The sequence below is a fragment of the Canis lupus genome, chromosome 10 (assembly GCF_048164855.1).
Source record: "Canis lupus baileyi chromosome 10, mCanLup2.hap1, whole genome shotgun sequence".
NCBI classification, from domain to species: domain Eukaryota; kingdom Metazoa; phylum Chordata; class Mammalia; order Carnivora; family Canidae; genus Canis; species Canis lupus.
In genome coordinates, this window is record NC_132847.1 from 54059760 (window position 1) to 54199140 (window position 139381).

Sequence of the window (139381 nt, forward strand, 5' to 3'; positions counted from 1 at the left end):
CCGGAGGGAGGCATTTCCTGGGGATGGCTAATCCTGTGCCCCAGCCAAACCAAGGAGCTGCAGTAGGGTGCGACGGCCAGAGGCTCCAGGAGAGCGAACAGGCACCTGGAGTGCAGAATGTTTCTCTCAGACCCTAGGGTAGAGTCTCCCTGAAGGATCCTAGGGACATGGCTGCCCCTCAGAGATGGGGAGGAGGGTGTCTTTTTTCCACAGGCATACCAAGAATGCTCTATCCATTGTTTAGTACCTCCAAACATGCAACAGGTCCAAGATTTTCCCATATCTGGGGATGGTTTTTTCAAAGAGGAACATCTTTAAATGCCCTAATGGTATGTCACTCCAGTTTCACAGAGGTACCTCTATTTCCACTTGTACTCTATGGAATGAAAATTGAGGAATCCTCTGACATCCTCTTTTGGGTTTCCTGCAGATTGTAGAGAGCCCCAAGATAGGTGATTAAGAGCATAGGTTATAGTCAAGACTAGTTGGATTCAGATCCCGATTTTACTTAAGACTGTGGTGTTGGCCAATCTACTTCACATCCCTAAAACTGTTTCCTTATCTTTACATCGGTAGCATAGTAACTCGGTTGTTAAGAGGCTTTCAGTGGGGTAAAGCATCTAATGCTCTTAGCACTGTCCCTGGCACGTGGCCCTCAGAAAATATAAGCTATTGTGATTGGTACTAGAGCTCAGAGACAAAATGGGTAGACTTCCTGGTTTGAATGACAGCGAGCAGCTCTGCATAGCTGAAGGCTTCTGTTGGGGGCTGCTGTCTCCTACCACAGACTTCTGCCCTCCTCACATTCATGTTGCATGTCATCCTTACCGCCTCCAGTTTGAGAAACTGAGTTGCTGATAAACCCACTTTTCTTAGGTTGGTACCCTCACTTCTGCCGTGGAAAGAGGTGTCATTTCTCATCCTTCCAGTTAACTTTGGGACTCCTGCTTTTCACATTAGGATTCTGATCCATTGCTTCCCATCCCCATTCGTGTGAACTCTCAAGTTCTTTCTGACCACTCTAGTGCTGGCCATCTTTTTGCTACTAATGGCCCCTTTCTTCCAATTTGCCACACTCCAAAGACCCTATCCAACTCAGAAGACCAATCACTTTGACATTCTATTTTTCCTTCTAAGTCTCTAGTCCCTTTTACTGCAAGACTCCCATTCCCTGTCACCCAGTGGATCAGATTCAGCTACTTTGGGCTGACCTTTTTGCCTCTCACCTCTTCACCACTCAGAAACGACTTCATTCATTCACCTCAGGCTCCCTATGTGTCCTCTACCAAGTAGATAGCTTACTTAAGTGGATGGAGATGCCGACTGTACCACGCATTCACCCTAGTCAGATCTGATACCCTTTCTATTTCAGAGGAGTACCAAGAGAAAAAAAACTGATGAAACAGGGTACCCCGATGTAGGTTGTCATGTGGGAAGCATGGCCCTGGACTGCTCTCTTGGCTGGAGAAGTTGGATGAGAAGGCCTTTTTAGCACAAGGGCCCAGAAGTCTTGTCAGTGGTCAGTGGCTCTGCTGCTACCCTTCTGGGGAAGGGGGCCCTGCTGACAATCTGGAAGTCTGGACCAGTCTTTTGCTCCTGCAACCTGGAGCCAACCCAGTAGGGGGCAGACATGACTGGGAAGCTAGGAAGCTTGAAGGTGGTGGTGATGCTGGAAGGAAACGGGGCCCCAGCGGGGATTGGTCTACATGAAGTAATGGGGACAGAAGTAAGAGCCATCTGTAAATGAGGAGGTAGGCATATGGGCAGGAGTAGAGGGCTTCTGGAAAGAAAGGCTGGGGCTGAACCAGGACCCCTCTCATAAGTTCCGGTGGGTTCCAGGAAGGTGTTGCTTGAACCCACTTGCATTCCTGCTGGTGTGTGCGCTCAAGTGTTCATCCCCGTAGCTGCTTGGGGCCGGAGGCCACGCTGTGGTTACTGTGTGTATGCTTGTGTGTAAGGGATGTCAGTGGTTAGGGCCCAACTCTGGGATTCCTGGGGCACTGGCCGTCGGGAATGCCAGCTATGGGGGGCACGGCCAGGAGGGGGCGGTTGGCGCGCACTGCCCGCGCCCGGGGACAGAAAAAACATCCGCCGGAGGCCCGGCCGGGCGGCGCTCCAGCGGCGCCGGGCAGGTGCGCGCGGTGAGGAAGTGAGCGCATTCCGGCCCCCCGGCCGCCAGCCCTCCGGTGAGTCACCGCCGACCCCCGCTGCCCGCCGGATAGGAGGGAGCGGCCACGGTGGGGAGATTTGGGTGGCGGGAGCCCCCGAGGGTGGCTGGGCGGGGGGAGAGACTCAGGAGGGTCACCGAAGTCCCGGAGAGAGAACCAAGGGGGGAGGGGCCCCGCGGGTCCAGGTCCTGCTTTCACCCCCCAGCGCGAGAATCCTAATAAGACACCGAATACAGAGCCCGTGATTGAATGGAGGCAGGCGGGGACTGTCCCCTGGGAGAATCTTGTGGGGGCAGAGAGAAGGCCCCAGAGAGCTGGTCTTGGGGAAGGAGAGGAGCCCGGGGCCAAATGGCCAGTGGGCAAGGTGGTGTGGCCTGGGGAGGGGCAGAGTGCGGGGCTGTGGAGCGGGCGCGGCCGACTGGAGTGCTGGAGCACCGCAGCGCCGGTGTAGGCCCTGGCGAGCAAGACCCTGTAGATGGAAGGAGACTTCCACATCAGGTAGGAAGGTGGAAATGACCAGAGATAAGGTCGTCCAGAGATCTGTGCGCTCTGGGGCAGTGGAGGGTAGGTTTTGGGAGTAGTGGGACTTAGGGTCATAGAGGTACTGTTGTGGCCAGGTCCTTAAAGGCTTTGAATGCTGGCATCAGGAATTTGGATATGGCCTCGCAGGTAGAATCAATGGGCTCTGAGCAAGAAAAGAAGTGAATGACTTAAAGGTGAGGTTATCTGTGTCTAAACAGTACTGCCTGCTCTCCCGTCTTTGCCAAAGAATCAGGCATTGATATGCTATTTTTAATAGTCATTTAAAGTCGCATAACTCCATTTATCAAACAATTAAATGTTGACATTTTAAAAATAGAAAAGTTGAAAAATCTGAATCAATATTTGATTTAGAACTCACAACGGAGCTATCAAGATGAGTTATATGGCATTATCATACTTTTGTGCCATTTACCCCTCACTGACGAGTGAATTCTGTGTTTCTAATGCCTAAGTTCTGTATCAGCACAACACATCTCATTTATCTTATGGTCTTTATTTTTAACCTTAACTTTCTTCTGTGCAGCCCTGTAGCCTGTCCTGTGAATCCTGAACCAAGTAAAACATTTCTTGGGATGGGGCATTGGGCTACAGTATACAAAGACAAATTACTGGTTTTACCATGTATATTAGGTTACTTATTATCTTCTGTGGACATCTATGTAACTATGAAGTTTCTATATTTACCCTGTGGCTGATAAAAAGAGAAAGCTAAAGGTGTTTTATTTACATGTAGCATTTCTGTAACAGCACTTATTAGTCTGGATTCTAAAATCAACTCTACAATGGTATTTGGTACTTGTCTCAGAAACTGACACTAATTCTGTCATGGTCTTTATAGTTTATTTATCTTGGGCCAAAGGATTAGGATCTTTATAATTTATTTTAAAGATCTTTAAATCCTGCAGTTGCTTTTGGCCCCAAACAAGAAAATCTGGGTCAGTTAATTTTGAAAAAAAAAGAAAAAAAAAAGGAATTTCCTACTTTGGGCCCTGCTGCTTTCTCCTGTGCTGTCTCAGCCTCAGCCCTACCTTATTCCCAGTGGCTTTTACCTTCATTCCTTCTTAGCTCTGCTGGGCATATTTAGAGGAAAACTTCACACTAACTTCCTCTACCATAAATTCTCTCCTTCCCCTCAACTCTACACTTTTCTTTGCCAACATACACCACTACTTCTTCATTGATTTTTTTTTTTTTTTTTTTTTTTTTAAGCCTACAGCCCTTTCTGGCTCTTTTCCATCTTTAAAACTCTCTTGTTGAAATCTTTTCTTTTCCTCCTTTCTCTTTGGTAAGACCTTATGTTTTTTTTGTTTGTTTGTTTTGTTTTTTGTTGTTTTTTTTTTTGTTTTGTTTTGTTTTATTTTATTTTATTTTATTTTTTAAATTTTTTTTTTTAATTTTTATTTATTTATGATAGTCACACAGAGAGAGAGAGAGAGGCAGAGACACAGGCAGAGGGAGAAGCAGGCTCCATGCACCGAGAGCCCGATGTGGGATTCGATCCCGGGTCTCCAGGATCGCGCCCTGGGCCAAAGGCAGGCGCCAAACCGCTGCGCCACCCAGGGATCCCCTGTTTTGTTTTAAAGATTGGATTTTATTTATTCTGCATGATGTACTTCTGTCTTCCTTCCTCTTCTCTTAACCTTTTTTCTGATTTTGGACTGTTTGTAAACTCTTATGCTTGCTTTCACCAAGGCTTCAACCTTTCCCTTATGATTAAGCTCTTCTTCCTCTAAGACACTGATGTTTCACTGTATTTCCTGCTACAATAAAAGTTTTCAAATTTACATCTACTTCAGTCTCTTCTGATATTTTGCATCCAGAAGCATGACATGGTCAATTATGGAGTCCATTGAATGACCCCACTTAAGTTTGGTGTTATGCTAGGCACTGAATAGTGAATTTCACAATTCTGGCACCAGATTCCTCAGTGCTTTAACCAACAATGGATGTTATCACATGTGGGTGCTTGAATTCTCTCTTATACGCGTATATGCTAAAATGCATAGGTAATATAACAAGTCAGTATATGTATATGAATATATATTTGGTATATTGCATTATAATCAAGTACATTTTGGGTTAGAAGATGAGGATGGGTAAGTTCATAGCTAGGATAAAAGATTAAGAGACCTCATCGTTTGCCATTCTGTATTGAGATGAAGATGAGAGGAGCTGTTCCTGTGCAGGTGAGGAGATTATGTGAAGGAGACTGAGTTTCAGGAGTTGAGTGAGATGACAAATGAGACTGTGGTGAATGGCAGGAGAATGGGATGAGTGGGCCAGAGTCCCAAGAACATTTGATTGCTATACTCAGATTGCCTGGTATTCTCTCTGTCAGAGAATTTAGAAGATTCTCTGGTTGTAGTACTGATATCAAGAATGGTTAAGTTTCCGTTGATAATCCATCCATGTTGAAGTTTTCCTACTTGTCTCTGCCCCATTGGAACCATTCTTAACATGTTCGTGTAATTTTTTTCTCCTTACAAATCATTACATTCATGATAGCCCGCATCACCAATAATTAACCCTGAACTAACTACCATTAATTTTGACTAAACTCCATGTCCACTTATGTGTTTTCGTTGTTCCTGCCTGCTCTATAATCTACTGGTGACAGTAGTGACTTTTAAAATTCTAATTATGACTCTCTATTTCTCTCTTTTATCTTATTTGTAAATTATTCTTTTTTTTAAATTATAGACTCAAAGCTAGATACTTAGAAGGCAGCTAGTTCTTTGTTATTTCTGAAGGATGATCTGGTTTTTGCTTGACTATGTGTACTGAATGAAATGAGTTACTTCCTCTTGCGGTTGGAGGCTACCCTTCTACTGTTTGTTATCTGGCTTTAGGTACTAGAGGATTGGTAAGCTGAAATCTATCATGTAATGGCATTTCATTTTTCCTTTTAATTCTGCCTTTTGAAACAATATGGAAAAAATGTACTTGTTTTTCAATGTGGTCGCTCCTTAAGATTTGAAAAGGGTTTGTTTTTGTTATTTATTTTAAGCTTTTTTCTTCACTCCAGCACTGTCCAATAGAACTTTCTGTGATGATGGAAATGTTCTTGACCAGTCCTATCTAATCAGTAGCTACTAGTCACATGTGGCTTTTGAGCACTTGAAATAGAGCTACTGTGACTAGAAATGAAATGAAATTTTAATTTAAATTTAAATAGCCCCATGAGGTGAGTGACTTGTGTTAGTACAGCTCTAAACTTTGGGAGTTAGTATATTGTCATATGACTGTCTTTTGGCTGCTGCAGAAAGCTTATGGTCACTTCAAACATGGTAAAAATGTGTGTAAATGGGTTCTTGATCTGCCTATAGGCCAGTCTTATATGTTGTCACAACTGAGAAAAAATGCAGACCCAATCCCCAAAGCCCTGATGAGTAATGTCACTTTTTACTGAAGGTTCCTTAGAAGGGGTAGCAGGTATATCTCATTTTTCATATCCTCAAAACAATGCTTTAAAAAATCTCTCATTTAATTTCTTTTTCCCAAAGAGGAGGAGTCCCTAAAGTTCCTCTCCATTAAGTGGCTACCAAATTTCTCCTTCATCTTTTCCCTTCTTTCCCCAAAACATCTTTTCTCCTTCTCTTTGAGCTTTACTCCTCCATTCTCTTTGAGCACCACCCTGTTCTCTCTTCTCTTTGAGAAGAGTTCTTAGGTGTGCTCCTCTTTCTCCAACTTCCCTTTCCTTTCATTATGTCTGCATGGTAAAATCAATGAACTTTTTCCAGACCCATCTTTCTTGGGGTGGGGTTGGGGTGGGGGGCAAATTAGGGCCAAAGGTCATATTAACTTTTTTTTTCCTTTCTCACACAATTCCTGACCTGCTTCTAGGAGTCCTCTCATTTTCTTATCATTGCTAGTCTTTATTTAGTATGCTTTTACAGAAGAATCTTTATTCCCTTCTTTTACTCCAGATCTATGCTTGATGTGTCCTAAAGCTCCTCTCTTCACAGTTCCTTTATCCATTTTCCTTTCATTTTTCATTTTGCATATGTTATTTTTAATAGATTTATCTTTGCCAATTTTTTGCATGTGAAGAGAGGCTGCATCCATTGAGGGAGTGCATTCACTGCCCACTCTTGCCACCTAGTGCCTCATCCTCCCTTGATTAACTTCTTGGCTCATCATCATTGTTCATACCTCCCTCCCTTTATTGTTTTTTGTTCTAATTTTTGTTTGTTTTATTTATTTATTTATTTATTTATTTATTTATTTATTTATTTATTTATGATAGTCACAGAGAGAGAGAGAGGCAGAGACACAGGCAGAGGGAGAAGCAGGCTCCATGCACCCACCGGGAGCCTGATGTGGGACTCGATCCCGGGTCTCCAGGATCACGCCCTGGGCCAAATGCAGGCGCCAAACCGCTGCGCCACCCAGGGATCCCTTTTGTTTGTTTTTTGTTTTTAAGTGGGCTCTGTGCCCAATGTGGGGCTTGAACTCATGACCCTGAGATCAAGAGTCACATGCTCTGCTGACTGAGCCAGCCAGGCACCCCTGTTGTCTGTTGTTCTAGTCTCTTCCTTATTCATATCTTTAAGAACATTCACTTCTTTTTTTAAAAAAGTTATTTTTGGGGTCTCATTTGTTCCAGGAGTCCTCATGTAATTCTCTGTACTGTGGTCTAAAACTATTTATGTAGCACTGATTTAAGTGGTTTGGGGTGATGGGGTTGAAGGATAGAATATCCTCAACCATGGCACTGACATTTTGGGTTGGATAATCCTTTGTTGGGGGCCAGTCCTGTGAACTGTAGGATGTTTAGCACCATCCCTGACCTCCACTGTGACAACCAAAAATGTCTCCAGATATTGCCAACTGTCTCCCTGGAAGGCAAAATCTACCCTCCCATCCTGCTCACATTGAGAACAACTGTGCTAGAATATGGGCTTTCTGAAATTGATAGGTGGTTATACTTCTTCTCTCTGACTGCTAATTTGTTTGCTTAGCCTGGGTTTCCAAAGTAGGTCTTTGTCTTACTTTGTAGGAGATAACTTCTTAAAATTGCAGGTTTTTGAGCTCATCCTAGACCTATTGAATCAGAAACATTGGAAGAAGTAGAATCTGGAGATCTGATTTTTATAAGACACTATCCCCACTTCACGCCTAACCAGGTAATTCTTATGCCCTAGCCTTGACCTTCCTGTGGCATAACTGCTGCATTACCCACATTTTTTTCCTGCAAATCTTGCTAATGCTCCAGCTTTGCTTCCGCTCCTGGCCCCATGATGCCAACACAAATAAGGAGGCCTCAGGTTACCAGGACAACTGGGGCACAGGAAACCATAAAGGCTCTGCACTCCCACAGGCATCATGGACTATGGCTCTACCAGCTTGATTTCTCCCTAGGGACTCAGTCATACTTTCTACTTCCCGTCCCATCCCCAAACTACCCAGACTGGCTGATACCCAGGCCCAAGTCACAGATCCTGATTTTATAGACCTGGTGGTAGAATATGCAGTGCGTGGCATGGAGAATGGTGATGAAGCTTTCTTACTAACATTGATAATATTCCACGTCACCTTGGTGATAATTGAATTTTATACTGGTGAGAATTATATTCCCCTGAGAGTTAATGGGATTATAGGTTTTAAAAAAATTTTTTTTTAATTTTCTTATTTATTTATGATAGTCACAGAGAGAGAGAGAGAGAGAGAGAGAGGCAGAGACACAGGCAGAGGGAGAAGCAGGCTCCATGCACCGGGAGCCCGATGTGGGATTCGATCCCAGGTCTCCAGGATCACGCCCTGGACCAAAGGCAGGCGCCAAACTGCTGCGCCACCCAGGGATCCCAAGGGATTATAGGTTTTGAAGTAAGGATGCTAAACTTATTTCTATTATTTATAGTCCCCTCAGTGGACCTTGAGTCTTAGGTCCTTTTGGATCCCTGGATAGATTTTTTCACAATTAGCTGTGGGTCAAAAGACTAAGCAATCTATTCCTGATAAATTGGAGCAGCTAATGTTTAGCAAGAAAAGAATAGTTACCAGATAATGAATTTGAGCTCTATTTACATTTCACTATAAAGCTAGTCATTTGTTTTAAGAAAGATCATCTGGTTTGATGACATCTTTTCTTTTTAAGATTTATTTATTTATTTATTTATTTATTTATTTATTTATTTATTTGTTTGTTTATTTATTTGACAGAGAGAGAGAGAGAGAGAACAAGCACAAGCAGCAGGGAGGAGCGGAGAGAAAGGGAGAAGCAGACTCCCCACTGAGCAGGGAGCTTGATTCAGGCTTCAATCCCAGGACCCTGGGACCATGACCTGAGCCGAAGGCAGATGCCCAGTGACTGACTGAGCCACCCAGGTGCCCCTCTGATTAAGTCTTTAAAGTCACAAATAAATGAAAATCTACTTGCACATCTAAGCTCTTAGATGCTTAGAAAATGTTGAATTGACCCAGAACCAGAATAGGCCACCTCCATGGAGCATCTTGGCAGGTCAGAGCAAGAGAGAATAAAGAATAATAAAGGAAACTTGATAGCTCTTTTCAAACAGTTAAAGGATTCTCCTGTGGAGGAGGTGCTAGATTTAGTTGCTTTAGGTCCAGAAGGTAGAATAAGGACATTTATTTCATTTTTTAAAAAGATTTATTTATTGATTCATTCATGGTAGACATAGAGAGAGAGAGACACATGCAGAGACACAGGCAGAGGGAGAAGCAGGCTCCATGCTGGGAGCCCAAAGCGGGACTCGATCCCAGATCTCCAGGATCACACCCTGCGCCAAAGGCAGGCGCTAAATTGCCGAGCCACCCAGGGATCCCCTATTTCATTTTTTAAAAGATTTTTTCATTGACTCATGAGAGACACACAGAGAGAGGCAGAGACATAGGCAAAGGGAGAAGCAGGGTCCCTGAGGGGAGCCTGAGTGGGACTCAATCCCAGGACCCCGAGATCACACCCTGAGCCAAAGGCAGACGTTTAACCACTGATCCACTCAGGTGCCCCAGGACCTTTATTTCAGATGACAGTGAGAGAGAGACTTTGGTTTAGTAAGGAAGACTATTTGATTATTTGGTGGATCTCAAATTGGAACAAACTGAATTGTTAGGCAGTGAACTATTTGTGACTGTATTGTTTATGTGGAGGTTAGATTACCGCTTGCACAAGGTTTGGATGAGATTTGGGACATTAAATTGAGTTTGGCCTGGAAGGAAAAGCAGGCAAATTTATTGGAGGTCAGTTTATCCTTTCTATCATATGATTCTGTGGCAACTCTTAAAGTCATTACTGTTTCCCTAGGCACCTCTGCCAAGTTTACCCCCTTGAGTCGTTGAATATTAGAGTCAGTAGTAGAGTCTTCAGGAATTTCTCAAATGTTGTTCCCTAGCCCTCTGGAGATTCCTCAAGAATGCCTCAGAGGTGGCTGAGAGAAGTGAAATGGAGGCTAGCTGAGGCTCCAAGCCCTTTACCTATGCTTCAGCCAGAACAATCTTGCCTTGTTTTTCTCTCAGAAAATAAAAGGGGGGGGGTTTCCACTGGGAAAAAAATTGTAAAAGCCCCAATATTCTAAATTCTACATTTTATGGACAGAGAAACAGATAGGGAGCAGAGGTCACACAGCTAATACAGTTCAGAGTCAGAATTCAAATTTAGCCCTTCTAATCCTAGTCTCCCACTCTACTAGTCTAATTTTTTATAATTTGGTAAAAGTTTCTCTCCATTTATCTGGCCCCACTATAATCAGGAATTTTATTTCCTCAGATCTATCTTCTGTTAGCCCCTGAGCTAGTCTCCCTACTCTCTAATCTCTCCTACTCCTGGTCTATGTTATATACATGGTTGCCATGTTATCCTTGAAACCTTGTCTTTACCATGGGATTTCCCTGCTTAACCTTCTTTGTATTGCCTAGAAGAACTTTCAGCTTGACACATTGTTAGTATTCTTCAGTATCTCCATTGTGCAACTAGCTGAACTTTTGCCCAAATCCATCATATTATGGATAATTAAGGCGACATGTAAAACAATGAGATTGACTGAGTCCCACCCTACTTCTACTAAACACCAATTTTGGCAGAATTTTTGTGTGGACAGTTTTAATCAGGCATGATGAGAAGATGCAAAAGAAATAGAAGATTGCAGCTCATAAACAGCAAGTTGCATAACAATATGGGTCATGTCCAATTTATATGACACATACATGCATTTGTTTAAAAACAAGAATGAGATGTATAGAACTTTTCTGGAAGAAAATCTACCAAACTGATAACAGACATTAACTCTAAGGGGGTGTGGGGGTTGAAAAACAATGGGGGTAGTAGAGGAAGGGGGATTTAAAATATTTTTCCACTGCGGAGAGCCTCACTGGGTAGAAGGGTAACCTGAGGAAGCAGGCTTGGTGCTGACAGGGCAGGAGCTGCTCAACTGTCTTGCTTGAATCCATCGCCAATCATTTCTTTGCTTCTTGCATCACTCTGCTAAAGAAGTGAAGTGCCAGGAGATCATTTGATTGGCTAAGTTTAAATCAAGGGCCATCTATGGCCCTATCAGGATATATAGAGAAAGGGTCTGGGAGAAAGACCCCATCCCTCCCCGAGAAAGTCCCTGGTTTCTCTCCCTTGGAGGGAGGGAAAACCTGATTTTCTTCTTCCAAGAAAGGCATACACAGAACAGAAGAGGTAATTGCCTGAAATGATATCAGAATACTCTTAGGAAGGGGGCATGGATGCTGGCAACGAGAAAGCACAAATGTTCCTTTGAATTCATTACCCCTCCCCTCACTTCTTACCTACACCTCCATCCTAGAGCTTTCTTTACTTTTGACTTAACCCAAGTCCTCTGGCGTGGTATTAGCATTTACTAGATAGAGATTGAGGTGCAGACAGTTCAGGGGATGAAGGAGAGAAGTACGAGATGAGTCAGGCAAAGAGGGCAGTAGGCAGGTTTTACTTCGCTTTTTGCCCTTCCTGTGTTTACATGAGATCCTTTTCAGTGTCTGACCACTTGAAAAATGATCATAATAAACATAAGTCAAGTTACAAATAAAAACTATCCATCTGGCGGTTCTAACCACCTGCTTCTCTGATGGTGGAGCCATTCTTCCCCTATGCCATATAGAGAGTGGCCAGGGAGTCATTTCTGCCCATCTCCTGTGGGTGTGTATGTGTCCCTGCCAACACACATACCAGATGATTCTCCACCCTCTTTGGAAGGTCCAAGCCCCAGTTAGAGTATGTATTAGAAGTGTTTTATTTTCCTACAGAGGGGATTCTTCACTTTTGAAGCATTAACCTTCTGATAAAAAAAATAGCTTTCATGGGGTCCCTGGGTGGTTCAGTTGGTTAAGTGTCTGCCTCAGCTCAGGTCATGATCCCGAGGTCCTGGGATGGAGCCCTGCATTGAGCTCCCTGCTCAGTGGGGAGTCTGTTTTTCTCTTTCCCTGTATCCCTCCTCCTGCTTATGTTCCCTCTCTCGCTCTCAAATAAATAAAATCTTAAAAAAAAAGAAAAGAAAAGAAAAAGCTTTTTTCCAACTGTTATCATTGCTTAGGCCTGATTTTTTAAAAATTGACTTGGGTTGGGGCACCTGGGTAGTTCAGTTGGTTAAACATCTGACTCTTGGTTTTGGCTCAAGTCATGATCTCGAGGTTGTGGGATTGAGCCCCGCATTGGGCTCTTCATTCACTGTAGAGTCTGCTTCAGATTCTCTTTCCTTCTCTCACCCACTCACTCTCTCTCTCACATAAATAAATAAAATCCTTTTAAAAAATGGACTTGATTGGGTTAATCATGAGAGGGTGTGCAAATTCACTCTTAACTATTGGTAACAAAAAATACCTAAGTAACTCCTTAACTACTGCAAAATAATTGTTTTTTCAACTTTATGGAAATATAATTTATGAATAAGATGATGTATGTGTTTTAAGTGTACAATGTAGTGAGTTTTGGCAGATGTTTGCACCTATATACTCATGCTCCCAGACTGTAGAAATGTGTTAAACCCCTCCCCAACCAATTCCCTTGTTCTCCTTTGCAATCCGTCTCCCCTCACTCCACTCCCCCAGACATCCACTGATCAGATTTATATCATCATAGATCAGTTTTGCCTATTGTAGAGCTTCATATAAATGGAATCATACAGTATGGGTCCTGTTCTTGGCTTCTTTAATTCACCATTATGTTTTTTTTTTAAATTTTTATTTATTTATGATAGCCACAGAGAGAGAGAGAGAGGCGCAGAGACACAGGCAGAGGGAGAAGCAGGCTCCATGCACCGGGAGCCCGACGTGGGATTCGATCCCGGGTCTCCAGGATCGCGCCCTGGGCCAAAGGCAGGCGCCAAACCGCTGCGCCACCCAGGGATCCCCACCATTATGTTTTTATTTTTTTATTTTTTTTATTATTATTTTTTTAAAGAGCTAGCATATTCTATTTTATTTATTTATGTTTAATTTTTTATTTATTTATGATAGTCACACAGAGAGAGAGAGAGAGAGAGAGAGAGAGAGAGAGAGAGGCAGAGACACAGGCAGAGGGAGAAACAGGCTCCATGCACCGGGAGCCCGATGTGGGATTCGATCCCGGGTCTCCAGGATTGCGCCCTGGGCCAAAGGCAGGCGCCAAACCGCTGCGCCACCCAGGGATCCCCCATTATGTTTTTAATATCCATTCATGCTTTTGTGTATATCAGTAGTCCATCCCTTTTTATTGCTAAGCCATATTTCATTACTTCCTCAGCGATTAATGATACTGAGTTTATCCGTTCATCTGCTGCTGGACATTTAGGTTGTTTTCCACTTTTTGGAAGCTGCTGTGAACATTCACACACAAGTATTTTTGTAGACATGTTTGCATTTTTCTTGGATAAATACTTAGGAGAGAAATCTTAGATCTTGTGGTAAGTAAATGTTTAACCTGATAAAGAAAAAAAGTGCCAAACTGTTTTCCAAAATGCCTGTGCACTCGTCATTGTGTGAGAGTTCCAGTTGCTCTGGATCTCCATCAGCACTCAGTACCAGTTTTTAAAATCATGCTAGTAGATGTGTAGTGATGTCTCATTGTGGCTTTAATTTGCATTTATTTCCCCAGTGATTAATGATACTGAGCATGTGCTTATTTCATGTGCTTATTTGCCACCAATATCTCATATTTGGTGAGGTCTATTTAAATATTTTGCCTATTTAAAAATTGGAATGTGGTCTTGTTGCTGTAAGGGTTCTTTATATATTCTGGATACAAATGAGTATATGAATTGTGAATATGTGTGAGTACATGAATTGAAAATATTTCCCCTAGTCAGCTTGCCTTTTTTCTTACAGTGTCATTTGAAAAGCAGAAGTTTGGGATCCCTGGGTAGCTCAGCAGTTTAGCACCTGCCTTCGGCCCAGGGCATGATCCTGGAGTCCTGGGATCGAGTCCCACATCGGGCTCCCTGCATGGAGCCTGCTTCTCCCTCTGCCTGCACCTCTGCCTCTCTCTCAGTCTGTGTCTCTCATGAATAAATAAATAAAATCTTAAAAAAAAAAAAAAAGAAAAGCAGAAGTTTTAAATTTTGGTGAAGTTTAATTTCTTGCTTTTTTTCTTGTACAGTTAATGCTTTTTTTGTCCTGCATAAGAAGTCTTTGCTAACACCAAAATAACAGATTTTCTCCTGTGTTTTCTTTTATATTTAGAAATTTTATAGTTTTAACTTTTATGTTAGGTCTTTTTATGTTTTTTATCCATTTTGATCACTTCCTTAGCCTTTCCTCACTGTATAACAGAGTCAGTAAGAAAGGAAGATTCTGAAATAAAGGTGATCCTCTTAAAAAAAGATGTATCGTAGAATAGAAATATTAAACTTTTGTTCTGTGTATTGTTGTCTTCATCTAATATTTATTAACTATTCATTAGTAAAATGTGTACCATCTGCATGTCAGGCACTAAGATATAGTAATGATCACCCTAGACAGTGTCCTTGTGCCATGGAGTTTACATTTTAGTGGAAGAGGTTGTGTTTTAGCATCCATGTATGCTTGGCAAAGTCAAGAAAATATTATTGCCCCATCTGCGATTCCTCAATTGAAAGGAATATTTCAGATCCTTGACAATCTGTTTAATCTCACTGTATGATAGAGCAGTAACCACTCTCCACAAAGGGCCACTGATCTATAGAGAGAAGAGAATCAGCTGCAAAGGGCCAGCTATTGTGCAATATGGGAAGTGCTATAACTGTGCAGGATAGAAAAACATAGTAAGTGACTTTTCATGCTTCTGTTACTATTGAGATAAAATGACCAGACTTTGGCTTAAACAAAACAGTTTGTTTTTGTCTCCAATCCTATTTTTTTTCCAATCCTATTTTTTATAATATCTTTTTGCCCAAAGAGTTCACTGTTGGTATCTTCACAGAACTCCTAGATCTCCTTCCTGATAGAGAACCAATTATCTTCTGTAACAAACCAATTATATGCCCCCGAAAGCCAGTCATACTTTGTGTTAATGATACCACCATTCTTCAAGCCATCTCAGATATCAGTGATAAGTGTTATTTACTATTAGCATTTATAAACTAATACAAATATTAATAACCAGATAATAAGTGGTGTTAATTCAGAGCAGGCTGAGATCACTATGGTTGAGGTTGACCTTTGTGGAAGAAATAAAGATTGAACCACTTCTGAAAAATGAGTAAGATTTTGATGGATGCAAAGAGGGCAGATTAATTTGAATTAATGGATGTGAGGAAGAAGAGATTAAAGATCATTACATATAGCATTCATGGTGTGACTCCCGTATCATATATCTATAGCAGACATCATTAATATAGTACTCATTCTTGCTAGTAAGACTGGAACTAGATAATAGAAAAAGAAATGCAGACATTAAATGGAGAGAGATTTTGAAAGAGACATCAGTGAGACTGAAAATGTCTGACCTAAGGGGTCAAGATGTGGGGCATTTCCTGGGGGGAGTAGGGAAGCCCTTGGTGCAGAGGCTATGAAGGGTTTCTTGGTATCTGTACTGAATGTACAAGCATCTGATGGCTGTAATAGGCATCATAACCACTCAGAAAAATAGTGCCAGGGGAAGACAGTGCAATTTTTTCTGTCAGAAGGCACTGCTCAGGCTATTTGAGGCTGGGAGAGACCATAGAATTGTACCAGCCACAGGGTTAGGCCACAATTGCAGAGTAAGCAGCACAGGCAAAAGAATACTACTCTGGAGATCTTGCTCAAGGAGTCCAACTTTTTCTTACAGCTGCGAAGTCCCCTTCGCAGATATATATATATATAGATAGATAGATATAGATATAGATATAGATATAGATAGATATATCCAGATCTATCTCAAATAGAAAAGCAGGAGAGAAGTGGCTCTCTTAGGGACTGAAGAATTTTTATTCAAGAGTATCGGAGTAGTACCTTAAAGATTGTTTACGTGGCTCAGCGGTTGAGCGTCTGTCTTTGGCTCAGGGTGTGATCCCGGGGTTCCAGGATCGAGTCCCACATCGGGCTCCCTGCGCGGGGCCTGCTTCTCTCTCTGCCTGTGTCTCTGCCTCTCTCTCTCTCTCTGTGTCTCTCATGGATAAATGAGTGAAATCTTAAAAAAAAAAAAAAAAGATTGTTTACGTAATCAGATCTGACTATGTTAAACTGGTTGGGAACTACTGAAGGATGTGTTATCAGCAACTGTGAAGATATATAAGACCTTCATGTGAGTAGAAGGTACAAGTCAGCTTATCTACCAGCTTTGATGAGGTGAGGCAGGACTGAATGTGGAATTATGCAGGCCTGTGTACCTGTTGCCAAGAGCGATTGATTGGGCCCATCTGGGTAGGTTAGGGTAAACGCTAGAGGCATGTGGCATACCTGAGCAGCTCACTCAGCTGCAGGGTACTGTTTACCCATGTCTGCTTGCTTCAGCTTTACCAATGTCCCTGGCTGCACACATTGCCAAAGAAAAAGCATATGGTTAAAACACATCTGCTAACCCTGCCGTTGTCAAACCTGTGAGGACAGATTCTTGTGGTCTGCTATTACCCCTAGCATCCACCTTTTTTTTTTTTAATTATTTTTATTTTTTTTAAATTTCTATTTATTTATGATAGTTACACAGAGAGAGAGAGGCAGAGACGCAGGCAGAGTGAGAAGCAGGCTCCATGCACCGGGAGCCCGACGTGGGATTCGATCCCGGATCTCCAGGATCGCGCCCTGGGCCAAAGGCAGGCGCTAAACCGCTGCGCCACCCAGGGAACCCATCCACCTTTTATCTCTCATCCTAAGGAACCATTTTTTGAGGAGCCATCCACATTATTTAGATTTTGTCATTTACTCATTTTTTCCATTCTTCTAATAATTAAGAATCTGTTATTGAGTGTCCTAGGCACTGAGGATACAGCATTTTGTAGAGGTAAGGAAATAAATACAAATAAATAGGGCGGCCCCGGTGGCTCAGCGGTTTAGCGCCACCTTCAGCCCAGGGTGTGATCCTGGAGGGCCTGGGATGGAGTCCCACGTTGGGCTCCCTGCAATGGAGCCTGCTTCTCCCTCTGCCTGTGTCTCTGCCTCTCTGTGTGTGCCTCTCATGAATAAATAAATTAAATATTTTTAAAAAATACAAATAAATATGGGTAAGTTTGAACAATATTAAGTTTAAAATATATTACAGAGAAAGCACAGAGTATTATTGGAATATATGTATTTAGGGGGACCTTGTCTATAAAGTAAGTAGTGATGGGGCACCTGGTGGCTCAGTCACTAATAGGCATTTGACTCTTGGTTTTGGTTCAGGTCATGATCTCATAGATTGTGAGATTGAGCCCTATGTCCAGCCCTGCACTCAGCTGAGAGTCTGCTTGAGATTCTTCCAACCCCCCCCAATAAATCTTTAAAGGAAGTAATGAGGTTTATGTGGTGACCTCAGTAGTCTTGAGGTGATCATGTGGAAGATGGGGTGTATGTTTTAGGCAGAGGGAACAGATAACGGAGCACCTTGAAATCCATGATAAGGTGTTTGTAGTTAATCCTATAAAGGGGAGGCCAGTCTAGGTTTTTACATAGAGGAATGAGTTGGCCAGCACTGTACTTTGGCAGTTTAATAGACAGATTGGAGAGGATCAACTCTAGACTCTGGGAGACAAGTTAAAGGGGAGTTACACTGGTTCAGATGAAAGATGTGTGGTTCTAACCATGTGTAGGTTAGAACAGTGGAGAAGTGGATGGATTTGAGGGCATATTTTGGAGGTATCCAGCAAGGCTTATATGTGGACAGTGAGGGAAATGAGAATTCAAGGATGGCTTGGAGGTCTTTGGCTTGAGCATGTAGGTGGATGATGGTGCCAGTTACCAATAAGAGAACTTGGGTGGGAAGTTATTTTGGGGGGAAAATCATGTGTCTGATTTTGGACATTGAGTTTGAAGTGCTTGCAAATCCGCCAAGTAAAGAGATCCAGTAGGTAACTTGTTATATTAATGTAGAGCTGATAGAAATGTGTCAATCTATGCTTGGCACATAGAAACAGTTATTGGAGTTATGGTTGGGTATAGATAAAGAGAGTTGAGTGGAGAAACAAAGAAAATTTAGAATAAATTTCCTCCAGGAATACCAATGAACCCAAGGGACAGGTAGAGAAAGAAGAGCCAATAAGAGATTGAGAGAGAGCTGCCAGATGGTTGGAGGAAACCTATGGTATGGTGTCATGGAAGGTGTATCACTACGGTCTGTTGCAGAGAAATTTCAGAGTAATTGGCTGGACTCCTGGTGGTGCTGAAGTTACCTTTAATATTTGATAGGGTGGATGGGCTATAGAGCATCAGAGGAGTAGATCTGGAGTTCCCAGGCAGCTTAAGTGTGTCCCTAATAACATGGCAATCCTCTGCCCGTCAAATCTGGAGAAACCTGGACTCCAGGAGGTAGCAGGGGCTCAAAGGAAGGAGAAGGCTCCCACACAGCTGTATTACCTTAAGAGCTCTGCCTTTAACCTGGTAAGGTTCATCAGGATCCAGAGAAATCCCAGTCTATGGACCTGAACCATCCCACAAACTGTGTGTTACATTCTTACTGCTTCCCTGAAGCTGATGTTCACCCTTTTTCCTGTCTTTGCCACTCTGATTATGATGCCTAATTCATTTTCCTTGGCTCTTGATCTTTGGTTTAGTTTGGCCAGCCTTCCCTTTCTGAGGAGTAACTTCCATATATACATACTTCTAATAACCCCTATGCATGGCTGGCAAGCCCCAGAAGCTGCCTCTTTATGTACCACTCTAATAAGCAGTCACCACGGAGTATGGCCCAGGATTATAGGCCTAGATCTTTAGAGGTGTTAGTGGCTCTGACCTTTAGAAGTTTTGTTTTCCTCAACCATCTCCTTTTCTCCTGTTTTGCTTGTCTGAAGCATATTTATCAGCTAGATGTTAAAGGCTGGTTCTATCCTTCAATGAATCTTGGCTTTTATTGCTATTATTCTGAGCTAATATCTGGGCTTAGTCTCGCTCATGGCCTTAAGGGTTTTGATGACCTTTTCTATGGAGTAATATTCTGTAGAGCTCTCTACTACATGCTTTCTTTTCTGCTGGGATTAGTCAAAAATTAATAAAAAGTTCTATTTTCCTATTCCTGACCTCTTTGTTCTATGTAATGGGTCTGAGGAATACTTTAGCTTATTTCAAGATCTATGATTAATATACCCTGCTCTGAATAATAAATCTGCACGCCCCCTGTAGCTTGTAGTTTCATATAGGAGAAGCTTACAGGCAGAAATCTGATTGGAAGTGGAGGGAGGCAGTTTGTTTTGAAGCTGAGTCCACAAGAGTAATGTGATCGGCTGACGAGGACTACCAGCAAAATAATAAAACAAAGATGCGATTAATAAAAATATGTGCTGGCATATTTATATGCCATATATAAATTCATTTAAGTGAGTTTTATAAATGTAGAATCTAGGGCCTTTAAAAAAAATCGTCTGTTGACCAGTTAATTCATTTACTTAGTGTATTCCTTTCCCAAACAAGGTATACTATTAACCTGAGAATTTCAAACACATGCTTTGCTAACTTTTCTTCTATTTATATATTTTTATTTAGTTTACTTTATGAAGAGGGGGAAGGAGTTCACCACCATCGATGCCAACAACTCTCCCTCGTATCCTCCAAGCAATCTTTTCCTTGGTGAGTTATGTAAAATTCTAATCATTACTGTTGCACAACACTAAAATACCACATAGATGTAGCAGTGATAGCACACATGCCCACACCCAGTGAAACAAGGTCATGTTCTGCCAGAAATTATCTATGTGGAGGTGATGATGCCATGACTGCAGGTGAACTCATTGAGGAAATGAGCATGAAAAGAAGAATGCAGAAAGCTGAGGACCAGGGTGGTGGTGGGGGAGGAGCTCACAATCCAGAGGAGGAAGAGGCCACTACAGTGAGAGATTAGTGGACACTGAGATGGGAGGGTGACTAGGCAAATGAGCTTTGGTAGAAGTCATGAGAATTTCAAGAACAAGGTGATGGTTAACACTGTCAAATGTAATTGAACTATAAACAGAGGAACTTACTGTCCTGTGTAAACCAGGAACTTCTCTGTGTTCCTCCTCATATAAATCATTTATAAAAATTGTACATTAGATTATTCAATTCATGGGCAGCCCAGGTGGCTCAGTGGTTTAGCGCTTGCCTTTGGCTCAGTGTGTGATCCTGGAGTCCTGGGATCGAGTCCCACATCAGGCTCCCTGCGTGGAGCCTGCTTCTCCCTCTGCCTGTGTCTCTGCCTCTCTCTCTATGTCTCTCATGAATAAATAATAATAACAAAAGATTATTCAATTCAACAAGTATTTATTGAGCTGCACATTAACTGCGTGTGGTTGTATAAAAGAAGCATAAGATGTTTTAAATAAACTGGTAATTTATACATAAAAACTCTCATTAGCTTTGACTGATATATTTGTTAAATGGTAACTACAGACTTATTTCAGTGAGATTTAAAAAAATCTCTTGGGGGCGCCTGGGTGGGTCAGTCAGTTGAGCAACCAACTCGATTTCAGCTCAGATCATGATCTCAAGGTTGTGAGATCGAGCCCCTTGTTGGGCTCCATGCTGAGCATAGAGTCTGTTTAAGATTCTCTCTCTCTGTTTCTCTCAAAAAAAGTAGTCTTCTTAAAATCTTTTGGTATCGTTTCATCTCTGATACCTTTAAAAAAAATCTCATAGTTTTTTATCACAAAAGTAATACATATAATTGAAAATACAGTTATATAGGGGTGCCTACGTGGCTTAGTCAGTTAAGTGTCTGCCTTCAGCTCACGTCACGATTTCAGAGTCCTGGGATCAAGCCCCATGTTGGGCTCCCAGCTCAGTGGGGAATCTGCTTCTCCCTCTCCCTCTGCCCTTCCCCCTGTTCATGCTTGCTCTCTTGCACACACTCTGTCTCTCAAATAAATAAATCAATAAAATCTTTTAAAAATATTTTAAAAAGAAAACACGGTTAAATATAAAATTCTAAACCATACTATCCCCAAAAGATAGCATTTCTCAACACTTTGATTTATACTATTCCAGGTTTCTACTCTGTGTGTGTGTGTTTAAGATTTTATTTATTTATCCATGAGAGACACAGAGAGGTAGAGACATAGGCAGAGGGAGAATCAGGCTCCATGCAGGGAGCCTGATTTGGGACCCGATCCTGGGACTCCAGGATCATGCCCTGGGGCCAAAGGCAGGCGCTAAACCACTGAGCCACCCAGGCGCCTCTGTGTGTGTATTTTTAATGAAACTGGGCTCATTCCATACATGGTTCAACATTCTGTCTTCACTTAGTGATATCTGGTGAACAACCGTTGATATCATATATCTGAAATAATATGCAATGGGCTGCTCAGATTTTAATGTATGAATGTAACACAGTTTAATTATACAGTGCCCCATTATTAGAAATTTAGATCTTTCCTGATGTTTTATTATTATGAATAGTGCTGTGTTGGATATCTTTGAGGCTAAATCTATAATAGTTTTCTTTAGCTAAATTCTTGAAGTGGATTTGATAGGTTAATGGTAAAAATATTTTATTTATTTATTATTTATGTATGTGTATATGTATGTATGTATTCACTTTGGTAAAAAAATATTTTAAAGGCATTTGATGGAGATTTCCAGGTTGCTCTCTGAAGTTGTATCATCAGATTTAGGGGCACCTGGCTGGCTCAGTTAGTAGAGCATGTAACTCTTGATCTCAGGGTAATGAGTTCAAGGTCCACATTGGGTGTAGCGCCTATTTTTAAAAATGGTGGGGAGCACCTAGGTGGCTCAGTCAGCTGGGCATCAGACTTTTGGTTTTGGCTTGGTCATGATCTTGTGGTTGGGGATCAAGCCCCACATTGGGCTCTGTGCTCAGTGTGGAGTCTGCTTCAGATTCTCCCTCCCTGTCCCTCTGTCTCACTCTCTCTCATAAATAAATAAATAAATAAATAAATAAATAAATAAATAAATAAATAAACAAATCTTTGAAAATAAAGTAAAACAGGGGCACCTGGGTGGCTCAGTGGTTATAAGCATCTGCCTTTGGCTCAGATCATGATCCTGGGATCCTAGGATTGAGTTCCACATCAGGCTCCCTGCAGGGAGCCTGGTTCTCTTTCTGCCTCTGTCTCTGCCTCTGTCTCTGTGTCTCTCATGAATAAATAAACAAAATTTTCAAAAAAATAAAATAAGAATTAAAAATTATATTCATTATTGAAGTTGTACCACATTGTACTCCCACTGGCTGTGTATGAGAGTATCATTTTCCTGTATACTTGCACTTGCTAAAATTAGACATTATTTCTAAAAATTCTTTTTTTAGAAAAAATAATCCTTCATTGTTTCAATATTATAGACACTATAAAAATATATGCATGTGGTAAATATACTTGTGGTAAATACTTATTCTTTGAAGATAAATTTTATTTAAAAAGCTAAAAATTATTCTGAATTGATTTAATGAAGTAAATGAACAGTCTGCATAATATTGTTTTTGATTGAATGTGGATGTGACTCTGAAGTAGTTGTATTCCACTTCCGTCACTTACTGGGTAGTCTTGGGCAATGGGTTAACATCTCTAGGCCTCAGTGTCTTTACCAAATGGACACTATAATAGTACCTGTCTTTGAGGATTGTTAGGAAGATTAAATGAGATACTAGATGCAAAGTTCATGGCCCAGTAGTTGGCATATGGCACACAATAAATATTAGCAATAATTATTGGCGAGGTTGATTTTCTTGTGTGACTGTTAAACTGATGGGAGGGAGCATCAAAAGTGAAGTTGCAGGAACAGTTCTTATTTTATTTTTTAAAAAGATTTTGTTTATTTTTATTTTAAAGAGAGAGAGCACAAACAGGAGGAGTGGAAGGAGAGGAGCCTAATCTTCAGCAGACTCCACGCCAAGTACAGAGCTTGATGCAGGGTTTGATCCCAGGGCTCTGAGATCATGACCTGAACTGAAACCAAGAGCTGGCCATTCAACCAACTGAGCCACGCAGGCTGCCCCTCAGGAACAGTTTTTAAAGACATCATCGTAGGAGTAATCATCTAGACTCTGAAGTATAGTGTTTTTCCTATCAACAAATACTGTAAGTGCTAAGGAAATCCAAAGATGAATAAAACATGTCTTTTGTTTTTAAGTAGCTTACTGCTAGCAGGAAGAAGGAGATATACCCATATTGCTCCTATATGAGGCAAAATGTGAAAGCCTCCTTGGAAGAGAGGCAGATAAAACACTGTGAGGGTTCAAGTAAAAGATAATTATCTGCAGAAGGCAGCACTTGAATCAGACCTTGAAGTATTACGATTCGAATATGTGAAATATGGGATGGGAATGGGGAGGGCATCCTTGGCGGAAGGAATCTCCTAAGCATGAAGGCAAGTAAAGCTGGAGATAGAAATGTAGGCATTATCGACCTCTGACACAAGCTAAAATCATGAAGTGGATAAATACATAATTGCATAGTCACAGACTTGGAAACGCAGAGATTTTAACTTTTACTTTTAAAACTGATGTTTCCCCCCACTGACAGAGGAGAATTTGGTGCTCTTTCCAGTATATTTGGTTCAGTTCAGTGGTGTGTGTGTGTGTGCGCACATGTGCTCATGTGGAAGCTAAGATGATTTATAACTCCCAGTCTAGCTCAAAGCTCCATCTCTGGGCTTTCTGCCTTTTCCCTGCCTATTTGGTTCTATCTGTCAGAACTTGTACACAGCCAGGTCCTTATAGGGAAGGCTTGTACCCTCGTTATTGGTTTCAGTTGTTTCCTCTCTCTGCCACAGCTTGTCATGCTCTCCCCTCCCCTACAGTTGGCTCTAAGAAGATGATGGCCAGGGGTTGTTTTGATGGATGATGACTTTGATGGATGGTGCATTAGCTTTTCCCGTACATGGATAACCCCTTGGAAATACATCCACTGTAAACCTTACCACCAGCCAGTGACCCCTGCGCGTCCCTCTTGCTCTTTCAGAGACTCTTAGGGTTGGCATACCAGCTCACTTTCCCTTCTAAAGCCCATAGCTCCCCCTGGGCCCATGTGAACTGAAGAGTCCCTTTACTCCACTCCTGGGTCCTCAGGTGACAGCCTCCAGCACTCTGCACCCCCATAGAAACATATGATGTGCTATCCTGGAGAGGCTGGCCCCGGGAGCTTTGGACAGGCAGGCTGCACAGACTAACTACTGGATGACCCAATGGGCAGACGAAGGGTGTGCTTAGAGTGCCAGCAAAGCAGGGCTATCGAACAGATTCAGATAAGATTTTAATGTATTTTTTAAAATGCAAAAGTAATTACTTTGGGGAAAAAATCAGAATTTGTTATACTTATTTATACTTACATTGTAAATGTAAGGGATTGATTTTCATTTTTTTGGGAGAGGGGATAGAGTACCATAATCTTTCAATGTTTTAGGTTTCTGAAGGTCTTAAACTGGCTCTATGCAGGTCTATTCTTTGACTCATCTCAGATTTTAAGGAGGGATTCAATTATGTCTTTGTCCTTGTCAGCAGCTCCTTCCCCATATTATCCTGAGGACAGGAAAGTGGAAACCCATAATGCTCCCATATCTCTCATTTCCCAAAACTCTTTTCTTCTCCTGTGTTCTCTTGGGAAAAGAGGAAAATCAGTTCTTTCTCTGTGTTTCTCTGCATAACTCACTTGGACTTATACCAATAGGAGTCAGCTTTGAATTTAGCAGATTTTGGAATCAGGGTCTTTGCTCTCCATACAAGTAAATTCATTTTTTATTTAGTTGCCACATTTAAGGTCCAGCTAGGAAAAGAGAAATCACTTTAGTGTTTATACCAGAGGGAATTACTTCCAGAGAATTAGCCATAAAAGTGAAGGAAGAGTTGAGAAGCCATTCAAAGGAAGGTGAGGCAATCCAGAGGTTCACAACAGCAGGAATCTTCTGTTGTCCTTAAGCAGAAGGAACAAGGGGAGGAGGCCCAGAGGCCAGGGTAAGTGAGAAGCTGGAACTTTGGAGGGCCAGCCTAGGGCAGCTGGATCCATCGGTGTCAACACAACTTCTGTCAGAGATGCGAGCCAAGACGGAGGGAGAAGGGGAAGAGCATTTTGGTTTCTGGCTTCCTTCCGATTCTCGTTTTCTGCCAATGCCTCTCATGAACTGAATTCCACAGGGACTCAGCCTGTGTCAGCCTCACTGGAGAGGGAGACGAGGGGACTGGATAAGAAACAGAGCAAAGACCGACTGGGGTGGGTCAGCCAGCCAGTGCGAGTGGGAAGATGTATATCCATCACTACCTCACAGAATCGCGGAATCACTTTGCTGCATAAATGGGCTTTTGTCTCTTCCTCCTTAAGGGTAGATGAGGCAGGGAAATATATTCTGACTTAACTTTGTATCTTCTGAAGGCCCCTCAACAAATATTTGTTATACATGAACTAAACCTAATAGTTTCTAAACTCTTTTGGTCATGTGCCACTGACCGGCTCCTATTCTCAGACTTTGCAATGAAGGGATGAAAAGCTGAAAACCTCTGTACAATATTATAAAACCAAAGTCATTCTTTTAAAACATTTCACCTGTCTCAAACTGCTGATGGTGGGGTCTAGTTCATGTTTGGGTAGGAAACATCCCTAATAATTGCCATAATAACACTTATACAATGCTTTACAATTTATTAATAAGTACATTTACATTTATTTTCCTTATAAGTAAGTTTTAGTCTGAGGATCCTGGAATCTGTTTATTTGACCCCTGTCAGGCTAGTGGAAAGCTTAGTTTTGAAAGAAAAACATTAGGGTTCTTTTCTTCTGAAACTCAGATGATGGGCAACCTTCTGTGACCTTTTTGTTAGGTGGTTTAGTTAGTTACTCTCAATAGTTGATGAGAGATGTTCTCAGCTGTCATTTGGCTGGAGAAGCTGGCATCACATTACCACTCCATTTTTCTCTTTCAGGGACCTAGCAGGTGCTTGAGAACAATGACAGGCTCATCTACTCACATGGAAGTCTTGTAGTCGTACACATCACACTTGTTTTTAGAGCCCTATTCTCATCCGACTGTGTATGTATGTACTTATGTGTTTTAATAATCGGGCTCAGTCCTTGAGAAAGAGTCCAAATCAGCCTTACGGTTTATCTTGTCCTGTGTTTGGTCAAGATTTGCTTTATGAAAAATCATATGGCTTTCATGACTTTATTCTTGGGCCAGAGATACCCCAACCAATCTAAACTTTGCTTTTAAATTTATCTAAATCATGTTTGGCGAGTTTTTTTTTTTTTTTAAGTACCCATTTCTTGAAACTTTTCTAGTCCTAACTCTAAGATCTGCTAATATTGGATTACACTTTTCAATAATACTTCATTATCTTTTTGCCCCAAGTTACTGTTTTTCAGAAAAAACCTCTTAGCTCTTTTCTTAATTCATTCAGCCTGCTGTAACAAACCACCATAGACTGGGTGGCTTATAAACAACAAAAATGTGTTTCTCACTGTTTTGGAAGCTGGGAAGTCCAAGATAAATGTGCCAGCAGATTGTGTGTCTGGTGAGGGCCTGCTTCCTCATAGAGAGTAATCTTTTTGTTGTGTCCTCACATGGGTGAAGGAGCTCTTCGGAGTTTATTTAGTGAAGGCACTAATCTCACTCATAAGGGCTCACTCTCATGACCTAATCACCTGCCAGAGACCACACTTGTTAATACTTTGGAGGTTAGGATTTCAACATACAAATTTGGGAGGACACAAACATTTAATCTACAGCAGCTCTGATGTCCCCATTTCACCCTCTAATATTTTATTTTATTTTATTTTTATTTATTTTTTTCACCCTCTAATATTTTAAATATTCCTAGTGAAGTTATGAGGGACTCATATTATTTGGATTTATCTATTTAAGGAAATGCCATCTTTCTCTTTGATATTCCATTACCTTCCTTTAAAACATTTAAAGTATCAAACACCGTATATCAATACTTTTTATACTTTTTAAAAAGATTTATTGATTGATTCATGAGAGACACACAGAGAGAGAGAGGCAGAGACAGGCAGAGGGAGAAGCAGGTTCCCTGCAGGAGCCTGATGTGGGATCCGATCCCAGATCCCGGGATCACGACCCAAGCCGAAGGCAGGTGCCCAACCGCTGAGCCATCCAGGTGTCCCTATTTTTTATATTTATTTGTTTATGACTAGTTATCAACTAAAGTTTTTGAATGAGTGATACTTGCACATGGGACAAAATTAAAGAAATAGAAAATGACATATAATGAAAAAAATCCATCCGTCTTGTCCTTTAGATACCTCATTCCCCTTGGGGAGGCAATCGGTATTACTGATGCCTAGTCTAACAACTATATTTTAAGGTATGATCGAATAGCTGGTCCTTTTTCTTGAAGTTCCCCAATTATTTGTTATATTTACTATATAGAAGGATGCATCATGGCCTGATACTGAAAACTAAGTTGAATAGTGTTAAGCAATCAGAATGATTTGGATTAAACATTGCGTTTAGAAGACTGGCGTCTGGCATGGACTACTTCTGAGTGTATGCATGTCCTTAAATGCCTGAACTTCCAGCATTTGCTTTACTTGCATGAATACCACTCCTTCCTACAAACAATGAGCTGTTACCTTCCTGTTTGCTTTCTCTTAGTCTAAAACTTGTTAATTGGGGGTCCTTTGGCCCCCTCAGATGTTTTAGGAGATTCTGGATCCATGTACCCCTAAAATGATGTGCAAAATTTTGTGTGTAATATGTATATGTGCCTTTTTTTTTAATTGGGGAGAAATTATCCATGGCTTGTATCTGATGTTCTATCCATAGTCTGTGTCTGTCTTCTTTACTCTGCTGAATTTTTAACTCCTGGTTCTTTGTCTCACTCAGAAGGTGACCCTGCCTCCTCATTTAGGAATGCAACAGAGCTGTTTATTTCTTATTATCTTTCATTCATTTCAGCATATTGTAAAAGATATTGAGTTGAATCCTTCCATAGAAAGGACCATACTCCCCTTTCAACTTCAGGTTCCTTAAGCCACAGCTCAAGTGTGGGCTGGAAAAGAGGAGGAGATGAGTTCTCACCGGACCTGAGATGGGCTTTTAAACCAGTCAGATTGGCTTGGCTTTCTTTCTTTCTTTCTTTCTTTCTTTCTTTCTTTCTTTCTTTCTTTCTTTCTTTCTTTCTTTCTTTCCTTATTTATTCATGAGAGACACAGAGAGAAGGCAGAGACCTAGGCAGAGGGAGAAGTAGGTTCCATGCAGGGATGCCAATGTGGGACTCGATCCCGGAACTTTGGGATCACTCCCTGAGCCAAAGGCAGACGCTCAACCACTGAGCCACCCAGGCATCCCTGGATTGAATTTTTACAAAATCAAAAGGGAACAGAGAGTTATAGAATCTGTCCATGCTGGTGAGTGAAAAGGAAACATTTGTCATGGCACAGATCAAGACTGTGATAGCGTGGGAGGTTATGTTTATGGCCTACTGAGTTCAATGCTGGACAAGGAAGTTAAATATATCTATCACTAATTACGTCTTTGAATCCATTACTCCATCTCTCCCTGCAGTCTCAGAGGAAATGATTCCTTTTCTTGTAAAGTGAAACCCTTCATCTATACTCTTTTATTTTATTTTATTTTATTTTATTTTATTTTATTTTATTTTATTTTTTTAAGATTTATTTATTTATTCATGAGACAGAGAGAGAGAGAGAGAGACAGAGACATAGGCAGAGGGAGAAGTAGGCTCCTTGTAGAGAGCCTGATGTGGGACTCAATCCTGGATCCTGGGATCACGCCCTGAGCTGAAGGCAGATGCTCAATCACTCAGCCACCCAGGTGTCCCTATACTCTTGTTTGTTTGTTTATTTATTTACTTAAAAGATTTCATTTATTTATTCATGAGAGACACACAGAGAGAGGCAGAGACATAGGCAGAGGGTTCTCCCATGCAGGGAGCCCGATGCAGGACTCGATTCGGGGACTCCAGGATCACACTCTGAGCCAGAAGGCAGACGCTCAACCGCGGAGCCACTCAGGCATCCCTTGTTTATTGATTGATAAAACATTTGTATGACATCTATTTTTTTAAAGAGATTTTATTTCTGGGGCAGCCCCAGTGGCTCAGCGGTTTAGCACCACCTTTGGCCTGGGGTGTGATCCTGGAGACCTGGGATCGAGTCCCACGTCCGGCTCCTTGGAGGGGAGCCTGCTTCTCCCTCTGCCTGTGTCTCTGCCTTTCTCTGTGTCTATCATGAATAAATAAAATCTTTTAAAAAAAGATTTTATTTCTTTGAGAGAGAGAGAAGGAGAGGGAGAGAGGGAGGGCATGAGCAGGGGGAGAGGCAGAGAGATAAGCAGACTCCCTGATTTGGGGCTTGATCCCAGGATCTCCAGACCATGACCTGAGCCAAAGTAAAATGCTTAACCGACTGAGCCACCCAGATGCCCTCATTTATATGACATTAAAATGTATTGCTGGTGTTAAGGTACAAAGATTAAACATGATAGAATTGTTCCCCTCATAGAATTCAGTCTAGTGGGGTAGGTAGAAAGTAACTACCTGCTTTAAAGGCAATGTAAAGGTTATGAAATGTGGCCTAAAAGGCCTCAAAGATGAGTGGTTAGTCAGAAGGCAAGGAAAGAGAGGACATTTCAGGCTGTTGGAAGAACCATGGGCATGGACTAATGTGGCCCATGGGAACTACAAATAGTTCTGTATGTTTAGAAGGCACTGTGGCTGCTGAGAAAGCTGGGAAGAAAAGCTGGCACCAGATCTGATGGACTAATGAGCTTATTCTCTATCCTGTAAGCCAGCAGTTCTTAACAGCAGTGGTACTGCTCTTGGAGGGGCATTTTCATCATTCGTAGGACATTTTTCACTGCTGTAGTGATGGGAGGTGGGTGCTACTGGCCTTTTAGTAGTTGAAGCCACAGATGCTAGACTTCAGTGTGAGAACAGATCCACATAATTAAGAATATCGTTTTAAAGCAGGTATTTACTTTTCTACCTATGCAGTGGGTCATGTATTCCACAAGAGAAGGAATTTTATCTTGTCAGTCTTTGCGCTTCAATGGCTGGCAATACATATTGGTTGTCAAAAGCCCTGAATTCTGCATGATTTAGATCTCCTGAGTTCTGCATGATTCTCAAACGTTCTACCAAACATTTGTGTAGGGTATCATATATAAATAAATTTGGTCTATTATTACTTATCCTAACACTGGTTTTTAATCTAGTGTTGTTGTTTTTAATGGAATGGCTTCTGATCTTCTCTTAAATCCTTATTTACTTATTCCTTATAATTAGGTGCAAACATCTGAGTGCTTCCTTGAGTCTTCTATCATAAGTCTTGTCTTGTCCAATCACTTATGTATTAAAATACCTATTATTTTACTACCAGCTCTTGTCTTTTATTTCTGTTTTATATCACAGGATGTTTTATTAGTGTTTTGAAATTATGTGTGTAGATAGCTTATATTATCTATGAATTTCATTTTAGATTAGTAAAGGTGCTGTTATTTAAAATATTTATTAGCCAGAAGGGAGACTGACATCTGATAGGATCAAGAGTCACTATGTAGCAAATGATTTTCAAAGTGTTATTTATTTTATTTTACTTTATTTTTAAAAGTAGACTCCATGCCCAGCATGGGGCCTGAACTCATGACCCTGAGGTCAAGAGTCACATGCTCTTCTGAGTGAGCCAGCCAGGTGCCCCTCAGAGTGTTATTTTGAGCCACAGACCTCTAATTTTTTGCTCATGAGCTCCCTAAAATAATAGTAACCCCTTTGCACAATTTTAAGTTGAAATCTCACATTGATAATCCAAGCTTACCTTTATATATTGTTAATAGGAGATGTAAAATAGTGATTATTTTACAAGTTGGAATGAACTGAGAATTGACTGTAATTGTAACAGATATCTCATGGCAATTCGATAAAGTAGACTTTTAGCTATCTTATAAACAAAGCACATGAAATACTGAGTTACTTAACTGTTTACCCATGGCTTTTGTTTAGTGTATTTGATTTTTTTTTTGTAGTCTGCAGAACTTTCCAGTTACATTTTTTTTGGCTTATGTGTTGTTTTGTTTAGTTTTTAAAATATTTTATTTATTTGACAGAGAGTGAGAGAGAGAGAGAGGGCGGCAGGCAGAGGCAGAGGGAGAAGCAGGCTCCTCTCTGAGCAAGAATCCTGACATGGGGCTCCATCCCAGGACCCTGACATCATGACCTGAGTGGAAGGCAGACACTTAACTCACTGAGCTACCCAGGCGCCCTGGTTTATTTGTTTTAGGCCAAGGTACTGGGGTATAATTTATATACAGTAAAATCCAATTATTTTAGTGTATTTCATTTACTTTTGCAAAATGTCACTAATGTATCTTCCTTTGGCTAATGAATCCCAGCCTGGGCTAAACATGCCACTTCCTTTTTCTTTTTCTTTCTTTAAAGATTTATTTATTTAATGGAGGGGAGGGGCAGAGGAAGATGGAGAGTCTTTAGCAAACTCTGCACTGAGTGCCAAGCACAATGTGGGGCTTGGGGCTTGATTACGAACTGAGCTAAAACTGAGTCAGACACTTAATCAACTGCGTCACCCAGGGTACCCCTAAACATCCCATTACCAATGGTGTTTTACTCTTAATAGTTATACGATGGGAAAAGGCAGGAAGCCCTATTAATTTAAGGCACCTTGATTCATCTTTAAAAGTTTTCCTAGGGATCCCTGAGTGGCTCAGCGGTTTGGCGCCTGCCTTTGGCCCAGGGCGTTATCCTGGAGTCCCGGGATCAAGTCCCACATCGGGCTCCTTGCATGGAGCCTGCTTCTCCCTCTGCCTGTGTCTCTGCCTCTCTCTCTCTCTCTCTCTCTCTCTCTGAGTCTCTCATGAATAAATAAATAAAATCTTTAAAAAAAAAATAAAAGTTTTCCTAGATCAATGTTTTCATTTATATATCCCTTTGCTTGGTGTCCCATCCGTTTTCACCCCCTAGAACAATTCATCATAATTAGCGTTTGCATGAGCAAGGGACATGGCTCTATTTTATAAAGTGGGAGGTCTGTATGAGCACAAGGTCATTCCTTGCCAGATCAGTTTTAGGAAAGAGTACATATGGAAGATGAGGATCTGGAAGTGGATTCCTTGAAACCATCTCATATACATATATTTAGGAAAATCTGTGCTCCCCCCACCATTGTTTGAAGGGTAGAGGTCCAGAGGCTTGGAGGCTCTGTCTGAGAAGGCACTAAGAGCAGGGAGCATGGGGGTCTGGGTCTGCCTCTGCTATTGCATCTGGAGCAGCTGGGCTTCATTTGTTTTACATTTAAATCTGTGTTTGAAGGACGAGTTTTGATGCTAAATATAACAGTCCAAAAAACACATCTTCCATGGGGAACCATTTAAGGATTTTAAGCAGAGAAGTGACATAATTAGATTTTTGTTTCAAAAGGTCGCTTTGGAATCTGAGACATTGTGGAAGATGGCTTGGAGAGAGGTGAGACTGGAGGCCTAGAGAGTTGTCACAGAGGCTGTTGCAACAGTCTGAGGAAAAAATTGTGACAGCTGACAACTCTAGGCTCCATCCCAGAGCGGGGGCATCCATGTTAGATGAGCAGGGGCTTCATAGTTGGCAAATTCCCATCCAGCTGCTTCTCACATTTACATTTTCTGCTGGCCTTTGCCTGTGTGACCCTCTTGCCCCCCACCCCTGCTCTCCCCACAACTTCCCCTCCTTCCACAGCCTTAGAGTAATCTTTGACTCCTTCCTCTTCATTCTGTGGGACTAGTCTGCCACCAAGTCCTGTTGTTTCTCTCCATCATCCTAGGTCAGGCACTTCTCCAGGAGCCTCTGAATGGTCTTCCTGTTTGTAGTCTGTCTGCCACTCAATTCTACGATTGCCACAGCCAGCTACTCTTTTTATTTTTCATGACATACTGCAGCCATTCAAGAAGAGTACAGTTTTGTCAGATCCTGTTTCAGATTTCTCCTCCTCCTCTTCCCAGTCTTTGGCTTCTCTAAGAAATTCTAAGTAGACCAAAAGATTTAAAATTGATTAATACATTTCCATTCTTTAGAAACTGTTGTGGTCATGTTTCCTTTGCTGCTGCTTCTTTTTTTTTTTTAAGATTTATTTTTCATGTGAGAAAGAGAGAGAAAGAGAGAGAGAGAGAGAGAGAGAGAGAGAAAGAGTGATGGCGGGGAGGGGCAGAAGGAGAGGGAGAAAGAAAATTTAAAGCAGACTCCCTGCAGAGCATGGAGCCTGATACAAGGCTCCATCCCAGGACTTTGAGATCATGACCTGAGCTGAAACCAGGAGTTGGATGCTTAACCGACTGAGCTCTCCAAGCACCCTTCCTTTACTTCTTTTTATGTGACATATTAGTGGGGGAGGGAATGTGTGCCTCTTTTTCTCAGTGAAAGAATTTGAGAAGAAAGTAGATTTTTAAGTGGAATGGAGAGATAAATATAATAGAGAATATTAAATCTGAAACTTTATGTTATCAGGTGCTCCTAAACGAGTGGTAGGTAAGTAATTACCGGGGTTAGTAATAATAGTGAAGGGTGGTGGGCAGTCTGGGTGGCTCAGCGGTTTAGCACTGCCTTCGGCCCAGGGCGCGATCCTGGAGTCCCGGGATCGAGTCCCACGTTGGCTCCCTGAATGGAGCCTGCTTCTCCCTCTGCCTGTGCCTCTGCCTCTCTCTCTCTCTCTCTCTCTGTGTTTCTCATGAATAAATAAATTTTAAAAAATCTTTAAAAAAATAGTTAAGGGTAGTATTAGGAACATAGGGAAAGCAGTATACATACCTGTGAAAACAGGCCATGTGTGGAAGAGCAACGGAAACCACTGGGAATGCACAGGGGTGTTGGACCAGGCTTTGATGGAGTAGGTGAGTGAGAAAATAGGTTCACCTGAAGCTTAAATCATCATAAACATATACAGTTGCTTCTCCTGACCATTCTTAAACTTCTCAGGAATCCACAGGAAAACCACCCATGTGGACTGTCTTTTCACAAAATTGGTGTTTCTGGGCCTCAGAGTATGGTACCAGATCAACTTTCAGAATACATATTTAGACAGCTAAGTTAGAAGCTGAGATCTGATTTGAAAATATTTTAAACTCAGGGGCACTCGGGTGGCCCAGTCAGTCAAGCATTTGCCTTCAGCTCAGGTCATGATCTCAGGGTCCTGGGATTGAGCCCCGTATCGGGCTCCTTGCTCAGAAGGGAGTCTGCTTCTCCCTCTCCCTTTGTCTGCTGCTCCCCCTGCTTGTATGCTCTCTCTCTCTCTCCCTCTCTCTCTACTTATTTATTTATTCATGAGAAACACAGAGACGGCAGAGACATAGGAAGAGGGAAAAGCAGGCTCCTTGTGGGAAGCCCAATGTACGACTCGATCCCAGGACCCCAGGATCATGACCTGAGCCCAAGGCAGACGCTCAACTGCTGAGCCACCCAGGCGCCCCAAAAGAAAATATTTTAAATTCAAAACCTTTTTAACGTATAAAAGAAAATGATGTGTAAATTAAAAGTAAAAACCCTTGATCCTTTTTTTTTGAAAATATTTTATTTATTTATTCATGAGAGACACAGAGAGAGAGGCAGAGACACAGGCAGAGGGAGAAGCAGGCACCATTGCAGGGAGCCCCACGTGGGACTCGATCCCAGGACTCCAGGATCAGGCCCTGGGCCGAAGATGGAGCTAAACTGCTGAGCCACCCGGGCTGCCCCCAAACCCTTGATCCTTTAAACAATATATAGCCACTCTTCAAGGATATAGAATATTATGAGAAGGTGAACTGGACCTGAGGTTCTAGAACCATATTGTGCACCGCTGTCCAGAGCATGAGGGAAATAGGGAGGCAGAGAGGAGCAACAGTGGGGTTTCACCTATTTTCAGGCTTCTATCTCTTCCTCACTGGGGCTAAAAGAAAAATGCAGAATTTTTGTAAACGCTGTTTGCCTTCAATATGTTTCACTGTGTTTCTCTTTTTACACGGCTTCTTCCTCTCCCTTTATTGAAATGCTGCATTTGAAATGTATCTTTTCTGCCTTATTTTATCCTACTTTCCATGGCTGTTCTCTGCCCTCTGTTGGCAGATTACTTTGGACCTGTCTGTCTGGTGTGCAGGAGAAAGTTTCACCTTTAGTTAAAGCCCTTTTCTGCAGATCAGGTCAGTCAAGCAGAAAGAAGACTGGCAGGTGTGTAGTTTTTGTTTTGTCTTGCTTTGTTTTTGTTTTTGTTTAGTTGGAATCCCTCGGGTCTGGAGGTGTGGTCTGGTGTGGAGCAAACCTGAAGGTCCAGAGTTAACTGTGAAATCAGGTAAGTTGTAAAGCTGCTCAGTGCTGAACTGGAAGTCAGTTTGGGGCATCAGGGCCTGCCATGGAGAGGATTAGCGTGAGTCCAAATCCCATGGTGGCCCCAGAACTCAGCAAGGGTCTTGAGCCTCCTTTGGCCTGAGTATGACTGGAGGTAGGAGTTTTTTTCCCACTAAGGAAGAAGGCAGTTTGAAAACCACAGCAGCTTCTAGCAGCTAGCTGATCTGATGCTTGGCAGTTTAGTTCTGGATTAAAAATGCGGTGTTTGGGCTGGCCCTATCTAGAAGAAATTATAGGTGATGTCTGTGAAGTAGTAGGAGGCCATACTAACCTGGCAGAGAGAAAGAAAGGTGGAGCCTGGCTGGGTGCTGCTCAGGCTAGCAGGGCCTTCAGATTTCTCAGGTTTTCTTTGAAGTACAGTGTGGTTGCCAAATATAGCCAAAATCTTATCATCCCCATCAATGAAAGCAGTGATCACTTGGATAATGGGCATACATAGATAACCAAAGTTCTCATTTATATAGTATTTTCAGTCTCCCCTCAAAAAGGAAAAAAACAAAAACCGTTTACTGGATGTTAATAAGAAACTGCATTAAGTAATTAACTTTTATTTCCCTGCCCTTTTCTGCTTTCTAGTATTAGTGGCCAGTCGGAAGGAAGAGGGCAAGATGATTGAGAGTTTAATCCCTAACATAATTTAGAGTTGCCCTTAATATTCAGAATAATGACATATCATGTAACTGAACTTGTCTGGGAATTTGGGCAACAGTTGTATTTGTCGGCACAGCAGCTACAGGTATTCCAGAAAGACTTGTCTGGGTCTTTGGTGGTCATTATCCTAAAAGCATGGCTTCATACAGTATGTTTGTGAGTTAGTAAGGTATTTATACAGAGCCCTACCTTAGAGAGTATCTATACAGAGTCTTACCTGGATTCAGTCTCTGATATTAAAAAGCCATCTTGGGGAGGAATGGCTTCCTTCTCTGGGATTTTGTTTTCTGTTATCTTTTTTTTCTCAGTAGGCTTTGTGGCCAACCCGGGGCTTGAACTCACAACCCCTAGATCAAGAGTTGCATGCTCTATCAACTGAGCCAGCCTGGGACCCTGGTTTTCAGTTATCTTTAAATAAAGGGGTTGAACAATATATTTATAAGATTCATCCTAGCCCTGAAATTTGGTGATTTTGGCAGAGATTGTGTGATGGATTCACTTACTAAGCAGTGTGTAGTTGCTTAAACATATCATTTGATTGATGTGATCTGAAGTTTGAACCATGTCTTTATCAGGTTATCCCAACACCCTTTTGACTGTGTTGTCCTTCTCTTCCTTGCTCGGATAGGACAAAATTCCTTTTTACTAACAGTATCAGGAGCTGAAATTGGAGTTATCATCCCTCTGTGTTAAAGAAGTCCTAAGGCTTCCATTTCTACTGCACTTGGGGCAAGAGATGTTGGGGAGCTTGCCTTTGGCCTCTGTGCCCCATGGATGCCAACTACATGCTCCTCCAAGGTAAGGGCTGAATTATTCAGCTTCTCTTATTTTCACCCCTACAGCGTGTGCAAGTCAGCTAGTGTTCAATAAAGATATATAAACACCTAAGAATAAAATGTCATTGTCCTTAATTTCCCCCCAAAACCACTAGGTGTCGCCTTCATCTCAAAGAAACTAGGCCCCTCCTCTCTGCACACCTACACCCCTCCCTCTACTCTTGGAGCTCTCAGTTTCTTGGCACTGTGGTTTCCGGAGAAGAGGGTTGGAGGGGGAGACAAACTGTGGCTCTCTGAAGGGGGAGGAGAATAGATTTATGTACATCTCCTTTATGACAATTTGAGAGAAACTCCCCAAGGTCCTATAGCAGCCCCTCCCAGCAACCATGATATCATCCCTCATAAGCTGTTCTCAGGATCAGATTGGCATGCCAGATGGGGGTATCTGGGGAGAGCCTTCTAGGTTGTAGGCTTGGGAGCAGGATGGAACCCAAGGGGGATACAGTGGGCTTCCATTGGCGGGGAAATGTTCTGCTTAGTCAGCCCATGAGCTGTTATCAGGTGCAAGCCTGGGCTGTGCAGGGAGACAAAGAGGGGAGGCTGTTCCTGGGCTGGGTCCCTGGAGCAGATGGTGTGGTAGAGGCCCAGCAGGCTATGGTGGGCCTCTGAGGGCATGGGAGGGCCCAGAAGGGAGCATGGGGAAGGAAGAGGGAGGTTGGAGGGCTGAGGTCTAAGGAAGAAGGAGACCAACCCATGGGCTTTGTAAGGGCTCAGGCAAAATCAGTCATCGGAGTCCCTTGGTCCTGGAGGCGTCAGTCTTCCAGGTAGCAGGCATGTGTTCCTGGTGAAGGAGTGAGAGGTTCCTGGCAATGAGAAGGGTGCTCTGGTTTACTAGGTGGAGAACAAGTGAGGATACCAAACATTTGGGGATTCCTGACTGCTTCCTGGAGACGGGAGCGTTGGAGGGACTCAGGGGAGTGGAGAGGGGACTCTAAGAACAGCGGGATGTGCGAGTGGGGAGAAGAGAAGTTCTGGGCTCGCGGCCCTGTGCAAGATGGGGAGAGAGTGGCGGAGCGGGCCGGGGCTTGGGGGAGACAGAAGTAGGCCCTTGAAGTGAGCGGGCGCCCGGGAACCTCGCCTGCCTGCCAGGCCCTAGCGCGGAGCCCCTGAGCTGTCCCTGGATGGGTTGGAGACCTGGGACGTCCCCGGGCGCCGGGGTAGGGGGTGGGGGGGGAGACAGCAGGCGCCAGAGGGTGGGGCGGGAGGGGGAGGAGGAGGGGCCGCGGGGGCGGGGGCGGGGTAGGCGCGGGGCGGGGGCGGGGGCGGGCGCGGGCGCGGGCGGCCTGCCCGGGGAGTCACACTCGGCCGCCGCCGCCGGCGCAGCGAGCGGAGACGGGCCGGGCCGCGGCGACCTGACCTGGACTAGCGGCGCGCCTGGGGGCCCAGGCGGGGGGCGGGAGGAAGCGCCGGCAGCGGCGGCCGCCCGGGCCCAGGAGGAGCGGAGCACAGAGGAGCTGGGACACGGGCGGGGCCGCCGCAGCTCCGGATGGGACCGGCGCCCTGGGCCCGTTAGTCCAAGCAGGAGCTTCAGGAGAAGCCTTCACAGGGAGATTTACCCCTGCCTTTCCCTCTCCTCCGGCCCAGGCCTCGCTTCGCTCCCCGCCCGCCCATGGTCCCAGTCCTTGGGCGGCGCGGGCCCCCTCCCACCTTGCCCCCTTGGTCCTCCTTTCCGCAGCCCTCAGCCCTCCTCCTAGCCCCTTCAGCGGTGAGGTACCCCCAGGCCTTTCCTTTGTACCAGCCTCCCCCCCACCCCCACCCCGTCCCACTTTTCCTTCTCAGCTTTATCAGGCTTCTCCACCTCTCACTGTCCCCATCCCCGTCGCAGGCCCCCTGGGTCCCTCCCTTTTCCTGCCACCCAACTCAGCCCTCAGTCCTTGCCCCAGGCTGGTAGACCCACTCCTTCCTCACCCATCCCCGGGGGGCTTCCTGCCATCTGCTCCTCTCCCATCCCCACCACTTTCTGTATCCCAGCCTACCTAGCTTCTCCTCACTTCTCTTCCTGGCCATCTTCCCCAGGTCCCAGGCTGGGTGGTGCTTGTGCCTCCCTGGTAGGCCAGAGTGGCGCCAGGTTCTGGGGGCGGGGGGGCTGCTGCTTTCTCCCCATGGCACTGCCATCACTCCTGCTGTTGGTGGCAGCCCTGGCAGGTGGGGTGCGTCCTCCCGGGGCGCGGAACCTGACGCTGGCGGTAGTGCTACCAGAACACAACCTGAGCTATGCCTGGGCCTGGCCACGCGTGGGTCCTGCTGTGGCACTAGCTGTGGAGGCGCTGGGTCGGGCACTGCCCGTGGACCTGAGGTTTGTCAGCTCTGAACTAGATGGCGCCTGCTCTGAGTACCTGGCACCGCTGCGCGCTGTGGACCTCAAGCTGTACCATGACCCCGATCTTCTGTTGGGCCCCGGTTGCGTGTACCCTGCTGCCTCTGTGGCCCGCTTTGCCTCACATTGGCGTCTCCCCCTGCTGACTGCCGGTGCTGTGGCCTCTGGTTTTGCAGCTAAGAATGAGCATTATCGTACCCTGGTGCGCACTGGCCCCTCTGCTCCCAAGCTGGGTGAGTTTGTAGTGACATTACACGGGCACTTCAATTGGACTGCCCGTGCTGCCTTGCTGTATCTGGATGCTCGCACAGATGACCGGCCTCACTACTTCACCATCGAGGGCGTCTTTGAGGCCCTGCAGGGCAGCAACCTCAGTGTGCAGCACCAGGTGTATGCCCGTGAGCCAGGGGGTCCTGAGCAGGCCACCCACTTCATCCGGGCCAACGGGCGCAGTGAGTGTGGCCCAGGCTATCTGAGGGTCAGGGGAGGAGGGTCGCTGGATCCCTGGAGCTCAGCGCTGGGGAATTGTAGATGGAGGTGGGCATGGAGGAACTGTACATGGTGGTTGGGGTCGAGAAGCACTTGTGGACAGAGCACCTGTGAGAAGGTTGAGGCATTATATTAGGGGGGCCCATGGACGGCACAGGCAGATGTAAACAAGGGATAAGATTTAAGATTGAATGAGAAGTGAATCCTGCATCAGGGAAGAATGTGGGATTGCGGGGGAATTGAATTTGGGGAGCAGTATGAAATTAGTGCTCGAGTAGTGAATGTGTGTCCATCTGTGAGCAGAGACTTATGAGATTGGGACACCAAGACCCCTTGGTGGCAGAAAAGGAGTGAGGACTCCATAAATGAACCTTTGGGTTTAGCAGATTTGTTTGGGAAAGACAGGGAAAAGCTGACACTGAGAGAAATTTTGAGATGTCAGTGCCTTTGAGGCTAGGGGAAGGCAGGGCAGAGCAGGGCAGTGAGGAGGGCTGGGTGGGGTGCAACAATCAAGAGCTCTGTGAAGAGGAGGGGCTTACAGCTGATAGCTCCCTTCCTCTGGGGTCTGGAGTCAGACTCTGACCTCTGCCAGATGGTCCATAAGGCCTGAGGGTCCTTATGACATAGACTCCCGGGGGAAGGGATGGGGAGCATATGTTGGGTGGTTGATAGGTTAGGGCACTTTCTTCCTTGCTAAAGATGGAAGTGCAGATGGTTCAGAGAAGAGGCTGTTTGGGGACTTTCTCAGAATGTCCCTCTGTCTTGTACCCGTTCCTAGTTGTGTATATCTGTGGCCCTCTGGAGATGCTGCATGAAATCCTACTTCAGGCCCAGAGGGAGAACCTGACCAATGGGGATTATGTCTTCTTTTACCTGGACGTCTTCGGGGAGAGTCTTCGTGCAGGGCCCACACGATCTACAGGCCGGCCCTGGCAGGACAATCGTACCAGGGAACAGGCCCAGGCCCTCAGAGAGGCCTTTCAGGTATCATTTGAGCCAAACATGCATGAGGGGGAAGAGGAGCTTCTTTGGAGATTCTCTATCTCTTATAAGACCCACAGAAACTCCAGAACAGGGCAGGAATTATGAGCTTCTAGGAGTGAAATGAACAGAGGCTTGTTGAGTTTCATATCATGCTTTCTTACTTGTCCACTTTTGTGATTCCCTCCAGCACTACCTCCCAAGATCCTGGAGCACTCTCTTAAGTCCCTTTAGTAGACTATACTGTGAGGGAGAAAAGTTCCCAGAAGAGACCTGTCCCCAGGCCCTGAGAGGACTTCCATTCTTTCTGGACAAACGAGGCATGATGGTGGTACAATTAGTTACAAGAATGAGAAAGAATATGATTATGTGTCTTGAAACAGAACACTAAGGAGTTTAAGGAGTTCAGGGGAGGGAGAGTCAGTGCGAGCTGGGTTTAGGGAGGCCTTCTTATAAAGGAGTGAGAATCTGTGGTGACTTGAAGGATAGATGTCATATTTCCTAGTCTGAGTGGGGAAGAGGATCCAGGCAGCCTGAGGAAAGAGACAAAGATAGAAATGGGCCTGTTTGGGGTACCGGGAAGGTACTGACCTGCCCAGAAAGAAGGGTTGGCTTGAAGCAGATACAGGAAATAATGTTGCAGAGATATAATCAGGTTAAGGAGAGCTCTGAACCTAAGATCAAAGCACTTGGACTTGAATGTAGGGTCCTTGAGATTTTTTTTTTCTTTATCTTTCTTTCTTTCTTTCTTTCTTTTTTTTTTTTTTTGTAAAGAGAAATATAGAGGCAATTCAGGTAGTAATCCTACCTGAAGAGGAAGAGACCAGAGGCATTAAGACTGCCTGTATGTGGGTCTCAAATGGCATGAAGTGATATGGGTTCGAACAACAGTGGCAGTAGTAGGAATGGAAAGAAATGAATTGGGGCACTTGGGGAGCTAAGTGGGTTAGGCGTCTATCTTTGGCTCAGGTCGTGGTCCCAGGGTCCTAGGATCAAGCACCGCGTTGGGCTCCCTACTCAGCAGGGAGTCTGCTCCCTCTCCATCTGCCCCTAACCCTGCTCATGCTGTCTCTCTCTCAAATAAATAAAACCTTAAAAGAAAAGGAAAAAAGAAAGAAATGAATTTATGAAATAATTTGTAGGGGAAATTGATAGGACTCTGTTCATTTCACTCCTCTGCTCAAAACTTTCAAGGACTTACTTGGTACAGAATAAAGCCTTGACTCCTTATCATGACACTTCAGACCTTCTACAGTATATGTTAGCCTGGTTTTTCAATCTTGCCTCCTAGCATCCTTCACACCCAGTATTCCAGCCAAGTGACCTCTCTCAGTCCCCCGACCCCTGGGCCTCCCTGTCCTCTTGCCTTTGTGCTTTCTGTGCCTTATTTCTGGAATGCTCTTCCTTCTCTCATTCCAAATCTTTGCCTCTTCATACCCATGCACTGTTCCCTGATTTTCCTACCAATTTTTCACTAATTTATGTATATGTGTTTCTTATTTATCCAAATCCCTCCTTTTCCTGAAAAGGATTTGAGGTTACATATGGGATAACTCTAAGGTCTTTTCCCCTGGGAATCTTTGAATCTGAAATTCAGTAGATGTGTACAAGGGTTGGATCATCTTCTCCAACAAGTAAAGTTTTACATGGTGGTTATTATATATTTGGCTGTACCTGTGAATGGCATGTCAGGGTACAAGTCTGTGACTGTCACACTTGACTGTGGGCAGTGGCAAGACAGGTTGTGTTTATGGTGTAATTTTTGCCAAAAACAACCTTCTCACCTTTGTCTGGATAATGTGTATGTTTTCTTTAAGACTCAGATGAATTATTTCCCCTTCAGGGAAACAATCCTTGAATCTCCAAGGTTGGAGTGAATTTCCTATTCTTAACTCTGTATCCTGTAGAATTTACCACATTATACAGTCTACGTTTGATTCATCAGAAGATTGACTCATTCTGTTAGCATCTACTGAGCACCTATTATGTCCCAGTCACTGTGCTAGATACTGGTATACAGTGGAGAACATAATAGATGTAGTCCTTGCCTGGAGCTTACATTTAGTAGGATAGACAGACACTAAATAAACAAATAAATACAAACATGGGACAACTTGCAATGAATGTTACTAAAAAAACAAAAAAACCCACAAAAAACAAAAACCAAAATTTTAAAAAAGCCTCTCATGAAAAAGGAATAATGAGGGAATTGTACTTTAGCTAGTATAGTCGAGGAAGAATAGGAGAGTCATAGAGAGACTCTAAAAGGCTATGGAATCTGTACTGTTTTGGGCTGTATTCTTTTTGTGGAAGGAATACCCCTCTTTTTCATCTGGAAATTGCTACCAGTCAAGGGGTCCCAGTACTTAGGGTTGGGGGAAATGAGATTTAGTCAGCTAATAATCAGATAAATTAATTCTCAGTCCTCCCACTTGCTGCAGGTGTTACTCGGTTAGAAAAACAAAGGGGGATTTTGCTATGACACAAGAGAAGGGGGAATAGGCAGTTAAGAATATGCTAAGGGGAAAATCAAGGCTTTGGGGTGGGGTGAGGGTAAGAGGGTAATGAGGTATTTTTCAGGAGAAGCTGCTTATTCTGTTCCAATGCTGAAGCAGGGCAGGGCATGAGGAAAGTTGGATGGTCAGCTCCACCCAAGGATTAAAGAGCAGAGAGCTCTTACCCCAGAGATACCTGGCCTACTGGGGGAGAGGTCTCTGAAAATAAGTATATTGATATGATTTTTCTGTCTCTGTAAGCCATAGCTGATTGATCATGCTCAACTTTGTATTCCATTCCTAGCACATGCCTACTGAATTGAATTAGGGTGTGTGTTGGGGAGAAGCGAGGATAGGACTAGGAATTCGTCTACAGAAGAGTAGTACTGTCAGGTACTATACACCAAGATGAACAACCAGGGTAGGAAAGAATAAGTAGATACAATAGAACTAAATAAACAAATGACCAGACTCTAAGGATCCAGAGGCCCAGGTTGTACGTTCGAGGACTTTGGGGTCAGAGACCTAGGCAGAGGTCACAACCTAGGTGACCAGCAGATAGCATTACAGAGGGGAACACCAGTGGCTAGGATGGAGTAAGTGCTGAACCAAGGACTCTAATGCAGTATCTCTTCTGGAGACTATTCTCCGTGGGTTTAAGCCACTGTTCACAGCTCCTCCTGCTGTGGCAGGAGAGGGCCTTAAGTGTAGGCCTCAAAGCCAGGCTGGCACCTAGGTGCACTTCTGGCTTCACCTACAGCTACACCCATTTCTGGCAACCTTTGCTTGTTTTTCTCTCACCTGGGGTCCACTGTGAAAAGGGACACCATCACCTACCTTTACCTTTTTCTCTCTGTGCAGCCCTGAGCAAGCATAGAAGTTCTTTGGGGGTTTCTTTTCTTTTCTTCTTTTCTTTTCTTTTCTTCTCTTTTCTTTTCTTTTCTTTTCTTTTCTTTTTTTTCTTTTCTTTTCTCTTTTCTTTTCTTTTCTTTTTTTCTTTCCTTCCTTCTTTCTTTCTTTCTTTCTTTCTTTCTTTCTTTCTTTCTTTCTTTCTTTTTTTTTTTTTTTTTTAGTAGCTAGTAACCACAGTAAAACAGTCTAGCATAGCAGTTTTCAAAATGTGGTCTTGGAATCCTGGGGGCTTCTGAAATCCTTTCAGAAGGACCATCAGGTCAAAACTATTTAAACATGGTCCTAAGATGTTTATTTGCCTCCTCACTCTTCTCCCTCTGTGATTGTACAGTGCAGTTTTCCAGAGGCTATATGACATGTGATGCTCTTATCACCCTGGCAGCTGTAGGTGTACTTGTGTACTCTTGTGTTTTAAAAATTTGTCAGTTTTAATTTCTAAAGTGGAAATATTGATAGATATAATCTATGTAATCAAAAGCTCTTTGTGGTCCGTGGTCCTCAGTAATTTTTAGTAGTGTAAAGGGGTCGTGGAATCAAAATGTTTGGGAACTGCTAGTCTAGCAAACAGATAAACCTAGAGAATTATGAAGTATTTAAAAAACATTAAAAACCTATTATCAGCCTTTATATTGAAATGAAAATTGTGTTAAGCCCAATCTTTTTGAGCCCTTTTACTGATTTTTATACATTGTCAACAATATCCTAGTCTTCTATTGTACTTATATTCTTAATACAGGTGTTACTGAACAAACCCCATCCTCAGCCTCCTTCTCCTTTTATTTTTTTATTTATTTTTTTTAAATTTTTTTTAAAGATGTTATTTATTTATTCATAGAGACAGAGAGAGGGAGAGGCAGAGACACAGGCAGAGGAAGAAGCAGGCATCATACAGAGAGCCTGACGTGGGACTCAATCCAGGGTCTCCAGGATCACGCCCTGGTCTGCAGGCGGTGCTAAACCGCTGCGCCACTAGGGCTGCCCCTCTCCTTCTCCTTTTAAATTTTACCTGAGGGTGTATTACAAGTGTATGATCAAGGATCCAAATGCTCCAATAAAAATAATTACCTTTTGAAGAAAACTATAGTCTAATGTAATGAGTACATATTGGAAATCAACTTTATTATTTCCCACCTAGAATGAATTGATATAAAATAAGTCATATATATATATATATGATTTATCTAATGTCTCTGTGTCCACACGTGTTTTCAGTGACAAGAATGAACAAAACTGGTAGAAGTGAGTAGATTTTAATCTATCATTCCGCAAAATGCATTGATTGGAATGAAGTCTTCCCCTGAAGTTGCAATGCCAATTTCCCATCCAAGGCAGAGGCTGATCTCAGTGATTGCACAGTCTGAGGTGTAGGCACAGGCCAATATGTCCAGCAGCCAAGGAAGGGAAATGTGTGAGGTCGGTGGGTACCAGGCAGGCACCCTAGTGAGGCACTGACTTGGATTGCCTGGGTGGCTCAGCGGTTGAGCATCTGCCTTTGGCTCAGGGCCTGATCCTGGGATTGGGGATCGAGTCCCACATCAGGCTCCCTACATGGAGCCTGCTTCTCCCTCTACCTGTCTCTGCCTCTTTCTTTCTCTCTGTGTCCCTCATGAATAAATAAATAAAATCTTAAAAAAAAAAAAAGAGATGCACTGACTCAAGGCCACTGAGATGTGAGCATGGCTGAGATCACATGTGTCATTTGCTTATCTATGAAATGTGTGTAGGCATATGACTATGTGTTTTCTCTGTGACACATGTCTCTTACTTAGTGACATATAGGACCATGCCAGTATGGAGGACAGTGCTGCTTATGGTGGCTGTTCTACACACGTTAAGTGAATGAGCCCACAACTTTTCACAGTTGGAATCATTTTCTCTGAGGATTTCCCTCACATGTCATAGAACCTGAAATCTGTTTAATTCACTGGGTGGAGGTGCTGTGTCCAAGTGGCCCAAATGAAAATATAAGTACTTTACTGATAACATTAACCGTAATTAACCCTTAGAGAGGAGCTGTTGATCAGTGTTGTCCTTGATAGTGGATTAGGTATCCAGAAAGGATGGGATGGAGCAGCTGTGAGTGCTGTGGCAGCCAGGCAGGGAGGCTAGCTGGTGGCAAGGGGATTCATGAAGATGAGGGGACAGGTTTGGGGGATGGAATTGATTTCATCTGTTTCCCAGGCTCCAGAACCATGCACCTTTCATGGAGGAGTGCCACTCTCCTCTTCCCAGATGTATTAAACATACACTGCACGTGTATCACACACACAGGTGCATACACAACACAGCGCTTAGTATCCTTTCAGATTCTAAGAACCCTTCCAGATTCACCTGTGTGTATTTGTACCATGAATATTTCACCAGGCTTCTCTGTCCTACTTCCTCTCTTCCCCATGCCTATCTTGAATCCTGTTCACTCTTCCCCATGTGCTATTGGTACAGACAGTATTGGTGATCACTTACCGAGAACCCCCAAATCCTGAGTATCAGGAATTCCAGAATCGTCTGCTGATAAGAGCCCGGGAAGATTTTGGTGTGGAGCTGGCCCCCTCCCTGGTAAGTAGATCTCTTCTTCCTGAAAGTCAGGCCAGCTTGGAGGAAATCCTCTTCTCCCTAACTCAGCATCAAGCCTTGGCCATGGAGCCAGCCCTATCTGGGGACTATCTGCTTTCATCCAGTATTTTTCCTTCTGCTCTTCTGTCCAGTGAGGTAGGGGTGGCATCTTAGGAATGAGAGGAGGAGGGATGCCTGGGTGGCTCAGCAGTTGGGCATCTGCCTTAGGCTCTGGGCGTGATCCCGGGATCCGGGATCGAGTCCTGCATTGTGCTCCTTGCAAGGAGCTTGCTTCTCCCTCTGCCTGTGTCTCTGCCCTGCTCTCTGTGTCTCTCATAAATAAATAAATAAAATCTTAAAAAAAAAAAGAAAGAAGGGGAGGGAAGAAAGCAAACCAGAAGAGAGAAGGAGTAGAAAGAGACCCCAGAGATGGGAGATGGGGGCTGGGGAGGGTCCTGGCAGGACATTTGGAGAGCACTAATGATGTTGCCTCCCCTAGATGAACCTCATTGCTGGCTGCTTCTATGATGGGATCCTGCTATATGCTGAAGTCCTGAACGAGACGATACAAGAGGGAGGCACCCGGGAAGACGGACTCCGAATTGTGGAAAAGATGCAGGGACGGAGATACCACGGTAACGAAGCGGGTCAGGTGGAGGCCAGAGCACCACTGTCAGGCCTGGGAGTGGAGTGGGCAGAAGAAAACACTGGTGCTAGGGGCGGAGGAAGAGTCAGGAGGGGTCAGAGAACATGGTGGAGGCGGACATGTATTAAGAACGAGGGCCGGGAGGGATCTGAGGTAATTAGAGGAATGGGAGCGCAGGAGAGGGGCCTAGGGTGGATCTCAAAGGAAGGGCTCCTCTTTTCTATCTTAGGTGTAACTGGCCTGGTTGTTATGGACAAGAACAATGACCGAGAGACTGACTTTGTCCTGTGGGCCATGGGAGACCTGGACTCTGGGGACTTCCAGGTGATGGGGGCAGAGGCAGGGAGGAGACGGTGGGCCCTGAATATCCAGCTTTCCAGGGTCCAGTGGAGGCAGAATCAGGGGTACTAAGGCAGGGACTTGTGTTTTGTTTTTTTTTGTGGGAGCACTATCCTGGGTGGGTGGGAGGTGGGGGAGAAAGCAGCCAAACCCTGGAGTCTGGGGGAGAGGCTGGTGGGAGCAGGCCTGTGGGCCCAGTTTTCTCCTTCCTCACAGCCTGCAGCCCACTACTCAGGAGCTGAGAAGCAGATTTGGTGGACGGGACGGCCTATTCCCTGGGTGAAGGGGACCCCCCCCTTGGACAATCCCCCCTGTGCCTTTGACTTGGACGACCCATCCTGTGATAAAAGTGGGTGTGTGCGGGGGGCTGGGAGTAATCCTTCCTCCCCTTACATTCTTTCATCTCCTCTCCCTGACTTCCCACCCCCATCCTTAGCTCTGTTTTTCCCTCTACTTGTACCCCACCTCTGCCTATTTTCCCTCAAGTCATCTGTCTGCTCCCTGCACCCCGAGCACCACCCCTTCCCTGTCCACAACTCCACACAGTCTTTCTCAGGGTCCCCTCTGGACCTTCTTTCCTTCTTTCAGCCCCACTTTCCACTCTGGCGATTGTGGCCCTGGGCACAGGAATCACCTTCATCATGTTTGGTGTTTCCAGCTTCCTCATTTTCCGGTGAGTTCTGGGCTTCCCACTGACCTGCCCTCTCCATCCCACCGCTCAGGGTTTCTGGGGGTTAGTGGGCCTCTCGGTTTGATGGTTATCTCTTAGGCCTAACCCCTTCCTCTCTAGCCTTTCTTGTGAAGCTGTCTTTTAGCCTACGTGTTGTTTTTCCACTTTTGGTCCTAGACTGGGTGTCCTAACCAGGTGTTTTGAGTGGGGTCTTACAAGGGTAAGGGTGAACTTTGCACAAATGCCACCATTGTAAGAAGGACCTTTTTACCTTCCACCTCTGCGTTTTCAAATGAGTACAGGGCACATATGCCATACGTAGAGAATGTACCCTTCCCTGATAGTCCTGCACCAAGTCCCAACTTGGGTGTGATAGTTGCAGCTTCAGGAACTGCAGGGAAGCCCCCGTGCCCCCACCATCGGCTCACGGGGTGGTAGGATTGGGCTTGCCAGTCAACTGAGGTGTGCAGTCCTTACAGAAAGCTGATGCTGGAGAAGGAGCTGGCTAGCATGTTGTGGCGCATTCGCTGGGAAGAGCTGCAGTTTGGCAATTCAGAACGATATCATAAAGGTGCAGGCAGTCGCCTCACGCTGTCGCTGGTGAGTTCTGGTCTCAGCTGTCCCTCTGCTTCCCTCTGAGTGCCTGTCCTTTCGTACCCTGGACCTTTCCCAGCACATTGGCTTGTAACGATAGCCCCTGCTCTGCCACCATCATCTAATGTTCCTTTCATCCTTCCGCCTCCATGTTGCCCTTGGCCCCAGCGGGGATCCAGTTACGGCTCGCTCATGACAGCCCATGGGAAATACCAGATCTTTGCCAACACCGGTCACTTCAAGGTGAACAGTCATCCGCTTGTTCTGGTCCCCACCATTTCATCCTGTCTCATCCCCATCTGTCACCTCTTGCCATCAACCTCTGCCCCTCATAACCTTCCTTTCTGTGTCTAGCTGAGCTCCTGGATGTCCCCACACTTCTCCAGGATTTGCTAGCACCCAGGAACCCCTGATACTAATTTCCCTTTCCCCCTTTCACTCCCACCACCAGGGAAATGTTGTCGCCATCAAACACGTGAATAAGAAGCGCATTGAGCTGACCCGGCAGGTTCTGTTTGAACTCAAACATGTATGTAACGGTGTATGAGTTAAGGCTGAGGGGTAGATAGGGATGGAGGAGAGGAAAGGGGGAAGAGGAGAGGGGAATAGTAACCTTGGCTAGGAAGGAAAGGGGCTTATTTATAAAGGATTGTAAGTTGCAGGTACAATTAAGAGTAAGGTCCTGTCATGTAGTGGTATATTTCTGTATCTACTTTTTCATCTCCTTCAATTCTTTTTCTCCTCTCCCATCTTTGGTTGTTGTTGTTAGATGAGAGATGTTCAGTTCAACCACCTCACGCGCTTCATTGGTGCCTGCATCGACCCTCCCAACATTTGCATTGTCACTGAGTATTGTCCTCGTGGGAGTTTACAGGTAAGGGAAAGGTAGAGATTCTAGGGATGGGGGAGATAAGTACCTGATAGCTAGTGGGACTAGGATGGGTACATAATCTATTTCATGTCACTACCAGGATATTCTGGAAAATGACAGCATCAACCTGGACTGGATGTTTCGTTATTCGCTCATTAATGACCTGGTTAAGGTAAGTCTTCCTTGCTTTTCCTTAAGAGTTCATCTGCTATAAATGCCTTTCTTTCTTCTTTTTTTTTTTAAGATTTTATTTATTAGAGGAGGGGGGGTAAGGAGGAAGGGGCAGAGGGAGAAGCAGACTCTGCTGAGCAGGGAGCCTGATGCGGGACTTGATCCCAGGACCCCAGGATTATGACCTGAGCTGAAGGCAGACGCTTAATGACTGAGCCACCCAGGCACCCCTAAAATGCCTTTGTTTCTTGATCTTTGCTTTCAATTTCTCCTAGTACTTTGAAAGTCCCATTCTTTCCAGTTCCCCTTATTCCTATGGTTGGGTAATAATGGGTAAATAAAGGGTCTGGGTTTTTTTTTTTTTAATTTTTATTTATTTATGATAGTCACAGAGAGAGAGAGAGAGAGAGGCAGAGACACAGGCAGAGGGAGAAGCAGGCTCCATGCACCGGGAGCCCGATGTGGGATTTGATCCCGGGTCTCCAGGATTGCACCCTGGGCCAAAGGCAGGCGCCAAACCGCTGCGCCACCCAGGGATCCCGGGTCTGGGGTTTTTAATTGGGGGAGCTTTATCTGCTGCAGAGAATCCTGCACCTGTAAAGAATTTTTGTTTTCCTACCTTAGATATCTCAGATCCCTCGCCATCATCTTTTTTTTTTTTTTAAACCTCAAAGAGTTGATGTTAAGATTTCTTAGCAGGAAAAAGATGAATGGGGTCTCCAATCATATTTCTCTTTTGTTTTTTTCCATCATTTATTCTCTGACCAATATTTGGCATAGCTGCTCTTTTTTTTTTCCAGAAAAACAAATTTAAAAAAGAACATTTACTAGCAAAACTAAGAGAAACCAAAGATTATACTAAACCTTTGGTATCTTCCCATATATTAGTTTTAAGCTATTTTCAAGTGACCCAGTGGTCCATAGATTTGCAGACATATGAATTTGAATCTTGCATGGGCTGTGATTCCTACAGCCAGTGAACTAGCCTAGTGGGTCACTTGTATCACACCTGAAGCTGGCTTTGGTTTTTCTGTTTAATTCTCATGAAGTTATTTAAAAATGTGTGTGTGTGTGTGTGTGTGTGTGTGTACGCATGTGTGTGTGGTGTATGTGTGTGAAAATTTGCCATCAAATGAGAGAAAATATTAGGTAAAGTTGATGTGGTGGCTGACTGTGATGATAAATACAAGAAAAACATGACTCTTGAGATAATTATGATTTGATGGAAAAGTGATTTAGAACAAAGCCAGAAGCCTAATCCTTTCTGTATTCACAAATTTGGTGATTCCCAAAGGTTTTGTTGCTATCAAAAAATAAAAAGGAGGAGTTCACAGAGACTAGAGTTATGAATTGTTTAGGTCTGGAGCTAAATATTTAGACAGACAGAGATGTTTTGGTTAGCATACAGATCACTGCATCTTTTTTCTGTTCCACCTGAGCTGACTTGGGTGGGTGCCCAGGGTTTCATTTTGGGAAGCACCACTCGGTCTTCTTAGGAGCTGCCTTAAAGTCCCTCATAGGCTAAGGTTTTTCTCTCTGGCTCCATGCCTGTGGAGGCAGGTTTTACTCTTCTGGCTTCTGCATTGGCTTGGCAGCTATCCTCTACTTTCTGTTCATTTTCCAGGGTTTTACTAATTTACTATTTTCTCTACTTTCTCTCTGGCCCAGTAGATTGCTTTCCCTTCCATTCTGACTTGCCTGCCTACACGTGGTTATATGTTAAAGTTTACAACTGGGTAGTCTTCCTTGGTGCATCTAGGTATTCTTGATACCTGGGTCTCTAGCCATGGCTTCCTAAGTAGTGGCGATACATTTGAGGCCATCATGGGTGTCAGTCATGTCATTCTTGGATTCACTCTCATAGTTCTGTTCAATATCAGAAGACTGACTACCCTTTCCAGGGTAATGACTGATAGCTCCCCTTGTCTCCCCCCCTTTTTTATTTTTTTATAACTACTCTTAATTTTTTTTTTTTTATTTACTTATGATAGTCACAGAGAGAGAGAGAGAGGCAGAGACACAGGCAGAGGGAGAAGCAGGCTCCATGCATCGGGAGCCTGATATGGGATTCGATCCCGGGTCTCCAGGATCGCGCCCTGGGCCAAAGGCAGGCGCCAAACCGCTGCGCCACCCAGGGATCCCTCCCCCCCTTTTTTAAAGATTTATTTATTTATTCATGAGAGACACAGAGAGAGGCAGAGACACAGCAGAGGGAGAAGTAGCTCTCTGTGGAGAGCCCGATGTGGGACTTGATCCCGGATCCCAGGATCACACAGTGAGCTGAAGGAGATGATCAACCACTGAGCCACCAGATGTCCCCTTGTCCCTCCCCTTAAACATTTCTCCTGTCCCTGGTGCCTAGTGCCCATATACTGTTTATGATACCAAGAACGGATGACTCTCCATTTGGCCTGCTTCTTCGGGTAGGAACTTACTGTAAAGGATGCCTTTCAAAAGTAACTCATTGCTTTTATGGTCCTGAGATCTTTAGACAGCTAACTAATGGAGAAGGGAGCGGGTATCATGAGCCAGATACCATCCAAACCCATGACTTGATCTGTATCCTGCAGGGCATGGCCTTTCTCCATAACAGCATTATTGCATCTCATGGGAGTCTCAAGTCCTCCAACTGTGTGGTGGATAGTCGTTTTGTGCTCAAAATCACAGACTATGGTCTGGCCAGCTTCCGATCAACTGCTGAACCTGATGACAGCCACGCCCTCTATGCCAGTGAGACTTTCCCCACAACCCACTTTTATATTGCTCCTCTGGCCTTGATCATTTCCACCTGGGGTGGGGGGTGGGAGAGGGAGATGGAATGACAGTAAAATGGGGAGCATTATGGGCTTGGGGAATACTCTTTTTGAGGACCTGGCCAGTCTGTTTCCTCTTTTCAGAGAAGCTGTGGACTGCACCAGAACTGCTCAGTGGGAACCCATTGCCAACCACAGGCATGCAGAAGGCTGATGTCTATAGTTTTGGGATCATCTTACAGGAGATAGCACTTCGAAGTGGTCCTTTCTACTTGGAGGGCCTGGACCTCAGCCCCAAAGGTGAGAGTCAATCTACTACCCATAGACTCTTCTACCTGCAGAACTCTGTTCTTCATTCAAACCCTTTATCACCCTCAGAGATTGTTCAGAAGGTCCGAAATAGTCAGCGGCCATATTTCCGGCCTAGCATTGACCGGACCCAACTGAATGAAGAGCTAGTTTTGCTGATGGAGCGATGTTGGGCCCAGGAACCAGCTGAGCGGCCTGACTTTGGACAAATTAAGGGCTTCATTCGCCGCTTTAACAAGTGAGAGGGCACTAAGGGGCAGGGGCTCTCCAGGGATAGAAACCTCATCAGTCTTGGTAGATGAGGTGGGGCTGGGAGGCCAAGAGAATGGGTTGGGTAGGAAGTCCTTGGAGTCTTCAGAATCCAGGAGCAGCTACCATATCCTGGCCTCCCCCACAGGGAGGGTGGCACGAGCATATTGGACAACTTGCTGTTGCGCATGGAACAGTATGCCAATAACCTGGAAAAGCTGGTGGAGGAGCGCACACAGGCCTATCTGGAGGAGAAACGCAAGGCTGAGGCTCTGCTCTACCAAATTCTACCCCAGTGAGACTTGGTCACCTTTCTCAAATTTTCCTTTGGTATTCTACTCTGTTGGGTTTTCCCTGAGCAAGCTCCAGAGAACTCACTTCCCAGCTCTTAGAACCCTTTGTTGTATCTTGGCACAGTGAGCCTTTCTGGCTGTAGACCGCATGTTTTAATTCTGTCTCCAAATAGCTATGCTGCCTTCTTCCTGGCTTCCCATTCCTTCTTCTTAGGACACTGCTCTATGATACCTTGCTTTAGCAAGTGGATGCAGAACAATCCCAACTTGAGACATTTCACCCTCATCCCCAAGGGGCCCCTTCCATCCCCTCCACCACTGAAATACTTTGCCTTGAGCTAGTCTGTAATGTGTTCCCACCCACCTTCCTTCTCTTCTACCCAGCTTAGCTTTCATGTTATGCATTTCTGCTCCCACCATCCCATCCTCATATTCTGAGTTTGGCCCTTGCTTCCTAGTTCAGTGGCAGAGCAGTTAAAACGGGGAGAGACTGTACAGGCTGAGGCCTTTGACAGTGTTACCATCTACTTCAGTGACATTGTTGGCTTCACAGCTTTGTCAGCAGAGAGCACCCCCATGCAGGTGAGAACCATGAGTGAGAAGTAAGGGTGGGATAGGGATCTGGGGGAGCTTCATTGGGGCATAGGGATCCTTGATAGGAGGGGAGATTCATTTTGTTCTGGAGTTCCCATATTTTGTTAGGACTTACGGGTTAAGAATTCTTAGAAAGTTAGGCTCAAGTCTCAGGGGCTCTACTTTCCCATCTTTGTTAGGTGGTGACACTTCTTAATGACCTGTATACCTGCTTTGATGCCATAATTGACAACTTTGACGTCTACAAGGTGAGAGCTGGGGCTACCCTCCTCCTGACACCACCTTGAAAACCCAATCTCCCTGAACTCTACACACCTTACCTTGCTTTATGGTCATTTTGTCCTCTTGGGTCTCCAGCACCCTAGTACTGGGTGCCCTTTGTAGGCACATGAGGCTTTGGTACTCTAATTGTACATTTCAGTCTAAAGTCTTGTGAATCCTTAGGCTGCCCTAATCGGAACCATCACAGGAGTTAGCCTCTATTTGCCACTTTTGCCTTGACATATAAATACAGCCTATCCATCTTTTCTCATCTCTCCATCACCTCTAGGGGATGATTTATTAGGGTGAGGGAAAAGCTACCTTGTAAAAAAAATTATTGAAGTCATTGAATTGGCACAGGGTGGGCTTTATTGTGCTGCAGAGTAAAAACCAATGCAGTTTAGGTGTGATTTTGTGACTAATTGTTGGCCTTGAGCAAGTAACGGAAAGCTCCTTAAGCCTCACATATCTAACCTATAAGATGAGAATAATAGATTTATTGTGGAAAGTGTTTTACATTGCACAGATAATACTATTTCTGTCCCTTCCCTTTGTATTTACTCTACCAAGTCTGTTATTACTGTAACAAAGAACTCCTATAAACCTTTAACGCAGATTCACCAGTTATTTTTATTTTACCCCATTTGCTTTGTTTTATTTTTTATTATTTTTTTTTAAATCTGTGTATCTATAGAATTATTTTCTGGACCACTTGAGAGTAAGTTGCAGGCACAGCGCCCCTTTATCCCTGAACAGTTCAGTGTCTAGTCCCTAAAAACAGGACATTCTTTTGTATAGCTTCAGTACAATTAACAAAGCCAAGTGGTTGCTATCTTACCTTGGGCAGTTCAGGCTGTCTGAGGCCTATTTCAATGGGCCTGCCTGACTCCGCACCAGCCTCTGCTCTTCAGGTCAGCCCTGTTCTCTTGCTTCCCATTTCCTGACCGCAGAACCTACTTGTCCATGTCTTGTTGCAGACAGGGTATCCAATCATTCAGTAAACATTTACTGAGTGTTCGCCAGGTACAGGGGTGGGATAGGAAGACTTAAGGATACCCTTAAAAGGCACCCCCCGCCCCCTGCCAATTCTCAGGACCATAGCATTTACTATATAGTTAATGTTCTGGCCTCCCAGGCTGCTAGGATGACTCATAGTGGTGTCCAGCTTATCTCCTTCCACACTTCCCTATTCCCACTGATACACATAGAGGTGACCTTTTAATCCCCATCTCAATCAGGTAGAAACGATTGGAGATGCCTACATGGTGGTGTCTGGTCTCCCAGGCCGAAATGGTCAACGCCACGCCCCGGAGATTGCTCGGATGGCCCTAGCATTACTGGATGCCGTTTCTTCCTTCCGCATCCGCCACCGACCTCATGACCAGCTGAGGCTACGCATAGGGGTCCACACGGGTAAGGCTGATTCTCACTCCAGCCCTTGTATCTGCTTTTCTCAGGCTCTCCCAACCTGTTTCTTCTCCTAGGGCCCGTTTGTGCTGGGGTTGTTGGCCTGAAGATGCCCCGCTATTGTCTTTTTGGTGACACAGTGAACACTGCTTCCCGAATGGAGTCTAATGGTCAAGGTAAAACATTAGCCCTCAACCCTAGCCTCAGCCTGTATGTGTTGTCCTTTTCTTCTTTTCAGAGCTTCTCCAAATCTCTCAGGCTCAGAGACTACAGCTCCTGACTGCCCCATCCTTGGACATATTTTAGTTCTAGTGCATGTCCTGGAAAGACTGAGAACCTTCTGATGGGTGGTGGTTGGGTAAAGCTCTCTCCGATACCACCAATTCTTCTGTTGTCTTTTCTTTGATTCATCTTCCCACCATCCTCGCCCCCATCCCACCCCAGCCCTGAAGATCCATGTCTCCTCCACCACCAAGGATGCCCTGGATGAACTAGGATGCTTCCAGCTAGAGCTTCGGGGGGATGTGGAGATGAAGGTGATGGCGGGCCATGGGGAGGGGTCATGGGAAGGGAGGATGAAAGCAATTATGGGGACAATGGGGAAAAGAGGGAGATAAAGGGGGTAACATAGAAGAATCTGAATTATCTTCACTCCCCCACTTCCAGGGAAAAGGAAAGATGCGAACTTACTGGCTCCTAGGAGAGCGGAAAGGACCTGCTGGACTCCTGTAAACCCTACTTCTTCCCAAGTCACACAGTCTCCTGCTGCTGGTACCTGGGTGGGCAGTGGTCACCGTCTCTCCACACACCAGAAATGGACATTGTTGTGTAGGATGGAAATGAACATGCACAAAAACCCTACCTTATATGGAAGTTGTTGCCCTTTGCAGCTCAGCCTTGTACATATACCTGCCTCACTCTGGCCTGATTCCCTTCTTCCCTACCTTCTGTAAATATCTGTATCTAAACCAGAATATTTTGGCCAAATATAAAACAACAGAAAATGTCATGGTGTCAGAGTCTGGGTTAGGGGCAAGTCCAAGGAAAGATTTTGGAGTGTGAACATGGTAACATATGGAATCACTGAATTGGCAGTCTCAGGATGAGTGAGGACCCTTTATGGAAAGCCCCTTTACCAAGTACAGACAGAATTTACTTCTTTCCCACCTCTCCAGTACAGACGGAGATAGACTCTATATTCCACATCCCTCTTCCCTCCTCAAGCCTTAGATAGTAGTTCTACCCATTTCACCACGTTGTCCTCCTCCCTGACAGGCACGGGAAGATATTTCTCCCAGTTGGTGGGAATAATTCTCAGGTTCATAGGGCAAAGGCTGCCCCAGCGATAAAGGTACTGGTGTCGAGAAGCTGCAGTTCTTCCGGAATGGCGTGTCCAGGGTCTTGATGTTGCTGACACCCTGGAGGAGGGCCAGGATGAGGACAGATCCTGCTCTGTGCCAAGCCAGAACACAGCAGCCTCTTCCCCTCCTTCTTCTCCCCCACTCCCAACACCCTCACACACCGGTAGCTGTGGTGCCCTCTGTATCCAGAAGGTTTCAGGCTGTTCCCATCGGTAGTCATGAGGCTGTAAAAGGAGAACCCGAAAAACTCATGGTTTGTGCTCCCTTTCATATCCTCTGCTGCTTTCCCACAGCCCACTAGAGCCCAGCTGTATAAGTGGTATGGAATAAGTTCTCACCTTGGTTGGGGCAGGAGGCCTGGCTTGTACCAGCTCCTTTCGGTAGTCGTGGTGTGTCACAGACTCGACCTCAGGGTGCTTCCCTGTGGGTTCCTGCTCTGCCTGCACCTCTTTACTATACAGTCCTGGAGGGCATCAGAGCCATTCTTCCCTGATTTTTGTCTTCCCCCTCCCCTTTACCCTTCACCCAGCCTCTCACCAGATCTGATGGTGCAGGAGCATCTCTAGCATGGCTTCACGCTTTCCTGTGGGAGGGCAGGGAATAGAGAATGGGGGAATCTGGTTAAGCAGCAGTCCCAGAGGAAACAAATGTGAGAAAAGGAAGGAAAATCATGGGGTTTTACCCTTCTACCCATTGGACTGGCCATAGTACTACTGGGAATTCCTTCCTCTCTTTTTTTCTCTAATGGGCTCATGCTGGCCCACTCTCTCATGCTTCACACCTCGAATTGGCGGATAGTAGTTTCGTGGGGGCTGGTAGGAGTCTTTCTGGGTGGTGCTGAAGGACATGGGTGACGGTAGCTGCATGGTCAGCAGTCCCTGGTGTCCATGTCGAAAGAAGAAACTCTCAGAGCCATCTTGCATGCTTGGGACTTGATCCAGGTGGTTGGTGGCTCTCTGTGGGCCCCAAGTTGAGTGACCATGATATCCTTTATGGTACCCACCCTCATCATAAACTACTGCCTCCCCCAGGAAACTGGGGGTAGTCTTTGGGAAAAGGGAGCAGGTCAAAACCTTAATACCTCCTCCTCCCAGTTGTAGAGAAGGCAGTGGCCCCGTGGCAATGTTTCATTGAGAACCTTACACTTCCCTTCAACCTGGGGGGTCTTCTGTTGCCCTTGGGCACCAGGTCCTGAAACTTGCAAAAATTTCCAGGGTTGTTTCTGAGGTTCCCAGTGGTGGCTGTAGTGATTCCAGGAGGTATAGTCAGGGACCAGCTCTTCCCCAGGGTTTCTGAAGCTTGGGAGACTGTAGGGGCTGAGCTCAGGGTCATGGCCACAGTCTGGACTAGGCCCAGTGTCAGTGGCAGAACCAGGGCCAGAATCAGGACCAGTGCCTTGACCAGAGTCACAGCCAGGGCCAGAGCCATGGCTAGGACCAGCACTGGAGCCAGGAACAGGGACGGGACTAGAGCTAAGGTCATTTGTAGTACAGGGATCCTGGCTGAAACGGGAAACACAGACAGGCTCAAAGCCAAGTCTCCTCCAGCCTATCTTGTGAGTAAAGCTGGCTCCAGTGCAGGGCTCCCCAGGAGGACGGAGAACGCTCGGCTCAGAGCGGCACTGTGGGGTCTTCGTGGAGAACGCAGCAGTTTTGGCGGTGGTTGCGGCGGTAGCTGCAGCAGTTGCGGCTGCCAGGGCCGACCTAGGATTGCCATCTGAAGGCAACAGTTCTGAAGTGGACCCGAGCCCTTCAGCGCCAGGCTGTACGGCTAAAGATCTAAAAGAAAGCGAATGCATCACAGTTGTCAAAAGCGCAGCACGGTAAGTCCCCTGACCTTCCTTGCCCCCTTATACCTGCAGCCAAAGCTGCAGCTCTCACCGAGACCGCGATTGCCGCCGGGTAGACTCCAGGACCTCCATCTCCCGGCACTAGCCACCGTGTTGCCATAGAGACGACAAACAATTCCAGGAGCCTGCGCAGAACGCGAGTTGGGCGTAAGGGGCTGGGTGGGGGTGGAGGCAAATTCTCTGCGGGGCGGAAGTCTTCAACCTGCCGCTTTCTGGAAGTTTGCTTTCCGTCCAGACTCTGTTCCGCCTCAGCCCAGCTGTTAAAGTTCCGCTTTCCTGGGACCTCTACATTGAAGCATGATTCTTTTGAGACTTTCTATGGTGGTTCTTAGTGTTGGACACAAGGCCAGGGCTGTGATATCAGACAAAAGCATACTTGGTGTGCTGGTGTAGGGGCAACAGTAACCTCCTCTTAGTTCATTCTCAAAAGTTGAAGGATTCTTTTTAAAATGTTTAAGACTGAAAACACATCAAACAACTCAAAAACAAAATGGTGAGACACAGGGATCAGTCAAAGGGTAGCAGTTTTTTGGTGTGATTACTTCTCCTTCAGTAAAGGGCCTACACATTAACCATCCTCCTCCCAGGCCCTCCTTAGAACTTGGCTTGGCATCTAAACGAGAGTCAGGATTGAGCAAGCCTCACTCCTAGGTTTCAGTCTCTTTCAACTCACACAGGCTTATTGCTTGTGTTACTTTTCTAGCTTGACCCAGGTAGACCATTAGTCATGAAGACTCACAGATCTATAGGCAAATGCTTCTTTAACTATAGGATGGGCCTCATTAATGTCTCTCATTCAGACCATAGTCAAGAGGGGTCATTAACTTTTTAATTTTTTAAAAAAGATTTATTTGACAGAAAGAGAGCCTGTGGGCATACAGGTAGGCAGAGTGGCAGGCAGAGGGAGGGGGAGAAACAGGGTCCCTGCTGAGGCTTGATCCCAGGATCTGAGCTGAAGCCAGACACTTAACCAACTGAGCCACCCAGGTGCCCTCAGATCATGATCTTTAATCAGTTTTCTTTCCTATTTGTGGTATAAATCTTTATATATTTAATTATCTATAACATGCATATTATATATAATTATTATATATTTAAGACAGTGATCCAAAATCAAGGGAGAGCAAGTTTATTAGCATCATAGGGTCCCTTTCCCCCCACATTCCAAGCATCAAGTTCTGGGGATCGAGGTCAGTTGGTCGGTTCAACCTGGAGGCCACTGGAGCTGTCGGCCCCCAAGTACGTGAATATGCAGATGATACACAGACTGTGCGCCCATCTTTCCATCGTTGATCACTGAAATAAGAGCTTCAGGTTAGAGGGTCAGGATCATGGAAAAGGTCAAAGATTAAAGATTACATTGAGGGACAGGTATGAGAATTTATAGCTCAAGGCCAAAAGTCACTCACCAAGTCGGTATCCATCTCCTAGGCCTTCAGCCTTTGCTGTCTTTTTGGCCACAAGGAGAAGGTGTCCTAGAAGCTACAGGGAAAGGGGAGGTAGACAGGTGGCTTCCTTCACAGGGAGCAAAACCTCTGTGTCCAGGGCTCCCCACCCCCACAAGCCAAACCTTGGCCCTGCTCTTCCCACCTGCTGGTCTTCTTCTTCAGCCTGGCTAATCCGAGGAATGGGCTTCTTAGGAATGACCAGGAAGTGCACAGGAGCCTGAGGGGCCACATCACGGAATACGAGACACTGGAAGCAGTGACAGGCCAGAGGCCACTATGTTACTTCAACAGGCTGATGGCAGTTGAGACATTCCTACCCTTTTTTTTTTTTTTTTAATTTTTATTTATTTATGATAGTCACAGAGAGAGAAAGAGAGGCAGAGACACAGGCAGAGGGAGAAGCAGGCTCCATGCACCAGGAGCCCGATGTGGGATTCGATCCCGGGTCTCCAGGATCACGCCCTGAGCCAAAGGCAGGCGCCAAACCGCTGCGCCACCCAGGGATCCCCAGTTGAGACATTCCTAAGGGGACAGGGCCTCAGGGCACCCCACCTGCTGGTCCTCATAGAGAATGTCAGCTGGGAGGCTTCGATCCAGGATCCGGGAGAAGATAGTTGGGGCTGCTCCCCTAGGAGCTGCCTGCTGGGCCTTGGTCACTTCGCTTCCGTCAGTCACAGACCCAGCTGCTCGGACCTGAAGGTGGGTCAGACATACTCAAGGGAGGAAGCCAAGAATATGTCTTCCATATAGTAAGTTGCGGCTGGCAGAGGCTGGGCTCTGTTAGTCATTAACTTCATCCTTCTGAGAACTGCTTAGTGGTTCCCATACAAAGGAAAATTTCCATTTCAGAGTCTCAGCAGCAAAGAGTCGGGTCAGTTAAAGGCTGTATTACAATGCAGGGTTTGACAGCGCCATTGATTCCTGCTCCTAATGTGTCTAGTAAACTTAGTGACTGTTCAAGGTAAAGGCCATAGGATGAGAACTGCAAACTTAGGTCCCAATTCTTTTACCACCGAATTACCTTAGATAAATCCCTCCTCTTTGCTTCAAATATAAAAGGGAGTGGTTTGCATCATCTTTTAAGATGACTGGAGCTCTTTCCATTTACTCACACCTTACTATCCACTCATTCCTTGTCTGATCTTTAAGCTATGTTAGCCTTTTTTTTTTTAAGAGTTCATCTATTTATTCATAAGAGACACATGGAGAGAGAGGCAGAGACACAGGCAGAGGGAGAAGCAGGCTCCCTGCAGGGAGTCCAATGCAGGACTGGATCCCAGGACCCCAGGATCACGACCTGAGCAGAAGGCAGACACTCAACCACTGTGCCACTCACCTGTCCCTATGTTAGCCGTTTTATTCAGGTTTTCATACAATTGCCCTGTTGGACACAAGCACATCTAGGTGTCACATCTGACCTCTTACTGTGGATTTTAACTCCAGTCCCTTTAGTCAGTGAAGGGAAGAATTAAGTGAACTCAGTAACCCCAGCGCTAGTTTTCCAGGGGCTCAGAGAAGGCTGACGTACTGTCGCGCTGTGGGAGAGAGAGTTGGGATGAACTTGAGTCCTCTCTCTGGCAAGTGGGGGAAGATGAGAGGTTAACACTCAATGGGGATCCCTGGATGGCTCAGCGGTTTGGCGCCTGCCTTCGGCCCAGGATGGAGTCCCACATCGGGCTCCCTGCATGGAGCCTGCTTCTCCCTCTGCCTGTGTCTCTGCCTCGCTCTCTCTCTCTCTGTGTCTCTCATGAATAAAGAAACAAAATCTTTAAAAAAACAAAACGCTCACAAGGCTGGGAGCCTGCCGGGGGCCAGTCTCTGGCTCGGAGAAGACAAACCTCACAACCCTCACTTCCTGCAGGGGGCGCTGAGGAGGCTGGGTGAGCTTCAGGTAGGCTTAGAAGGCTGCAGCCAAGGCCTGGCCCTGTGGCGACCTCGGCGCCGAGCCCGCACAGGCCGTGGCCGCCGCCGCCCACCAGCCCGACCTCACGCCACAGCCCCGCAGCTTGCGCGGCTGGAGGCGCGGCGCTCGCGGCCCCGCGCTCGGGCCCCGTCCTCGCGAGGGCGCGCGCCGGCGTCTGGGGGAGGAACGCCGACCCCCCCTCCGGGGACGCCGACCGAGCCCGCGGGACGCCCTCGGCGCGTCCACGGCCGCTTCTCACCTGTGCCCCCCGCGGCCCCGCCACCGCCACCACCCTGCGCGCCACGCGCAGCCCGGCGGCCACCGCCAGGGCCGCCGCCATCTTGCCCTCAGCCGCCGAACCTCTCCCCGGGCCCGCACGCCGGACCGACGTGGGGCGCCGCCGCCGAGGCGGCGAGCGGCAGACATTGGCTCCGCGGGCGGCCGCGAGCGAGCCCCGTCGTCCCATTGGCCGCGCTCCCCGCTTGCCGCCCTTCGGCCCAGAGGGTGGCGCCGTTCGCTCCGCGGGCTCCGCCGCCACCACCTGGAGGCCGAATCTTTTCGTCCCATTGGCTTCTGCCGGCCGGAGGGCGAGTTTTCCACGCCGTTAGCTTCGACTTTTGGTCAGAGTGAAAGTTCCTCCGCCATTGCCCCCCCAGGTCGTCTCGCCCGGAGAGTGGCTCTCTCCATTGGTAGGACTAGGAGACCGAAGGTCGCAGACCCTCTCCCCGCACTGGCCGGGAGGAGGGCGAGTGCTGCGGGCGCTCCGCTGGCCCCGGGAGCCGCCGCCGCCCCTGGGCGCCGAGGCCCGGCAGGCCCGGCAGAAGCGGCGGGGCGACGCCAGGCGGGTGGCCGGGACGGGGTCCTGCCCCTCACGGGTGGGGAAGGTGCCCACCCAGCTTCTTCCCTACAAGGGCATTTCAGCTCTTTGAGCAGTTCAGAGATTTTTAATTTACTCATCGAACGGCACCCATTCCTTTACGTTCTCGCGTACCTACTCCAAGATGGAAGATCTGCAGTTTGTTTTCAGGGCGTTCCCACCCCCCCTTTTTTTTAACGAGGGGCGGGGGGGTGGTGGCGGGAGTGTCTTGTCTTTGCCCCACGACCAAGGAATAGGATCCAGTGTTCTTTCCTAATCAGAATTGATGTGTGCAGGTTAGCCTTGTGCCTGGCATTTTCAGTTAGTCGGGTTTGAAGGACAAGGGAAATGCGTCATGATTAGGTCTGGAGTATATTTTGTTTTGCCGGATTTTAATTATGTACATATATATATACATATATGATGATGATATATTTAATACATAATATATAATTTATATATATAAGTATATATTTATACTTAATAAACTGATACATGTATTTAAGATTTTATTTATTTATTCATGAGAGGCACACACAGAGGCAGAGAGACAAGCAGAGAGAAGCAGGCTCCCTGCAGGGAGCCCCATGCGGGACTCGATCCCAGGACCCCAGGATCACGCCCTGAGCTGAGGCAGATGCCCAACCACTGAGCCACCCAGGTATTCCATCGGATTATATATTTTTGACAGAAAGAGCAGGGGTCACAAAATACTAATGTACTCACACAGTTTTAGACTGACATTTAAAACTTAGGGCAAAAGCCCCCATTGTATCTATCATTAGGGTTTGTTGTTTCAGCACACTGCCTTGACATATATGTGCTCAAAGATTGTGGAATGAATAACGTTTCGTGTCTCATTTCCTTTCATAATAGGACATACGTATTGCATATATATTCCTATTCTGCCCCTTACAATTTTCTGTATTATTACATAGTCTATGTAGACTTTATAGTGTTTGCATATTATTGATTTGAATGAGTTTATCACAGTAACCATTCCTTTATTGTTAACTAGAATTAGTTTTAGTGAATAGTCATTATGGCGCTGATTGCATATCACTAGTCAGAAAGAACTCTTTACTTCCAGAGATAGTAACGATCTTTGGTACAGCCATATTATTATTAGAAAGTGCCTTTTTCCTCCAAAGGGCAGATATTTCCTCACAGGGCAGACTCCTGTGATTTGCCCTAGGAGTTCTAGCCATCCAGATTGTATCCCTTCCTGTGAAAGTATAGATAGCGTCCCAAATGAGGAGAATGTAGATTGGCCTTTTTTTTTTTTTTTTAAGATTTTACTTATTTATTCATGAGAAACCCAGAGAGAGAGAGAGAGAGAGAGGCAGAGACACAGGCAGAGGGAGAAGCAGGCTCCATGCAGGGAGCCCGAGGTGGGACTCGATCCTAGGACTCCAGGATCATGCCCTGGGACAAAGGCAGGTGCCAAGGCAGGCGCCAAACTGCTGAGCCACCCAGGGATTCCCAGATTGGCCTTTTCTATGTGCTCTAGAATTGTATGCAGTTCTCATGGTGCCTCTGAGACAGCAGGAGCCCCTAGAGCTGCTCTGGAGAAGCTCAAGAGGTAAGAGGAGCTGGGATCTGTGAAGAAGTAGAAAACCAACCAGGCAGGGTAGGCAACTACAAAACACTTTGAAACTGGTTATTTTTGGGGTTCTCAGGGAGGGCAGGTAGCACAGAGATTCTTCTTTTATAGAGCCAGAAACAGACCCAGAGAGGCAAAATGACTTGCCTAGGATCACAGGCACACTAGTGCTGGAATCTCCTACTCAGAAAAAATAATCTGTGATCCACTGATTTTGACCACATTCAGTGATTTTGGCCCCTTGCCCACAGTTCTTTACTCCCAAGTCCTTGTGATCCCTGGCAGCTGCCCTCATCTTAGAGCCGCAGCTCCCTGTAGGTTCTGACCACTGTCTCCTGTACTTTGATCCCCACTACGATATGGGCTACTGGACCTCATTAAGACTTCTATTCCTTTGTTCCTTTTTTCAATCTGTCAGTTGCTTCCTGGCTTTCCTTTCTTTCCATTTATATGGTCAGCTCTCTCCACATCCTCAAGCCTTCTTTTTGCTTTATTTTCCTGATCATCCTCCCTGATGCCCCTCCTCACCAACTATCAATCTAACTATGTGTTTCTCTTCCTCTTTAACTAGGTTCCTGCTTCCAGCCGTCCTCAACTACCCACTGATCAGATTTTTCTGTGATTCCCCACATTAGCCTTCCCAAACCTTCACCTCTCTCTTCCTGTCTCCTACTCCCCACTCTTACCCCTCTCCTTCCCGACCAGGAACTGACCTTATCTCCTACTTCACAGGGAAACTTTCACAAGATCCTGCTTCCTGCAGCTCAGTGAAGACCCATCATTTTCTTTCTTCCTTCCTTTCTCTTAGTCTTAGGAAGTGGTGTTTCTCCTGTCCAGAGCAAATCCCTTCACCTCTGCCCTGACCTCATTCTCTCCCTCCATCTCTGGGACTTGTGTCACTAGGCATCTCTTTCTCTCTCTTTCCTGCATCCTTTGAGATCTTTTTCTCTACTGGCCCCTCCCCCTTTCTCCCCTCCTAAAAAATGCTTCCTTGACGTCACATCTCCCTCTGGTTGTTGTCTGACTTCTCTCCTGCTCTTTTCATCCACACTTCCTAAAGAAACTTTGAAACTTATTGCTGTTTGATTTCTGCCCCCATTGCACCACTGAAACTGCATTATCTAAAGTGCCCAAAGGCCTTCTAATTATAAAATCCAATGGGTACTTTTCAGTCTTTATTACTGGAGTCCCCAACTGCATCTAACACCAGTGTTCACTCTATCCTTCTGGAAACCCCCTCCCTCCTTGGCTTCCTCGAAGCCATTCTGTCCTTCTGATGCCAGAGCTAGCAGCTTGAAAGTGGGTTTGGTGGAGGCAGGTGGCTTGATCTAACCTCTCTCCTGTGTAGTGCTCTCTCTTGTCCCCATCAGGTGCCAATTCTAAATTCCTAGAGTGTCTATCCCTGGGCAGGGCTCTATCTGCCGTATAGAGAACCAGGCCAGATGCCAGTTCCTTCCCTTTTATTGCTGATTTGAGCCAGGCTCATAGAGGCCTGCGCCAAGTGTTGACAGTGTCTGTCCCTGGAGGAGGGAAAAGCAGAGGTAAAAGAGTCAGGTATGGGGGCCAGACATAGGGCCAGGCCAGAGGCTATGTGGGCCAGGAAACCCAGGGGGTCTGGGGTGGGAGCCAGGACGGCCAGAGGGCCCCTGATTTTGTAGAGCCTCAGAGTCAGAGTTGCTGACGATGGCTTCTTGGAGGGTAGGCATCTCTGCAAAAGGCACGTAATCTGCTCCTGGGGGTAGAAACCAGTGCAAGTATGGGATGCAGTGGGTGAGAGGGTGAGGTAGTGCTGGATGGGATGGTTGAAGGTGGAAGCACCTTCCTGCCCTGTCTTATGGATATGACCCTGGAATGGTCCCCTGTTCCAGGTTGCCCGCTCACCATGAGGCCTTCCTCCTCGTCGCCGGGTCTCCTCAGTCTCAAAGAAAGTCTCATGTTCCTCCCAGCGCCGGTCACAGGCCGCACAGAGGAAATTAGACTCAAAGCAGTTACAGCAACAACCTAGGGCAAGGGGTGAAGCCAAGACAAATACAGGGAATTGGGGCTTCCCCATGGGCTGACTCCATTCTCACCTCTTCTTTACCAGCCTCAAACCTGAGAAGTTCCTTCTACCAGTCCCCCTATCCTTATCCCCAAACTATTTGTGTCCTACTCATGCCCACCACTCTAGTTCCCTCACCCTAGAAATTACCTTTTATCCTGCAGGGATGGGACCCCGTAGCTGCGTGGTCTTCATGACTGTGTTTGCAACGACATTGGGCCCTCCAGGCCTTGGGGTCAAAGGTAGCTCGTCTTTTGAGCCAGAACTCACCCACCTCCTCTGGGCGAGAAGGGATAAAGCAGAACATGAGGCAGCGGCACTGGCCTACATTGCAGGGCACGGATATGTCTATGGGAATGTGGATGGATGGTAGGATTAGACTGGCTACCTAAAAGGCCTGGCCTTCCTGTGCCAACCCCCTCCCCCATACCAACACACACATCCTCTCTCATAATCTCAACACATGACCAGAGTTAGTTATTACTCCCCATTGACAGGAGCTGGTCAGTTCTCCCTACCTGAGATGATCTGGTGTTCTCTCAACAAGTGTCCACAAAAGCATTTGGACTCATCTCCAATCCGGAAACAGTCCCATATATAATGGGGACAGCGCCAGCCGATGTAGAGACCTGAGTGAAGAGGGATTGAGTTATAAAGAAAAGTGACAAGGAAAAATAGCCTAAGCCTCCCTCCCAAGGTACTCCCACCTCTCTCCCTAGGTGTATTCACCTCCACCATGAGTCTTTATCCCCACCCCATTAGACTTTTTCCTGCCAGGTTTTGTCAGTGTTCCACAAGTGTTGTAGTTTCTTTCCCACCCCAGGATCCACTCCATCTCTGTTAGCCTGTCATGAATAACTAAAGACAGTCTTCAAGATTATAAATGAAATTTTGTTTGAAGGGCAGCCCGGGTAGCTCAGCGGTTTAGCGCCGCCTGCAGCCCAGGGCCTGATCCTGGAGACCGGGATCGAGTCCCACCCACCTCAGGGTCCTTGCATGGAGCCTGCTTCTCCCTCTGCCTGTGTCTCTGCCTCTCTCTCTCTCTCTCTCTCTCTCTCTGTCTTTCATGAATAAATAAAATCTTTAAGAAAAAAAAAGAAATTTTGTTTGAAGATGAATGAGAATCTTTCCAAGTTGTCTGTAACTGAAGATTCTCATCTCCCCTTCCCTCATTAGAGCCCAACTTTGTTTCTTTGAAGTGTCTAAAGTGAGAGAAGGAAAGATGATTGGCCAGGTGCAGAAAAGATGGTGAGGACTAGCACCTAAGAAGCATGGTTGTTGAAGGAACCAGAAGAGGAGGAGGAGTTGGGCAGCTCTGGGACCACCTTCATATTTCCTTTCTGTGTTCCTGGTGTTACTGAATTAATGCTATCTATGAACTTGAGAAGAGCTGCCTATGGTTCTCTAAGAATAAGGAGAAAGAAGTAGGCGAGAAGTCATGAATGGTAAAGACAAATAGAAGCTTGTGAGGCAAAGAAGTATCCCTCAGAGCAGGCACCCGCAAAATGCCACAATCCTTGAGAGTCTGGTTTCAGCAGTGGGATCTGAAACTGGCTTCACTACAAGGCAAGGGTGGAGGCATGCAAATATGGGAGGAGAACCAGAGAGCACATCCCACTCAGATTTTCTCACCCTTCTTGAGACCTGAGAGTACTCCAACTTCTAGGCAAGAATCCTGGATGAGTCCTCATGAGTTAGAACCTTCAGCTGTAGGACCTGTTCCCATTTACTTTTTTTTTTTTAAAGATTTTTTTTTACATTTATTTCATAACTATGTTTGTTTTTGTTTTTTTTTTTTAAGATTTTATTTATTTATTCATGAGAGACACACACAGAGAGAGGCAGAGACACAGGCAGAGGGAGAAGCAGGCTCCGTGCAGGGAGCCTGACATGGGACTCAATCCCAGGTCTCCAGGATCACACCCTGGGCCAAAGGCGGCGCTAAACCGCTGAGCCACCCAGGCTGCCCAGGACCCGTTCCCATTTAAAGGCCATAATGAAGTGTCACCTCCACCAAAAAGTTGTCCCTGACTTCCTCTGTCTGTCTGGGGGCCCCTTCTCTTTTTTCTCTGACTCTTCATGCTATTTCTATCACAGTACAATGCATTATAATGGACTTTTCTCCTGTATTCCTCTTAGACTGTAAGTTCCTCCAAGGAAAGGTCTGTTTTTTCACCATCTCTAGTCCTAGCATAGGCCTGGCTCAAAAATAGGTGCTCAGAAAGCACAGACTCCTTGATTGACTAAATGAATGAGCAGATTCCTTCAGGAGGGAAGAGAGACCCAGTATTCGGCATAGCCCTGAAGTTCCATAAGGAGGATGGGAAAGAGTTAGCATCCTCTGCTCTTTGACTCTGGCCAGGGCCACAATTCACAATTCTGTGCCTAATTGTCAGTCTAGGTTTTCTTGCCTTACCCATGGTCTTTCAGGGCCTAAAGTCTGTCCAGATGTGGCTTTTGGCTTTGCTACTTCTGTCTGGATACCGACAGCCTGTTCTGCCAGAGCCCCATTACACCAGTAAGGCTTGGTTTAAAGGGCAGGGTACAGGCAGAGTCACAATGGAGGTGACTAGGGGCCAGGATTCCACTAGAGGAATTCCGAACTCTGCCCAGAGCAGCAGGACAGAATGAGCAGATGAGGTGTGGAGGTGAACAAGGGTCAGTGCCCATAGATCAAGGTCCTGCCTGAGGGCCTGGAAGGGTCAAGTCCAAGCACTGGTCTGGTATAGGAGACAGTGCCCAGTTCTCAGAAGAAGACTAGAGTTTAAACAGAGACTGGCAACTACACCTCAGACTTCATTAGATGTGTCAGTGCTCTTAAAGTGGGACAGTTGACATCAGGCCATGTAATCCAGAGTGAGACCCTCCTCTCTGCTCTGATTCCAAACACTCTTCCTATTATAAGTGGACAAGGACTGGCAGGGGGAGGAAACATTATCTGGGATACCATTTGGACTCTGTACAAGGTACTTCTAGGTAGTTTCACCTTAAGAATCTTTGCGCCAAGCATTTTCACTGCAAACATTTTAACTGCATGATGAATTGGCCATCAGCAATTTTGCCACAAAAGATAAAATTATGAAAAATAAAAGGGTCATTCATTAAAAAGGACATAATTAAACATGGAAAAGTGAAATCAAAATTAAAAATGGCTTTATTTTTATTGCAAAATGCAAAATATTTTTATTTAAAATGAGTTTAAAATGCATAGAATAGATTCATGGCAATACTGTGCAGATAACTGATTTTATTTTGTGGATTATACCTAAGCACTTGTCTTCAAAGTTTTTCATTCATAGTATTATATGTTTTTATGTGTGTGTAGGTTTGTTTTTTGCTTGTTGATTCATCCCCTTGTTTGGCATGATACTTTCTTTTTTTGCTAAAATTTCTTCCTTCAATAAAAGAGGTATCAGTTTCCAAATACTAGGATACATATTTGCAACTGAGCTTTGTATTGTGTTGTGAAAGCCTTCTACACTGCTGTTTGTTCTTGGCATATTGTCACATGTCCATTGATAGACCTTCCAAAGTTGTCTAGGAAGTTGTGTGGGTTCAAAGCTTTGTGTCACTGTATAGACACTTAGAAAGACTAAGATTTATATAATATAAAAATAGGAGTACTGTGTCAACGGAGAACTGAAACTAAACTGTCAACCAGTTGATGAAACTAACAAACTGTCAAACCAACCAAACTGTCAACTAGTTATTTATCTTTTATGGTTAATTGTCTTATGGTCAGTTAATTTTGCAGTGTACTACTTGTGACGAAGGTGTCTATGGAACAGATGCTTACTCTGAAAATACCAGACAGGGTACAACACACTCAATTCCATGGTCACATAAATCACACTTGCATGATAACATCTCTTTTTGCTTAGAACATCTCCATACAACAAACATACAGCTATCTTTACATGAAAGATGTCTCCAGTCCAGACCTCTCTCCTGAGCTTCGGACCTCTACAACCAGCTGTCTCCAGACTCTTTCACCTGTATGTTCCACAAGCACTTCAAATGTGGTATAGCCAATTAATTATTCCTTCCAAACCTGGCCCTCATCCTTTGTACTCTGTTTACCCAACACATACTTATTATGCATCTACTCTATTTTAGGCATTCATTAATGGCATCATCATCCAATCAGTCTCTAAGCCAAAAACATAGATGTCATTTCAAGCATGTCCTTCTTTCATATCCTATACATCCAAAGATTCAAAGGTCAGTTTTACTTTCTTAACGTTCTTGAATGTTCTATTTCTCTTCACCTCTACCCATCTACTTCTTATCTGCATTATTTAAAAAAAATTTTTTTTTCTTTCTTATCTGCATTATTATTACCAGTGCCCAATGTAGTCTTCCTATGTCCGGTCTTGTCTTTCTCCAGTCTATGCTACTGCCAAAGTAGTCTTTCAAAAACACAAATTTGTTCATGTTATTATCCCATTTAAAATTTTTTAGTAGCTCTCAGCTGCCCTTAGGATATAATCTCAACTCTTATAAAATTTTTAAATTTTTATTTTATTTTAATTTTTTTAAAAAAGATTTTATTTGTCAGAGCAAGAGAGAGCACAAGCAGGGGGAGCAGCAGGCAGAGGGAGAAGCAGGCTCCCCATTGAGCAATGAATTCTATACAGGACTTGATCCCAGCACCCTGGGATCATGACCTGAGCCAAGGGTAGATGCTTAATGGACTGAGCCACCTAGGCATCCCTATAATCCCAACTCTTTAACTTTGCACAGAAATAGCTGTACAATTCTGCCCTTCCAAAGCTGAGCTCTTTCCAGCATTTCTTGTAGTTTCCTACTGATGCCTTGCCCTGTCATGTCCCACCTTATCCCACTTTTTACCTGGCCACCTTTGGTAAATCATCCCTTCTAAGGCTTCTTCCCTGAGCTCCCAAGATTGGATGCCCCTTTTTTTCTGGCCATGCAGTACTCTAGGCTCACCTCAATTATACCAATTATTAGAATGAATTATAATTATCCTTTTACTTATTGGTCTCTCTCATTAGTGTACAAATTATTTGAGGGATTTTATTTTTGACATGCCACCAGCCACTGGCTCCACATCTAGCTAAATGACTGGCACAAAATTGGTGCTCAATAAATGCTGAATAAATAAAAGAAAAACTTACACTTGATCTTTCTCTACACGGCACACCTACTGATTCACTAAAGACTTAAGATCCCCAATATTAGGAGGGAACCCTAGATGCTTTTTTTCAGGATTGAATAACACTTAAATTACTACACAAAACTGCCTGTTTAAACAGGAAAATGAAAAAGTTCCATGTGAAAAAATGCAGTGGCTTTGAAGAATGGGGAGTAGGCAGGAGGTTCTGAGAAGGAGAATAAGAGACTGAATGACCCCACATTTGCAAGAAGAATAAGAGTGACAGTAGATGTTAAAATAAGCAAACAAAACCATTTCAATGCTTGAATTGAGACTGAGAAAGAAATGAGATCATTGTGATTCTCTTGGCCAGGGATAGAGGGGGAAGGGTCCTGGGTGAGAATGAGAAGAGGAAAGTAAATTGCATGGAGGAGAAAGAGAGACATAGGATTGCCTGGTTGTCTTTATATCTTAGGCCCATCTAGTTTCAATATAGCTCTCTTCCTATTATAAAGGGAAAGGAAGTATGAAAGACAAAAATAAATGCAGTGATGTCTGTTGAATTCAGTCTAGAAGCCACAGAATCTACAGAGCAGGTCAGGGTGGCCTTCTCTCTGAAGGTATTCTCTACAGACATGAAGTTCGGCAACACAGGTACATGCTCACACACTGGAGGGCATGTGTTTACATAGAACGTCTGCACGTACTTTATATGCAGGCATAGATAAGCATAGCATGCCACTAATGGGGCTGTCAAGACTACTGATTTTGGGCAGATACTTGGAATGAATAGGGCTTGAAGGTCTGACTCTTCTTTGGTGAAGAGACTCACAGCTTTTGCGTACTCAGGTGATAATGGGTCTGGCACGCAGGGTGACAGCCTTTTAATGGCATTCCACCAAAAGGACTAAGCTGGAACTTTTTTGCCATGTTAGAGCCACAAGCTTCCTGGACCATCCAGGGTTCTGGGCCATCTCTGCCTGAGGTTGGTTTGGTACAGGCTCTCAGAGCCTTAGATGTGGGGCTGGCCTATGGCCCTTCTTCTTTTTTTTTTTTTTTTAAACAACTTTAGCTTAGCTGCCTGTCCCTACCTGGGCTTTATATGAACATCCTCACTTTTTTTCTGCACCCATGCCATCCCCCTTGGCCCACTTGGCTGCTCCCCTCCTAGATTTCAGGCAGTTAGCATTGCCATTTCCACAAGGAGCAGCTATCCATTGATCGGGGCAGGTTCTCTGATCAGTTGGATTGGAGGATGACCAGGGGCCTGTTACTGGCCTCTGAAGGGCTTTCTGGGCTCACCTGTCTGGATGGCATTCAGGGCTGCATTCTTGTCCCATTGGAAAAGATGATTCACCTGAGCACAAAACTTGTCTCTGTGCATTGCCTTAGCCACTTCTACCAGCTCTACCTGCTTAGCAGGGACCACTGGGTGGACTGTATAATCTGGGAAGGGAGAAGCTGAGTAACCAAGAGGAAGTGAGAGACCCTAAAACTAAGAGAAGGGGCCAGGTTAAAGAGTAACCCAATCCCCTCCTCCTGGGGGCAGGTATAAGACACTGATGAGAATGGGGAAAAGTGCAGGTGCAATTACGGCTAACTCCTTTCTTCCCCTTCTTCTTGCCCAGCTGGTATCCAGGCTGAGCGGTGTGTGCGGTGCTGTCAGTGGCATCCACCTGCTCCATGTCCTCTCCTTCCTCTTCCTTTTCCTTTGCAGATGTATCCAGGTGGACTGGATCTGAAGGGCTTGAAAGGGAGTGCTTTTGAAGGATCTCAGAGATTTGGATGGCCCTCCTTGTCCACGAGGCCTCACTGGAAGAATACTCAGAGAGGTCTTCCTTCAGAGTATCAGGGGAAGACAAAGGGACATGGTCTTGTGATGAGGTATGCAAAGAAAGGTGTTTCTTTGGGACCTTAAAGATGTGTGTGTCCAACAGGGCCTCGGGGATGGGGGTTTCCAAAGGGATCTCAGAGTATCCTACAGAGGTCTCAGGGATGAAAGGCTCCAAAAGGGGTTTAAAGGTGTGGGTCTCTAAAGGGGCTTGCGAAGTAGATGGTACCACATGAGATTCAGAGCTGTCAGGCTCTAAGGGGGTCTCAGAGATGGAAGTCTTCAAAGGGGTTTCAGAGGTATGGGTCTCTAAATGGGCCAGAGAAGTGGATGGTGCCATATGAGATTCAAAGTTGTCAGGCTCTAAGGGGGTCTCAGAGATGGAAGGTTCCAAAGGAGTTTCAGAGGTGTGGGTCTCTAAAGGGGCCTGGGAAGTGGATGGTGCCATATGAGATTCAGAGGTGTGGGTCTCTAAGGGAGTCTCAGGGATGGAAGTCTCCAAAGGGGTTTCAGAGGTAAGGGGCTCTAAAGCGGTCTCAGAGATGGAAAGCTCCAAAGGTGTTTCAGGGTTGGGGAGATCCTGTAAGTCCTCAGCAGAGGGGTCCTTTGAAGAGGGGTGCTCTTCTGCATCCATGGTGGTATGAGGCTCTTCTGTGACCTTGTCTGCTTCCATCTAGTGGTAGAACAGGGTATAGGCTTCATTAGGTTGGGAGTGGAGGGTCTGCAAGTTAGAGTTCACTGGGGGTTATGGAATTAGGATAAGGTTTTCAGTGCACCTGAGATGTAACGGGAAAGCAAGATGAACTTTGGGTCAAGGTATGGTGCCAGGAGGTTCATCTGTGTGCCTAGACCCCATGTGACGTGTGGCTATGTATTGTGGAGCTGGAGCTTAAAAATCAAAAGGCTGAAGCAGTCAGAATCCCATCAGTAGATGGTAGCAGAGGACCATGACCCAGGAGGGAGCTGAACATAGCAACTTGGCTAGTCTAAGAGCAGGGTCCTGGGCCTTAGGACCATGGAGGTCAGGCAGTAGAGTTCTAGAGACTAGGATGCCAAGCCAAAGTGAAGGTTTGCTCCTAAGAGTGTAGGATAATGCCACAATGCATTAGGCAGGGCCCTGACTGCAGTCTGGTTTTGTCTAGGAGCAACATACACCCTCCCTTGATGAGTCACTCATGTTCAAGCCTTCAGTTATTTCCAGCTGGTATGTGGATGATTCCTAAATCCGTATTTCCAGCTCAGACCTCTTTGAATCCCCGTAACTCACACTCATACCCAACTACTTGCTGGACATTGCTAACTTGATGTCCCAACAGGGCATCAAAGCTGAACTCTGGGAATTATTTTAGTCTTACCCTTTTTCTTCAAACCTCATCTTCAAATAGGCACCAAGGACTATGTTTTCTATTTCTAAATATTCCTGAAATCAATTCTCTCCTTTCTTTTCCCTCCAATTTTGTTCAAGTTCTCATCATTTTCTACCTGGATTATGTAGTGACTTCGCCCCTTTGCCTCCTTCAGCATATTAATCCACTCAGCCACTTTCATTGATTTATGTAACTTACACTTTTTTTTTTTTTTGGTAACTTACACTTTTATAAAGAACCCAATCTTATACTTTTACCCAGGCACTGTGCTAAGCATTGGATTCAGCTGAAAGAATCTGGGGAGGAGACCAGATTAACCAAAATGATATAATACAGATGAGTTGGTGTTGTACTGGGGTAAGCTCAGGATGCTGTGGAGTGGGGTGTGACCAATTTGTCTTATAAGGATGTCCAAAAGAAGTCAGTCCTCCTTAATGACCCAATGGAGATCTTTCTAAAAATGCAAACCTACCAATGGCATTCCTTTGCTTAAAAACACTCTGTTGTCTTCACCTAAGGATTAAGTCTGAATTTCTTGGCCTTGACATTCAAGGCCTATCATCCTTTGCAACACTGCCTAAGGATTCCAGCCTTAACTTTCCATGCTCCCTACTTTCCCCCCATGCTCCAGAGATACAAAACACATCACTTAACATTCATTAGAGTCTTTCCAAAGGGGGAAGTTTGGGACAAGAAGTAGAGAAATAGGTAGGATGATAGGAATCTGACCAGACATTCAGCAAGAGGAAAAAGGTACTTGAGGGTGGAGAACCAGAGGATGGGAGGAGAGGAAGGAGGAAAAGAAGAGGCAGAAGGAACTGGGCAGAGAAAAGTGGAGGAGGGGGAGTGTAAGGGTGAAAATTAGAGAATGCAGAGGGTTGGACTGAGGTGGGAAGGGACAGAAGGTGTTGGGAGGGGAATGGGATGAGAGTTTGGAGGAGCAGCAATTGGAGAAACCACATACCTCTGGGCTTTGGCTTGGCTGTTACAAGTCCTTAGGTCAGGATCTCGTCTGAAGGTGGGAAGAAGAAATGTTAAGTGAGGGATGGAAGGCTCTTGGATGAGACCCGCCTTGCATGTAGTGAGAGGTCTTGCCTTTCAGTCTACCACTTGGGCAGGGAAGTTGGACACCTGTAGGAATTCGCAAAAGAACTCTGGCCAGATCTGGCGAAGGGTGGGAGGGAGAGGGATGAGGGGTTCCGGGCCCGGCAGATGAGGGAGGATCTTGACCGAAACCTCTGGAACCCAGGCCGGGAGAGGAGGGATCCGTCACCAGGGCAACCGGAACGCCCAGAAATCTCCGTGGCAACAGCACTGGTCTGCAGAGGAGACTGCATTGGATCCAGAGGGGACGAGCCTAGAGGGCTCACTTCTTCTAAAGGGGTTTGCGGGACCTCTGTGAGAGTGTTTGGGTAGTCTGTTGACATCTGTGGGGACAACCGTAGGTGTCTGGGTTTGTGAGGGTCCCTGTAGGGTTCCTATGAGATGTGTGTGGCTCGATCAGTGGGGGAGCAGTGAGGACCGGAGGTTGGCATCGCGGCTCCGAGGTCGGGGTGAGAAAGGCAGGGGGTCGAGGAGCTGGGGCTGGGGCGGAGTCTGTCCTCGGAGGCCCGCAGAATCAAGTTGAAGACCAATAGGATGGGGCAGGGGGTGGGCTTTACCGACAAGAACCAATCGAACTGATAGAGGGGCGGAGCGTCATACTAACGTCAGACAGAGGCCGCCGCCGCGGGGCCTGGTTATCGCCGGTCCAGCGCAGCCCGGAGTCGCCCAGGCCTGAACTCCTACCCAGGTCCCCGGCCCGGCCTCAGCCGGCCTGACCCCGGCCCCGGGCCCACGAGGACACCGAAAGCCACCCCCTGGGGGTGGGGAGCGGAGCCGTGGGTCAGCTCTGCGCGCGCCCCGCGCTGGCCTGTCCGGCCCCGCCCCCGCCCCGGGCCATGGCCCAGCCCTTGTCCCGGCCTCTCGTCCTATCCTCATCCAGCCCTTGGACCCCAGCCCCGCCCTCGCCCCGCTTCCCAAATCGGCCCCAGCCCGGACCTGGGTCCCAGCGAATGCCCAGATCCAGGTCCCAACCCAGGCCCCCCCTCCTGTCCCAGTCCCCGTGCCTGCCCTGGCCCCGGACCCCTCCTCTGCCCTTGTTCCACCTCCTTTCACAAATCCCAGTCCAACCCCTGTCCCAGCCCCATGCCCAGTATTTGCTTAAACCCGGGGCCCAAACCCTGCCCTTGCCCCAGTCCCCGTTACAGCCCCTCCTTCCATCCCATTCCCTGCCCTTGTTTAAGCCCCGGTGCCCATTATCTCATCCTTTGCCCTCATCTCTGTGTTTACCCAAGTCTCTCCCACTACCTACCCCTCTCTCTCATACCCTGCCCCTCTCCCAGCCTCGACTCAGGTCTGGGCTCCAGCTGCCTCCAGCCTTATTGCTGCTGTTGCTGTTCTCTGTCCTTGGTCCGGGGGCTGGTGAGTGCAGAAGCAGGAAGCACTGAAGCAGGGATATGGGGTTCTGGCAGGGAGGGATGGACTGGAGGGATTCAGGAGAGGTGGGACCTGGGCAACTGCATCACTGGGGAAGAAGTGGGGAGAAAAAGGGAGGAGAGAGGTCTCATCTCACACAACTGAGAGAAGTTGGGAGGGTCAGGAGAGAGGAAGTTTTGAGCTTGAGGCTCAGCACGTGCCTGATAGTCCCCAGGATGCCAAGGTTTTCTTTCCTGGTGTCAATCTGACTCTGCTTTGACTATTGCTTTTCCAAGGAAGAAAACTTGGAAACTTCTTCTGCAAGGGAAGTTTGATGGGGGAGATGTGACCCTACACCAGAGAGCCTCTAGTCCAGTGTGGGAAGATCTGGCCTAAACTTTGAGATATTGAGCATGCATTAAAACAGGGTTAAGGAAACAGTTTTGAGAACCACATGTAGTAAACATATGAACATGGGTTAGTTGCCATTATAATGAGTTTTCTTCTTGTAATGAATCTAGATAAGTTTGATTTGCTTAGGAATAATTCCTGTCACTTTTAGAGCAGTCTTGAAATACAGAGGCCACTTTATAGATGGGGAAACTGAGGCTCAGTTGGAGGGCAGTTTTCCCAAGGTCATACAGCTTGTAAATGGTGGTACTGGGGCCAGAAAAAGTTTCCTAATTCCTATCTCATATTAGTGTCTTTTTGTTTTTTTCTTCACTGCAACATAATACCTAGCAGGAAAATAGAGCCAGTTGAGAGACTTAAGCACAACCTGTCGTCTCCCCTGTCTGCCCACAAGGGGGCTTAATCCACAAACTCTTCCTCATTTGCCAGTTGTCAGCCTAGGACCACCAGCCAGGGAGGAAGTGATTCGTAGAGGGGGGTGAGTCCAACTTCTTAATGGGTGGAATGTGGGAGCAGCAGGCGGGGGGCTCACTGTAGGAGATATGCCATAAAGTTGGCCCCATTTTAAGGAGATGACTGTGGTCTTCACAGCGTCAGCCCCAGCCCCCTCTGGTGGGTGGCACTCTAGATAGGATGGAGATGTGCCTAAGAGAGTCTTTGGCATTAGTGGCAGAGCATCTGGGGTGGGAGTTGGGTTTCAGTGAGCTTTGGGGGTGTAGTTCAGTGTACAGGCTTGAGGAGATCAATACATGCCAAAGGTCATGCCCCTGCAGAAATATTCAAGCTCTATGTGTATGTTCCCTGGCATCTGGGCACTTAATGTGTTTGTGTACCAGAGGGGTCTGCGAAAGCTGGTCATGTGTACTGTGCATACATGCTTGTGTGTTAGTATCTTCTGTGGTGTTCATGTGAGCCTTTGTGTCCTCTGAGTGCCGATGTTATTGTGAGGGGGAGAGTACATGTTGTGGCCCACACATGTTCCTCTTTAGCTCTCCTTGCTCCTCCTATAGACAGGTCACTGAAGTATCACCTTCCAAATGGATTTCTTTGTTGAAGGCAGTGTTTGGTGCTCTCCACAACATATAGAAGTAATCCATGTGCCCCTAGCCTGACTCTTTGAAGGAAGGAACTATAGAGGGGCTCAATGTTGCCTACTGCTGCTGGCAAATTAGGCACTCAGTGGAGGTAGTAGCCAGGCCAGGTTTTCAGTTTAGGTGAAGGAGAATCCATACTGTTGAGCCCAATTCATAGCTTCTATCCCTGCCACCTTGGCTTCTTTGTGCTTTAGCTCATTAAGCAAGCATGGGGTGCCTAGGAGAAGAGGGTGACAGCCACAGAACTGTAGAAAGATGTAGATTAAACGGTGATTGTCCAGAAGCAGGTTCAGGTGCTTTGGCAAGAATTGTAATGAAGTTGGAAAAGAGCTCTGAATAGGCCCTCCAAAAGGCTATTGTTTTGTTAATAATTACTGCCTTGGCAACTGTGGCCTGGCCTGTAGGGGTGCTCTGTGACCTAGTGGTGGTGACAGGTGTCACCTGAGGAGAGGCTGGCAGTGTCACAGGACCATCATAGCCCATCATAGTACATAGCATAGTCTTAATACATGCTTATTGTTGGCTTCCATCTCATTTCAGGAATGGAAGGTACCTCCTGGGTCTTCTGGTCCTACTCCAATCCTTGGTTCTTTTCCTTGGGCTCAACTGACTATAGTTGCATAGTCTAGGTGTGCCTTGCCATTCCAGGAAGTGACCTTTTGTTCTACCTAATGCTATCCCTAGCAGGGCCAGCCTTTGCTTATATGTGTATTTGCATGTGTCCGTGTGTGTATGTGTGTGTGTGTGTGTGTTTCAGATGGTGATAGAGAATTGCCCTAGCTTCATTTGGAAGTATGGAGCATCCAGGACAGGTACCTCTGAGCTTGAGTAGAGCTTTACTCATGCTTCCTCTGGGACACAGCTCTGCAGGCCATGGTGAAATGCCAGAGCAAAGCTTGGAGAGAATGGGGCTATGGACACTTTTCTCAAGCATCTGCCCTCAGAACTTCTAGGTTCCTCCCACCATGTCCAGTTGCTGCTCACTCCCTCTTCCCACCAGCCCCTTCTGTTATCTTTGTAGTCCTGGCCACTTTTCGTGTGCCTTAACCATTTTCCCAATGCTCCAGGCCATGCCACGTTCCTTTGAGTCACAAGGTATTTTGTACTTGTACTTTTTACTTTATACTTATCCATTGTTTCCCAAAAGTTATTAGCTGCTTTTCACCACCAGTTTTCTGAGGGTCTGCACTGGTTAACTGGCCAGGTTAGGGGGCCTGGCCAACATTTCTTCCTAATAATAGCAGTGGCCCATCTGATGACCCATCCCTGGTACCAGCTTTGGGGAGAAGCCCTCCCCTAACCCCAGCAGATGGTGCTGGAGAGCTCCACTTTTGTGTAAACAATAGTAGCCAGGCTATTCAGCTCTTGGCTTGCTGCCTTCCTGTTATCATTGCTCAGCTTGCAAGGTGGCAGGTCTTCCTTGCTGACAGTTGAGACTGATCATGTGGTCTGAACTGGATTGACTAGTCCTTGGGTGTAACCATGGCCTTTGAAGATGTGCAGAGGCCAGTCTAGGGCCAGTGGTCTCTACATATTTAGGGCAGCTCCTTGCAGGGTGACCTTGAATTTCCGTGACGCCTTCCTTACCTCTGTTTCTTCCTTCAGCAGCCTCCCTTTCCCAGATGCCTCTTTCTCTGTAATTTCAAATACCTCATCTTGGAGTTATAGCTCCCATTTCTGGAAGGGAGATGGTCAGACTAGGTAAGCCCTGTGGGTATTTCCTATTTTGCTGTAAGCTCCCCTCTAGGGTCTCCCCTCTATTCCCTGCTCTGTCCCGAAGCTGCTGGAGTTCCTAACCTCCTCATCTGTCCTGGGAGCATCCTTCTGTGCTTCTCTAGGGCTGATTTTAAGTCTCCAGAGCAGCCAGATTCTCTGGAACTTTGCTTTCATCAGGGACACTCTTCTATGCAGCTGAACTACTGGGTAATTTCCCCTGTCACAGCAGTCCCAGTGCCCATGCATTTGCCTGAGAACTGCTGACACCCGACTCTTTTGTTTACCTTGGCTCTGCCCCAAACAACAATGATCGGGTATCTTGTATCTTGGCACTTCAGTTAGAGATGACCAGTCCCCCTAACCCCAAGTGTAAATACTTCCAAGTGGTTTGAGATTCCACTGGGTCACCAATGGAGTGCCTCGCTGGGCTTTCTTCTGGGGAAACGCCCTCTGGTGTTCATTCTGAATCCTAGAGGGATTGATGACTCCCCTCCTCTCCTGGGAGTTCTCATGGTGGCCTACCAGCTCCTGTTCTTGCCTCTGCCACCCAAGCAGGCCCCTTGCATCCTTACCACACTTTCCCCCTCCTCCCCCCTGCCCTGAGCCAGTACACAGACAGCTTTTGTGAAGCTTCTGAGGTTTTTACTGCTCCTGGGACCACAGGGGAACAGAAAGGGGAAGAAAATAAACAAGGAAGCTACACAGTTCATTACTGACTCCCAAGCTCCACAGGTGGAGTTCTAGCCTGCTCAGTTGCCAAGGAGCCCATGTTCCCCCTCTTCCTCTCACAACACATACCATTCACACCTCTGTTTTGTGAAGCTTGCTAAGAGAACAATGGCTCCCCAGTGAGGGACAGTGAGGTCATATAAAGTGTCCTTCTTTGGGATGTAGATAGAGCTAGGTTTGAATCCTCAGCTTGGTCTAGGTTTGAGCCTCAGTTTCCATATCTGTAAAAACAGGTCATTTTTCCCAAGGTCATTATAAGGAGTGAAGCAGATGATGGCTAGGGCAGCATGAGAGTTAGCTCCTGGCTCAGAGGAGAATATTTGTTGAGTTGCTACTATTGGTGAGGAAGACTGGTGTTCCTGCTGCTTAACGGAAATGCCCTGTGTCCTACCCTGCTCCTTTCTCTCTTGCCTGCTCCCCAGGAGGCCTCTTCCTGACTGACTACTCCACGTGCTCACCCCGCAAGCTGAGTCCCTTCCGCTCCTTTGCCAGCACTGAGCTCTTCCACTTCCATGTTCCCGAGGACACATTCCTGGCTGTTTGGAACCTCATCATCTTCAAGGAGCAGGGGGGCACCTTTGGGGACCACTGCCCAGACCAGAGTGTGACTGTGTGAGTGTCCATGTTAACATCCTGACCACCCCCTCCGACCCCAGAGCACTTTGCAGAGAGTATGACTCTATGAGTATCTAAACTGACCTCCTGGCCTTGACCTCTCTCCTGTGTCCAGACTGAAGTGTGTGACTGAGTGAGTAACAAGACCTTTGTCTCCTGACTACTGTTTGACTGTGTGAGAGCCTGAGCTGACCTTTTACTCTATGTCCTGACTCCTTGACGTGGAACCACTTTGCTGTATGTATCGATATAGGGAATGGACTGTGTTATTGGCGATGAGTGACAGTTCTTTCTTTTCCCCATTTCCCATCTCCCATCCCATTGCCTGTTGCCTTCCTCTCCTCATTCTGGTCCCCCAGGTATTTCCGGTCCGGGGCACCCCCTGTCATCAATCCCCTGCACACACACTTCCCAGGGGACACGGCTGTGCCTGGGGTTTTCTCACTGACCCTCAGCTGGACACTGCCCAACCGCACCTCAGGCATCTTTAACGTCAGCAGCCCCTTACCTGGGGACTGGTTCTTGGCTGCTCACCTTCCCCAAGCCCACGGCCACATCTCTGTCAAGGTGGGTTGATGCTGCCCAGGGTAGGAGGGGCCAAACTGCTTCTCTGTGTCTGCTGAATTCCCCCACAGGCTACCTAGAAGACCAGCTTTGTGCCAGGGTGGGCAACAGCATAAGGGTGGCTAGGGTGGGGCGTAGCTAGAGGCCAGCAGTTCACCTTGGGCCCAAGGTCATGATCTGTAGAGCCCTAGATGGACATAGTGGGTCCAGGTAAGCTGAAGGGAAAGTGCCAGGTCTGGAATCGGTCACAGGCCCTGGCTCTGTGGAGTAGTGTCCCTATTAGAAAGTGCAAGGGTTATTCAAGGTGATCAGAAGCCATCTAGGGACTGGTCATATGCTGCTGCACAAACCCAGAACTGGTCTTATTCTACATCTTGATCGATAATAGCCGTATAGGCTCTCATAGCCTCCAGCCCAGTTGTTGATCCATATGGGAGAAAATATTCCTTTTCCACCATGATTTCAGCTCCCTAACTCCCTCTGGAAGACCATAGGAGAACACTTGGGGGCAGAGAAGCCCTTTCTATTTCCTCCAAAAGGATGCCTTGGGCAGCTGGTGTCCATCCCAACTCTTGCTTCCTTTTTCTCCAAATGTCGGCACTGAGTTAATAGAATAGAAGTTTTTAAAGTCTGAAGTTCAAAGGATGCTTCTCCATTCTGGTTTGGAAGGGTAAGAAATTCCACAAAGTTTTCCTGCCCTTCCAGATACAGGCCAGATTTCTTCATTGTAGTGAGAGGATCTATAGTTGTCTCACTCTTGTCCACTGGCAGGAAGGGAGGGTATGATGAGCTGACTGTTGGCAGAGTGGGATGGCCATGTGTGTGGGGCCAATGGTAAGGGTGAAGGATTGAGCATACACAGGGCAAGGATTTAAAGAACAGGATGCTGAAGAACATGAAAGCTGGTGGGACTTGACCACTGAGAATTGAAAGGGACAGAAATTTCTAGTCAAGTGAAAATTTGACTCAGATTTCTCTCTCTAAGCTGAATTCCTTGAGGACAGCAGCTCTGTAACTGGTACCAGACTTGCCTCTCTTCCTCCTACTATATAGCTCAGTGTTCAGAGAAGGTATTATGATGCTTTGGAATGAGTTGAAAATTGTACAGGCACAAGTGCACTGACACTGCTATTGTCAGAAATGGGAACTATGGCTCAGGTTGCATCTTGAGGCCTCAGTAATAGGCCTGTTTTTCCTGAGAGGGCTGTACCAGAGGACTTCCTGTCAAGGTCTGGGAGCTCTGTGGATGACAGCATGTTGGGAACTCACCCAGAAATGCTCTGGGTTCTAGGTAGATCTTGACTCTTACAGAACTAAGGATTATTCTATTCCAAGGAATGCCTTAGGTCTTTGATCAAATCCCAAAGAGCCCATTCCTGGTTGTAACATTGATCCTTGATTCTTTTTGTGAGAACTGACAGAGAACATCCTTCTGAAGCCCTGCTCTAGTTATCCAAAAACCTTTCTGGATGAGCAGGAGGAACTGGGGGCCCTAGGCCTGGATTGAGATTATAGGAGGCAAAGCCTGGTTAGGAGAGATCAGAACAAGCTTTGACATAGCCATTTACATCTAGATGTAGCAAGTGGAGTCTGGGGACTTGGAACTGCAAGTTGAAGGGCTAGCTGGCAGAACTCCTGAGGTATGGCAATATTAGAAACCAGGGGACACAGTTATACCTTGCCTGCGAATGACAGCAGACCTGGATACCATGAGACATGTAGGTGTTTAGTTAAGGCCTCTTCTAGAGGCTGGGCGGTGAGGAATGGGCAAGGATCATCCTTATGGTTCCTCTAAGAGTTTGATTATCTTTTGGAATCTTAAATGGGCCTTTAAGGATTCTTAAGTTCTCTGGTTAATTCCCTAGACTCCAGCCTATGGGTGATGTCCAGAGCATTCCTCTAGGCTTCCATATTGACTTGCTTTCTCCTCATACCATTGTATTGGTATGACTTCCTGTGAGGCTTGGCCTTAAGTGGGTATTGAACAGTCCCAACCATAGAAGGCAGCACTGTTTCTAGGGCCCTCTCAGCTTTGGGGATGAGCTCAGACTTCTCTTTAGACCTTAGTCCTTGGGCACCTGCTTTGTCCCAGACCTTGGATTGGGTGTGAGGGATACAGATAAATAAGATATATATTAGTGAGATACAGGAGATGTTTTAAGAGAACAGAGGAGAGATGGCTAACTCAGCGTGGTAGTATGGTAGAGGTGGTTTTAAGAAACAGGAAGTGAGGCCTGATGTTGAAAAAGCAAGGAAAAGGGGGATCCCTGGGTGGCTCAGTGGTTTAGTGCCTACCTTCAGCCCAGGGTGTGATCTAGAGTCCCAGGATTGAGTCCCACGTTGGGCTCCCTGCATGGAGCCTGCTTCTCCCTCTGCCTATGTCTCTGCCTCTCTCTCTCTCTCTCTCTTTCTCTCTCTGTCTCTGTGTGTGTCTCTCATGAATAAATAAATAAAATCTTAAAAAAAAAGCAAGGAAATGCATTCCAGGTGGTGGGAGTAGCATGGGCTAATGTGTAGAAGGGAGAACTGAAGCTGTTCAGTGTGGAATGTTTGTTGGACTGGGTAAAGGAGTGGAAGGAGTGAGCAGAGGCCAGATTATGAAAGACCTAGAAGTTTGAAATTTATCCTGAGAGTGATTGGGACCCTTAAAAAGCTGTAAAAGGAAAGTGACTTATCTGGTCCAGGCCACTCTCCTGAGCTCTGGCCCCATATGTCTGTGAACTTCTATGTCTGCCATTCACTACTGTATTCCTAGCACCCAGCACAGAGCCATAGTGGGGGGGCATTGTCAATTTTTATTGTTCTGCCATCTTCTCAAATTCATAGTGTCCCAAACTGATCTCACTTCTCCTTTCATTTCTCCCCTTTTCCTGTCAACCTCTTCTTTCCTGCCCACTGCCCTCCATCATCTTGGCTTCTCTGTCTTGGAGCATGTATTCATTCTGTGGTGCCCAGTCTGCCCTGAGGGACTGGCCTTTGGATTATAGGTAACATCTGGCACCACATGGCTCATTAGGGGAAAGTTTTCCAAATGTCTGGAGCATATGCTTCCTCTTGCCAGCTCCAAAATCTGAAAGTAAACAAAAGCAGGTAAAATAATGAAAACAAGAATAAGGAAAGCAACGAAGCAGATTGTAGAGAAGAAAGGATTTGACTGAATCCACAAACTAGACCAAGGGTTGCTCTGTATCTCAACTTGAAGATATTAAACTCTACTAACAGTGCTCATTCTGCTCTTCCTTCTCCTTCTAAATTACTATATTTGTGTTTCGAATAGGTAATATATGCACCTGGCACAACATTCGAAAGGTACAAAAGGCATACAGTGAAAAGTAAGTCTTCTTACCCTCACTCCTTCCAGTCCCCATTTCCCCTCTCCAGAGTTAAGTAGTAACTAGCTGTTAACTAGTTCCTTCTATTATTCTTTCCTTCTTGAAACACTTTCTCCTCATGGCCTTTGTGACTTTATGGAACTGTCCTGATATTCCTTCTGCCCCCCACTTACTCCTCTGTCTCCTTTCTTAGTGTCTCTGCTTGATGCATATTGTGGGACCCCAGTGCTTGGTCCTGAGACAGTTCCTTTTTTACTTCTCCATTCTCTTGCTAGGTGTCTCTAGTTTTGAATACCACCTCTAGATTATGCCTTCCAAGTGTATTCTGTGAGTCCTAATTTCTTTGAATCTCACACTTTATATTTAACTGTTTACTTGGTGTCTCTGATTGGATGTCCAAGAAATGTCTCAAACTTAGTGTGTATAAATCAAAGCAAAGCCAAAAGTGAAAATCTCTTTGATTCCCACTTACTTCTCCCAGCCCAAGCCTCTTCTCTCTAGTCTTCTCAGTCGATGGCACTGTCATTCACCATTTGCTTAAGCACCAAATTTAGGTGTCATACTTAATTCTTCTTTTCCCTTTATTTCTCTAGAACTAGTCCATAAAGTCTTGTTATCTCTACTTCTAAACTAAAGTGTGCTCTGAATGTATCTGCTTCTCTCTTCCCATTCTGAGCACACCTTCCATGAGCTTTCTCCTGGACTGCCACAGTAACCTCCCAGTCATCTCTCTGCTCCCACTCTTGCCCCCTACAGTCTGTCCAGCACTCTTCTGTGTTGATTGGTGCTGACTGACTGCAGGCCAGGGGCTGTGCTGGGTACTGGGATATTCCTACAGGGAAAGGCAAGTGTCTTTGGGCATCTTAGTCCAAAAGCCCTATCCAGAGTCTGGCACTGGCCACGCTGCTAAGGCCTTCCTTAGGAAACTCAGCCCAGGCATACTAGGACAGTCTAGGGTCCAGTCAAAGGCCATTGTCCCCAGCTCCTTTCAGACTGGTTCCCATTCTACTTCTTATATTGACCCTCCTGGTTTCTCAAGTGTCCTTGCTTTGGCCCTGTTCCTTACATGACTGCTGATGTTGGCTCAATTTGGACTCTCTCACTTGGCTTATGCCTTGGCAGCTCCTGCAGACCTGGCCTCCAGCGCCCTTTCTCTGATCCTATCACAGGGTGAAGGCTGCTGCATCTCTGCACTTTCCCTGCTATCTACTGATTGAACCTGCAAAAGGGAGAAGCATTAGATATGAACATTATAGTTTGAGGAAGGAGCACATTTTAACCATTGAGGTCATGTCCACTGATCCTTCTTCAGTTCAGCTAACAGCACAAAAGATGTGAAGTAAAGTGTTTCTTTCCCCTGGATTGTCCATCCAGCAAGGAAATGGGCCACTTCCTGCATGTGAGCTCCCACCTTAGGGGCTTGCTCGCTGCAAGGTTATTGTAGTGGTGATTCTTGCCTCAGGAAGTGGGATTGATGAGATGACTTGTGTTAGTATTTCTGGTCCTTAGGGTTTGACACCAAAGAAGGACATCTGCTTTGGGTATCAGAGATGGAGGTCTCTGAGCAACTAGGTATGTTGAGCTCTCTGAAAGGATCCTCTTTTTGACACCCTTCTTTAACTCAACAGACATTTTTTAGCACCTGGTATTTGCCAGTTGGTGTGCTAGGCATTGGGATGCAGTGATGCAAAAGGGCACAGAAGGATTCCAGGCAGGGGGTAGTGAGGTCTTCTGGCCTGGCATCATCAAGGCCTCCTTCCAGCCTCAGGAAGCTTTACTGGAAGTCAGTGCCTTGGCTGGCTTGTTCCATGGTATGGAGCTCAGTGGGATGTCAGAGCCTGGAACTTTTGTCAGGATGAAGTTTAGAGGTTTGTCTCGGTCAGAATAACCACATATGTAAACAAGTGGCCTCCAGTTTCTTGGGCCGGCATAAGGCCATTTGTCCAGAAGAACAGAGAAGCCTCACCAGGAGCCCTGTCCTCCTCTGACCTGCTGGGTCCGGAAGGCTTAGGTAGCTGCAGATGCTGCAGAGGAGGGACCAGAACGAAGGGACTCTTCTGCCTGCCGAAGAGTAGGGAGGCCGTACGTGCTGGGGTGGTGTGAACTGAGTCAACAAGGGTCAGGGACCTCATCCAGAAGAGCAGCTTAGATGTGGCTGTTGTGTCCAGTAATGGAAGAAACCCAGCCTGATTCAGAAGGAGCAGATGTATTTGTGGGTCCCCTGTGGCAGAGCAATGGGAGGGGAGACAGAGAACAGGCTTTGGCTTCATAAACATCAGAGCTACCCGTACCTGTGTTGATTCATTTGTTCACCCATTTATTCAGCAGATATTCATCTATGCACTTTACATTAGGCTCCATGTCGGGGGGAGCAAAAATAGCATAAGACAAGGTTTCCATTTTCAAGTTGCTTACGCTCTGGAGATTGCCTAGGAGGTAGAGTGGCCTTTCCCCGTGGTGTTAAAGCAGAGGCTGGACAAGCAGAGTCCCTTGGGAGGGCTCAGTAGGGAATAAAGGAATTTAGAGATTCAGATTAGTGGGCTGGGTGGGTTTGGACTAGCGGCCTCAAGGAACTTTCTAACCCCAAAAGAGAGCCAGAGTGGAAATGGGGTGGTTTGAAATGACCTTGAGGGGTTGTTAGGAAGTGCTCAGGACTAGGGATTAGCATAGAGGAGGCATAGGCCTGATAGTTAGGAAGGCCTGGGTGTGAGTCCCCAGACCTTAGCCAGTGCTGTGGATCATAGCAGATTCCACGCACCTAGGAAAGACAGAGGTGGAGAACAGGCAGGAGGGACCCAGAGCTTAGAAAGACCTCAGTTCTAGCCCTGGAAGCAAGAGGCCAGAGGAGCTTTGTCCCCCATCCTTCAGCAGATTCTGTTTTCCTTGCTTCAGTAGCACCCTTGCTGTCTCTCCCCTCCCACCACTCCTGCTTTTGTCTTAGGGTCTCCAGGATGAGTGTCAGTACCTTCTTCAGCCGCAGCTGATTGTCCGCCGTTTGCTGGATGTTGCTGTGCTGGTGCCTGGCCGTCCCTCAGAGCAAACTCTCTCCGCTCACAATCGCTCAGCGCTGTACAAGTAAGTTGAATACTTCCCCAAATCTGACTCTTGCCCTCTTCCTTCCCTGGCCTCAAACAGGGAACAGGGTTCTTTTGGCTTCTCTGCCTATCTACCTGTTCCTACTTTCCTGCTGGCCAACTTGGGCTGCTGGAGCCCCCAGAGCCTCCAGGGTGGTTTGGACCCCAGCCTACCTCCCTCCTAGCACAGAGGGAAGGAAGCAGAAAGGCATCCTGATTGCCTGTCTCCCCTGTCCTTCTGGGGGACACAAATGTATTTTCCTTATTCTGGGGTCCTTCTCACCCTCTCACCTGTCTTTTTTTTACCCCCACCTTCCCTCTGCCCAGGGTCTTTGTGCCCAGCTTTACTTACAGGGTTTCAGCACAGCTGGTATGTGTGGGGAGCCGTGGGGTGTTGGCCTGCCCACTGACATTGCGCCTACGTCCCAAGGCCCCACCTCTGCACAACTCAAGCTCTGTGTCCTGTGGAGGTGCCTCAGTATGCCAGCTGGAGCTGGCACTGCCCCCCTGGGGGCACTGGGTCTACGTGCGTGTGGAGATACCATCCCGGGGTCCTGGCAGGACCATCCGCTTCCAGCTGTGTGTGCGGTTGCAAGGTCAGAAGGCCCACATCCACCTTGGCCACTCAGCCTGGGTCAACTTCTGTGGCTGAGAAGAGGCAGTCATGGTGGTTGTGTTCATTGACCCTTTGCCACGTCCCTATAATCTCCCCAACCCCATCCAGGCTCCTTCACACGCCCTAAAGCCCTTCCACCTGAAGTTTTGATTCATTGGAAGGCCTTTAGATAATTTTTTGCACCTGACTGGGGCTAACTAAGGGACCACCTTACTATCCTTGATTTAATTTCTCTTTCAGTTTCCCAGGTGCCAGGACGCTATCCTTGCCAAAGCCCATGCAGATCAGTGGGAGGGCCCATCATCTGTTTCAGCAGTGTCTTCACTGCCTTTGGGGAGGGAGAGATGACCTTGACTCCCTGACATCCTATTGGCTGTGACCTCTAGGAGTCCCTTGGGCCCTATCCTGTGACCCTGGATGCCCCATACTTCCAAGGACATTGGATTCTAGTTCTCATCACTCCCTACCCTTTGCTCATTCCTGTCTGGCTCAGATCTGGTTTGTGGTGAGGCTGCAGGATTTGTGAGAGTGGCAGGCCCCAGCACTGATTTCCTCTGCCCACAGAGTGCCCACAGCCCAGCCTGTCCCGTGTCCTCGTCCCTGGAGCTGCCATGAACATGCCCCAGTCCCTGGGCAACCAGCCACTGCCCCCAGAGCCGCCATCCCTGGGGGCCTCTGCGGAGGGGCCTGGGGCCACATCCCCACCAGAGCACTGCTGGCCAGTGCGCCCAACACTGCGCAATGAGCTGGACACCTTCTCCGTCCACTTCTACATCTTCTTTGGCCCCAGTGTGGCCCTACCGCCTGAACGCCCTGCAGTGTTTGCCCTGAGGCTGCTACCAGTGCTGGACAGCGGAGGTGTCCTCAGCTTGGAGCTCCAGCTCAATGTGGTACTCTTGGTGGAAAGTGGGGAGGTTGCTCTGGAGGGGAACTTGAAGGAGAAGATGTCAGGGGTGTGCGGGTTCTTACCTCCTTCTGGAAGCACATCTGGGTCGCTTTTGGCCCACTTTGTGATTAGGGACAATGTCTCAGCCCAAGTCTGATCAACAAACATTCCCCTGAGTTTTGCCTCTGTATGCTACGGGTAGGCTAGGTTAGCCAATCCAACTCAGAGTGGGCTCAGTTATCCATTTTATAGGCTAACCTTCTACCTCTTAAGGGCCTCTATGGCAAGTGTCCATGTTCTTGCATATCTCCTGTGATAGGGAGTTCACTCCCTCTTGAGGTCATAGAGTCCATATTTAGACAGCTCTGATTGCTAAAGGCAGTCCTGACAGTCCATGAAAATCTGCCTCCATAATTTCTACCCACCAATCTTTGTTTTGCCCCAGAAGCTACATCCAGTAAATCTATCTCTGTCCTTCTCTTTTTTTAAGTTAATAGACTTGATTTTTCAGAGCAATTTTAAGCTTACAGAGAAATTGGACAGAAAATACAAGGAGTTCCCATATTCCCTCTTCTGCTGCACAGTTCTCCCTCTTATTTTACATCTCATATTGGTGTGGTACGGTTGTTACATTCCTATCCTGTTTGACAGCCCTGCAGATGCCCCTCATCTCCCCCAAGCTGAACAACTTCAGCATATTAGACCTCCCCCCATCCTCTGCCCTCTCCTCTGGTCATAGTGGCTCTGAGATAAGTGATACAAGGGGGTCTGATCAGGGTGGCAGTCAGTGTTTCTGCAGCCTGAGGTCAAGTTCCCCCTTTGAGCTGCCACATCACCCCACGGGATCATCTGGGGCTGTGGTGAACTAAGATTTCTGGGTCTTCCTTTTTTCTTTTTCTTCAAACCAGTTGGTATGCATTTACTTTTTTATTATAAAAATAATAGGATCACATGTAAAAGCTTTGGAAAATCGAAGACCTAAAACTGTGTGTCTTTTCGTTTTTTTTTTTTTTTTTTTTTTCTTTTTGCATTAGTCTCTGTGTTGATCTACTTGTAACTAAGGGACACATAGGTTTTTGTGCCCTGAGCCTGGTTCATGTGAAATGCTGCCAATTCCCACCTCACATTTTTGCAGTGAGCTGTTTAATTTGAATGAAAGAATTTAAGTCCATCTTTGAGCCACTGCCTAATACTAGTTCGGGCTTTGAGTCTTCCTTGCTTTATGTAATTCACACACTTGAAAAGCCAGCCTTCTGTAACTCTTAGTAATTATTTTTAGCATTAATTAACAGTGGGCTTAGGGCAGAACCATTAGTGACTGTCTTGGGCTGGCATTGATCCAGTAATTTATGTACTGTTACCCCAGCCAGCAATTCTTTTAACTCTACTATTCCCCAGTTCTGGGGGGGGCAGGCCCATTTTCCTATCAGCCATCCTGAGACCAGGTTTGTGGTTAGATGTGGTCTTTTAGAGGACTTACGGCTCAGAACTTTTCAAGTCTTCCTGTTGGTCAGGACAGAGCAGATTCTTTTTTTTTTTTTTTTTTTTTTTTTTTTTTTTTTTAAGATTTTTTTAATTTATTTATTCATGATAGTCACAGAGAGAGAGAGAGGCAAAGACACAGGCAGAGGGAGAAGCAGGCTCCATGCACCGGGAGCCCGACGTGGGATTCGATCCGGAGTCTCCAGGATCGCGCCCTGGGCCAAAGGCAGGCGCCAAACCGCTGCGCCACCCAGGGATCCCACAGAGCAGATTCTTAAACACAAAAACATTTCTTATTTTCACAATTAAATTCTCTGTGGCTCTTATTGCCTTTGGGCTGTCAGTGAGGTCTTGATTTGACATTGTAACTAAAGAGCCCGTTTCAGAGACCAGTACCACCCATACTTGTTTTTCCTCAGTATCTTAAGAGTAGAGGCCCAACCCCCCTGTAACCTTTCACCTTGTCCCTCTCTAAATTTATCTGCTTATATTATACCCATTTGCATGCCATGACATTTGTTATATACCCCAAACAGCCCACTATATTTATTCTGAAAAACATATTGGTTCATCTACTCTGATTTTTCCCTCTGAGTATTTTGATTTTTTTCCCCCCAGGACAAAGTAGTGAAAACACTTTTTTTTTTTTTATTGGAGTTCGATTTGCCAACATATAGTATAACACCCGGTGCTCATCCCGTCAAGTGCCCCCCTCAGTGCCTATCACCCAGTCACCCCATCCCCCCACTCTCCTCCCCTTCCACAATCCCTTGTTCGTTTCCCAGAGTTAGGAGTCTCTCTCTCTCTCTCTTTTTTTTTTTTTAGATTTATTTATTTATTTATGATAGACAGAGAGAGAGAGAGAGAGAGAGGCAGAGACACAGGGAGAGGGAGAAGCAGGCTCCATGCCAGGAGCCCGACGTGGGACTCGATCCCGGGACTCCAGGATTGCACCCCGGGCCAAAGGCAGGCGCCAAACCGCTGAGCCACCCAGGGATCCCCGAATTAGGAGTCTCTCATGTTCTGTCTCCCTCTCTGATATTTCCCACTCATTTTCTCTCCTTTCCCCTATAATCCCTTTCACTATTTTTTATATTCCCTGTATGAATGAGACCATATAATGTTTGTCTTCTCCGATTGACCTACTTTGCTCAGCATAATACCCTCCAATTCCATCCACATTGAAGCAAATGGTGGGTATTCGTCATTTCTAATGGCTGAGTAATATTTCATTGTATATATAGACCACATCTTCTTTATCCATTCTTTTTTTTATTTTTTTATCCATTCATCTTTCAATAGACACCGAGGCTCCTTCCACAGTTTGGCTATTGTGGACATTGCTGCTATAAACATTGGGGTGCAGGTGTCTTGGCTTTTCACTGCATCTGTATCTTTGCGGTAAATCCCCACCAGTGCAATTGCTGGGTCGTAGGGTAGCTCTATTTTTAACTCTTTGAGGAACCTCCACACAGTTTTCCAGAGGGGCTATCCCAGTTCACATTCCCACCAACAGTGCAGGAGGGTTCCCCTTTCTCCACATCCTCTCCAACATTTGTTGTTTCCTGTCTTGTTAATTTTCCCCATTCTCACTGGTGTGAGGTGGTATCTCATTGTGGTTTTGATTTGTATTTCCCTAATGGCCAGTGATGCAGAGCATTTTCTCATGTCCTTGTTGGCTATGTGTATGTCTTCTTTGGTGAAATTTTTGTTCATGTCTTTTGCCCATTTCATGATTGGATTGGCTGATTTGTTTCTTTGCTGTTGAGTTTAATAAGTTCTTTATAGATCTTGGGTACTAGCCCTTTATCTGATATGTCATTTGCAAATATCTTCTCACATTCTGTAGGTTGTCTTTTAGTTTTGTTGACTGTTTCTTGTGCTGTGCAGAAGCTTTTTATCTTGATTACGTCCAATAATTCATTTTTGCTTTTGTTTCCCTTGCCTTCATAGATGTATCTTGCAAGAAGTTGCTGTGGACAAGTTCAAAAGGGTGTTGCCTGTGTTCTCCTCTAGGATTTTGATGGATTCTTGTCTGACATTTAGATCTTTCATCCCTTTTGAGTGTATCTTTGTGTATGGTGTAAGAGAATGGTCTAGTTTCATTCTTCTGCACGTGGCTGTCCAATTTTCCCAGCACCATTTATTGAAGAGACTGTCCTTTTTCCAGTGGATAGTCTTTCCTGCTTTGTCAAAGATTAGTTGACCATAGAGTTGAAGGCCTATTTCTGGATTCTTTATTCTGTTCCATTGATCTATGTGTTTGTTTTTGTGCCAGTACCACACTGTCTTGATGATCACAGCTTTGTAGTACAACTTGAAATCCAGCATTGTGATGCCCCCGGCTCTGGTTTTCTTTTTCAATATTCCCCTGGCTATTTGGGGTCTTTTCTGATTCCACACAAATCTTAAGATGATTTGTTCCAACTCTCTGAAGAAAGTCCATGGTATTTTGATAGGGATTGCATTGAACATGTAAATTGCCCTGGGTAGCATAGACATTTTCACAATATTAATTCTTCCAATCCATGAGCATGCAATGTTTTTCCATCTCTTTGTGTCTTCCTCAATTTCTTTCAGAAGTGTTCTGTAGTTTTTAGGGCATAGATCCTTTACCTCTTTGGTTAGGTTTATTCCTACGTATCTTATGCTTTTGGGTGGAATTGTAAATAAGATTGACTCCTTAATTTCTCTTTCTTCAGTCTCATTGTTAGTGTATAGAAATGCCACCGATTTCTGGGCTTTTTGTATCCTGCCACATGGCCGAATTGCTGTATGAGTTCTAGTAATCTGGGGTGGAGTCTTTGGGTTTTCTATGTACAGTATCATGTCTTCTGCGAAGAGGGAGAGTTTGACTTCTTCTTTACCAATTTGAATACCTCTTATTTCTTTTTTTTTTTTTTTTTTTTTGAATACCTCTTATTTCTTTTTGTTGTCTGTATTTTGATTTTTTCTCTTGGAATCAAGGTCTGAACATTTGGATCAGAGAACTGCATACCTGGAGGACATTTTTTTCCTTTGGCTTCCCACTAGAATGACTTTTATGGAATAATGCTTTGGTATATTACCCAGGTTTGCATTGAGGGAAGTTATAAGCAAGTTGTATGAAATTCACTCTGTGGTTAAGGACAGGATGCATGACAGAACACAGAGCTGCTTTGATGAGAATTTTCCAGAGAACCACCCCTTTAGATGGTGTTCTTTTCCTGAGACTCTAATTAAATTTATCTTATGGACTCATAAGATAAAATCTGGTAACTCATTATGTTTCCTTTTTTGCTTTGGTTGCTTGGAAGTCAGCATCAAATATATGCCTCACATATATCTAGGGAAGGACTTTATTTTTCTATCTTGACTTTTAAATTTCCCTCATGCATTTATTTTATTCTATCATACACATTTAATAAGCTACCTTAACTCCTTGAATGAGGTGAGCTTATAGCATTCCATTACTTTTATTCTTGTAGACACGCCTTACATTTACTTCTGTGGATATCTGGTTTCTTTAAATCCCAGACAGGTTGCTACATTAACCCCCCAGGCATTCTGTTACCTTTAATACCTAGGATCATTTCACCTGAGGAAGAGTACATTTCTTTACACTCCTCCTGCCTTCAGACCCAAGTGAAAATGATTGAAAACCTTAGTTTTCTTTGTTCACAACTAGTTTCTACATCCAGCAACAGCCCCCCTGACACTCCTTCCAGTAAGCTAGATTGGGCTGAAACAGGGTGTTCTCTTGTCTGGACAGAGTTTAAACAATTCTGCTCAAAGACAACATTTAGAACTGGGCCTTGCCTTCTCATCAGTCTTTGAAATATCTCTGCTGTGGAGGATCTGGTGTTCTCCAGTTTTTCTAAGAATGGAGATGAGAGAGGGAGAAAGAGAGAAAGAGAAAGAGGGAGAGAGAGAAAAGTGTGCTTTGGAGTAGAGAGTATTTGCAGGAATGGGATATCCGGTGAGCTCCCAGAGGAGCCCAGGTTTCTGGAGAGGGGTTAACCGGTGTAGAAGTCTGGGGGGCCCCTGGTGGGGGTGGTGCCAGGGCCTGGAGGGTGTGACAGCCTCATCTTCATACCTGCCCTCCCCAGAGCTCCCTGCTCCAGGAAAATGTGACAGTGTTTGGATGCCTGACTCACGAGGTGCCCTTGAGCCTGGGAGATGCAGCGGTGACCTGTTCTAAAGGTGGGGGTGAGGAATGGGGGAAGCAGCCTGGGGCTGGGGGTATTGGGGGATGATATGGAGGAAGGATGGGCTGGGGAAGTGGGGTCAGGTGGGTGAAGGTTCTTTAGGTCTTGACCCCACACTGATCCTCCCCTCTCTCACTGATAACCCCTCTTCTCCCTTCTCCCCTAAGAGTCCCTGGCTGGCTTCCTCCTCTCCGTCAGTGCCACTTCCAGAGTGGCCAGGCTGCGAATCCCTTTCCCACAGACTGGGACCTGGTTCCTGACCCTGCGCTCCCTGTGTGGGGTGGGGCCTCGGTGAGCGGGATGGGGGGTGGGGCGCGGTGGTGCAGGGCGGACCGGGACACACATATAGGGCCTGAGCCCAGCTGACAGCCCGGTGTATGCGCAGGTACGTGCGGTGCCGGAACGCCACGGCAGAGGTGCGGCTGCGCACTTTCCTGTCCCCTTGCGTGGACGACTGCGGGCCCTACGGCCAGTGCAAGCTGCTGCGCACGCACAACTACCTGTACGCTGCCTGCGAGTGCAAGGCCGGTGAGCGGGCTGGGCAGGCGAGGAGCCAGGTGGGCTTTAAGGGTTGGAGGGGGCGGCCTGGATGGGCGGTGGCTCTTTGAATTGAGGATGGGTTTGGAGAGACTGGGAGGGCGGAGCCAGGGTGAGACCACCCTTCACTGGCCGTGGTGTAGGGCCTGGCACGAGGCCACCAGCAGGAGTGGGGAACCTGTGGCTGCCTTGGGCCCTCTTCCACCTTGTGCCCTCCCCACTCGCAGGGTGGAGGGGCTGGGGCTGCACCGACAGTGCAGATGCACTCACCTACGGATTCCAGCTGCTGTCCACGTTACTGCTCTGCTTGAGCAATCTCATGTTTTTACCACCCGTGGTCCTGGCCATTCGGAGCCGATATGTGCTGGAAGCTGCTGTCTACACCTTCACCATGTTCTTCTCCACGGTATGCGGTGCATCTCTGTCTTCATTGAATCCTTATTCATGGTGATGGGTGAGGGTCTGCATTTCCACCGTGTTTTCCATGGGTTTGGGGATGTCTACACATTCATTATATGAGGATGTCTCCTCTTCACGGTGTCTTCCACAGCAGTGTTGCGGCATGGTGCACTAGGATATGGTAATTTTTGCAAGGCACATCAGGATAAATGAACAAGGCTTTTTGTAACTTGAAATAACCAACAGCCATTAGAAATAGTGTGTGGTCTCCAGCTGTCCATGGGGACCTTTACCATAATACACTTGGCTGTTCTACAGTATGGAATGGTGTCTGCAGCTTCACCTTTTCTCTTCTGTATGGTGACGAGAGATCTGCACTTTCTCCCATGTCTCTATATGGAGTCTTCACTTTCATCTCTCATGATACGAGGGCTAGCTATACTGTGCTCATGGTCTTCATTGCACTGGACACTTCTATATCTTTAGCTTGTTCTTTCTTATGGTGTGAAAAGGTACTCCCCATTCAGTCACCATGGCCTCCTTGATTTCTCATGGGAACTTTTTGAAGACAGAGGATCTCTATAACTGGGTAATTTATAGAACATTCTGGCTCTTGGGATCCTAAGAAATTATGTAGACTCAGGTATGTCCTGAGACGTCATGGGAAGTGGCAGTGTGATATAAAATTCCAGTTCAAAGGAACATGTTTTGATGAAGATTTAATAGTTTTAAATCCTTCCCCTCCCATTACAGAATGTCCACAGTCCCCTGTCTGTGTTTTTGCACTCCTCAATAATCAGAAAAGTTCATCTTACCAGAAAGCATCATAAACAGTATAAGGAAAACGTAGAGAAGTGAGTCTGTTAATGAGATTTAGCCTCCATGTAGACGTTCCCCCTGAGATATTTTATCTAGGGATCTTTTCAGCTCATCTTTGGGCTCTTGGCATCTTGTGACATACAGTGCCTTTCTGTGAGCACTGCAAAAATCTCAGATGGATTCAGACTTTCCTCATGTCTTGGTGACAAGAATATCACAGAAACCAATATGTGCTTCCCTTTTGTTCAGCATTAATAGATCAGACATATGTCCAAATTACAAAAGCCCTACTTATCATTTAGCAGAAAGGTAGGGGGTGAATGTCCTGAAACTGAGGGGCATGTTGTAGGGTCCTCAAGGATGAGCATGCACAGGTGAGGAAGAGGAGGCTATAACTATGCTGTGTAGAGAGACCTTCTCCTCTTCAGCTGGGTGAGAAGAGCACACTCCCAATTTTGCTTGGCTGCCCCCCTTTTTAGACCTTCTCTGACAGTGCCTCATTCTATTTTTATAGTAGACACTGTTTCTCATTCTCTCTCTCTCTCTCTTTTTAACTGCCAGATGCCCTTTATACTGTTGCTCACCAAATCCTCTAGCAACAGCTGTTCCACCAGCCCACTCTTGGCTGCATGCAGATCTAATTGGATTCACAATCAGTAACAGTAGCTAGTGTATCAGGAGCCTGGAAGATGTGGGGAGAGTGTGTTCATTCTCCTGTACTTTGCTCAAGCATCCCGGTGTTGGCTCCAGAGTGTTTAGAACTAGATGACTCCTTATATTCTGGATACAATGGCAAATTGTCCTTGAAAGAAAACACCTTTTCCCCCCATTGGAACACCAGGGGAGCCTGCAGTGACTGACATCACATACAGAGCTTCCACTTTCTTAAATAGGATAATGAGCAGAGTGCCTGGCTGGCTCAGTCAGTATAGCAGGTGACCCCCAATCTCGGGCTTGTGAGTTCAAGCCCATGTTGGGTGTGGGGCTTATTTAAAAAAGAAAAAAATAGGATAATATGCAAAAGATCAAGGAAAAGATACTGACTCTACTGTGTTGCCTGAAGTCTTGCTCTAACTCCTCTTCTTTTCCCATATGGGCCAAAATGTACAGCTGCTGGTCATCCAGTTTTCCTGGGCAGGTTCCCCATTACTTTTCCTTACCCATTCTTTATTTAGTTTAGACTTATTTCATTCCTCAACAGTCTACTTTTAAGGACCCACTGGTTATATTGCAGATAACAGTACCAGGACATACAGGATTGTCTTCTTCCCTGTCTTCAAAGCCAGGAGAGTCTACACCTGGGAGTAGGACATTGATTCCTATCCAGGGCATGGGGGTAGGTTTGTTCTTCAAGAGTATAAAGTGTAAATGTGTAAAATATTTAAAATGCAACATATGTTATATAATATGTAAGGTATGTTAACAGAAAAACAGGTCACAGATCCAGCATTTGATTTTGTGTATAGCCAGACCAATTCAGATAATGGAAACAGCATAACATCTGGTGTGTCAACACTGCTAATCAAGTCCTCACAGTACCACTAGAGTAATAGATAGGTACTTATATCATCATCATCCCTTTATGCAGATGAGGACAATTTAAGTACCTTGAGGTGTAACATGAGTGGTAGAAGCAGAATTCTCACTCAGCCTGACTCTAGATTTCCTACATGCAATCATTGAGCTATATTGTATAACAAATACAAGAAGTCATCGAGGGAAATACAGCAAACATTGCAGTTGTACAGCTCTAACCCATGCAGTTCAAGCTGTGAATCTTTCCCAGTGCTAGTTGAATTCTTCTAATCTGTTCCCCTAAGAGCTGACCTGAGGCCTCTAGGGCCTTCCTTGCTGATTGTGGACATCTTGGTTACAAGCCTGCCTTATCATACCTCTTCTGTTCCTCATACCTTGAAAGTAATTCTTAGTGGCCCTTGGCAAAATCCCATGACTTTTTCCAAGAGGAAAAGGAGGCAGAAAATAAAAGAATAGCAGTAAGTTCCATTATATCCTAAGTGCAAATATTCCAGTCACTGCATGAAGTGAATGTATTTGCATTTCCAGTTCTGTAGTGCCTGGATACTCCATTTTGAAGCATTAGATGAACTATATAGTTATGTTATAAAAAATATAAAATCTCACAGAAAAAAATTTAGGTTAATTTTCAAAAATTTCCTCACAAATGTCCAACGCTGAAGGGGGTGTCAAATTAGATGAGAATTATATTAACAGAAGCCAGTTTGTAGTCTAAATTTCTTTTCTTAAATTTCTCAATCTTTCCATGTTATTTCCGTGACTTTTTTTTATTGCCGTTGACAAAGGAAAATTATATATATATGAAAATGTGAAAATTAGCCTGTAATTTCAGTGAATCAAGAATCCTGCAAGTGGATCAATACTGCAAGTCTCCTTCCTTCCTTCCTTCCTTCCTTCCTTGAGGAAAGTTTATTAGTGTAGGGATATTCTCTCATGAACATACATGGCATAAAGTATAAGATGACTAAAGCTTACTGAGCACAAACTGCACCAAACATTTAGGACAGTATTCCAGACTTACACAATAGAGTCTCCCAGGCGATACCATAACTAAGCCTTTAGTAGGCCATTCTAGTGTTTTGTTCAGCTGGTTGATCCTGGGTGATAGATAATACATTTATACCAGTGAATTCTATAGTGATGAATGATTCACTTTGTTTACTATAAATTGTATCTCCTGGTTAAAGATGGTAATAATTGGGGCACCATGGCAATGAACTGTGGATTCTGCTCCATGAATAATAAGGCAAGTGGAAACACTGCAGGTAGAGGGAACAAATATATATCCAGAATATATGATGACAAGATGCTGTCTTCTCAAGGTTGAGGAGTTTCAGTGAAGTAAGCTGACGCAGGTTGTGAGTTGGCTTCCCTAGTGAATTGTGCCCCATCAAGGGGTCAGTGATGGACTTTACCAATGTTGTTTTTAGACATTCAGCAGTAATCATAGATCAGGATTGGTGAAAGTTGCATCATCTTGTTCACACTGCAATTTTAATTTAACTCCTGTAGGTTTTCTACTACCTTAAAAGTCTCTCTGACTTTTTAGTATGCTTGGAGAATAATCAGTCATCGAATACTCATGTGATGATTTTTCCTCAAACTACTCTACTCTGGAGACAGTCTCTCCATTAGCCACTACTCCTTTTTCATTGCAGAGAAATTCCTAGGAGAAAAATCAGCCTTCAATTAATTATTCCCTTATATGTGTCTTCAATATTAGGTGATTTAGCTTTGCTTTTCTTCAGGTATATATCTTGTCTTATCTGAGATGGAAGAATTTATTACAAGTCCCTCTTCCAGAAATGTTTGGGCATTTCCTTTTATATACTTGAAACTCAGGCAGATGGAGCAAGCTTGGTGAAGACTGAAATGTAAAATTAATGTTTTAGAATAAAATCCAAATCAGAAAATAGTATTGAATAATAATTTAGTAGCATGGTACTTACATTTGGTCTTAGAGGTAGAGAATAATCAATACCCAATAGCTAAAATAGCAAAAGACCAAAATATCGATTTGCTTAGAAACTAAATTAACTCCCAATTAATCAGCACATACAAGAGAAAGAAGGAATTGAAAAAAAAATCAATCTTTTAGGTGTGTTCAGATACTAATTCTAATGCAGATGCAGACTCCCATGAAAAGTCTCTCAGATTTCCCAATAAGAGCTCACGCTCTCAATTTAATAATATGTAAGACAAAAAAAAATAATATGTAAGACAGAGCCATGTTGCTAAACTTACAAACCATTTCAAAAGCTTGCAGTACTTAAAGCATGATCATTCCAAAGCAGCCCTTTTCTGAAGGGACAGCATTCTTTACCTCCAAAGCAAAGGGAAAGACAGAAGATACAGGGAGGTACCCAGACTAAGACTTGAAAATTTGACGCAATCAAACCCAAGGTTTCCCAATGCCAATTAATATCCCTGTTTTCTTTTTAATTTTTTTCTTTTTCTAAACTCCTAGCTTCTCCCTGTTCTTACATTGTTCACCTTTTCCCCTTTATCAAAGTTACAAATTTTGTAATTTGAATGACTGGATGTAAACTTCAACAAGTTCCAAAGAAACGTAGCAATTTCATTCTCATCCTTTGTCTCTAGAGAACGTTTGAGTCTGTTTTCCCACTGTGTGGTTGGCAGCTCTGCTCTGGGCCTGGATTCTGCTACATTTCACAACAGACTTGGTTCAGTTTCCCACCTGCTTGCTTCTAAGGGGGATGCTGTTTGATTAAGGTTGGGGTGTCATGGTTTGTGATTTGAGTTCAGGATAGGATGCTTCTTTTTCCTGAACTCCTTTCCTGACCTCACCTCCACTGTCTCATTCTCAACTCTAATGCAGCCAAACAGGAGACCAGATCCGGTACTTCCATTTCTATTCTTCCCCAAAGTTACAGAGAATGCGGCTGCCAGAAGTAAATGACCTGTGATATTGCTCAGTGACCTGTTTCCTCAGCGGTGGGTTAGATCGCCCTGCTTTCCACCCACAGCCAAGGATATGCCCCAGGAGGTCCGGGTTGCCTGTTTCACTGAGGTCTGTAAGGCCACCTCTCTTTTAGACTCCTGAGCCCTTGTGACTTAGGGTTGCCTTTCAATAGAATGATGAAGAAATTGATCTAGGTTGAAAGTACCTAAAGGATCCTTTCTGTCAGGGATCAAGCCACTTCCCAAGCCACCTTTGGGTGGTCCAACACTTAGCTTTCTTGCCCCAGCATCAGTTCAGCCCGATGATTCCAGTCCAACCCTGGCAACTACATCAGCTGGTTTGTGCTATCGAGATGCCCTCAGAGCCATGGCTCCCAGAGGACCTAGGGTAACCTAGCAGGGGACAGGATCTTAGGAAACTTTTTTGATCCCATAAAATCTGCTAGTATGTCTCAAGATCAGCTCCAATTAGTAGATTTTTGTCAAGTTTATATAGGTCAAAGACCTTTTCCTTCCCATTATAGCATTTTAATTTTTTTCTTCCATCACTGTAACAATCTATTCTTCCAGACATGAAGAGGGGGCAGTGTCAAGTGATGGGGGGAATGAGCATGCCACTATGATGTGTGTGGGAGGAGATTAGGAGGGTGAGGACAGGGTCAGGGCTGGCAGCTACGTATGGTTTGTGAGGCAGACTAGGCCTCCCTACCACATTCTTCTCAGGAGCAGGGAGTCAGGCATTTCTGGATTCTGCTCAGTCTGTGACCTCTAACCTCTGCTTTTCTGACAGCAGCACACCACCCTCGTGGCCTCTGTCTCCAGTTTCATGGACCTGGGCCATTGCCCCAAGTTCTCTCAACGCTTGTCATTTCTTCTTCCAGTTTTACCATGCTTGTGACCAGCCAGGCATTGTGGTTTTCTGCATCATGGACTACGATGTGCTGCAGTTCTGTGATTTCCTGGGCTCCTTAATGTCCGTGTGGGTCACTGTCATTGCCATGGCTCGTTTACAGCCTGTGGTTAAGCAGGTCAGTCCAGAGTGGGCCCTGGGGGTCAACTGTAGGGCCAACTTGAAATTCACTCCCACCAAAAAAAAAACAAAAAAACAAAAAAACAAAAAAGAAATTCACTCCCAATCTCTCCCTGGGGGCATTGCCAAGTACCTCTTGCCAACCCGGCCCAGCCCCTGGAGTCCTCTTTCTCCAGGTGCTGTATTTGCTGGGGGCTATGCTGCTGTCTATGGCTCTACAGCTTGACCGGCATGGACTCTGGAACCTGCTTGGACCCAGTCTCTTCGCCCTGGGGATCTTGGCCACAGCCTGGGTAAGGTTGGGAGGGTTTGGGGAGGGGGGTGGCCCAGCAAGACTTGGGTACAGGGTCCTGAGTATCTGGTCCCCAATTTAAGATGGGCTTGGACTCTGTCATCATCATTGTGCTATTCGTGGTACCCACACCAGTCTTGGCAGGTGCCTTTAGATCTGAGCCAGGGCTCTGGGGAAGCCTGAGAATGACTAGTTCTGGCTTGGGTTCCAAGGCCTTGTATTCCTGAGTCCCACTTCTCTTCTTCCCCCAGACAGTACGCAGCGTCCGCCGCCGGCACTGCTACCCACCCACGTGGCGCCGCTGGCTTTTCTACCTGTGTCCAGGCAGCCTTATTGCAGGCAGTGCTGTCCTACTCTATGCATTTGTGGAGACTCGAGACAACTACTTCTACATTCACAGCATTTGGCATATGCTCATTGCTGGCAGTGTGGGCTTCTTGCTGCCCCCACGAGCTAAGACTGACCACCGGGTCCCATCTGGAGCCCGGGCCCGGGGCTGTGGTTACCAGCTGTGCATCAATGAGCAGGAGGAGCTGGGCCTTGTGGGCCCAGGAGGGGCCACTGTCAGCAGCATCTGTGCCAGCTGAGAGGGACTTTGGGCCTGGCCCTTGGGGAACATGAACCCTTCTTAGGGGCAGAGAGCCCTTTCTGGGAATGTGGAACCTACCCAGGGATAAGAGACAGGTTGTATTTCTTGAGAACATGGAGTGTTTCTTAAAGACAAGGAGCTCTTCTACGGACTTGGCGTGCTTCCTGAAGGCCTGGAGTCTTCCTGCAACCATGGATCCTTCTTAAGGACTGGAGCCCGTGCAGGCCCCAAGAGCCCCTCAGGACCAAGGAGTCCCTCATAGGGGTGTGGAGTCCTTCCTAGGGATATGGAGCCCTCATAAGGACCTGGATTCCTTCTGAGGGAGACAAAGCCCTCTCAGGACATGGCATCATTCCTGAGGAAATGGAGTCTACCTTGGGGAAACTGAGTCTCCAGTTGATCTTCCCAGCAGCTCAGCAACTCTGGCCTCAGGCTCCTTCCCAAGGCAGCGTCTTGGCCATGCTGTGCCATGCTATGCTGGGAGGGGGATTACAGGACTGATGGGGCTGGGGCAGGAGTGACTGGTATTCTCAGTTGATGCAGGTGGAGTCTGGCGTGTCTCCAATGAAGTATTTGCTGGATCTCTGCTGCCTTTTTTCCTGGGGCTAAGGATGTGGGGAGGAGAGGGCAAGAGGGTCTGAGGAAATCAGCAGGGGTGGTGGGAGCCCAGCTGGAATGAGCTGCTGGAACTTCTGCCTGAGGCTTTTGCCCCATCATGGCAGGCCTGCAGCTGCTGGGAGTAGGGAATGTGTGTGTGTGTGTGTGTGCTGAGATGATTTAAATTAGCAAGACAACCTCCCTTGTGCCCACACCCAACAGGAAAGGAAGCTGAGGTCTCAGGAAATTGGACTAGCAGGTACAAGTCACAAATGTACAAGAAATATCACAAGAACGTAACTTCTATTTTGAGCCCCCATTTTGCCTGAGAGAGATCCTTCGTCAATTTGGGATTTCTTCTCTTCCACAAGGGTCACAGCTGAGTCTCGAGATCTTATATAATGGGAAGATGTTGAGAGACTGTTTTCTGGTTACCGAGGTCCACACTACACTATCCCCTGAGAGTTCCGTCATTCTGCCCAGTCCCGAGTGCTTTCTTGTTCCCATCTGCATAATGCTTTGCAGTGCTACGGCTCTCCCCGACTTCTGTGCCACACACAGACCTGTGAGGCCTGAGCTGCCCACATATACCTTGAAGCCATTTCGATTCTGAGGGTCCACTCGGGATTTTACTTGACCAATAAGGCATGAATTGCTGCATCTTTCAGATCCTGCAAACCTGTCCAGGGGTTTGGACAAGGGAATGGGGCTCTGGGCCTCTTTCTTTTGGGACCCTTCTGTGCCAGTGCTCTCACTACATCCCCTCCTCTCTCTTCCTTTTCCCTAGCTTTTATTAATCTGGAGGTGGGGAAACCTCCTTTTTACTTAGATTTTCTCCCAAATCTTTTGTCTATGCCCTCAGCCTCTCCTGTTAAGACTTTAGAGCCTAGGTTTTTGAAGGTCAAAAGCCAGGGAAAAAAATCCCTTTGTCCTCTGCTTTCTGTAATTCTGTCTCTTCCTTGGGGCACTGAGCAGAGTGATGTGGCCAGCAGAATGGTGAGCCAAGAGGAGTGGGCTTCATGTCTGTTCCAGTATCAGAAACATAACCATGTTATGATGTGGAACATCAGGTCACTAGGATGCATTAACCCAAATCGCTGGGATTCAGGACAGAGTCAGAGTACAGAAGGCACTGAAGAGGGATGGAGAGTAGGACAGACCCCACTCAGAAGGGGTTTTCTTGAAGAGGGGGGCAGATTTGAGTAAGAATTGAATGAGTTTCCACAATGCCAAGGTATTGGGAGAGGGTTCTCTTTGGTTACCAGTGTCCATATTGTATTCCTCCACTGAGATTCCTGTCATTCCAAGTGGTCCCCAGTCAGTAACACACTTAGAACACAGTGTAATGCCTAGCCTGGTCTGTGATAAGTGTCCAGTACCTGTTAGGTAAAGGTCAAGAAGTGGCTGGACAGGAGAGGGAAGAGCAAGGGGGAAACACAAAGGCAGGAAAGACTGGTTATTTGCTGGGGAACTGGGAATAGTTTGGGGAGTCTGAGTTCGAACAATGTGTGGGAGTGGAGTGGGGCTGAGATAAGCAGCTAGGATGAGGTTGGATGGAGAGGTGGGGTCTGTTTTTTATCTCATGGGAAATGAGCCATTGGAGGGAGTTAAGCAGGAGAGTGGAACGATCTGATTGGGGTTTTGTTTTTTGGGTTTTTTTCAGATTGGTGTTTCAGTGAGCAGAGAGGGTGGATTTTGAAGGGGGTTTGCAGGAAGAAAGCTTGGTGAAAACAGCTGTTGCAGTATCTGAGGGAGAGAGATAGTGAAGGCTTCTTGAGGAGGCATATTAGTAGAAAGGAGAGGACCCATTTAAGAGCTCTTAGGCGGTGGATTCTCTAGGACTTTATGACTGACTGGACGTGTGGGGCAGTGGTGGTCAGGAAGGCAAATCTCCAGTGGCTCTTGGGTTGACTGTAGGATAACATGGCAGCCATTAGACTATTCACACATTTCTCAGTCTTCCTGTTCCTTCTGGACACATGATGAGTGTGCTTCACCTGCCCCTCGATGTTAGCTGTGGCAAATGCTTGCATTGGCTGATGAAGTGGAGGTGGAAGTGAAGCTCAGAGAGCCAGTTCAGGCTTTGTCATGGTGACTAGCAATGGTTCAGAGGCCCAGAGGGATGAAGACAATGTCTCAGAGAGACCCCAACCACCCAGTCAACAGCAAATGGATCTGTATCAAGAGTGAGAAATAAACCCTTGTGGTTTTAGCTACTGCAATTCAAAGTCATTACCATGATGGACCTAGCCTGCCATGCATGATAGAGTTGAAGAGCAACAGGGAAGATGGGACATCTTCCTGGAGAGCAGGTCTCCCCACAGCAGGGCTATAGCAGCAGCTTTCACTTCTGCGTTCCTCAGGCTGTAGATGATGGGGTTCAGTGAGGGTGTCACAACCCCATAGAACAATGCAATAATCTTATCCAGGTCAGGGTCCTTGGCCTTGGGCTTGAAGTACATGAAGGAGATGGTCCCATAGAAAACTACCACCACTATGATGTGGGCAGAGCAGGTGGAGAAGGCTTTGCACCGGCCTGCAGCTGAGGGCACCCTAAGGATGGTAGCGAGGATGAAAATGTAGGACAGGAAGATGAGCAGAAGTGGGGCCAGTGTCAGGATAACTGTGGCCACCATTATTAGCAGTGCATTGAGAGAGATGTCCCCGCAGGCCAGTTTCAGCACTGCCAAGATCTCGCAGAAGAAGTGGTTGATGATATTGTGGCCACAGAAGGAGACATTCCAGGTAAGAAAGGACTGCAGCAGTGAATTGGCAAAGCCCATCCCCCAGCTCAGCACCACCATCTGCACACACGTCTGCCTACGCATGATCTCTGGGTACCTAAGTGGCTGGCAGATGGCCACATAACGGTCGTATGCCATCACTGCCAGAAGCAGGCACTCCGTGGTGCCCAGAGCCAGGGTCAGGTACATCTGCAGGGCACAGCCAGGGAAGGAGATGGTCCTCTGGGTTTTCAGGAAGTTGACCACCATGAGAGGCACAAAGGAGGATGTGCCACAGATGTCCATCAGGGAGAGGTTGCTGAGGAAGAAGTACATGGGGCTGTGCAGACGGGGGTCCAACATGTTCAGCACTATGAGGAGGGAGTTCCCCAGCACATTCACAGAGTAGATGCCCAGGCAGAGCACAAACAGGACCATCTCGAGCTTATGGTGCTCCTGAAGCCCCAGCAAGATGTATTCAGTCACAGCCGTCTGGTTTGCCATCTCATTCTCCCTCAGTCCTGTCCGGACCACACAGGTGTCAGAGGAAGCTCTCACTGGCCTGGAAGCCAAGCAGCCTGACCGGGGGCATGTCATCCCTGCCTCGGTGGTTTAGTTTCACCATCTGTATAATGAGAGGGTTGGACTTCAGGCCTGCAAGCTGGCCCTCTCTGCAGCTCTGCTGTAACTTAAGGACTCAAGGCACATTCTAGCCCCCTAGGCTCTTCATTGTTCTCCCCATGGTGGGGGCAGGGGAGACAAGAGAGTAGGATTCATGTTTGGCATACTCCTCTGTAATCTAAAGAGTTTTTGGCTGTTAAAGGAAGTATCTTTTCTAGGTTATGACTCCATATGGCTGAATTTTGCACTTGGTATTTTAGATTCATTCATTTGCTGAATATGCTTTGAATACTTATTCTGTGCTAGGTCTTGTTTAGGTGCTAGGGGTACAGCAGTAAGAAAAATAAATGGACAGAAACATACCATACCACACCTATCATAAGGCTGCCCCTTCTTCCCTGAATGAGGCGATGTGAGGTCTGAAGGCCCGTGGGTAAGTATGGGTGATACTTACTTGATGGTTCCTTTGGGCATTAAGGATCAGACAGTCACACTCCGCAGGATGTGTAAGCCTGATGTGCAGTCATTTCTCTTTAAGGAATGATAGGCCATCCATTGATTTTTTTTCCCCTTCTCTCATCCGTTGATTTTTTTTTAGGATTAAAAAATTATTTTAGAGAGACAGCACAAGCAGGGGGAGGGGCAGAGGGAGAGGTAGACAAGATTTCCTGCTGAGTGGGGAGCCCAACCAGGCAGTGTGTGTGTGTGTGTGTGTGTGTGTGTGTGTGTGTGTGTATAGCTGGACCCCAGGACTCTGAGGTCATGACCTGAGCTGAAATCAAGAGTTAGATGCTTAACCGACCGAGCCACCCAGGTGCCCCCCTCATCTATTAATTTTTAAAAGAACATACAAGGATGTATATATTCCAATAGAGCCACTGGTCACATGATTTATCCCTGGTCATGCCAGCCAAGTGGCTCCATTCTTGGTCTCCATATTGCCTTGTGGGATAAATGATACTGGCAATGATGTTACAGGAGGAGGGAAAACCAGGTTCTAATCTGTCAGGGCCATGTCAGTCAGGGACTAGTTCTAAAGGAGGGGGAGGCACACTTTTCTCCCAGGTGGCTTTCATTGCTCTTCTGAGCTGGTCTCCCTGCCTCCTGGGGAAATGCCAGTGTCAGGTATTCATAGGAGGGACCCCTCATGTCCCCAAGGCACAGCTGTCTTGTTAGGCAGGCAGGCTATCTTATGGCCCATGTAGTCCCTGGTCTAAGGCAGAAACAGGAGCTGAGTATGAAATTTAACATACAGAGGATACAGTCACTTCCTCCTTCCTGGGCCGACTGAGAGGCCAGTGTCCTGTGACAGCACTGGAGCCCTTGTCTGTCCCTCAGGATCGGATTTTTCCCCTTACTCGTCCTCAATGCATCTAGTATTTGTAGGGGCTGGCAGGCTCCCCCTCTGCTGAACACACCTTGTCTTTTCCTAGGGCTACATCTTGCCCAAGAAGTTCCATTTTATTTTTTTAAAGATTATTTGAGAGAGAGAGAGAGAGAGCAAGGGGAGGGGCAGAAGGAGTGAAGGAATCCTGAGGCAGACTCCCCTGCTGAGTGCAGAGCCCAACATGGGGCTCGATCCTGGGACCCTGAGATCATGATGTGAGCTGAAATCAAAAGTTAGCAGCCTAACTGACTGAGCCCCCCAAGTGCCCCAAGAATTTCCTTTTTTAAGAGGCATGTCCTCACTCCCTCCCCCAGTGGGGGCTTCCTCCTGTCCCTCAGAGCATACTTCCATCTCTGTCTCTTCTCTCCCTCCTGCTCTGTGAGGGGTTACCTGCTTCCTTCTTGTACTCCCTTAGCCCTTGGCTGACCCTCTGTGTTCTTCTACGGTGTATTGTGCACCTGTCTCCTCCACTACACCTGAGAGCAGGACCCTGTCTCCTTCCTACGCCTTCCACATGAGTGCGGCCAAGAGCAGTCATTCAACATGCATGATTAAAAAAAAAAAACCAGCTTTGCACCCCAGCGTCAGCACTAATTAGCTGTGTGACATTGACTAAGCCATGGGGCTTCTCTGAGACTCAGTGTCTTTTTGAAAAATGGAAGTGGTGTGTAGCTCTGATGAGACATACCCACAAAGGTTCTAGTGAGCCGCCCAGCACTGCATGTTGTCTGAGGATCCTGATCAAAGATTTTCTCTTCAGCCACAGGGCTCCTGCTGGATCTGTGCTTGCCACCTCCCAAGAAGAGTTCAAGCTTCTGTCATGACCCCTTTTATCGCCAGAGCCTGTTCCACTTTCCCCTCCTCCAGCCTAAATCAGGGTGATTGTTAAGGGGGTTTCTGGAGCTATAGGGCAGCGGATTCATCTGGATCAGCACTTGACCTTAAATTTCATCCACATGAACAATTAAGGTTAAGATTTCTCTTGCTGAGGTTTGGCAAAAAGATAAAGAATCACCTTAGTGTGATGATGGCTCATTCATTCACTCATGAAACAAATAGTTTTGGAGCACAAATAGTTATGTGCCAGGTCCTGTGCTAGGAGATGGGAATACAGCAGAAGCAGATGTGGCTTCTGCTCTAACAGAGTTTACACTCATTCCCTCATGCTAGGTGCCCTTGGAAACATCCCTTCCTCTCTCTGGGCTTTAGAAACCTCAAAGAGAATCTGGGATGTAAAGACAAAGTGAAACTTGAAATCTGTAAAGAAGAAGTTAAAAGGAAGCACCTTTTTCTAGGTTATGACTTCACGTGTCTGGATTCTGTCCACAGCATTTCAGATGCAAGTATAAGGGTTTGGTCTCTTTGAGTGTGTTATTACAAAATGACCTTTGTTAGTCTCAAATTCTGACACCTGACATAGTTGCATGTGTCTGTGTGGATAAAAGGTGGGAAACCACCTTTCTTCACATTTCTCTTCTTTGCCCTTGTCTCTAACAAAAAGACCAAGTGGGAAAGGCAGGGGTATTTAAGGGCTTTTGAGAACAGGCTCTGGCTTGCCCACTTGCCTCACCTCCCTTACATCCCTTCATACACACCTGCTCCAACCTCACTAGACTACTCCCCATTGATGAACAAATGTCCACACTCTCTTATCTCGTCCCTCTTCTCATGCTCTTTCCTCAGCCTGGAGTGGCTTTTCTCTTCCACTCATCCTTCGAGGCTTGGCTCTCACATCCCTCCTCTGCACAGCCTGCTCAGATGCCTTCAGAGAGCTGACTATGCCAACAATACGATGTGATGCTCACGGCTTTAAGCTCAGGCTAATTGCATTCTGCCTTGCATTGTAGTGTGTGGTCTCTCTCTCCATAGACTGTGAGCTATCTTAATCAAAGGGTCACATCCAATCCACCACTGCTGCCCTCCAGGGCCTGCACCCAGGAGAGCTGCTGGTGATCGCCATTTGAGATCTGGTGCTATTCCGCTGCCCCAAATCCTGGTCCCAGATGTCTCACCTTGAGATCATCTCCTCCACCAGCACACATACAGCAACAGAGGATGCAGCTAAGAGTGTTGGGCGTGCCAGTCTTCTCCCTGCCTTGGCAGCTGCTGTTTCTGAAGAGCTACATCAGAGAGTAGCCTGAATGGTGGAGCCTCCATTGTGGGTCTTCTCACAATTTAAGAGTCTGGTCATAACACATTTATGGAAATTAGAACCAGCTCATGGAGCCACAGGTTTATGTCCTGAAATAAGTCTGTGTCTAGAAGATACCATGCATCCAGCTCACAGACAGCTTTGACTCTGCACCATGGGTACAGGATGGGGCATCAGGGAGCAGCTGCCATTACCTGGGTGTATCAGTTAAGATGAGCTAGGTTTTGCTGCGGTAACACACATAATCTAAATGGCTTACCATGACAAAGGTTTATTTCTTTCTCATGCTCCATGTCCTTTATAGCTTTCTAGGGGGCTCTGTTCCATGTTGTCCTCCTCAGAGACCCTGGCTGATGGAGGCTCCACCATTCAGACATTGCCAGTTGTTCTGGCTGGGGAAGAACACAGTAGGCATTCACATCAGCAGTTACATGCTCTGCCCCAGAAGGGACATGTGTCACATCTGCCCACACTCCATTGGCTCTGTATAATCCTACCACATGCCACGAGGAGGACAGCCTGAAATTTGCTGAATATTTAGGTATGGTATTGTTTCACAATACACTCAGAAAACCACTCTTGCATCTATCTGTCAAGGTCTCACACTTTGTCATGTCCTGGAAAATCAGATCCATGGAGAGATTGCAAACCAGGTGTCTCTGAGAATAATTGTCGAATTCCACACCCCAATTTAGACTTCCTGAGAAGCAGTGTGGTGCCATGAACCAGGACTGAGAGCCCTGGGACAGGGGTGAGGGATCCAGCTTTGATTCTGTTGCCTCTGTTCTGATTCTGCTGTATGAACTTGGTTAAATTTCTCCTGTGAATGGAACTACTCAGTTAGGTGACCCCTAGTACCCTGTAACCTCTGAAACATTTCCTCATTCTATCTAGCAACTTCCAACCCTGAGGTCTGACAGACCCAGGGTTACTTTGCAAGGTAAATATTATATCAATTTCACTGGCTGGCAAATCTAGTTTGAACCATTTAATATTTTATTTTAGGCTTCACAAATTATTTAAAAATAAAGGTGATGGACATAAAAGGACCGAAGCTTCTGTTACAATTTCCCTGACATGCCTGGATCTAGGATTCCTGCTTGACCACTTCCTCGCTGGATGGCAGAGCAGGTGAGTGCAGGCTTTGGAGTCAGACCCACCAGGGCTCAGGTCCCAGACCTGCCACTTGCTAGCAGTTTTCTCAGCCTTGCCTCCCTTACCTGTAAAGTGGAGATGAGTATAGTGTTTCCTTGTGGGATGATCTTGAAGATCCAGTGAGATGAGGTATGCAGAGCTCTTAGCAGAGGCTGGCACATGGTAAGTAATCAGTAAGTGGTAGCCACTATTGCAAGTATCATGTCCTTTTTCACAAGCAAATATTCTGGTTTATTCATATGTTTAAAAAAGATTTCATGAGAATGGTCCTCATGCTATATGGATTGTCCTTACCTCATCATACCTATAGCCCCATGGCTTTAGCACATGCAGGTAGCTGGAGCAGGCTGCCAGGTGGGCTGACCCAGGGCTTGGGAGAGCAGAGCAGACAAGTGCTGAGCTCATTACCAGCAAACATACTGTGCTGGGATGAGCCAGGGCCAAAGCTTCGAGGACCAGCTTCCTGGTCCCCTGCCACATAGCTCTCTGCTCCATGCCCTGGGGAGCCTTGCAGTCCCTGCCCAATTTAAAGTTCAAACTACACAAGTTGGTGGGTTTGGCAGCTGTGGGGCTTGGAGACCCCAGGACTCTTGTGCTTCCCCAGGAGGGCCTGGCTGCGGTGAAGTGGGCACAGGACAGACACCGGATGGAATCTGATCGGGTCTCATTGCCATCTTGCCCCTTGGATCCGAGGATTGGAGTGTGTGGCCCCCTGCCATAGGGTGTCTTCATTCCGGAATGTTGTGAGGATTGGGACTCATGAAAGTTTCGGAGAGTCCGTTGCTCAAAGGAGAGGCCTCATGCACTTGTGAGGGACATTAAATCAGGGGTTCAGTCCAGTACATAGGTCTCTACAGGTTTCCTTCCCATCCAAAGACTGTTCCTACTTGTTTTCTCCATGCTCATAGAACAGTACCCTCTTGCCACCACCCGTGGATGCCTGGAACTCAACACCATCTCCCTGCGTCTCTCATCGTCTCCATCTCTGTCTTAGGGGGCTGCAGCCCTGTCCACCCAAATAAGCCAGAAACCCAGCCTGCAACCCACAGGCCTCTGTCTCTGTCTCCCAGCTCTGCAGTCATCTGTATATCCCAAGTATTTCTCAGCTGCCCTCACCCTGTGTGGTTCCCTACCTGGTCAGGCTGCCCCTGACTTACTCCTATCCCCACTGTGAGAGCCTGGGTGACAGCAACAGCTCCCTTACTTCCTGCTACCAATCTCCCCCCACCACCCCCCGGGCTGGAGGCCTTCTCATTAGTGCTCTATTCTGGAGCCAGGTGATCTTCCGTTTATTTCTTTTTTAAAAAAAAGATTTATTTATTTATTTATGATAGACATAGAGAGAGAGAGGGGCAGAGACACAGGAGGAGGGAGAAGCAGGCTCTGCAGGGAGCCTGATGTGGGACTCGATCCCGGGACTCCAGGATCATGCCCTGGGCCAAAGGCAGGCGCTAAACCACTGAGCCACCCAGGGATCCCCTGATCTTCTGTTTCTTAAAAATGCATCACTTTATTTTTAAGTTCAAAGTCACATTCATGTTATAAATATTGGAATTAGTTAAATAAGAAAATGATCGGCTCTAACTAGCAATCCTATTTAATCCCACCACCTGGTGGAAACAGCTCTTAATATTTTGTCATAGTTTCCCAGGATTTTTTGCATTTATGCTAATTCACAAATCCATAACGAAAATACTTTAAAAAATAACATTGGGATCATCTGAGTGCAAAGTTATGAATTCCGCTTTTTCCTACTATAATTACATTGCGAGCATTTCTCATATTAAATATTCTTCAGGGCAGCCCCGGTGGCGCAGCAGTTTAGCGCCGCCTGCAGCCCAGGGTGTGATCCTGGGGACCCGGGATGGAGTCCCATGTTGGGCTCCCTGCATGGAGCCTGCTTCTCCCTCTGTCTGTGTCTCTGTCTCTCTCTTTCTGTGTCTCTATGAATAAATAAATAAAATATGTTCTCATTCATTTGGGGAATATAATAATAATATAAATAAAGGAAAATAAATAATAGAAAGTAAGGGAGAAGAAATGGGTAGGAAATATCAGAAAGGGAGACAGAACCTAAAGACTCTCCTGATTCTGGGAAACGAACTAGGGGTGGTGGAAGGGGAGGAGGGCGAGGGGTGGGGGTGAATGGATGACGGGCACTGAGGGGGGCACTTGACGGGATGAGTACTGGGTGTTATTCTGTATGTTGGCAAATTGAACACCAATAAAAAATAAATTTAGTATTAAAAGATAAAATAAAATAAAATAAAAATTTTAAAAAATAAATAAATATTCTTCAAAAAATAAGAATTTTTTGAAGGCTATATCACATTCTATTATTGGACACCACCAATATTTATTTGGACATTCTTCTATGATTGGATGTTAAGATTCTTACAACTTTTTGTTACTATAAACAATATGATGATTAATGTCCTTATATGTATTCTTATTTGTAAATCTTTGTGCCTCTACTGATCATATTAGACTAATTCTTAGAAGTAGATGTGTTAAGTCATAGAGTGTAGCAATTTTTAAGTCTTTTGATTCATACTGTCAACTGACTTTTCAGGAAATGTGTATTAACTTATTCCCATCCCCACCCGCAGCGTATGACATCACTTCTTCACTGCACCTTCATTACCGATAAGGTATTAGAAAAATTCTTCACCAATTTCATGGGTGAAAAATGGTATCTAATCAGTGATCTGTCTAAAATGTGATTGTAAACCCCGGTGCCCACATGATAACATCCAAACTCCTCCCATGGCATCAGAGCTGGACCTGTTGGCGGGCAGCCTTCATTCTGGCGTGGTCAGAGAATGTGGGGCTTCAGGCAGAAGGCTGTGTTTCTCTCCTCTGTGCCTCTTCCAACCAACATGTGAAGCAGAAAGAGGGACTAGAGGGGAACTAGGGTTCTAGCAAAGACTGTGCTTCCCTCTAGCAGGGGGCAGGAGAGCTGGACTGCTTCTTGGAGGCCCAGGCCAGCTTCCGCATCATATAGTTGGTGCCACTGAGGTGGGGGTGGGGGTGGGCAAGGAATGGAGATATCTGAATCTGCATCCATTTCCACCATGTGCTCACTGAGTTGTCAGAAAGGAAAGCTGGGAAGAGGCTGAGCACGAGGCAGGGGCAGCTCTGGCAGGATCCCTGTGATGAGGTAAGGAAGGGTAGAGCAAGTCTCCCCAGAGCCAGGTGAGGCCTGGATGCTGGGCTGGAAGGTATGGCAACAGCTGCTGTTGCTGCTCAAGACAGACATTGGGAACATAGGCCCCGGGCTGCTCAGGGTGGTTGGTACTTTGATGGCTGGACCACTCTGGAAATCATGGACTCTGGGCTTCATCACTGCCTCTCCTGTCACCTCCTGGGGCACCAGGCCATACCTGTCATCTTTGAACCCTGTCTCAGCTCTGCTCAGATTCAGGGAAGACCCCAGGCTCTGCTCCTATCCCCCCTCTACTGATGTGTTCATGTATTTATTTGCAAAACCTATGGGGGGCCTAGGGTTGGGTAGGTCTGGACCTTGGGACAGAGTAGATTCTGAACCTCCCTGCTCTTATAGTAACACTGAAAATAAAGCAGGAAGAACTCTGCCTGGGGGTTAGTCAGGACCAGCAGGGCCAGCTTGTGAGGGCCTCGAATGCCCCCACTGAGGAGCTTATACTTTGTCCTGAGAGCAGGGGGAGCCATTTGGGGGCTTTAGTCAGGAGAGGAAGTGGTTTTCAAAAAAGGTCCCTCTGGATGCCCCAGGGAGGATAGAGCAGAAGGACTACTAAGAGTGCAGTCTTGAGGCCAGGCAAGAGCTGGTGTAAAGTTTCAGGCAGTGAGGCTGAGAGCTGACCAGGGCGATGCCAGGGAAGGAGCCAAGCGGTGCTTTGTGAGCAATTCTGTGGCAGCATCAGGGGGACTTGGTGCCACCTCACTGGGGTGAAGATTCCAGACTCAGCCCTGTGCCCTACCTGTCCTCACCATAGACATACGAAGCCCTCACCTACTAACCTGAAGAGTCCAGACCTCCCTCACTTGGATGTCCAACTCCTACACCATACTTTCCTGGCAGCCTCCTTTACCTCCTTGTTCCTCAAGCTGTAGATGACAGGGTTCAGCATAGGTGTGACAACAGCATAGAGGACTGTGAAGACCTCATCAGAGATGTGGGCCTCCTTGCTCTTGGGTTTCATGTACATGAATATGACGGTGCCGTAGAACAGCATCACCACAGCCAGGTGTGCTGAGCAGGTGGAGAAGGCTTTGCGACGCCCAGCTGCTGAGGGCACTCTCAGGATGGTGGCCAGGATAAGTGTGTAGGACAGGCAGATGAATGCCAGGGGTATAGGCAGCAGCAGAATGGCACCCACCAGCAGGAAGACTTCACTGACTGATGTGTCACTGCATGCCAGCTTCAGCACTGCCAGGATCTCACAGGTGAAGTGACTAACCATGCGGTGGCCACAGAAAGGCAACCTCATGGCAATGACAGTCTCAGTCATTGACTTGACAAGACAGAGTCCCCAGGCGGCTCCTGCCAGCAACAAGCAGAGCCGGTGGCTCATGAGCACGGGATACCTGAGTGGCCGGCAAATGGCCAGGTAGCGATCGTAGGCCATGATGGCAAGAAGTAGACACTCTGTGGAGCCTGTGGCTAGGCTCAGACACATCTGGATTGCACAGCCAACAAAAGAGATGGTCTTCTGGGCTGACAGGAGGTGGACCAGCATCAGAGGCACAAAGGTAGATGTGTAGCAGATGTCCAGGATGGAGAGGTTGCCCAGGAAGAAGTACATGGGCGTGTGTAGGTGGACATCGAGGACACTCACTGCCACGATGGCTGTGTTCCCCAGCAGGGTCACCAGGTACATGGCTGAGCACAGAGGGAAGAGCAGGTGCTCCAGGGCTGGGTAGCCAGAAAATCCTTTCAGAAAGAACTCAAAGATCTCTGTCCTATTGACCAACTCCATATTGCAGTGCTCAGGAGACATATAGCTGGGATAAAGGGGAAGAGAGTGCGGGGTGGTGGAGAATCCACAGAGCCTCTTTTGGGTTGAGGTATGTTGCTGGGGCCTTTTTCAGCTGTTACACACACTCTGCCCTTGAATTTGGGCAATCTGTGCACCTCTAGGCTGCAATTCATCCATGTGAAAAGTAAACATTGATCTGGATCAACATTTCCCTAAGAGAGTGTTAATAGAAATGTTAGTAGGCAATCTGAAAAAATAATTTGAGACAACACTAAATTAATAGAAAATAAAGCCATTTACTGCAAGACTTCTCAGAGCCTTGTCTGCCAGTGTAATTTGTGACTTTCCAAAAGTGGTGTAGGGCATGTAATTCCCAAAGTTACTTAACCATGGTCTTTTTACATTGATCTATAGCAAAAAAAATTTTTTTTAATTTATTTGAGAGAGAGAGAGTGTGTGTTGTGTGCGTCCACAAGTGGAGGAGAGACTAAGGGGCGGTGGAGAGAGAGAGAATCTCTATCAGACTCCCTGTTGAGCGTAGCCAGATGCAGCGCTTGGCAAAGTTCAGGGTTTGAGATCATGACCCTGAGATCATGACCTGAGCTGAAACCAAGAGTCACCCAGGTGCCCCTACAGCAGATAAGTGTTCTACTAACAGTTTGGGAAAAATCCGGAGGTCTTCCAATCTTAATGTGTATCAGAATCACCTGGAAAATTTGTTAAAACACAGATTGCTGGGCTCTATCCTCAGTTTCTGACTATGTTTGTCTGGGTGATGTGGCTTCTGCTGGCCACAGTACCACTGTGAGGATCCCTGGACTAGATGGTTCCTAGGGGTCCTCCCGGCTTTTAGGAAGCCTCTGAGATGCTTTACACTCTTTCCATGGTTGGGAATGCTCTTCTTTATTTCTCAGCCTGCAGAAGTCTGGTTGTGCCTTCAGCTTAGCTCTGGTCTCCACGTGTGAAGCAGACATGTGCCTCTCATGGGAAGGACTGCTGGACTCTGAGCCTATCAGCAGGCTCATCTACCTGTCCCTCCACAGGGCCTGTTCATCAGCTACTATGTGTGGATTGACCTTCATCATGGGCTTTCAAGCTAAAATTCGAAGGGCTAGTTGGCCTGGCCCCCCAACTCCTATTTTCTTTGGGCCTGAGCCAGAGATGCTTGGACCCCATGAGTTCATAGGGCATCAGCATGGACAGCTCCCTGAGAGGTGAACTTGTTGGATCTCACCATACAGGTAGGAAACTGAGATCACATTGTGGGTCTGTGGCAAGGTGTGTCTAGAATCCAGTCCTCCCAGCTGTGTGAACCTACATCATGCTCACAGCAGAAGTTTGCTTTTATCAGGTGCCGAATGTTGGTGGTTCTTTTATCACACTGGGTGAACATCTTTTTCCGACATTCTCCCCTCAATCTTCTCACCAGATAATGAGCATAAGTCAACTTTTCCTTAGTGTTCAGGCACCTGGCATGATGTCAATAAACCCATGGGATGTGCTGCCCTGCCCACGCCTGGGTCAGGAATGAGCATTGGTTCCTGTGAGTGCCTTCCTTGCATGACATAGTTCCCTCTTATTCGGCCCATGTTTATCCAGTCCAGAATGAAGAGATTGAGTCCCAACCACACACCAGGCACCATGCTAGGCATGAGGGGGATGAATGAGGACACACGTGTTCCCAGGCCACTAAATTCAAACCATTCCTAGGCAGAAATCCTCTCCAATTTCTGTGCCTAGCCTCATCCTGCTACTGTCTGCATACCTCTAGAAATAAGAAGCCTCTTTTTCCCATGGGCATTTTTCTTCCTCCTTTTTCTTTCCCCCTCTTTCTGTTAAGCCATGCTAAGGGTCACAAAAATCCTTCCTGATATAGAATATCTGGGTGTTGCTGGGTCTACATCATCTAGCAAGGTGCAGGCTGAGTGGCCCTGTGGACTTTCCTCTCACACCAAGTAGGGCCCTACACAGGAATGAAGGGCCCCTCCTGCAGCAGGGAGAGCTCTGTCCTAGCCTTGGGACCTCAGATTGAAGGTCTTGCCTCTGCTTGACTGTGTCTAGAGACATTGTGGGGTCAGGGAAGCGTGATCTGCAAGCTCCCTCCAAGATTCAGCTGGGGAATCTGAGACTGGGCTCCTGGAGGGGCACCTCTGCTTAACAGGGTGTCAATAGTGAGACTGTCCCAGGGCTGTGTGTGGCCTTGAGGTGGCATTGTGCTTTCCTGCACCCCTGGTAGTTAAGTCATGCTGTGGCTTCCTCTTTGCGTGGGTCCACAGACTATAATCTATCCCCTAAAGTCACTAGCAAACATGGGCAGCCATTGGCTCTCTACTGCAATATACACATATCCACATAATGTCCCCAACCTAGGGCCCCCAATCACATATGTATGCACAAACAACTGTTTGACCCCCCATGTACACACACACACACACACACACACACACACACACCCCAGACTTGTGGCCAGGGCTTAGAGGACCAAGCAGGGACCCTAAGGGTGTCAGTGGAGAAGGAGCAGACCTTGGGATGGGGAGCAGACTTTGTCTGGGCTGAACCAGGAGGAGAAAGAAACATCAGAGTAGGGATATGGTCACAGAACCAGCTCAATGTCTTGTCTGCTTTCTAGCTTGAGTGCTGAGTTGCTGGGTCTCCCTACTCTTCTGTGGTCTGTCCTTCAGCTGGCAGGGTGGGGGGGTGGTCTGTGGGAAGAGGGGCCATGATGGGATGGAAGTGGCTGTGGAACTCTTGTTTCCAAAGCAGGATTAGGAAGCTTTGTCTGCAGAGCCCATAGTGTCCTTTCTGCCTTCGCCTCACTCCTGGACATATGCTACCTAAAAACCGGGCCAGAGGCCACCTCCCCAAGGGAGCCTTCTCATTTCTCCCAGGCTGCCTTGAACCCTTTCTCCTTAGTGCACCATGGCCCTGTGTTGGTATTTCTGAGAGGTGGTTCTCACCTCTTTCTCACTCTTGCTCCTTGCCTATTGCCTACCCTGCCAGCCCATCGGGGTGCCACCATACCCAGCCTTGGAAGGCCAAGTTGAAGCGCCTAGCCTGGCCACAGCCAACTTTTTCCTGTCTTGCTGTGACTTCAGGAGGCTAAGGCAAATTGGGAGTGAGCAGCTGGGTGATAGACATGAGTTGTTCCTAACTTGGAGGACAGCCTGGCAGAGGCAGGCAGTCTTGCCTCTCATGGAGACCACCCCCTTTTTATATGTGGAAACTGAGACCAGAGAGGAGAAGAGGCTTGCCCAGCATCATCACACACTTGAGGGGAAGCCAAGGCTCCAGTAATTCCTTCGGGCTCCTGACTCCCAGCCAAGGCCCTTTCCCCTGGCCCGACATCTCCACTTTTTTACTTACCTTGAGGCTCCTTCAGACCCATGTCCCCTCTTTCCTGGAAGATAATTCAAAGACCGGGAGCCTTGGTGGGCAGGACACATGGTTTCACACTGACCCAGCTTTGCAAACTAAAAGACATGCCTTGATTTGTGCAGAATTCAGGAAAGTGTTTGAAACTTGATAGAATTAAGTGGAGCTTTTAGAACTGGGTGGATGTAGGCAAAGTACTCAAAATTCAGTGGGAGTTCTCTAGAGGGTGTCAGGTTTGGTGGAATTAGGAAGTGCTGATGTGCTCAAGGCTGCACAGGGTCCTCAGTAGCTTATTGTGGGTGGCCAGGGTCTCCCTGACCTGGGAAGCTCCCAGCTCCATCATGGCCAATGGTTTCCCAGGGAGCAGACAGGCCAAAAGGAGTAGGCACCTTTCAAAGCTCCCTATGTGCCAAGGGACTGTGCAATCCCGGAGGCAATTTAGAGGGAGAAGGGGAAATGCGCCCAGCGTAGAAACTTTGGGGTGCTTCAGGGATGATGTCCCAAAGACCCAATTACACAGCATCTATTTGGAAATTTTAATTAGTATGAAAAAGTTGGAGAAAGTGACTCAGGGTCAGGAGCCACACTCATAGGTCAGTCCCCAGTCAGCGTAGCCCATGTGTATTTCCAGAATGAGTAAATGAGTGGCTGGGTGAATAATTAAATAATGCATAAACACTTCTTGGTGAATAAACTTAAAAATTAATGAACGTGTGAGTATGCAAATGGTAGGTTTTCCAGGAGTTAGAGGTCCTGCCAACTTTCATAGGGATCTCAAGAAAATGCAAAATCTGGAAAGAGTGTAATGGGGAGGAAACTGGGTGAAGAGAGACAAACAGAATTCCAGAATATCAGAGCAGTTGAGTCTGTATCTACCATTCTGGCACACCCTCAGTGCATGGACAGGAAAACTGCTCTAGAGAGGTGAAGTGGAGGGCTCAGGGTCCTGGGTTTGCTTGGGGACACTGATGTGTCCGTTCTTGAAAGCATCATCCCCAGTCAGTGCAAAGGAGGTCTGCCCAGGTCAGGTTGTGACCGGGTGCCTTTCACTGTACCCGGCTCCTCTTCTCCACTCTCAGAACAGGCATCCTGATGCTTGCTCCTTGAAGTTCCTTCCAGTTCTCAGAGCCCATTCCTCTGTGGGCTTGAGGACTTCATTATCAAATAGGGTCATTTTATCTTGGAACTGGGTATTGTTATTGTTGTTGGAGTTTTATTTAACTTTTAAAATTTAAGTGATTTTAATAGTTTTTTATGTATTTTTACAAATTACACATCAAAACATTTTTTTAAAAAAACATGAAGAATACAGAAGTATATGGTATAAAAGTCACACCCCCTTTTCATTCTCCCTTTCCCCGACTCCCCGAAGGTAGCTAGTATTCTAGTTTTATATATTTCTATCTAGATACTTTTCTGGTCAATTTACATGTGCATATCCACACAGAAAGATTGATTTTGTAATCATAGGTAAGTGTGGCTTTTAAGCATGTTTTCTTCTTGCAGTCTTATTGGCCATAAGTGATGTACAATTGCATAGATGTAAATCATATAATTTGATGAATTTTAGCATAGGTGTACAGTCACGAAACCATCAGCGCAATCAAGGTGGAGAATTTATCTGTCATCCCCCAAATTTCCTCATCCCCCTGAGTAGTCCATTCCTCCCTCCCCCAACCAGGCCACCTGGAATGTGTTTTCTGTAACTAGATTACTTTCACTTTCTAGCATTATATTTGTTGCAGTACTGTTTATCAATACTCATTTTTCATATATTTATGAATTTCTTTCTAGGCATGATGTTAGGTTTTAAATAAATTTTATTGTCTCTTATGGTCCTTATACCACACTACTTTAATTACTGTAGATTACTAGTGTATATTGATATCTGCTAGATATCAATATTTTTTTATTTATCAATATTTTTTCCAGAAAAATTTTGCAGTCAGCTTGTCAAATTTCATGAAACCTTTTATGGGATTATGCCTTTAATTCATCCACTAATTTGGGGGGCAGAATTGACATCGTTGTAAAATCAAGTTTTCTCATTCAGGTACATTGTCTCTCCATCAATCCAGACCTTTTACTGTGTCCTGATTGTATAACTCTTCTCCTTCTAATATATTCATGAAGTGATTTCCATCGACGTATAATTTTCCCCAATGTCAAATTCTCCTTGTATTTCTGGGATAAACCCTTCTTCCTCTTCATGTTTTATTCTTGTCATAGGTGCAAGATTTATTTGGGGGTGAGCTGTTGTGAGCTGATGGGCTCTAGCTCCTGGGCTCCACCTGGTGGACATCAGGCCATTCTTGATGACTTTTGGGGGAGGCGGGAGGAGGTGGTTGGAACAACTATGAAGCCCTGAATTCCAAGCATGAGCTTGGGAGATCACTATGGCAGCAGGATGACAGAGCAAGGAATCTGGTGGACATAAAATCTATGTGCCCTAGTTATGTGCCTGTGTGTCCTCTACTAGCTTCTAAGTGCTAGGAAACCCTGAGGGAAGAGACCAAATCTGTGTTAAAGGATCTATTCTCAGAATCCAGCAGTATATTCACTAATATGTCCTTTCTCTAACTTTATAAGTATCTTTATGTCATATTCAATGAGGCTAAAATCTCAAGTATACTTTTACTTTTATGAATCTGGATGGCCTTTCATATCAATAAATTTATAAATCAGAAAACTGTGTTTCATCTTTGGTCCAGAAAGTAGGCTCTTGAGTCCTTGGCACCAGCCAAGTTTTGAGATCCAATCCTTGTGTGGATATCTTACCAAAATGTTGTAGAAGATAGAACTTGTACATGTTTAAATGAAAATCAATTCTTAACAGCACTGAAAAATCAGAGAGAGTGCCACCGGCAGACCAGAAATGTTGAGGAATTGCTGAAAAAACGATAAGCCAAATGAGATTGCATTGTTAGAAGAAACCGCAGCCGAACAAAGTAAGGAAGGGATTACTGCAATAAGGACAGTGGTTTGGGGGTTCTCAGCTCACAGGCAACAGTTACAAGGAGCAGGGGGAAGGGGCTGAGGCAACCATCAGGATGACTGGTAAGGGACTGTAATTTGTAACTTGCCAGCAAGCAGGCAGGTCCAGGTAGTGGGCATTGGAGATATTTGCCCTCTGAGTCAGTAATTATCGATGCTTGAACCAGAGGCACACAGAGAAGTCCCGGGAGGAATGGGGAGCCACCAAGCCCAGCTGACATCCTCTTAGTAGCTCTTTCAGGCACTCCGTCATCATTCCTGGGGGTAGTAAATGGAAACTGAATTCACAGACAAGGTAATAGGAAATCATAAGAAGATGAGCCTACTATGTGGAATTTATGGTATTTGTCTTTTAGTGACTGGCTTATTTCAATTAGCATAATGTCTGCAAGGTTCATCCATGTTGTTGCCATTGCAAGATGTCTTCCTTTTTAAAGACTGATTAATATTCCATTGTATGGACATACCACATTTTGCTTATGCATTCACCAGCTGATGGAAACTTGGGTTGTGCCCATGTTTTAGCAGTTGTGAACAATGCTGTTATGCTATGTTAACCCTGCTTTCAATTTTTTGGGGCATATACCCAAAGTGGAATTGCTAGCTGATATGGCATTTCTTTTTTAAAATTTTTTGAGGAACCTCTAAAATTTTGAGCAGTCTCCACTATTTTCTACAGTGGCAGTACTATTGTTTTACATTTCGTTTAACAGTATGCAAGGGTTCCAATTTCTCCACATGCTAATTTCCATTTTTTTCCCCTTAATAGTAGCCATTGTAATGAGCGTGAGGTGATATCTCATTGTGGTTCTAATTTACATTTCCCTAATGATTTGTGATACTGAACATCTTTTCATGTGCTTATTGGCCATTATATATTATCTTGGAGAAATGTCAGTACAAGTCCTATGCCCATTTTTGAATTAAATTGTTTTTTTGTTGTTGAGTTTTAGAAGGTCTTTAGAAATTCTGGATATTATTCCCTTATCACATATATGATTTGTAAATATTTCCTCCCATTTTGTAGGCTGCCTTTATATTCTGTAGATAGTGTTTTTTGGACACACAAAGTTTTAAAATTTTCGTAGGGTCCAGTTTATCTAATGTTTATTTGTTACCTGTGTCCTTGGTGTCCTAAGAAATCATTCCCAATCCAGTGCCATAAAACTTTTGTCCTATGTTTTCTTCTAAGAGTTTTATTGTTTCAGGTCTTACATTTATGTCTTTGATCCATTTTGAGTTAAATTTTTGTATATGGTTTTAGGTAAGGGTTTAACTTCATTCTTTTCATGTAGATACCCCAGTTTTTCCAGTGCCATTTGTTGAAAAAACTATCCTTTCCCCATTGAATGGTCTTGGCACCCTTGTCAATAGTCATCTGATCATATGTGTGGGGGTTAATTTCTGGGCTATTTTATTCTATTGGTCTCTCTCTCTCTCTCTTTTGCCAGTGCCACACTGTTTTGATTGCTGTAACTTTGTAGTGATTTTTGGAATCAGGAGGTGTGTTCTTGAGGATCCCTGGGTGGCTCAGTGGTTTAGTGCCTGCCTTCCGCCCAGGGCGTGATCCTGGAAACCAGGGATTGAGTCCCACAGCAGGCTCCCTGCATGGAGTCTGCTTCTCCCTCTGCCTGTGTCTCTGCCTCTGTGTGTGTGTGTGTGTGTGTGTGTGTGTGTGTGTCGCTCATGAATAAATAAATAAAATCTTTAAAAAAAAAAGGAGGTGTGATCTTCCAGTTTTGTTCTTTTTCAGGATTGTTTTGGCTACTTCCCATTCGTTAAGATTCCATTGATTTTAGGGTGAGTTTTCCTATTTCTGTGAAACATGTCATTGGGATTTTCTTGGGGATTGCACTGAGTCTGTAGGTCACTTTGTGTAGTTTTGATAAAGTCTTCCAATCCAGGAACATGGGAAGTGTTTCTATTTATTTGTCTGTTTGAATTTCTTTCAGCAATTTTTGTAGTTTTTATTGTACAAGTCTTTCACTTCCTTGGTTAATTTAATTCCCAAGTGTTTAATTCTTTATGATGATATTGTAAATGGACTTGTTTTTGTGATTTGTTTTTCAGATGTTCATTGTTAATGCATAGAAATGCAACTGATTTTTGCGTGTTGACTTTTGTGTGTAGTATCCTGCTACGTTGCTGAGTTCATTTATAGTGCTAACAGCTTTTTTTGTGTGTGGAGTCTTTAGAATTTTCTAAATATAAGATTATATCTGCCAGTAGGGATAGTTTTCCTTTTTTTTTTTTTTTTTTCCCAATGAGGGTGTCTTTATTTCTTTTTCTTTCCTAGTTGCTCTGGCTAGAATTTCCAGTACTATGCTGAAAGGGGGGGATCCTTACCTTGTTTCTGATCTTAGAGGAAAAGCTTTCAGTCTTTCACCTCTGAGTATGATGTTTGCTGTGGGTTTTCATATATGAGTTTTATTATGTTGAAGTAATTTCTATTTTGTTGAGAGTTTCTATAATGAAAGGGTTTTGAATTTTGTCAAATGCTTCTTCTGTATCAGTTGAGATGATCATGTGTTTTTTGTCCTTCATTTTGTTGATGTGGTATATTACATTGATTGATTTTTGTATGTTGAACCATCGTTGCATTCCAGGAATAAAGCTGACTTGTTATAGTATATAATCCTTTTTAATGTGCTGTTTAATTCAGTTTTTTAGATTTTTTATTGAGGATTTTTGCATTCATGTTCATCAAGGATATTGGCTTGCAGTTTTGTTTTGTTTTGTTTTCTCATGATGGCTTTATTTGGATTTGGTATCAGAGTGATGCAGGCCTCATAAAATGAGACTGTGAGTGTTCCCTCTTGTTCTGTTTTTTTTTTTTTTTTTTTTTTTTGGAAGAGTTTAAGAAGGACTGTTTTTTAAAAATTCTTCTCTGGTAGAATTCACACATGAAGCCATCTGGTCCTACTCTCTTTGGTGGGAAATTTTTGGTTACTGATTCAATCTCTTTATTCGTTTTTGGTCTGTTCAGGCTTTTTATTTCTTCTTTTATTTTTATTTTTTTAAGATTTTTATTTATTTATTCATGAGAGACACAGAGAGAGAGAGAGGCACAGACACAGGCAGAGGGAGAAGCAGGCTCCATGCAGGGAGCCTGACGTGGGATTCGTTTTATTTCTTCTTGATTCAGTTTTGGTAGATTGTGGGTTTCTAAGAATTTATCAATTTCTTCTGGATTATGCAGTTTGTTGGTGTGTAATCGTTCATAGTAATTCTAATGTTCTTTCTAATTTCTCTGTCATTTGTTGTAGTGTCTCCTCTTTCATTTCTGATTCTATTTATTTGAGTCCTCCTTTTTCTATTAGTCTAGCTCAGCATTTGTCAATTGTATTTTTTTCAAAAACCTACTCTTGATTTTGTTGAATTTTTTCCTATTGTTTCTCGATTCCTTATTTGATTTTTTTTATTTTTTTATTTTTTTTCAATTTTTATTTATTTATGATAGTCATAGAGAGAGAGTGAGAGAGGCAGAGACATAGGCCGAGGGAGAAGCAGGCTCCATGCACCGGGAGCCCGATGTGGGATTCGATCCCAGGTCTCCAGGATCGCGCCCTGGGCCAAAGGCAGGCGCCAAACCGCTGCGCCACCCAGGGATCCCCCTTATTTGATTTATATCCAGTCTAATCTTTATTATTTTCTTTCTTCTGCCAGTCTTGGCTTTCTTTTTCTCAATTTTAAGCTCATTAAATCTCATATTTTATTTTTATTTTTAAAGATTTATTTATTTATTTATTCAGAGAGAGAGAGAGAGAGAGAGAGAGAGGCAGAGACACAGGCAGAGGGATAAGCCAACTCCATGCCGGGAGCCCGAAGCGGGACTCGATCTCCAGACTCCAGGGTTGGGCCCTGGGCCAAAGGCTGGCACCAAACTGCTGAGCCACCCAGGGATCCCCTCACTCCACATATTTTGATATGTACTGTTTCTATTTCTGTCTTGTTCTGAATAATTTGTAATTTCTACTATTATTCTTTTTAATTATCATAGAAGTGTATTTCTTAATTCCCAAACAAATGGAGGTTGTTGGATAAATGTTTAAATTTTTAAAGCTTATTTCAGCTTGATTTCTAATATAACTTCACTGTAGTCAGAGAATGTGGTCTGTATGATACCCATCCTTTAAATTTGTTGAGACTTGCTTTATGACCTACTCTCTGGCAATTTTTCATCAATAGTATCTGTGTGCTTGGAAAGAATGTATCTTCTCTGCTGGGGGCAGTGTTTTTATATACATCCATTTATCAAGCTTCACAGTTACTTTGTTCAAATCTAAATTTTTACTGATTGTTTTGTCTGCTTGACAAATAATGTAAAGATATGTGTTAGAATCTTTTGATTATGAATTTGTCAATTTCTCCTTATGGTTTTAGAAATTTTTGTTTTATATTCCTATGCTATTAGGAACATAAAACGTCATAATTGGTAAAAATGATTTTTTATGTTTATATATGGATCCTTTTTATCTCTAGAAATTTTTTTGCCCTAAAATTTACTTTGTCTATTATTATACCAGCTTTCTTTTGCTTAGTATTTGCTTGATGTATCTTTTCTATCTTTTTGCTTTCAATTTTTCTATCATCTTTTTTTTAGACTTCTGTAGTAAATAGCACATAGCTTAATTTGTTTTGTTTTGTTTTAATGTGAGTGGGAAGGAAGAGTAATGAGGCCCAAGGAGGGTCACTTCAAGTATCTAGTTGGCTGGAGGCTCATGACACCAGGCACTGAGACAGGGAGTCAGTCTCAAAGTATCCCATTCCACTCCTATTCCTGACCCTAATCCCTCTATCCTCCACAGGAATGTCATTCCATGAGTCACCCATCTCCCTTGAGGATTCCCAGGGAAGAGAGGGCTCTGTCTTCTCGCATCTTTAAAATAGAACCTTCCTTGACATAATTTTCTCTTGCAGCTGCTGCCTCATCTCTCTTCTCTCCTCCACTGACAAGTTCCTCAAGAGGTATTCCTGCCTATTCTATCATTCAGCTGTTCATTCCAGATCCCTAGGTCTATACTTGGCTTCTACTTCTCCATAATTCTCTTTATTGAATGCATCAGAAAATCCTCTAATTCCATCTCAACAATATATTTTAAGTCTGTTCCACCTGCTTTTCTCTCAGATCCTGTTGTGATGCAGACACTTCTCACCTCTTGCCTGGACCACTGCATCTTGTTCTAGGAAGGGGTTTCTGATCCTTTCACAAGCTAGCAGTGATACTCACCTTTCCTAGGGTCCTTACACCTTTACCTGTTGTTCAACTAAGGCCTTCTGGGAAATTCGTGCAGTGTGGGTACTTGTCCTTTAGCTGATTATGTAGGACACCCATCGACACTCCTCATCTCCCATAGCTCCAGCCCGAGATCAGACCAAAGGGATGACTCATTTTCACTTGGCACCACCTCCAGAAGTGGTCTGTTCCTGTGGCATTTTAGAACCTGGTGCTGGAGAGTGGTGCCCTGAGCTATTGAGCTCTGGGTACAGGCTCCCACATGGTTAATTAGCCTGGGCTAATTGAACACTGCCTTTGGCAGTCTTCATAATCAGACATATTTCCCACTGGGAGCCAAACCCTTGGGTGTCCTTAACTGTCCCAGGGTTCACTTACCTTTAAGGAGATGGGGAATTGGGTTATGTTGATTCAGGACCCTAGGAAGATCCTTGTCCTTGCCTGCATAGTAATAATGGTGCTTCCTCTGTGTGGGTTGGTGAATAGGCCTGAGTCCTTAGCCAGAGGGTAGAAACAGGTGTTTCTTCTTCTGAGTTTCTCAACAGATACATTACTGCTGTTTTGGACAAGATAATTCTTCCTCATGTGGGACTGTCCTCAATCTGGGATGTTTACCTTCCCTGGTTTTTGCATGTGAAGTGCTGACCCCAAAACACTGCCCCCACCTCCACATTTCTATATTTGCTCTAGAAAGGTTCTGCCCTCAGTCTAATCAAAAAGGCACCACATGAACACCTACAAGCAAGGAAGTCACTGAGATTACCCAGATACTGAAATCCTATAGTGTTTTTAGGTCTGTCTTGGCTTCTCTTCAGGACCTAGACCTTTGGCTCTCTGAGGCTGTGGCTGTGTTTGATTCATCTCTGCCTGCCCTGGCATAGGCCTTGGTCCAGAGCAGGTGTGAATGAGCAAGGTAATAGGATCCATGCTGACTGGATGCAGTAGGTGACAGTGTTCAGTAGAAATGCTATACAGGGTGTGCATGTATGTTACATGTGTAGCCATTTTATTTATTTAATTTATTTTTAAAAAGATTTTATTTATTTATTCATGAGAGACATAAGCAAAAGGAGAAGCAGGCTTCCTATGGGGAGCCTGCTGCGGGACTCGATCCTAGGACCCCAGGATCATGATCTGAACCAAAGGCAGATGCTCAACCACTGAGCCACCCAGGCACCCCTGTAGCCACTTTAAAAAAGTAAAAGAAGGGATGCCTGGGTGGCTCAGCCGTTGAGCACCAGCCTTCACTCCCAGGGCATGATCCTGGAGTCCTAGGATTGAGTCCCACATCGGGCTCCCTGCATGGACCCTACTTCTCTCAATGCCTGTGTCTCTGCCTCTCTCTCTGTGTCTCTCATGAATAAATAAATAAAATCTTAAAAAAAAAGTAAATGAAGCAGGTGAAATTAATTTAAATAATATATTTTATTTAATTCAACATATAAAAAATTATCATTCCAACCTGTGAATAGGATAAAAATTATTAATGAGATATTTTCCATTCTATTGTGTACAAGTTTTTGAAATCTGGAGTCTATATTACATATACAGAACCCCCAACTCAGATTAACAATACTGCACGTGTTCAGTTGCCATGTGGCTAATGCTACCTCGTGGGACAGCACTAGAAAACTCTGTTCTCCTACACCCCTGCCCAACTATTGCTTACTTCCCCCTGCCTACAACACCGTGTGTGTGTGGGGAGGGGGGGTTGGTATGTGAAATCTTTCAAACATGGTGAAAGCCTAGAAAAATTGTAGTGTGAATAGCTATATACTTAAAATCAAATTTCAACCATTGTTAACCATTTGCTCTTTTTCATTATGACACATGAATTCATCTATCCGACCATCTTATTTTTTGATTATTGTCTACTTTAAGAAGACTTTTTATTTTGGTGGAGGATAGGTTGGAAAGCCACTCAGGAAACTGTTATCTCTTTGAACATTGTTCTATACAAGCCTAATCAGGAGTTTTTCAGATTTTTGGGGCAGAAGTCTTGAAATACTTTTCCCTCTTTCTTTCCATTTCCTTCCATATTCTCTTTTTCCTCACCTGTGGATTCTCAGAGACATGGCTTCTCTTTCTGATGGTGGCATCATGTCTCATTCATTTCCCTCTCTCAGTCTAGCACTGTGAGAGGTAGGCTTTGGGGCCAGGCAGGCCCAGACTCCATTCTGGCCCTGCCACTTCCTAGCTGTGTGTCTCCTGTGCAACACGAGGATAATAGATTGTAGGAAGTGTAAGTGAGATTGATTTGTAAAGGGTCATTATTCTAGCAATTATTAAAATAGTAGGTTGGGCGAGAAAAGGAAAGAAATTTATTACTAACGAATGACTTTCTCTTTTGCACTTTGCTAGGGCCTGGTGAACACTTAGGTCCCAGAATTTACCTGGTACATTGTAATCATTTCTATTTCTGTCTCCTACCCAAGGTAAAAAAGCTCCTGGAGGGCAAAGAGTGTGTCTTTCTTCTCTCTAGCCTTAGCACCAAATGTGGGGCCTGGTTAAATAGATATTAGTTAAATCAATGAATGGAGTTCTAAGTGTCACAGTTATCTCTTAATGGTGGCTTCCGAAAGTTACAAACACTTGAAAAGTCAAGAAAGGAAGGTGACTTAGACTGTACAGATTCCTTCTGTTACCAGTCTTTCCCTCACTGTGCATAAGGAGAAAGGAGGCTCAAGAACATGTACTGTGTTTACCTGCATGTGGCACACCATCCAGCCTCCTGGGGAGAAGCAGCAGTCCCCTTGGATATTTGTCTGTGGTGTTTTTATGCTATAGTTGTCAGGGTTGTGTTAGTTTTAGAAAGTAAATATTATAAGTTAAAAAATAAAGAAAAGTTTCTATCTTTCTCTATTATTTGAGACAATTTGAACAGCTCCAGTTGCTGATGGGATCATTTCCTAATCCTTTTGCTTTTTTAGAATAGACTATTCTTTATTTTTTTTTAAAGATTTTATTTACTTATTCATGAAAGACACAGAGGGAGAGGCAGAGACATAGGCAGAGGGAGAAGGAGGCTCCCCGCGAGGAGACTGATGCAGGACTCATCCGGACCCCAGGATCACGACCTGAGCCAAGGGCAGATGCTCAACCACTGAACCACCCAGGTGCCCCAGAATAGACTATTTTTTTAAATTTTTATTTATTTATTTTTTAATCTTTTTTTTTTTTTTTAAAGATTTTTATTTACTTATTCAGAGAGAGAGGGGCAGAGACACAGGCAGAGGGAGAAGCAGGCTCCATGCAGGGAGCCTGATGTGGGACTCAATCCTGGGTCTCCAGGATCACACCCTGGGCTGCAGGTGGCACTAAACCGCTGTGCCACTGGGGCTGCCCTAGACTATTGTTTTTTTAGAGCAGTTTTAGGTTCATAGCAAAATTGAGTGGAATGGACAGGGATCTCCCATATACTTCCTGTCCCCAGATATGTGCAGCCTTCCCCACTATCAACATCTGGCACCACATTGGTACATTTGTTATAATCAATGAACCTCCATCAATACATCAATAGTCAACCAAAGTACATAGTTACATTAGGGTTAATTCTTGGTGTTGTACATTGTAAGGGCTTTGACAAATGTATAATGACATGTATCCAACATGATGGTGTCCTGGGAAATAGTGTCACTGCCCTAAAAATCCTCTGTGTCCCCCTATTCTTGCTTGTCTTATTGTAGCCCCTGGCAACCACTGATCCTTTTGTCTCCATAGCTTGCCTTTTCCAGAATGTCATATACTTGGAATCATACAGTATGTAGCTTTTTCAGGTTGCATTGTATTTTTTCTCTTACTAAAATGGATCTAAGATTCCTCCATGTCTATTTGTGGCTTGCTGGCTCATTTCTTCTTAGTGCTGAGTAATATTCCATCGTCTTTATGTGCTTTGGTTTATTTATTCATTCACCGATGGGAGGGCATCTTGGTTGCTTCTAAGTTTTGGCAATTAAGAATAAAGCTGCTGTAAATGTCTACATGCAGGTTTTGTGTGAACATAACTTTTAAACTATTTTGTGTTAATACCAAGAAGTATGATTGCTGGGTAAAGTAATAGAATGTGTTTAGTTTTGTAAAAAACTGCCAGACTGTTTCAATATAGCTGGACCATTTGAGTTCCTTTCTATATATTTTTACGTAGCCTTTTTAGTGTCAAAATTGCACCTGGGTGTACCAAGATGGTCTGCCCTGGTCCTCCAAATAGTTTGCTCAGTACTCAGTGTGACTTTTCAGCTAAAGACTCAATTCTAAAAAAAAAAAAAAAAAAAAAAAAAAAAAAAAGACTCAATTCTCTAGCTCAGAAAATTTTCTTAATTTCTTTAAGGATTATTCCTCCATGGGCTCTGCTCTCTACTTCTAAAATGTTTATTATGCAAACAATTTGAATTTCTGGGCATTCTCTCTCTCTCTCTCTCTCTTCTTTATTCTTTTTTCCCTCCAGACTTATAAGATAGGTTCTCAAAGTGGTCTTTTTCTGATATGATTTTTAATCTGAAAGTAAATTTCCTGTTTTGCATAATTTTCCCAAATTCATGTATGAATTAACTTTTGAGTGTTATTTAAATAGATATAAAATTTTGGGACACCTGTGTGACTCAGTGGTTGAGCATCTGCCTTTGGCTCAGGGTGTGATTCCAGGGTCCTTGGATTGAGTCCCGCATCAGGCTGTCCGCAGGGAACCTGCTTCTCCCTCTGCCTAGGTCTCTGCCTCTGTCTGTGTTTCTCATGAACAAATAAATACAATCTTTAAAAAAAAAAAAGAAAGCTAAGTTCACAGAGGAAACCATCCTCCCAAAGTACAGAGAGGCATGTGCATCCACAGACACAGTTGAGGTCTACATGCTTTGCACCGAAGCCTTGGATTTCCATAGAAGTGAGTGTATTTCCAGGTGAGATTACCATTGGATCCCTTATAAAGTAGATTTCCCTCCCCAACCATGGGGAGCATCCTCCAACTCATTGAGAGCCTGAATACAACCAAGGGAGAGGAAGGCAGAAGTTATCCCTTTTATTTCTGTCTCAATGCCTGAGCTGGTCATCCCATGTTATCTTCTCCTACTCTTGAACTGAGCAATATGCATGGGCTCCCCTGCACATTTTTTCTTTAAAAAAAATATATATATATAAATTTGGGGATTTTACTGTTTATCCCTTTCTTTAGATTCTAGTAACCCTGGTAATAAGGTACAATACTCGATATCTTTTCTCATATGTCTAGCAACTTTTCTCTATTTGCTCACTTTAAAGGGGGGACCTAGATCTATATTTTGGAATTGTAACTGAAATGATTCTATAAAAATTATGTAGCTTATTTTCAAGCATGTTGGCTTCAGACAATGGAGAAAGAAGAAGAAAATCTGGTTGTTTATGGTTTAGTCGGCAGGAGGGAGGGAGGTGGAGGTGGTCTACTTGGCCATAATTAGGGCAGGGAGAGCTCCTGAGAAGAGGACAGAAGTTTGCTGCTATTCTGGGCAACTTATTTTCAGTATTTACTGAGGCAGCCCAAGGTTAGGCAGAGGATTATCTCCCTTCTCTAACTGGCATGAGAACCCAGGTTAGGAACCTGTCGGCCATTATCCTTCCTTTTCTGTGCAAAACAAAAGATGGGCTGAGTCATGGCCTTTCCTCCAAGGGCTGACACTTGTGCAGTTCCTAAATCTGCTAAGCTTGTTTCCTGCCTGTGGCCAGCTCACCCGTAGTCCTAGCCCTGGTTGTCTATCATAGGGCCTAGAGAATCTCTGCTGGGGACCCTGCACGACCTCCCAGAGACACTCTTCCTTAGTCAATGCATCTATCAGTATGGTTTAATTTGTACTATATCTCGTAGAAATTCCCTAAATTTTCTGGACCAGAATTTGTAACAGAGAGGAGTTAAGTGCGTGGGTTCAAATTATGATCCACGAACAAAGATCAGGAGACTAACTTTTGGCAGGTCAGAATACGAAACTGAATTTTACAGTTTCACCACTAGGTGGTGCCACCAACTGCCGAAAACAATGGTTGTCATCTTGGGACAGCCAAGAACCACTTGTATCTAGTACAAGCACAAGTTGGTGAGCTTGTATGGAACTTGTATGCACTTATGTATATGTGGATGAGCATGTGTGCATGCAATTCTCGTTGCGTGAGTTTACCCACAGGGCAATTTACAGGGGTGCACAGGTATGTAAGTGTGTGCATAAGTCTGTGCACCCTGGAAATACGAGCATGAAGCTAAATGATAGGAACTCCAAAAGGCTGACCTATTAGCTGCATGGTCTGAAACTCCAGTCCTTCAGCTAGGAAGGCAGCCAGTGGGGTGTGCAGAAGACCAAACCCTATGGGAGAAATATAATCACAATGCTATGGAACAGCTTTTCTGACACATTCCTCTAAAAGCATCAGTCCTGCAAACCCTGGTGTCCAGTCAGGCTTCTAGGAAGGTCTCAGACACTTCTGCAGTCCCAGAGGACTGTGGCCATTATATCTTCCCCCAAGTGCTTAAAGCATCGAATCAAATACCCATTCTGGGATCCTGTCTTCTGTCCAGATGGGAAGTGACTCTTGCACCCAAGAAAACAAATGTCTCGTGTAGGTGTGTGTGTGTGTGTGAGAGAGGGGTGGAGGATTCAGAGTCAGCCACATCTGCCCATCCCTCTCCATGTTATCTCTGTGGAAGGTCCCCAGCTGATCTCAGACTCTCCCTCTGGATGCCCCCTCACTCTGGAATAGTGCTGTCTTCCTTACACGCTGTAGCCCACAAAGCTGAGAAACCTTAAGCAAGCTCTTTCTCTTCTCTGGCCTCAGTTTCTCTAACTCTCAGTGAGGGCCGGGTGTGGGTGATTCCAAGATGCCCTCTGCGCTGACCGAAGCTCTGCATGTCTGCAGTTTGCAGGTCCCTGCCCCCATCCCAGGGCTGCAGTGGAGTGGGAGTCTCCTTAGAGAAGGAGGAGAAAGTTCTGTTTGCTTTCCTCCTCCTCTTTGCCGCAGACTTCTCTCCTTAACAGGCCCTGAGAGAAGGCAGCTGGGCTCTCAGGGCCCCAGAAGCCATAGGAGGGAGTTCTCGCTCTAGCATCATTAAAAGTTTAAGTGGCTTTCCCTTGGAGGGTGTAAGTCCCAGGATTCATTAGAGCTGCTGCCCCCTGAGTGCAATTTGGTTGAAGGGAATGTTTGGCATTTTCATCCAGAGGAGGTTTTCACGAAGGGTTTGAGGCCTCCTGAGAGTGCTCGTCTCACTGAGGTCTGAGAGAGGAAGTCCCCAGAGGTCACCTCTTGCCCTGGCACTTTTCCAGAGGAGGAACCCGGCTGGGTCAGGGGACGGCCTTGCCTAAGGACACGCAGAGGCTGGCTGCTGAAAACATTCCTCCCGGGGCGGGGCGGGGGACAGCAGGATGATGAGCGCACCCCAGGGAAGGGTAGGAAGGGTGAGGGCCTCACTGTGGGGGCCCCCGGGCCTCTGTGGTCTTGTGGAGCGAGATGGAGAGCTGCATGTGCAGAGGGGTTTTGGGGATGGCTCGACAAGCCCATGGCAGAAAGGGCTCCCCAGGGAGATGGTGGGCGCCCGAGGCATGGGAGCCAGATGGACAGGGTTTGTTTGGGGTGAACAGAGGGGATTCGGGACCAAGGGGCAGGGAGTCTGGGGCTGCTCAGTCCTGCCCGCTCTGTTCTTCACCGGGAAGGAATGGCATGTCACTCCGGCTGTGCAGAACACAGGGATGGGGCCAGAAGCCTGCCATTTATGGCCAGTCCAGACCGTTGAAGCGGGAACCGAGAGGCTGGGACGGGGTCTGGCTTCTCAGGGCTCAGAGCCTCCTTCCTGCCTCCAGCAGCACAGGCTAACACCCAGACCGGCCAGGACCCAGGCCCTAGAGACCGCGCAGCTTCCCTAACCATGAAAACCTGCCTGCGGTCCCTCACGGAGCTCCTGAGGTCCAGGACAATTCGTTCTACAGGGCCTGTCCCTGTCCCGGAGGATTCCGGTGGCAGGACAGGGAGCCAGAGACTCTCAAATGCTGAGGTCTCCCCCGTCCAGACTCCACTGCAATAATATTGACGGCAACCATGTGTCAGGGGCTGGCTTAAGCCCTTGATAAATCTTAACTTCTCGAACCCTTAGAAAACCCTAGGTCTGAGGGAAGGTACTCTTACTGGCCATTTTAGACATAAGGAGGCACAGCACAGTTAAGTAACCTGTGCACGAGCCACAGGGCCAGTAAATTGTATTGTTCTAGAACCCACATTCTTACTCGCTATGTGGTATGTCTAAGAGTGGAGGGAGCTGAGGCCAGGGAGGGGAAGGGGCCGGCTTGGTCACCTGGCCAGGTGGCAGAGATGGGGGCGGCTGGACTTCTGTCCCCAGACTCGGGGCCCTTCCTTCCACAGCCCGCCTGACCGCTCCTCTGTCCCCACCCAGCCTCCCCGTGGACCTCCCCAGAGTTAACAGTCGCCTGGCCTCGCGCTTGGCAGGCAGCTCCAGCCCAGAGAGGCTGCGCCCACATTCCCTGGCTGCTCTCCAGCCCGCGGGAGCTGAGACAAGGTCCAGGGACTGCGAGGCCGGGCAGAGGCTGCGGAGGGGAGGAAGCAGCACGGAGCCGCCGAGTGGAAGGACCGTCCAGCTCCCAGATGCTAGGCCTCGTGGGCTTGGTCATAGGCGCCGCTGTGGCCGTGCTGCTGCTGCTGCTGCTGGCCGCCTGCCTGTGCCGCGGACGGCAGGACCCCGACGTGGAGAGGAACCCACCGGCTGCAAGGAGGAACCGAGTCCGGTGGGCCCAGCCTTGGCTCTTCCCGCGCCGGGGCCAGCTGGGACACTTTCACTACTTCCACCATCCTGGCCACGTGTCTGGCATGCGCCATGCGGGCCTCCACCACCACCACCTCCACCACCTCCACCACCACCAAGCCCACCATCAAGGCCACCTCCACCACCACCATGCCCACCACCTCGCCCACCTCCACGTCCACCGAGGCCACCGCTGACACCTGGGAATGGCAGCCACCGCCTGTCCTACCATCACCAGGATGTGGACCCCCATGCTCCCATGCAGAGGGGCGCCTCTCTGTGGTAAACGCCGGGGACTGTGCCCTGGTCCTGCTTGGCTTCTGCGGACCATGCCCCAGGGTACCACGAGGAGAGAACTGAGGGGATTCGGGGGGGTGCCCTGTGCACACTGGAGGGTCACGGGGTGAGAGTGGGGGTGGTCCTTCGGGGACGGACACTGCCTTGGGCCTGTAACGCCCAGGGGACCCCGGTGCACGTCGATGCACAGAAGATGGGCTGTGCTCTCTGAAGTGCTGTCTCCTGACTGACGCAGGCCCCTGGCCAGGGGGCTACCTAGAAGGGGCCAGCAGTGCCCTCGAATTTGGAGAAGGCAGTATGAGGCTGCAGGGTCAGTTCACCTGTGCCTTGATGCAAGAAAATAAAAACCACTAAGAAGCTTTTGTGAAGAGGCTCTTGATTGTAACTCAGGTGGGCGAGGGAGCAGCCAGGTGTGTGTCTGCACTGCCCTGGGACCTTCCTCTCTGAGAGGTGAATGCCTGACGCCTGGTGCCTTTGGCCTGGTGCTGGAGGGCCAGCCTTGCGGGCGGGCGGGGGGGGGGGGGGGGGGGGGCGGCGGGGAGGCAGGGCGGGCCCTGTGGTGCC

The 139381-nt window shown here is 45.9% G+C and overlaps 7 protein-coding genes and 2 long non-coding RNA genes across 30 annotated transcripts; 3 read left to right on the top strand and 6 right to left on the bottom strand.

Moving 5' to 3' along the window:
- Nucleotides 1-1627: 1627 nt before the first annotated feature.
- Nucleotides 1628-56909, top strand: NPR2 (natriuretic peptide receptor 2). 10 transcript variants are annotated; one of them, XM_072841875.1, is made up of 27 exons: nt 1628-1751; nt 19737-19820; nt 23012-23260; nt 35381-35455; nt 36791-36960; nt 39492-39767; nt 40583-40788; nt 46635-46748; nt 47245-47380; nt 47621-47715; nt 47947-48079; nt 48319-48403; nt 48871-49000; nt 49163-49237; nt 49446-49523; nt 49764-49868; nt 49966-50037; nt 52607-52766; nt 52934-53089; nt 53168-53336; nt 53496-53642; nt 54099-54222; nt 54414-54482; nt 55734-55908; nt 55980-56078; nt 56347-56438; nt 56569-56909. In XM_072841875.1, exons 5-27 carry the CDS (start codon nt 36933-36935, stop codon nt 56632-56634), a joined length of 2790 nt encoding a protein of 929 aa, XP_072697976.1. In that variant the 5' UTR covers nt 1628-1751; nt 19737-19820; nt 23012-23260; nt 35381-35455; nt 36791-36932; the 3' UTR covers nt 56635-56909. The 10 variants fall into 10 exon arrangements, with proteins under 10 accessions (XP_072697976.1, XP_072697977.1, XP_072697974.1 ...); XM_072841873.1 differs by lacking the exon at nt 1628-1751 and adding an exon at nt 2048-2186; XM_072841876.1 differs by lacking the exon at nt 23012-23260.
- A 96-nt stretch (nt 56910-57005) lies between these two features.
- On the bottom strand, nt 57006-59302 carry SPAG8 (sperm associated antigen 8). The gene is made up of 7 exons (XM_072841899.1): nt 59144-59302; nt 58345-59041; nt 58045-58219; nt 57801-57846; nt 57602-57716; nt 57425-57487; nt 57006-57320 (listed from the first exon to the last, which is right to left on the bottom strand). Exons 1-7 carry the CDS (start codon nt 59182-59184, stop codon nt 57129-57131), a joined length of 1329 nt encoding a protein of 442 aa, XP_072698000.1. The 5' UTR covers nt 59185-59302; the 3' UTR covers nt 57006-57128.
- Nucleotides 59303-60225: 923 nt separating this feature from the next.
- On the bottom strand, nt 60226-62874 carry HINT2 (histidine triad nucleotide binding protein 2). Its single transcript, XM_072841919.1, has 5 exons — nt 62723-62874; nt 61113-61253; nt 60703-60807; nt 60522-60594; nt 60226-60408 (listed from the first exon to the last, which is right to left on the bottom strand). Exons 1-5 carry the CDS (start codon nt 62801-62803, stop codon nt 60317-60319), a joined length of 492 nt encoding a protein of 163 aa, XP_072698020.1. The 5' UTR covers nt 62804-62874; the 3' UTR covers nt 60226-60316.
- LOC140641674 (uncharacterized) lies at nt 61721-62486 on the bottom strand. The gene is made up of 2 exons (XR_012038283.1): nt 62350-62486; nt 61721-61941 (listed from the first exon to the last, which is right to left on the bottom strand). It is a non-coding gene; the product is annotated as an uncharacterized lncRNA (long non-coding RNA).
- A 215-nt stretch (nt 62875-63089) lies between the features above and the next one.
- On the top strand, nt 63090-74809 carry LOC140641672 (uncharacterized). Its single transcript, XR_012038281.1, has 3 exons — nt 63090-63980; nt 64830-64901; nt 73797-74809. It is a non-coding gene; the product is annotated as an uncharacterized lncRNA (long non-coding RNA).
- Nucleotides 66368-77010, bottom strand: FAM221B (family with sequence similarity 221 member B). 9 transcript variants are annotated; one of them, XM_072841890.1, is made up of 8 exons: nt 76986-77010; nt 76242-76289; nt 73674-74583; nt 73382-73525; nt 67482-67592; nt 67114-67311; nt 66804-66923; nt 66368-66654 (listed from the first exon to the last, which is right to left on the bottom strand). In XM_072841890.1, exons 3-8 carry the CDS (start codon nt 74581-74583, stop codon nt 66473-66475), a joined length of 1665 nt encoding a protein of 554 aa, XP_072697991.1. In that variant the 5' UTR covers nt 76242-76289; nt 76986-77010; the 3' UTR covers nt 66368-66472. The 9 variants fall into 9 exon arrangements, with proteins under 9 accessions (XP_072697991.1, XP_072697990.1, XP_072697992.1 ...); XM_072841889.1 differs by lacking the exon at nt 76986-77010 and adding an exon at nt 76800-76899; XM_072841891.1 differs by lacking the exon at nt 76986-77010 and adding an exon at nt 76373-76898 and having other exon boundaries at nt 67114-67242.
- A 184-nt stretch (nt 77011-77194) lies between these two features.
- TMEM8B (transmembrane protein 8B) lies at nt 77195-105145 on the top strand. Of its 5 annotated transcripts, none has more exons than XM_072841880.1 (14): nt 77195-77740; nt 82107-82296; nt 82659-82866; nt 89146-89270; nt 89597-89865; nt 90450-90775; nt 96342-96435; nt 96608-96731; nt 96826-96968; nt 97205-97383; nt 99430-99531; nt 103535-103681; nt 103860-103976; nt 104231-105145. In XM_072841880.1, the coding sequence occupies exons 1-14, from the start codon at nt 77218-77220 to the stop codon at nt 104594-104596; spliced, it is 2913 nt and encodes a 970-aa protein (XP_072697981.1). In that variant the 5' UTR covers nt 77195-77217; the 3' UTR covers nt 104597-105145. The 5 variants fall into 5 exon arrangements, with proteins under 5 accessions (XP_072697981.1, XP_072697980.1, XP_072697983.1 ...); XM_072841879.1 differs by having other exon boundaries at nt 77196-77740; nt 89137-89270; XM_072841882.1 differs by having other exon boundaries at nt 77198-77740; nt 89137-89270; nt 104227-105145.
- Nucleotides 105146-107407: 2262 nt separating this feature from the next.
- LOC140641041 (olfactory receptor 13C7-like) lies at nt 107408-108388 on the bottom strand. The gene has a single exon (XM_072840336.1). It carries the CDS (start codon nt 108386-108388, stop codon nt 107408-107410), a length of 981 nt encoding a protein of 326 aa, XP_072696437.1.
- An 8830-nt stretch (nt 108389-117218) lies between these two features.
- On the bottom strand, nt 117219-118157 carry LOC140640965 (olfactory receptor 13J1-like). Its single transcript, XM_072840309.1, has one exon. It carries the CDS (start codon nt 118155-118157, stop codon nt 117219-117221), a length of 939 nt encoding a protein of 312 aa, XP_072696410.1.
- Between the last annotated feature and the right edge of the window lie 21224 nt (nt 118158-139381).

Coding starts and splice junctions, on each gene's coding strand:
- NPR2 (XM_072841867.1), top strand. CDS start 39,101: ATGGCACTGCCATCACTCCTGCTGTTGGTGGCAGCCCTGGCAGGTGGG. Junction 48,080..48,318: donor CGACCCATCCTGTGATAAAA/GTGGGTGTGTGC, acceptor TCCTTCTTTCAG/CCCCACTTTCCACTCTGGCG. Junction 48,404..48,870: donor TCCAGCTTCCTCATTTTCCG/GTGAGTTCTGGG, acceptor TGAGGTGTGCAG/TCCTTACAGAAAGCTGATGC.
- SPAG8 (XM_072841899.1), bottom strand. CDS start 59,184: ATGGAGGTCCTGGAGTCTACCCGGCGGCAATCGCGGTCTCG. Junction 59,042..59,143: donor CGGCGGCAATCGCGGTCTCG/GTGAGAGCTGCA, acceptor GCTTTCTTTTAG/ATCTTTAGCCGTACAGCCTG. Junction 57,488..57,601: donor GGCCTCCTGCCCCAACCAAG/GTGAGAACTTAT, acceptor CTCCTTTTACAG/CCTCATGACTACCGATGGGA.
- HINT2 (XM_072841919.1), bottom strand. CDS start 62,803: ATGGCGGCGGCCCTGGCGGTGGCCGCCGGGCTGCGCGTGGCGCGCAGG. Junction 61,254..62,722: donor CGGGGCCGCGGGGGGCACAG/GTGAGAAGCGGC, acceptor ACCCACCTTCAG/GTCCGAGCAGCTGGGTCTGT. Junction 60,808..61,112: donor TTCTCTATGAGGACCAGCAG/GTGGGGTGCCCT, acceptor CACTGCTTCCAG/TGTCTCGTATTCCGTGATGT.
- FAM221B (XM_072841890.1), bottom strand. CDS start 74,583: ATGGAAGCAGACAAGGTCACAGAAGAGCCTCATACCACCATGGATGCA. Junction 67,312..67,481: donor AGAACACCAGATCATCTCAG/GTAGGGAGAACT, acceptor ACATTCCCATAG/ACATATCCGTGCCCTGCAAT. Junction 66,924..67,113: donor CCATCCCTGCAGGATAAAAG/GTAATTTCTAGG, acceptor CCCTTGCCCTAG/GTTGTTGCTGTAACTGCTTT.
- TMEM8B (XM_072841879.1), top strand. CDS start 77,218: ATGGCCCAGCCCTTGTCCCGGCCTCTCGTCCTATCCTCATCCAGCCCT. Junction 96,732..96,825: donor CTGTGTGGGGTGGGGCCTCG/GTGAGCGGGATG, acceptor GTGTATGCGCAG/GTACGTGCGGTGCCGGAACG. Junction 103,682..103,859: donor TACAGCCTGTGGTTAAGCAG/GTCAGTCCAGAG, acceptor CTCTTTCTCCAG/GTGCTGTATTTGCTGGGGGC.
- LOC140641041 (XM_072840336.1), bottom strand. CDS start 108,388: ATGGCAAACCAGACGGCTGTGACTGAATACATCTTGCTGGGGCTTCAG.
- LOC140640965 (XM_072840309.1), bottom strand. CDS start 118,157: ATGGAGTTGGTCAATAGGACAGAGATCTTTGAGTTCTTTCTGAAAGGA.